The sequence below is a fragment of the Cyanistes caeruleus genome, chromosome 1, assembly GCF_971803275.1.
Source record: "Cyanistes caeruleus chromosome 1, bCyaCae1.hap1.1, whole genome shotgun sequence".
Lineage (NCBI taxonomy): Eukaryota > Metazoa > Chordata > Aves > Passeriformes > Paridae > Cyanistes > Cyanistes caeruleus.
Window position 1 is genome coordinate 82,597,332 of NC_141701.1, and position 144,179 is coordinate 82,741,510.

Genomic DNA, 144,179 nt, shown 5'->3' on the forward strand with positions numbered 1-144,179 from the left:
TGATCCCTGTATGGGCCATTCACTTAAGAGCTGGACTCAACGATTGTTTGGGCCCTTCCAGCTCAGAGGATTCTGTGATTCTGTAATGAATTTCACTTTTTCCTTCCCCCCACCCCTGTACTCTACATCCATTCCTGGAATAGGTGTATGTGCTTGTCTGTGGTGGCACTCAGCAGAGAAATAACTGAACAAAACCCCACTGCATATTTTGATTAGGAATTAATTTTGAGACAGACCAACCCATTATTTTAAACCATATTTTCTGAGTCATAACCAGTTACTCTGCCTGTCTTTAGAATTCATGTACTTTAGAAGAGGAAAAGGGAGCGTTCAGTGCATTCAGCATGTGAGTGTACAGCCAGCAAGAAAAAAAGAAATGGTGTCTTTCTATTGCTTAACATGCAGAGTTTTGCTTTAGTTGATGTTGCAGACAGCATGTCCTGGTTGATGGGTCTCCTGCCACTGCCTAGTGAAGCACAACCACAGCAGATCACTTTCCCTTCTTTAAGAGGTGATGCCTGGGTTAGCTGATATGTCTGACTTCAGAAATATCTGCTAATGCCCCCAAATGTATATTTTAAACACTAAGTTTACAGACTCAGATATGCAATTCAAAGAAATGCTAACACACAGGTATATTATACTACTTTTCCTGATCAGCTCAAAGTAATAGAGTGACTAATTATGAGGATTTTGTGGCTGTTTTGGCTGAACCACAATTTCAGAGCATTAGGAAAAAGAGCTGGGATTTGCCAAAGAACTGCAAAGAAGAAAAAGAAACAGAGTGTTTGATTTGTTTTTTATAAAATTTATTCTTTTGTGATAAAATTTACTAAATTTTACTCTGAAAATTTTAAAGTGGGAAAGGAAAACATATTTTAAAGTATTTCTTCACTCCAAAATATTTTTGACTGGGTTCACTAATGATACTTCTTTAGTTTCACATATAGTTTTCACCAATTTGAGGTAGGATTTTTCAGTGAAAAAAATATTTTATGAAATTATATTAATCCATCCTGAATAATTTAATATAGTTTTCTGTCTTATCTGCATTTGCAGTAGGAAAGTGTAGCAGGACTCTTTGCCCTTGGAACATGGACAAACAATTCCAACAATGCCCTGCTTTGTGGGCTATCAGTGATGGGCTGAGAGGGGGCAGCCATGTGCTGCTTTTGGAGTTGAATTTTGCTAAAACCAATCTGGCTCATCAGCCCCAAGTAAACATCCTGATAGTGAGGCAAAGATTTGGCACATATAAGCTGCCAAGCTGACCTGGGGACATATGACTCCAGTCAGACAACTACAAAACTACAAAACTACACTATCAAAGTCCAGCCCACTTTCAAACTGCAGGTTCCTCAAACATATTCCTTCTTGGAGTGTGAGTACGATGTTCCCTCCCTTGAAGTTTGGAAGCCTCCCGAGGACATGCCTCAAGGTCAAGTGAAAGAAATCTGCCCACAAGCTTTGGTGTGGTGAGTTACATTGATCTCTATTCAATAATTGTTCCTTTTTGCTAGCTTTAATATAATTGCTTTAATGTATTTGGTTTTTTATAGTGCACTATATTTGTATTACACACTACTAGCAGTTTTAGCTTTTATACTGGGTACCAAACAATTCTGGTTAAGATATTTTATTTTTCATGATAAATAATTCATTTCATATAAATATATTTGATTTGCCATCTTTAATCCCATGGGACAAAGTTACTTAAGCTGTTGAAAAAGATGGTGCCTAAGACTGGACCCAGCTTCCCCCCCCAGGCTCCTCCCTGAGAAGGAGCTTAGAAAGCAAGAAGGTCCTTTCTGCACCTCACAACTCCATGGGAGGGCTCCTCTAATAAACTTTGAAGCTCCCACTTTATCTGTTACAAAGAGCTTATAAATAATTGTATTCAATCAGTTCAAGAACAAGTTAAGAAAACTCTTAAACTGAAGCTGAACTTCATACAAGTAAAAACTTCTATTTCATGTGCAGAATTGCAGCTTTATGCAAAGATAATTTTTTGACGGGATTAATTCGCACATTAGTTGAATTTGTGTATTCCTCCCAGGCCATCATCCACACACTATTTACAAAAAGTAGAACAATTTCTTAGGACATGCAATTTCAGTTCATTTATTCTCTGTTGCTTTAAAGAGTACAATGCTATATCTGGCAAAAGTTAGTCCTGTTCACTGTAAATGGATGATTTCATAAAAAAGGGAATAATTATAGTCATTGTCACTAAGGATGGATTACTGATTTCTCAGTTATTTGGCAAATTGAATAGACACATACATTTCAGAGTTTACTCAGTCTTTGTTTTGTATGTCCTAGCCTAAATGAAAGATGGATAACAAAACCAGACTTGGGATAACTATAACTAAGATAGAGAGGTATTTAATGAATTAGTAAATTTTTTTTCCATTGATTTCAGAAGATCTCCCACAACTGAGGAATAACAAAAGGTTCATATATTTCCCATGTATTCATCATATTTTGTTTTAGCAATATATTCAGCAGAAGACACTGCATTTCTAAAAATGATATCATTAGAAATTTTCAGAGTGTCACTTTGGAGAATAAAATAAAAGAATAAACTTTTGTGGTATTTTTTTCCTTTACATTTTTTTAGATTAAGCTTTCGTGACCCTGAAAAGAGCTTAGGGAACTGAATTCGTATTTCAGAAAAGGATATGATTCAAAAGAAGGTTTAAAAGTAAATGTAATAAGTTCCAGAAAATGTCTCAGCCTGACTGGGAAGCTCAGGTAGAATTAAACAAAGTTATGATCCCCACTGTGCATGAAATAACTTAAGAGGAGAATGCACCACTCTTTCTTGCAGGAATGTAGCAATGGGAGAGTAAGAAATGTGGATGTCTCTATTCAGCCATAAGGTACTAAGTCTGACCACCACTTTAAATTAATTTCAAAACAGCAAATGAATGGAATGCAGACACAGAAAGGTAAAAGGTATTTATTGTCTGAATTCAGAGAAGTAATATGAACAATAACCCAGGCTGAAGATAAGAAACCTACCATATACAAGCACTGAAGAGGGGAGACCCCTCAGTCTAGAAAGCATAAAAGAAATGAATAAAAACCCCAAGTTACACTAGAATATTCACGAGTGTTTTGTAGCCTTATAAAAGTAGTAGTTTTTTTCAGGAAACTTGCTCCAAAGTGTAGCTTGTTAATTGTATCTGCCACTGACCCCTGCAGAGTTGGCTTGGAAACTGTGTAGGGTAGAAAATGTCACATGATGCAGCCAATAAAAAACTACAGAGCTGAGACTCTCATGAAGTTTGACCTTTTCCTTAAATGGCTTGCCTTTTAAAATTTTGATTGAAGTTGGTCTCTAGTCCCAGAAAATGCTCTGAATTAATAGGAATAGTGAAAACTGCACCACATTGATTATTTTGTGAGACTGGGTGCAGTATAGATTTGTCATTTAGGTCATGATTGTAGAGGCCAGGAAAAGATTACTTTCCCATACAATACTCAATTCACTCTGAGATGACAATTGTACTTTGAGGACTAGATTGTATTTTTCCTGATGTCTATGACAGTGGGGTTCCATGCTCATTTGATTCCTTGAAATAAATATATCCAATACTTGAGATGAAATCCTGTGAATAAGAGGGTTGAATTGCTAATTCTGCAGATACTCCATCTGCAAATGTTAGCAGAAGATCTTCTTTAGAAATCGCATACCTTTAAACAAGCTTTCCTTCATGCCACTGACTTTCTAAAAGCATTAGAAAGGTTTCAACTTGATATTTTCATTAATTCTATGTCAATATGTATGGAAAACTGTCTCTGGGGGCATAATGCAAGATGTAAAGAAAATAATATATATTTTATGTGAGAGAATTCACTTGAAATAAAACATCACTGACCTTTAAATTGCTTGCTTGTTTAATACAAAGTACTTAGGCACTGTCATACAGCAAGCAGTGGGAGCACATTGCCATATCTTATAGTTAAAACAGACCTGTAATACTTCATCCTTGTTTCTCTTTTCTCTTCTGTAAATGAATTGAAGTGCTACTATAGGAAACTACTCTCTTTTGTCTCAGAGTGATTTCAAAGAAAATCACTTGCTTGAATTTTAGTGACCTTGCTAATTATCATTTGTGTGGATCTTCTGCTAGGAAAGGTAGGAAAAAAGGTGATAAACCTCACGAGGAGCTTGTTATACTTTGTTGCAGAAAATCCTTTTCATGCTTCTAGCTAACCATACAGAGAGATGCTCATAAGAGCTATTTTTAAATAAAAATCTTTCAGGACTTAGCAGTGCTGGCACTTCCCAAGAGATGAAAGTCACACATACATCTACACTCAGAAAACTTGATGGGGAAGGTTGTGCTCTTTCCATCAGTGGCTTCTCAGCTGAAGTTAGGTCTGTTTTTCATTGCTTCTCCGAACTTTTGTGGGTTTCACAAGGGATTTCAGCTGCTCTACCAGTTACAAGAATGTCTCATTATAATCTGAAGTAAACAGAGGTACTACATTTTGCTGAGAAGTTGTCATGAGGAAACTACGGCTTTGTTTAAGGCAGTGCTGCAACTGCCTCATTCTTTATATTTCTGGCCATGATGTGGCATAATTGAATTAGTCTGTCACTAAGCATGGGATAAATCATACAGATTTATTAGCACAAATAAGCTGGTTCACTCCTCTGTTTTGCTATTCTCCTTCTGTCTCAACAATTGCTTTTTAAAATTATAAAGAAAATCTCCTCAAAGGCAGAGAAAAAAGATGCTTTTTTGATGTCTTTGGAAGAAGCTCTGAATTTCATTTATTAAAGAAAGAAGGATGAAGTAGAATTTTTTAGGAAAACACAATATATGATTTGATTATACTTTGTGTATCTGAGTTTGAAGACAATCAGAAAAAAGCACTGTAGGGTTTGTTCTTAAAATAACTTGCTAAAGAAGTTCTCTTGAATACTATCAGCAATAATTGCTGGAAATTGTTGCCCTTCTCAGAAAGAAATCTGAACTAGTCAGTTCTTCCCAACATGTAGTTATCTGCCATGTAAATTTTAAATGAGCTAATAAAAGCTTTCCAGGGTGATGAAAAATCCTTCTGGTTGCTTGGGCATTTTTTACAAGTTTCTCAATTTTCTGTGATTTTCTTTACCTGATTAATTTTTTACCATTTTCATGGTTTTTTTCTTTTAATAATTTTTGTTAGTTATCTGCAGCTATTCAAGTATCCTAAGGTGTCACCTGCTGGCATATTGATATATGTTTGTCCAGCCTAACAGTCCTTGGAGGGATTTTAGCTTTGTTTTCTGTTTTCCTTTACTGGAAAGGAAATGCAACATGTATTTAAATTGGCTTTGTTTCCCTTGCACCCCATGCTTACAATTCTCTACCTCATTCTTGAGGAAGAAATCTCATCTCTGTTGCTCACATAGTGCCACAGTAAGATTCACTCTGGAGCAGGGGACTAACTGAATGAGTCTACCCAAACTGGCCATTTAACATCCTAGTTTACACAGCTACAGAGACTCTCTTTCTCACTGAAAAGAATCTGACATATGGTATGAGGATTCTTTGACACTTTGTTTTTCCTTGTTTAACTCTCCAAGGCTTCAAACAACCCTCTATTCTCTCAATTAAACAGTTAGCTTCGACAAAATCTCTTTACTGTACAAAGACACATAAAATATTACTAACACATTAAAGAATTTCAGTCCAGCTTGAGAACTCTGGGGCTTTTCTTGGTCACTTCTCAAAGGTGATATACCTTCACCCACAGTTCTGTAGATTGCTTCTGAGCCTTATCAATCTTTAGCTCACTTTTGGCATTTAGACTGCCACCAGTCCCATCTTGTCTGTTGAAGTAAAATCATCTCCTAGTCCAGTTTGATTTCTCAGCCATCAAGGTGATACAAGTGTTACTCTTCCAGCACAGCTACCTTCTCTCTCCTCTGTTCTTTTTTTCAACAACCACAGAGTGTGGAGTTTTGAACACCATAAAGACACAAGCACTCTATTTGATTTATTTATTACCCTGTATATTACTCTATTAATTTAATTTAATTTGTTGCACTGCTGTCATATGTACATTCAACCTTTCATTTTCATGAGAGTCTGTTACAGCAGAAATCATCATCATCATCATCAGCCTCTATCACAGGACGCCATAAAATCTGTATGCCATGAGTATGGAAGAAAAATATTTATAGGGCTGTCATGGGGTAGCTTTACCTTTAAGACAGCTTGGAGGGAGAGGAAGTTGAAGGTGCTGGTGGCTGATGGGAGTTTTTCCCTCCTGACCAATTATCGGTCATTTTCAAGAATTGACAGCAGATCTGACCATTAAAAAGTGAATTCAACTTGTAAACACCCCCTTAAGAAGTACAGACAGAATTCTCTTGCTCTCTTTGGTTTCCGGCGTTTAAAGAAGTAACAAGATTCTGTCTCGGCCTCCTCCCCCCCTCTCCAGGCCTACAAGGCCGCGGGGTGGAGGGGGGGCGGAGGGAGAAGAGAAGCAGCGCTGGCCAGCCGAGCTTGGTTTTCAGTTTTTGCTGCTAGACTGAAACTTAACACCATGAACTCTTGCAGTTTTCTTAAAGCTTTTAATTCTTTTACTACCTGGATAAACATACAGATTACTCCTTTCTCAGAAAGACAGAGAGAGAGACAATCAACATAGAGGAGACATCATAGAACCACCAAAAACAGTGAAGAAAAGAGTTAAGTTTAAATAAGAAAGAGAGAATAAGGAGATGCTTTACAGCTGAAATATCTTTCTGTTAAAGCTATGGAGATGGACAATAATAGTATAAAAAGACTCCTTTAATTCATGATAAGAGTATTAGGAGGAATGAGATATTCAAAGTGTAACTTTTGAGCAGAAGAGAGAGAGAGAGAGTACTTGTGATACTGTGAGTTGCTGGAATTGAGTTGAGTGAAGATTTTGAAGCTTTGGGGGCAAAGAGAAAACTGTTTTCCAGGAAGGCTCACAGAGACAAATGAAGAAGACTTCTGCCTTTGAATAACTTATCCTTAAAAATAAGATTCCTAAACTCTGTGACCCATACACACCTTGGAGATGTGAAATGGGAGGAGAAGATCTAATGACAGATTTCCGGGCAGCTGGCATTAGAGAAATAGAAAACTATGATGAAAAAATAGTTTTCTCGTGAGAAACTCCGTAAGCTAACAGAAAGAGACTTCTGTTTCTCTACAAAGACTGATGAAAGACTGTAGCAAGAATTAAGACTGTTTTTAACCACCAAAGTCCTAAAGTTATTTGTCTCTATGTTGTCATGTGTACAGAGAAATAGTTAAGATGTAGAAGATAAGGGGGTTTTCTGAAAGTTTATTCTGGTATTCTCATTCTTGTAGTTTGTTAATAAACTGTCTTTATTCCTTTTAAGTCTTAAGCCTGCTTTGCTCTTGTTTTAATCCATATCTCACAACAAAAAATAAGTAGTTTTTTTAGTTACTGGTTTAAAACCACGACAAGGGCATGCTTTCTCCTGAAAAGCAAAGAAAGGAGACTCTACTGAGTTTATGAAAAATAACTCTTCAGAGAGAGCTAGAAGTTCTCAGTAATGACCCAGATCATCTCTGCTATTCAAAAACAGGAACTGGTTCATGCCCTTGAGTTTTAGAAGACTTTTCTGCAAGAGCTTTGAAAAGAAAATATTTCTGCTTTCCAGTGGGTCAGCTTCATTATCAATATAATCTTGTAACTCAGACTTTTTAAAGTACCAGAGATCTTCAAAGGAGGAACAACAGTTGTCGCAAGATGAAAGGGGTATTTTTCTCACCATGTGCTGATGACTGAGGTAAAGAGGTTATCAAGAAATCAGATCAAGAAATCACAGACACACTGCAACACTTCAGAAGTCTAGACATTTTGTACTTTCCCCTTCTGTGGCCAGTTCTGAGAGAAAACAATGACAATTTTGAATTGTGTGTCAGTGACGATGCACTTACCTCAGGGAATTACTCTCAGGGTTGTCCTTTCATCTGGTCTTATCCTGACACTGCTGCTGGCTGACTCACTCACTTGTCACATCAGCTGGTGCATCTGCTTTATGTCTTAGACTAGATTATGACTCCAGTTGCTTCAAAGAACTCCTATGGAGGAAAACAATTCACAAGTAGCATAAGCACTCTCTGTGGAGTCTGTCCAAGACTGCTCCAATATCTCTGCTAAGAAACAGAGTGCTTAGAGGAGCTACCAAAATGAATGGAAACTGTGAAAATCCACTGTGCAGATATATATATATATATATATATATATATATATACACACAAGATTTTGTGCAGAAAATTCAGGAAGGGTTAAAATAATCTGATTTTTGGTAACAGTGTGTATGCATGTATGTAAGCCCCTTCAGACACAAATTATGTACCTTTAACTGTGCCCACTAAGTACACAAGTCTTCCTTCAGTAAAAGCTACTGAAGAAATGATGAAATGGTAATGTCTGCCTTTTTCCATTGGAATAACAACAATCACACTCTGGTGACTGGACTGGAAGAAAATACTCAAGCCAGTTAGTAGCTTTCCATCTCACACTAACTTTTGGTTATAACTCCACTCAGAGGACTTTTCTGAGAAACTGACTTGGGGTGATTTGACAGCATACAGAACAGCTGCTTTTTTCTCACAGCACAATCCTGGGCTTTCTTTAGATGATGATGTGTCAAGTTTTCTGCTGTGGCTCTCTACTTCTCATTCAACTATAATGACACATACCATATTTCTTGGTTAGACAGCTGGACTGACTATATTGTTTTTTGACTGGAATAAAATGTTACTGCATTTCTCACACAGATAAAAATCGAATACTATTATGAGAGAAAATGAAGATGATAAACTAGAAAAGTGAAGATCTTTTTAAACTTCGTAATATAGAATTATCTCATGATCTAAAGAGAGACAAAGAATGGTAGTGCTGAAAACAGCCCTGTCAGGTGCATAAAGGGAGTGAAGAAGTGTGTGTAGATGTTAGAAGTATTACTTCTGCTATATTTATGTTCAAAGGTCATGAACAAAGGAAAAGACCAGGTTAACGGCTTATTTTTAAAAATCATAAATCATTTAAATAATGGCTTATTTATTAAAAAATAAATCAATGTTATTGTTTTTTGGTTTGTTGATCTGTATTGATGGCAATATTTATTTTGCATTTAAACCCAGATGTTGCTGTATTTTTTTTTGAGAGATGTTTGGAGAGGGACATTAACACCAAGGAGATTGTGGAGTAACTTGGACAAAGGGCTTCAGATGAGTCTGAACAGACAAGCACCTAAATCTACAAGCAAGGAAAAGAAATTTGATTATTTGTGAGAGATGGGATGAATGAGAAAGAACTACAAGAATGGTGATTGCTGCATTGATTTCAAATTAATAATATCCATGATCACAGTATTGATCACAAAATAGCAAAGAGATCAGATTTAAACAGCTTGGTGTTTAAAGCCTCTGTACTTCACATGCCATTTAAATGAAAAACATTCCCCTTCTGCACATTTTCAGCATTTTCAAGTAAGTGAAAACGTATAATTTGCCAGAAAAATCAACATTTATGTGCTTTCAGTCTCCAGATTGACTAAACTGTTCTCCTATTCTTGTAACTAGCAGACATGAAGAAAAGAGGCAAGCTACCAACACTCCTGCTCTTGACACTGTAGTCCCTTGAGTTAAAACTTACTTTCACTTTAAAAGAGTAAGATTATGAGGCAATCAGTGCCCTAAAATAAAATGCTAGGTGAAAATGTATTAGACCAGTTTCCCACTGACCAGTTTTTTTATTTGCATACAGTCCCAAAAGTTAGGATCAAAATCCTGAACACTGGGAAACAATAGAATTTGGGAATGATTTTTTATATCACTATCACAAACAGGGATGTCAATACAGAATGCCTCACCCAGAGATTTGCAGGTTGTGGTAAGCTGAAGGGGTGAATGGTGGAGACCAAAGAACAGAGATTTGATCCAGAGGGATGTTGTGAAACCAAAAGAAAACTACTGGTCCAAAAACATGAGCAAACAAGTAATGCTCATAATGCTCATAATGCTCAAAGTCTAATTTAGTGAACAAGAAAGAATCAAAGAAGTGCTTCCAAAGACATCTGTGGATAGGAGGTAGAAGTATATTGCATTATTTTAATCATTTTTCGTGAGCATTTTGAGCGTTAGATGAAATTTGCCGCTGCTGTAACATAGAGAGATGATGCAGACTAAAACCTCATAGAAGCTTCCAAAGTTTAATTGCTTGGCTCTCTTTTAATAAAAAAAAAAAAAAAAAATAATTCAAAACCAGCATGCTAAAATATACTACATTTTTTACTGTAGTTACCGACTTGAGATTTTGAATGCAGAGAAAAACTGGATCTGAGCACATGTAATCAAACTCATCCATGAATTACGCTTGTGCATGTAGATGCAGCATCACCCTTTGCACAATACCAGTGTGCTCACACAACATCAAGGGACTGATTAAATGTTAATAATCTGATTCTTTTGGTTCCTCCTTCCACCCAGCTACCAACAGCCATCCCTCTATTTTCACTTACAGATGCTGGAGTGCTAAATATTACCTCTGTGCTGGAGTAACGTGGTCATGGGATTCAAAGCGATCTCCCACACTGTGCATTTGAGCAAGAAAGGGCCTGGGCAAACTCCCTCCACCTTTCTTTTTCTCCCACAGTGGTCCTATACAGCCTGCTCATGTCTCTGCCTGTCTATTTGTATCACTTTTGGGATTGCTCATTGATTTCAGTGAATGCTTTTTTCTGACTTTCAAATTCAAGTGCCAGAGGATAATTCATCTCTCAAAAATATTGTGAGATGGAGATGACCGTAACCCTGTCTGGAAGGTGGATGTCAAAGAATATCTGTAAACAGAGCATAGAACATGAGGGAATTATATTTAAAGGGGAAGCTTTGCTCAAATCTTTGTTGATGGTTTATTTCTTTTAAGAGCTGGAGTTCATACTAGTATACCACTGTTATCAGTTTCTAGTTTGCTGCAACCATGGATGGTTTCCCATGGTGCTGAAAGGCTTGCAAGCCACCACTTTTAAAAGAAATACAGTCTCAGCTTTAGTTTTTAAAATTTAAGAAATAATTTAGGCAATATCTGTTATACAGTACTCCTATCATCTTTGAAATGGATAATTGAAATATTAACATGTCTTCAGGCATGAGAGAGCTAGGATACTTTGAAAAATTTTAGCATTATATGGTTTACTTATTAAATGGCAGCCTGAGACATGCATCCATCCCTTACCATGGAAGTAATTAGACATGCATACATCTTCTCTCATTTTAAAAACATGTTCATATAGCATGTTTTACCTTTTAGTTAGAGCAGGCTGATGGTACATCACCTCTTCAGTGCTTCAACTAAGTTGTTAAGTTACCCTAAGTCTGCTGCTTCCAGTCATGGAACTTCATCCCACAAATATGAGTGGGATGCAAAAATGTGCCCCAAGAACACAGAGCATAAGCAGAAATTTGGAGGGGAGTGATGACTGTGGGCTTTTCTTTCCATTGTCATAACCAATACTACATTTTTATGACATATTCAAAAAAATGAAAGATGGAGCATCATCATCTGGATAGCATCTGGGTGAAGAGAGCAAATGAAAAGATAAATGGGGATGTGCAGAGAAAGGGAGGAGCCAGGAGGGGAATAGACAGACAGATAATTGGAACAAATGGGGCAGTCCTCCCTGGAGGAAGCTTCTTTTTATTCTTGCCAGGCTTACCTGATCTAGGTCCACCTAAGTAGGTGAAGAGAGAAATCCCTGTGTTTGTGGGCACTTCCAGTATGGAGAGGTTCATGAAAGAGGGTTTTTGAATGGCTACTCCCCTGGGATAAATTGAAGATTACACATTTCTGGATGCAGGTGTAGAAAATATAGGTTATCTGGGGGGATGCTGTTCTCCTACATCAGACTTTGTATAATTTTTCTGTAGTTCTGTTCTTTATGGGTTGGGTGTGCATGTCCTGTCTGTGGCAGGAGTTACTGAATACTGTATAGTAGCCTGAGGATCAGTAACTAGATAAATCTTTTTGAATTCTGTCTTGCATTATGTCTTGACAGGAAAGCAAATCTCACCCTTTCAGCAGCAAACTATTTAATTTCAAGCATGCTGCTGGTAAATGGTATATTCTAAACTGATAAACGTGGGATTTCCTGTGCCACAAGTTATATTGCTTGTCTTGGTGGTTTATGTTTCAGCTTTATGAAGCAATCTATCTGAATTGGGGGCCAGAAAAAATTGAGTGAGGCTTTCCTTTCAATCTAGGTCTTCATAACCATAGGTCTACAGCAAATCGAAATGTGAAAGTAAAATCACAATTCATCCTGATGCTGATATGTTAAATACAGATAACTACTACATGCATTCTGTCATCCTGTACCTCTTTATTAGCCCATTGACTTTAAACCAGGTAGTGCACAGAAGGTGAAAACATTTTGAGCTGTTATAGGAAATAGTCTTTTGCATCAGATACAGACCCCTCCAGAGCCTTCCTGGTAGTCAGCAGGAAATGTTCTTTCAAACAGGTTCCTTGTAAACATTATTGCCAGGTGCAATGACTGACTTTCCTATTGCCTTTAAATTCCATTTGTGTTATAGACTGTTTTCAGCATACTTGTTTTTCAATCCTCAGTTGCAATACTTGAAGATGTAACAGCAAAACAACTTTTATCCTGTCTCTTCATGTTACTTTGGCATTCTTTTCCTCCTTATTCTCAAGGGCTTTTCCTGACAGACTGCACACAAGCTGACTTCTAGCTCATGGCCAGCAAGGCCAGGGATATCCCTGTGCTTCTAGGGCTCCTGGGCCATATGGACTTTTAGGAGATTTTCTTGATGCTTTTGAGTCATTGCCATAGTATGAGTTCTATTTCTTACTTTACCTACAAATGTTGCAACTTTGCCTCCTGCTGATTTGTTCTAAATACTGAATTTTCTTTTTCTGCCCAGTATCTTAATTCTTGACAGTGACAGGGCTTCTGCAATAAACTTCATTATGTTTTTTTTCTCAATAATAAGATTATTAAGAAGCCTATTACCTGGAAAAAAAAATGCTTTATTTACGACAGTTTGCCATTTGTGACTTCGAGTCATGTTGGTTTTGGTCCGTATCTTGCCTCCATATCGTAAAAATTTTAAGAATCTTACTAGAGAATATAATGCAACCTTGCAACACACCTTGGAAATGGACAGCTAAGGCATAGAAAAGTAGCAAGGCAAAGGGGACCTGGCAGAGAGAACCAAGAGGAAATATATGTATTTTTTTGCTTCTTTTCCCTGTTCTTATTTTGCCACACGTACAAGGCAGAACAAGTTTGTGCCACAGAAGGAGCAAGAGTAAATCAGAATCTGGAAAATAAAGTCTATCGCTATTGCAGCAAGAACCCTGTAAGATTGCTAGTACTGTTCTAAAAGTTTTTCTTATTGAAAATCAGTATCAAAATATTATTCTACGAAGCTAAAGAAGAGAAGCAAATCTCTGGCAGCTTGTCTGCTTTCCTGTAGCTCCTGGTAACTTGTGCTGCATCTGAACCCGCTGTGCCGTGTTTCACAGAGGCTCAGAATCAGCAGCCCCTCCACTTTCTGCGGCTCCTGAGTCCCATTGGCTGGAAAGAAAAAGCAGAGGCGGAGAATGCCCTGAATATTTTTCCCTTCCACACACGGCAGCCAGCATGCACTGCCTGACAGCGAGACTGGTGCTTGCAGTTTGAAAATAGTTCCTGCTCCGCAGCAGTCACTTGGGCACTTTATGATCGCGTCTCTTTAATGGAAAGCACCAAAAAAGCCTCGCAGCATCCCAGTGAACTGAACAGGAACCGACCATATGGGAGAATCTGATGCAAACATAGAGACTGTTGGGACTCCGTGACATAAATCACCAAGGTAAATGTGATGATGATCCGAAACTGTGTCTGTAAGGGTGTAAACCAGTTCTTCTGAGTCTGAAATCTTATTTTTTCACAGTAGTCAAAGTGTTCTGAACAGCTGCCTGCCTCGGCCCTAGCTTATTTTTCTCTTTTTTTCCAAGCTGAAAAGCCAAAGAAGGTTTTCAAAGGAATGCAAAAGGACCAGGAGTTTTAAAAGCAGGAAGCCAAAAGGGATCTCCATAAGATGAATTTCACCCAGCATCGTGGGACACTCCAGCCTCTCCATTTCCGGAACCACAGCTACAGACTGCATGGAGGAGCCAGCGAGCCCAACGCGAAGGGCCACTCCTCAGGAGGCTGCTACGAGCAGCTCTTTGTATCCCCTGAAGTGTTTGTGACTCTGGGCATCATCAGCTTGCTGGAGAACGTCTTGGTCATTGTGGCAATAGCCAAGAACAAGAACCTCCATTCGCCCATGTACTTCTTCATCTGTAGCTTGGCAGTGGCTGACATGCTAGTGAGTGTATCTAATGGATCAGAAACCATTGTCATCACGCTGCTAAACAACACCGACACAGATGCACAGAGCTTTACCATAAACATTGACAATGTCATCGACTCTGTCATTTGCAGTTCCTTGCTTGCATCAATTTGCAGTCTTCTCTCAATAGCAGTGGACAGGTACTTTACCATCTTTTACGCCCTCCAGTATCATAACATCATGACAGTGAAGCGTGTAGGGGTTATCATCACATGCATCTGGGCTGCTTGCACAGTCTCAGGCATTTTGTTCATCATTTACTCTGACAGCAGTGTTGTCATCATCTGCCTAATCAGCATGTTCTTCACTATGCTCATTCTCATGGCATCCCTCTATGTCCACATGTTTATGATGGCTCGTATGCACATAAAAAAGATTGCTGTTCTTCCAGGGACTGGCCCTGTTCGCCAAGGGGCCAACATGAAAGGGGCCATCACTCTCACCATCCTCATTGGAGTTTTTGTTGTGTGCTGGGCTCCATTTTTCCTACACCTGATTTTCTACATCTCCTGCCCCTACAACCCTTACTGTGTGTGCTTCATGTCCCACTTTAACTTCTACCTCATCCTCATCATGTGCAATTCCATCATCGATCCACTTATCTATGCATTCCGGAGTCAGGAGCTCAGGAAAACGTTCAAGGAGATTATATGCTGCTGTAGCCTGAGAGGGCTTTGTGATTTCCCTGGCAAATATTAAACCGGATGGATGGATGTGTTACTGTGTACACAACAGGCAGCACAGATTTCCAAGCCTCCAGATCCTCCTTCACAGCAGAATTTGGTTTAAATCTTTAACAGTGAGCACCTCCTTCTGTCTCCCCCCTCCACCCCCCTCCTCATTCTGCGTCCCATTCATGTGGAATTCATATTTCTGTATAATGTTTATGATGTCTGTAATTTGTAATTTATTTGGCTAGAAAGAACAGTAGCACTTCATGCCAGTTTGTAAGTAAGCAAATAAATGTAATGATGAATGTGAAATAGTAACAAACATGAGCAGCTATATATTCCAACTGCTGACAAAATAAATATCTTGCCTGACTTACAGTACATATTGGCTGATATCATTCCTTGTTCTGTTGAAGTAATTATAGCTATCTACTACACTATATTAATATAAGAATTGAGCATATGTTTTTACGTTAGTGAATTACAGGTTCTCTGGAATTAGAAAGCAAATTTTTCAGAAAGGCTAGTGAAACCAACAAAATGTATTTATTAATTTTTAACTCTTTATTTTGCTTCACAGCAGGAATTCTGATTTTTTGTTACAGCTGTTGCCCACAAGAAGATTTTTCAAATACTTGAAACTTGGCCAGTTGAATGCTTGGGCTTTGGGCTGGGTTTGTTTTCAAGATGATGACTGCTGTATGTCTGAGAGTACCTTTTTGCAAAATTTAAAGTGCTCCCCAGAGCATCAGGTAATCCTGGATATATCTGCAAGACTCACATCCAACTAGGCTAGCTCCCTCCATTGAGCCATGAAACAGGTACAATATTAACTTTGACAGTGCCAGCAGCAGTGTAAAAAATCACCCAGAGATTTACCTGGTGAAGATAAAGAGTGAAGTTCAATTGGAACATTCTGTCCTTGTTCTGAGATGCTGTGGGGAATAGGGAGTCTGTGCTCCAGATGAAAATACATCCTTGTTGAAAACAAGCTGTCCTCTGTTGTGAAGTGTGGTGTCAGCAGATGGGATCCACTGTCAGGATCTTTACACAGGGGTCAAGGCAGGTGTTAATTTGGTCTGAGCACCTCAGCCCATACTGTGGAGCATATGGGCTTTGGAGGGGCAATGCTATCACATGGAATGAGTGCCTGCTGCTGGGTCTGGTTACCCATGCTCAGCATCTGGAAGCTGCTTGAATTCAATCCATTTTTGCAGGCATCTACTTGGTGTGTTCTCAGTTTCACCCTCAAATTCCACTCTCTTCACAGGTTGATTTAAGGACCTTGGGTCCTTGGTGTTAGTACTTTTTGTCACATTTAGTAGTCACATTTAAAGTATAAATGTGACTACACAGGATTCCATGAAGATGTCCCTTAATATCTTGATGATATCAGTTTCTATGTAAGGAGAAAAAAACCAAAAAATTAAGTATCCTCAGAAATTATAAAACATAGTGAAACTTGCAGAAGATCTGGAAAGCTGTGATTTAAAAACTCAAAATTAAAACACAACTCAGGTTTTAATCCTGAATGCCTGCTTTTACCAAGATGGACAGTGAATGAATGAATGAAAAACAGGATGATCAGTCCTATTTGTTTTCTTGGAAACAGATTATTCTCTCCAGCTTCTTGTTTCTTCATCAAATAAAAACATAAAATGAAAAGTTATTAAAAGAGAACAGTGTTTGCTATCTTGAATTGTCCAGATAAAAGCTGATATTTCAGTTGTGGGTAACTTTTCACGATATCATAAAACTATGACATTTGGTCCTCTGTTAAAGAGCATGAAGGATTTAGGGTGAGTCTTAGTGTTTTTGACTTCAGCTGTTTACAGGAAGGGCAAGAAAATCCTTTGACTTTGTGCATCAAAGTCCCTTGGTAGACTAACAACACCACAATCAGGTCTCCTACAGCCTATTCTCGTGCTTGGTCCAATGCATGGACCATGCAGCTTGCAGCACACCACTATTGCCTTTTCTCGGCTTTAACAAATGATATTTCCACATCATAACAGTCACAGTATGAATGGTACTGAAATATATTTACTACATTTACTCTACTATTTCCCTCTGGAAGAAACTATAAATGTTTCAGTAATACCTGGTTCCACTGGGCAGAGAATAAAAAATGCCAAAGGAGGGGAGTTAAAGCCCAAGCAGAGAAAGAAATGAATGTATTTAAATTAATATTCTATCCAAAAAATCCAGTGGGCTTTACTAAAGGCCTTTCCTTCTCCCACAAGAAATGATACAAAAATGCTCAGGTAGTAGTTTAAACAAGGCATAAATCCTCCTTGATCTTTGCTTTGCCTCACTTTCTGTAGATGTTTTAGGACTGTAAATCATGACACTGGGGGTTCCAGCTTTTCCCTTTTGTAGTTCATAGGTGCAGAGAGGGCCCTGATGAAAATGACTGAAGAGCAAGATACTACCTTAGGTGCTCTGAACATTACCTTGCAAGTCTATTTCTCCCCTTCAGATGTACAAGGAGCAGATACCTCTGAATTCTGAAGATGCTGTGTTTCAAAACAACCCAATGTTCATCTCTTTTATGTTTATTTGGACTAAGACTAGTCAAGACAGCTGTGACCCCGTTAGGCTCTAAATTTCATTTATAAATATAATTTTTAAAACTAGCTTGTTCTAGAGCTTTAGCAGCTCTGAGCCTGCATAGCAGCACTTTTGTCTTTATTTCATAACAATAAATGTATATAGATATTTTTTAATGGAGTTTCTAATCAAAGAGGACTTTTTCATTTCATAGTATCATTTTTGAGAGTGCAATTAATTGAAATTGCTGGAACACCTGCTACACACATAATTTTCCTATTCCAAAATAGTCTGTTTCTTCTGAGTAGCTGAATCAGTTTGCCAGAACCATAGAAATTATTGTTGTGAAAGATAAATAAATTAATCTAGCTTGTTGGAGAGTGGGAGGAGTGGAGGATTATGTTCCACAGTCAATTTTCTGGAGCTTTGTTCTTCTATTTGAAAATATTCCAGGAAAATGTGATTTCTTTCTTTAAATGACTGGGACTATAATTGCTTTAGTACTTAACATTTTAGGTCATGTTGGTAACTGTAGTGGGCTGACCCTGGCTAGATGCCACCAAAACTGCTCTCTCATTCTCCTCTGCAGCTGGAAAGGGGAGAGAAAATATAACAAAAGGTTCATGAGTTAAGGACAAAGAAAGATCACTAATGAGTGATTTGTTCGTGAGCAAAACAGACTCAAATTAGAGATATTAATTGAATTTATTACTAACAAAATCAGAGCAGGATAATGAGAAGTAAAATAAGACCTTAAAAGCACCTTCCCTCCACCTCTCCCTTCCTCACTCCCTCACAGCTCTACCTCCTCCCTCCAGTGGCACAAGGAGACAGGGACAGGGAATGAGGGTTACAATTACTTGTTTTTGCCACTCTCAAGGAGAGGAGTCCTTCCCCTGCTGCACCGTGGGGTCTCTCCCAAGGGAGGCAGTTCTCCATGAACACCACCAATGTGAGTCCATCCCATGAGCAACAGATCTTCACAAACTGCTCCACATTTTGCCCTGTGGAAGGAGCATTCCTTCAGGCACGGCCTGCTCCAGCATGGATCCCCCATGGGGTCACAAGTCCTACCAGGAATCCTGCTCCAGTGCGGGCTCCCCTCACCTCAGCTCTGCAGGTCCCAGCAGGAGCCTGCTCCAGCATGGGTTTCCCACAGGTTCAGAGCCCTCTTTTGGGCATCTACCTGCTCTGCTGTGGATCTCCTCCACGGGCTGCAGGTGGATCTCTGCACTCCCATGGACCTCCATGGGCTGCACGGAAATCTCAGCACCAGTGCCTGGAGCACCTCCTGCCCCTTCTTCTCCACTGACCTGGGTGTCTGCAGAACTGTTCATTGCACATATTCTCACTCCCATCTTCTCTGGCTGCAATTAGATCTGCATTCTTTTTCTTTTCTTCTTCTTAAACATGTTATCACATAGGAGTTGCCATAATTTCTAACTAGCTCAGCCTTGGCCAGAAGCAGGTTTGTCCTGGAGCTGGCTGGCATTGGCACTGCCAGACCTGGAAGAAGCTTCTGGCAGCTTCTACAGAAGTTGATGCAATCCCAATACAGTAGCAATGGCATGTTCCTCTGCAGAAAGGAAATGGTCGTGTCTCCACTTTACAGGTTTAAGGATTTACATTTTCACTTTTTCTGAAAAAGAGAGAGTCTAATGGATTTATTCATCCTCCTAGAATGAATTCTTTTCCTGAGCTAGAAATTGATGGTGTTCTCCACATTTTCCCAACAAGTGACTTCAAAGTCACACATAAAACTTTCGAAAGAAATGTCTTTCTTCTTCAAGAGGGACATTTCTTTAGCTTTGAAGTAGTTTTAGAACAAAGCAAAAGACTCTGAAAAACACTTAGAGGCTGTTGGTCTCAGTACAACAGGTTTTCAGTGATGACCCAAAATCTTTTACACCTGAAGCATGTTGTTATCTGGAAGCAAGGATAAATACTGATAAATTCACAGTATTAATGTCCAGCAATGCCTTCAGTTAGGCGTTTAAGAGATGTTTGATGTATATGTTATTAATGTAATCCTAAAATTACTCAGTTGATATTAAACATCCTGTTTTACAGTGTGTTTATTGGGGCCTCCTTCATCCTCAAACTTAATTCTGGTGAAGAACTTTGATGTTATTTATAATACACTGTATTGTTTATAGGCTTGAGTAAGAATTGCTGTCCCAGACCCACTGGAAGGAACTCTCAGAAAATGTACCCTTGGGCATGAAATCGTCATTGTTTGTCCAGAAATTACCTTACATTTTAAATAATATTCTGATCCCTTTCATCATATCTCAAGTATCTTAAAGTTTTCCCTTTGGATAAAATACTTCTCTCACTTACTAAAGAAAGACAGCACATGTCATAGGTACCCTTAACAACTACTACAGATGCTCATTGTCATATAAGCCAGGTTATGAGTTGACCCTTCTTGGCTTTTTTCCTTTTTTTTCCCAATGGTTCTGTTTTCCTAGATGTTTTCCATATTTTTGCTCACTTTGTCCATTTACAAAGACATTTTCAGATCACCCTCTTCAAGCTCTTACTGTGAATGTATTTATCTGTTCTGCTTTTACTGGTTTTGCTCCCTTGCAAGTATATTTAATTTGTTTCAGTTCTTAGCCTTCGTGTTTGGTCTATTTCTGGATCTGTGTATTTCTACACTGCCATCCATCTGAGTTCTCCAAGTCATTCCCTGTCTGTATGGTGGGGCTGACTTGCTCAACAGCAAAACCTCATCCAGTTGCTTGCTCACGCCTCATGAGTGGGATGAGGGGACAAAAACAGGAAGAGCAAGAATGAGAAATCTCATGGGTCTGGATGAAAACAGAATTACTATTTATTTATCACTATCACAGACAAAACAGACTTGATTTGGGAATAATGAACTTAATTTATAAAGAATTTAAATATTTGCTTACTGATTCAGCTAGTGGGAAAAAAATGCAAACACTAAAATAGCACCATTCTTCCTCAGTGCTTCTTCTCAGCTAGAACCTCACTCCTTCATTCCATTCCCTCCATGTCCTCCCCCCAGCAGTACAGGGGGATGGAGAATGGGGGGCTGCAGCCAGCTCACACCGCTGCCACTTCTTCCTCCTCACACTTTTCCCTGCTCCATCCTGGGGCCTTCCCATGGGCCCCAGGGAAACACCTATCCCAGGGGGGCTGAGGGGCTCAGCTGTGCCCTGCCCTGGGCAGCTGGAGTTGGCTGTGTCAGGCTCAGGGCAGCCCCCCTGTGCTGGGCACATGGCAGGGGACAACACTATCAGCAGTATGTCAGGTGGAATCCCTGTACATCTTAGTTAAGTTTCAGAGAAAACTTCTCACTTAAATCATATGCCTCTTTCATGTCCATAGTGTCTCTTTTATGTTTTGATATTTTTTCCCCTGAGATGAACTAATCAGCACAAAATGCTCCCTTCTTGGGCTCCTTCCTTCTGAAGAGCTCTCACTATAGAGTTTCAAAATCTGCTATTGGCTTCTCGATTAATACTTTGAACATTTCACTGTTGAACCCTGTCCTACTTCTATTATCTTAATCCTCAAAACTATCCACTTTTCCTAAATGACTCTCAGACAGTCCTTTCCTGTGGAAATGGCAGCCAGACTTGTACCACCAAGTCCTGTCCCTGGCACAGCCCTCTGGACACAGCCCTGCAGATGAGGCTGCCTGCAAGCAGGGGCTCCACTGCAAATCCTGCTTATGTTGTGCCACACATTGATGAAAAGTCATTCACGTGGTCTTCCAGGTGGCCAAAAGAAAACCAAAAATCATGTAGGTGAGCAATTTGGTGTACTTAAATGTTTCTGAAGCAAGCATGCAATAGCTTATTAGAGCTTTATTCTTTGTAAAAGGCAGCAGGTGAGTAAAGAAACAGAAGTCCAAAAACATTTGGAGCTGCTACCAGCAGAGCATAAATAAAACACTTCTTTACTGCAATAATCTGCAACAACCATTTTCAAGTGTAGAGGAATTAAAGCATATTATGAACATAATATTTGTTATAATAGTATCTTCTCTTGCCATAACATGTCTGTGAAGTTCTGAGATTTCTTCTCATGCAAGCTCAGGTCAAGCAGAGTTCAATATACACCCCTCAAGTACATCATAAAAAACACTCAGTGAGGTTTCTAAAGCTGTATTCAGTACAGCCTGAAAGCTGATTTATGAAAAAAAAGTTGAACTTTGTTTTCTGCTGTAAGGGGGAAACAAAAGAAGATGTCTGAATTAAAAAAAAAAAAAAGGTAAAAATTAAAAAAATTAAATTGGTACCATTGAGGTAATCACTTTTCATGCTCTCCCAATTTAGCCTTTTCCAAGTGAGCCTGAAAGCTTTCTGGAAAATGGCAACTATGCAGATATCTCTCCAGAGATTTAACTGTCTATGCACTGTTGATTTCAGATTGACTCGAGGGTTTTTACTTTAAGGCATTGAAAGTCATTTTACAGTGTACACCATAGATTATCACTGATGCTTCAAATTATCTGAATACACAAGCAACCACAGTAAGACTGGAAAAAAATCCTGGCTGTGCATGAAGACAAGCACAAATAACGTAGGTTGAATAAAAACAAATATTATACTAAAGTTTTTTCTGGGAAGATGAGCTGAATGCAATTTCTTTCCTATTATTATTTTCTTCAGCTTCACCCAAGGAAATACAGTGCTCAAAATAATACAGACAAACTTAATTACTCCTCTAAGACAAGGACTGTGCTTCTCCATAAGAATTGTCTCCAGGTTGAATAGGATGTTATTCTATGCAATATTAAAGGCATTGCTGGTGAAAATTCTCCTTATTTGTGTACAGTGTACCAGTGTACACCAGTACCACTCAGTTTGGGACTATTCATCACCAAATAGCTGCCCAAGGCAAAGGACTGAGAGAGTGAATCTTCTGAGGAGTCAGCTGAAGCAAGAGATGACTCATTTTCATTTTTTTTTCAAACCTCATTTAGACTTTAAAATCTGTTGGCATATCAGGAATACAAGACCAAACATCTGGGCATTTCAAGAGAGATTAAACTATGGATTTTGGCTGTTTGGACTGTAAATTCTGTTCTGACCCCAGCATGGAGAATCTATATCTGTGAAGCATTCCTTCAGGAAATCCCATGTTTCTCACTGCCTTAGAGGAACCAGGGGACCCCAGCTGTTCTCTTCCCTGAAAGCAACAGATAGCAATTGTCTGGCTAAGGAGAATGGGGCATTGGTAAAAACTCAGAGGTAAAATCTGAGCAAACAAGTTTGATTTTAGCTCAGGTTATCTTCTAAAGATGGTTTCATGCTCTTACAGGCCTTTGAAGGGCCCATGTTTCACATATATCTTTGTACCAACTTCAGAACTACTGTCCCAGTAAGAGCTTTGTCAATAATTAACCTGCACTAAAATGAAAATAGTATGGAACTTTATATACCCTGTGCATGTCATAAAATACATATATTTTTAGCCACATATTACCTAAGTTTAATAAGGCTTTACCTACTTCTGAATACCGTCCATAGAGAACTAAATATCTCTGATTTTGGATACACAAAGTTAAGATCCTTTCAGTGCATCCTGAATGTTCAAGTATCCTTTGAGTATTCAAATACTGTGGTCACTTTATGAAACCTCAGTCACCTCTGCCACATGCAGTGCCTTAGTTATCAAATAGAATTATAAACAGGGCACCATCTGATCCATTCCCAACTTTGAAGATTCGTTTGATCTCAACTGCTTTAGCCCTGAAAGAAATGTTGTGATGGTCTGCATAGAACCAAAATGTCCATGATGCTTTACATCACATAATTTGGCTGTATGTAGATATTGAAAAACACTACCATGGACACTAGTGGGATGAAGAGTTCGTTTCTCCCTTCAAATAACTGTAATTTTTTGATTTGTCTGTGGGAGTAAAATCAATGAAGTGAATAAGGTGCTGTCTTGTTAAGTGAAATTTAGATAGAAAGAGATTTTTGAGGCAGTGTAGAACACTGCTTTACTTTAAATGAGCCAAATGAGGTTTTCTGATTAAAAAGCTAATGAAATCCTGGGCTGCATCAAAAGCAGCATGGCCAGCAGGTGATTCTACCCCTCTGCTCTGCTCTGGTGAGACCCCATCTGCAGTGCTGCATCCAGCTCTGGAATCCCCAGTACAGGAAGGACATGGACCTGTTAGAGCAAGTGCAGAGGAGGCTATTGTATTACTTCATTACTACTACTACTACTACTACTACTACTTGTTGCTGTGCTATTTTGGTTTCTTCAGTGCTGTGTTCTTCTGGGATGCCTCCTCAAGAGGGAGTTTCACTTAGTTCTGTTTCAGCAAAGATCCTCTAAAGGCTCGTTAGCTTCTTGTTGCTCGTGTTTATTCATATGTAATTAAAAGACTTGGCAGTCCTCCCTGGACTTTTTGCACAAATTCAACCCCCCATAGCCTGGGTCAAGTTGGCTTTAATAGCACAAAATGGCCCTGAACTAGGCAGTCTCTTTATACTTATTTTTATCCAGTTAACAATAAACACATAAATTATTTTTCTTAATGACCCAATGACCTATCACCTGTGTGCTGCACTGCAGCATTCTCTATCCAATCAGATATTACTACCCTAAAATCTCTAGAAAAAGAACATGAAGAAGAAAGAAGGAAAAGAGACAACATCCAACTCTCCTAAACCCTCCATCTTGTCTTCTGTTTTCTAAACTAGCTTATACTCTAAATTTTAACTTTTTCACCCAGTGACTTAAGAAAACTCTCTAATCTACACACTTACACTTTTACCTTTTCTATTTAACTTTAACAATTGTTTTCATGATGTTATATGAAATTCAGTGTTTTCTTGGATGTCAGAGCTAGGTATCAGAGACAAGGGCACACACTCTGTGTCTCAGATTCCAACAGAAGCCATCAAGATAATTAGAAGGATGGAGCTCCTCTCCTGTGAGGAAAGGCCAAGAGAACTGGGTTTGTTCAGCCTGGAAACAGAAGGCTTTGGGATTACCTGATTCTGGTCTTCTGAAGGGAGCCTACAAAAAAGGTGAAGAGGGACTTTTTACAAGGACATATAGTGACAGGACAAGGGAAGACTCCTTTAAGCTAAAAGAGAATAGGTTTAGGTTAGATATTACAAGGAAATACTTTATTAAGAGAGTGGTGAGACACTGGAAGAGGTTGCCCCAAGAACTTGTGGATGCCCCATTCCTGGAAGTGTTCAAAGCTAGACTGGATGGAGTTCTGAAAAGCCTGTTCTAGTGGAAGGTGTCCCACCCTATGGCAGAGAGGTAGTTCCAAGACAGTTTTAAAGGTCCTTCCAACCCAAAGCATGATTTTATAATCCTGTGATTTATCTCCTTTCAGACTGGATACATGTCCTCTCTCAAGCTGACTTCTACTCCAAATGAGCCTTCACCTCAAACAAATAGTTAATAACTCTGGAAGTGGTAGTAGTTTTTTACATGGTAGAAATATTAAAGCAGTAAGTGACACTATTTTATCTGTATTATCACTGGGCATTTTAGTTTGCAACCACAGAGATACTTTGGGAAGAGCAATGACTTAAAATTTCTGTATTTTAATGTGCCAGCATATACACCTATATAACAAAAATAATTACAATTGGTTTTGATATTTCATCAATCATGGAGCTTGATCTCAAATATAGAATGTTCATCTGCCATCTTCATCCAACTTTTGCTTCAATTTTGTGATTGCTATTCAAATATTGGGACACTCAAGAGATAAAAGCATAGGTGCTTAATGGAAAACTTTATTCTGAAAAATATAATTTTTTAACTGTCATTTAGAAGGATGTTCTGAGCTCAGGAAATTCCAAAGAGAGATATTCAGGGAGATGAGAAATTTTTTGTGTGTCTTGGTAAACAAAGGAAAGCAGAATTTTGAATTTGTGTCCTGAGGTACAAGCTTCTCACACACACATTATATTATGGACACAGCAGGTTAGCCAGCCACTGCCTTATGAGACACTGTGAAAATGTATCTTCATAAAGTCTTAGTTTTTCTGCAGGATATGGAAAGAAGAGGTAAAATACATTCACAACCTTTCTTACCTTTCTGTGTTACTTTAAGAAATAATGAAAAAAAAAATTATTGTAGAGAAATGTAATTTTACTACAAAACCATTAAGTCCTTATTTAAGTCAGAGGAGATCTGAGTTCCTCTTGGGCTATATTTCTTGCCTTCTGAGATTTAGTTTCTTATCCTGAATATTGTAGTCATCATATATTCTTATCTTCATTCCCCTAAGTAATATCAGTGAAACTTCTTGATTCACTGTATCTGATGCCTAATGAAGGAATTCAAAATGCAGCCAGAAATTATGATGTCTGTTTGGCATCCCTCTTTTCTGTTGCAGTGCCTTCACTGACAACCAGGAAATTTCAGCAGTAAACAATAATTTCCTAATAATGACAACAGGGGCAAGAAAAGACATTTGTATGTCTTCTCTCACTCATTTTCTGCTTTAAGGGTATCAAACCTCTTCTTGTGATACAGCTGCTATAGACTCTGTTTTAATAAAGGCCCATCCTCACAAAGATTGGATGTGATCTTGGTAAAAAATGAATTAAACCCAACCCATAATATTGCTTCTATAAATCTGACAACTACTTAGGCTCAAAGTGGACTGCTAGCTGTACAGTAAGCTGTGGCCTGGTGGCTCCAACTTCAGCTTATATTACTATTTGTTGTACAGGCCTTTCTTTTATTTAATTTCATGAAGGAACACATGAGGGTGATACAAGGAGGTAAAACCTATTTCAAAATACAGACACTCTTTTTTCATATTAGATGCTGGAGCTGCAGAATAAAGATTCTGTGGGTTTGTCTTTTTTATTTTTTTAATAATATTTCCCCTTTTATTAGCTCATATTCTCAAAAGACTTTAAATATCCTGCAGATTTCTAATTAGAAGGGCAAAAATCAGACTGAGAGGGAAACAATTTTGTTGGCCAGGTAACTCCACCTTGAGATTCATGAAATATTGAGTAGAAAATCTTCGTACCTGATTAATCTTACCTTATAATTAATTTATCTCTGTTTCTCATTTTTTTCAAAATGGGTGTTCTGGAGCAGTAATGTGAGTACTAGCAGTTCAGGGGTTAGAAGTAATTTAGAAATGCCAAATGTTTTAATGCTAGAAATTAACTACAGCATAAGATGCACCCTCGGGACAGCTGAATGTAAAAAGCCCTGGTTACTGAAGAGTGTCCAGGGAAGCAAGTTCAGTGCCTGAAAAACAGGAGCAGAAGCTGCTCTTTGACCTCACACCTATAAAGCTTCTTAACTTACAAATCACTCCATCTAACTCTCTAACCATAACACCTCCTAAGAGAAAAACCAAGCCAGTCAAAACAAAAAGCCAAGCAGAATCAATCCTGTCACATGTGCGCATTGAGATGGTAAATTTTTGGCATGCATTTTAAATGTTTCAATTCCTGAGAATCCTATATTCTTTGCTAGGTGAAGAACTTCAGTTGTATTAAACAGTTTCATGTCTAAAAGAATTAATCACATATCAGTATATCTTTTGGCTGACATGCTTAGTTTCTTGGGTGATACCTCCAGATTCTTCCATCCTTCATCTTGTGTTGCCCTCTCCAAGTTCCACATCTGCCAGAAAACGAAAGGTGGCCACATCTTCAGCAGGTAACACTGCAAAGACTGTGTTCTCTTGCTGCAGATCCTGACTCAAAAGAGAAAATTTCTAAAGCATAACCTTGGTGAGTGAAGCAGCTGGAGACTATTTTGTATACCACAGACTCAGTATTAGTTTAATGAGTTTGCAATTCAGGGCCACGGTCAATTCCTTTTTCAATTACATCTCTGCAATTCAAATGAAATAATGAGCACCAGCAACATTTTTTAACAAAGAAACTGAATTTTTCAGTTTGAGAAAGAAAATGTGTGAAGTTGTTTTCTTTTTTTACAGCTTTTGCATAGCTTGAGGAAGTCTGGCTTTATAGCAATCCTGCAAGAGACTATCAAAAACGTGCTCCTTTTGGCAGTCTTAGCTGGGATCTCTAAATGACTGAAAGGAATTGCAGTTTCAGGATCCAGGTGATGAATGATTTTCACAGCTTCGTGTCCTATGAAGTATAATACATAGAGCATTTGTCTGTGAAACTGGGGAGGTTTATCAGCTCCTGAAGGACTTTTCAGTCGTGCTTCCAGGCTATTACTGTGCTCCAGAGGTCACATAATGCTTTAACATTACCAGTCCAAATAGCATAAGATGAGCTTCTGAGCTTCCATTTATTGTTAATCTATAAAGGAAACACAGAGGAAAATTTAGCTCCAAGGTGAATTTTAAGATTAAATGGCCTGAAATTAGTAAGGATTTCAACAGTCTGAAAGGGCTGATACCTAAATAAATTGAACAATTAAGACAGTATGAGGAACATGACTGTAATCTCTTGTGCTAGAAACAGAGATTCAATTTAGAGGAATTTACTTAGAATTTCCTGTTACAAAAGTACTGATATTTAACAGGTGCTAACTTTGATAGGCATAGACAGTAGAACATTAGAAATAAGCAGAAAAGCATCCACTTTTCTATATACAGATAGTTTAATGATTGCTTCTAATGAGAACCTGGCTTCTAATTACACTAACAAATGTACTTTGCTGAAATCTGCTCTCAAAATTAATTTTAAAAGAAAGATTACAAGGAAATATTGATTCAGGAAATATTACCTATTTTTTAGGTTTCCTTTGCACTGCTTTTACTGCTTAATTCACTTGGCTGTCATTAGCATCCAAGTTTTCTTTACCACTGTATCTGCAGCATTTCGGGGTAGAGACCATAAGTGCATTTTAGTTACATTCCAAACATACTCCCAGGTGACAGCTACAAGAATCTTAGATGAGCCAGCAGTGCAAAAGTAAGAAATACATTTCAACTCTCAAGCAGTTCCTTTATTTCTTAGATTGTTGGCCATAAGATCAGCGCAACATAGAACTCTGTCTGCAATGGCCCAATAAGATTGTGTTGATGACTAGAGCAAGTCTGCAGCAGATTATTTTAAGTATATTGCATGAATCTCAGATTGTCCCAAAAACATTGCCAGTTTCAATCTGTGCTCATTTGTTTTGGGACATTGAAGTCTTCAACATTTTTCAAGCATATTGGAGTTTGTTTTTGTTTAATACAAGCTTTCCATCCCTGCTCAACCCTAAGGGAGTGAGTGTTCAGCAAAACTTTCCTAGTGATATATCAGATTGGTTAAATGATCCTACAAAAAAATGTGATGACCTCTTTCAAGTGATTTAGTATTTCTTCTGTGTTATTTTCTTGTTTTTAAAACAAAATATAATATTGATTGACTGCTCTGCATGTCCATTGAGAGCTTTATTTAATTTAATTTCATTTAGAAATGAAATATTTTTTACATTAGCTCCTAAATCCTGTAACCATATTGGATTCCACTGTGCTTTACAGCGCTTTACAAAAGTAAGATAGACAAATGCCATCTCAAAGACCATTCCTAGAGTAATACCTAGATAATTTGGTGAAAGAGTGTGTGTGTGTATATATATATAAAGTAGTTGTTATTAGTACTGAAACAGTAGAAGCTGGATTTCTTTGATATGTCATACGCTATTGCAATAATTTCCCAGGAAATTAAAATAATTTCTTTAAAATATATCTCCCTCTCACCGCTCCCTCTCTGTCTTTCAGAAGTCTTTGCAGCTTTTGGAGGCGGGGGGGTGATTAAAGCATTGGCAGGGAAACCCCAAGAAGGTTTCTTTTTTTCAATTGTAAGAATCAGAATGCTTCATCTTTTCATCCCAATGCATTATGGAAACTGATGAGAAGGCAATACCAGTGGAGGAGCAGTGGAAGGAAAAATAACAATATGTATTTAGAGATTATAAACCTCCTTGTGAAAGTTTTTGGTCCAGTTCTGGTCTCTTTGTTGTGGTTAGGAAACCTGAGCTGACTTTGGTGAAGTATGGATTTCACCTCTGACATTTAAATGTCACTGTTGTTCACAGTTACTGGGAATACACAAAGTGCATTATAAAATGAGAATAACCTTTGCACCAAGGTTTCCATCCCAATTGCAATATTCTCTGATGACATCTCATCATTTTTTCTATTCTTTTTAATGTCAGAGTGGCCACTTGAAAGACCCCAAAGGTCCAGGTGCTATTTGCACAAGCTTCTACATGATCATATAAATCAGATTCTAAACACTCCTCAGAAACCTCTGCCTTAACCTTAATCTCTTTTTCTTCACATGACTGATTCTTTCCCAATAAGCTGGAGTGTATATTTACTGCATATATAGATATATAGACTATTCTTTCCCCAAGAATTCTTCCTCTATTTTTTTTTTTTCCCCATGTTTCTGTGCATCCCACCAGAGTTTCCACTGCTGGGAGGAGCTGAGCATGCCTAGCTGGAAGGCATTGTTGGGCGCCCACAAGAGCAACACTACAGCTAAGAAATACATGTTACAGCTCTGGTGTGATGGAGAGAGGGCTGGGGAGAAGGGGTTTCACTCACTTTTCTTAAAGGTGCAGAGGGAATAGTGCAAACCATGCTTCAGATCAGGAATGTACAGAAATGTGGTGGTGAAAGCAAGTATGGGGAAAAGTAGGAGGTAATTTGTTGCCAATTTTTTCACTTTCCTTAATGCATCTTGTGCAGCAGAGCTGTGCCAAAAGGTTGTTGTTGTGACAAAGCACACTTTGGAAGTGTGCCAAAGAACGTGATTTTTAGAGACTGACAGCTTTTTCCAGGAGCTTCACACAAAGAAAGGTGCTTTCACTGCAAAGCTCTGGCTAGCTCTTCACACAATACTCCCCACCACAGACTGTTTTCAACTGCATAAACCCAAGTCTGGGAAAAAAATTCATTCTTATAACTTACTTTTTCATGGATTATTGGGGTTTAGCTGAAAAAAAATGTTTTTCTCTTCTCTGTAAGTAAAGTCTGTAAGTACATTAACGTTGTTCTGCTTTCACTGCCTCATCTGAGGTTTACCTGAAGTTTCTAGTGAAAGGATTTCCACTGCTTGCCATAAAAAAATGGAAAAAGGCATCTTTTTCAAAGCAGCTTCCTGTGAGATTAGAAAACAAAACATTAAACATTGATTCAAAACTCAAAGCTGAATCTTTAGGCAGCACCAACAAATATGACTTACCACAAATGCAGCTTCTCTTTGGTCACCTGGAATATTTTTTTCATGTAATTTCAATAATGTTCCTATTTCAAACAGGTGAATTGCTGCATTTTGAATGTATTTTCTATTAAGGGAAACCTGTGTTACATGACATTGTTATGTAACTTAGAACCAAAGCCTAGATTTCTTATGAATGGGTTCAATTCCTGCTCTATTTGAATATGTTGACTTTACAAGGTTTAATTTATATTTTCAGTATCTCTGTACTGAAAAAAAAAAAGTTGCTTTTTTTCACTTGTAACATTTCTTAGATAATAGAAAATCAATACTTAAGGAAAATAAATACAATTCATCACATCTCCTATAATAGCTTTATTTATTACTATGACAGCATGTAAATAAAGGAAATATTATGAAGTTTTTTAGACTGGCCAAAAGCCTCACAGTGAAAATGTAACAGTCATTTAAGGCACTTTTCATTGTGCTTTTAATGCATAAGTACAAAAAACGTGAATTTGTTGGAAACAGGTAATTTTGGAGTACGGACAAGAATTAATAACATGTAAGGTGTCAGTGAACTGTGCTGCAAGAGAAAGCCTTCTGTGTTTTTTCTTATGTTGCCATTGAATGAAGTCTCCTGCCTTTGCCAGCTAATTCATGATGATTCTAAGTGTAGCTCCTCAGGCTAGGCCATGGCAGAGGGGGAAACATCTGCCTATGCAGAGATGGCATGACCCAGCTTAAGTGTAGCAAAATGCATTCCCAGATCTCCAGTTTTCCAAAGATAGGTCTGCAGTACCACTAAACTGCAGGTAAATGTGAACCAGAACAACCTTTTGGCAGCAATCCTAGGGAACAATAAGAAACTGATGTCCTAGACAATTGTCTCTTATAAGTAAATTTTTGTTTATTACAAACTGAATTGGAGATCTTTAAACCAAAGTGCTAATGGGGATTCAAAATCTTCAAACTGTACCCTGAAGGTGGATATAGCTCTAGGTAAGTGATATAAAGCCTATAAAGTGATATAAATGCTATTTCATTCTAATGACAATAACTTTTTTGTGTCACTCAGGTAGGAAAGCTCAGGTGTGTTACTAGAGCTCAGGACTAGATACTAAAATCTGTCTGCATGCAATTGGGATTTTTGAGACCTGTTTGTTTGCCTGCTAATTAATTTATTTTTTTTTTTAGCTTGCTACAGGTTCACTAACGTACTGCAGGTGTTTGGTATTTGCTTTATATTTGAAGCAAAACTAAAAATAGAAGAACTGGATATTGTTCATATTACTTGCACAAGGGAAAATTCAAGATGGAGTAATGACATTTGAAATGCTTTTGGAGGATTTTAAATTGAAGAAGATTTAGTCTTCTTAATACAAATTCAGAATTTCATTGCAGCACATTTAGTGTTTTCTTTCTCTCTTTTTGCTTTTTTCCTGGCAATCTCATCAGATCCTTCTGCCTAGAGTTCTTCTTACTTATAATTATCTTGATCCTCCTCTCTGATCCAAGTCTCCCCATCTATGTCTTCCAAAAGTCTTTGTAAGTTATCTTTTGGGTGAGTCTTGATGCTGGTTCTCAAATCTGCTGACTGTCTGGACAGTCTGCTCTAAGTTTCATGCATGCTCTCTGAAGTTCTCCTGCATAAGAAGTTCTTACCACTCTAAGAAGACTTAGTATTTAATTCATTTCTGAAAAAAAGAACAGCATGTAGCAAAGTGACTGACAATTGAAGACTGGGGCATTAAGCAGAGGTCTGGTTGGAGGGGCTGGGAGAGGAAGAGATGTTTGAAGAGAAAACTCTGAATCATCTCCTGAATATACTGGAGAAACATTTTAAAGATCAAAAATCTATGGGAAATGAATTAATATTGTGGTGGTTTGACTCTGACTGGACACCAGGTGCCCACCAGAGCCACTCTATCACTCCCCTCCTCAGCTGGACAGGGAAGAGAAAATATAAAGGCAGTCTCCTGAGCTAAGTGCAGGGAGAGATCACTCACCAATTACCATCATGTGCTAAACAGACTCAGCTCAGGGAAATGAGTTTGATTTGTTGCCAGTCAAATACCAAATTTTAAAAACATCTTCTCCACACCTCTGCTTCCTTCCCAGGCTTAACTTTACTTGCAATTTCTCTACATCCTCCCCCACAGTGGTGCAGGGGATGATGAATGAGGTTTGTGGTAAGTTCCCCACACATTGTCTCTACTGCTCCTTCCTCCTTAGTGGGAGGACTCCTCACAACATTTCCCTGCTCCATGGTGGAACTGTCCAGGGGATGCAGTGAATATCTGATCCACCATGGAAATCCATGAGCTGCAGGGGTATAGCTGCCTCAAATTTCTGAGCAAAGAAATGAGATCAAGGCAAATATTTTAATAAACTTTCATTATCTTAATAATTACCTCTCTTAAAAGTTTCTAACAATACTTTGCATTAACAGAAGCAGATTGTTCTACTGATTTTTGGGGTGTCTGCTCAACTATTTGTAGCAATGTTTTAAGATGAAAAAGTAAACCAGAGGGCAGCTGCACAGTGTGCAAAGTTGATGACTATCTATGGAGATTCAGTTGTCTTAATCCAAGCCTTTTAAAAGTTAGGTATGTAGACTAAATTACTCATCTGCTATTCCTTCTTCAAACAGATAGGAAAAAAGTGCCTCTGGAGGGCAACTGATCCCATTTTCAGATAAATCATTGAAGATCTTATCTAGAAATGCCAGTCTGACTTCATTACCTTGTCTCAGGCTCCCTCTATAGTCAATTCCCCTGAAAGTTCCTGACAGGTGTCACTGGTATGTGCTGCAATGCCCACTGTTTGTCTGAATTCAAAACCGATCTTCTGAAATGCAGCTGTGTTCTAAAAAAACAAGTCAGCCAGAGCCCTATATGATAAAACAGAAATTAGAAATTCTGTCTGAGGGTTTGGTGAAGGAGTAAGAATTCAGATATACTTAATGCTTTGTCTGTATGGAAGTCTACATTCTCCTCTGCTGAACCTGAAGGACATTTGGGATGCTTTTTTACATGTCCTGTGTTTCCCAGTGAGCTGTGTAAGGAGCCAAAGGATGTCAGCTTTGTGATTGGTATTTTGCATTAGAGGTCAGGTTCCTTGAAGGAAGCAGCATATAGTCCTCTACTGTGTCCATGCCTTAAGGGCCTGCTGAAGTCTGCATGCCCAGGAATGTACCTGCTGAGCACAGCCTCAGCTTCCTCAGCTTTCAAATGAGCAAAATTTAATTGAGACTGTTCTATATTCAGTGAAGGAGCAAAAGAATCAGAGTTCAAGCTCTGTACACAGTAAAACTTCCCAGCAGTGACGAATGGGACTGAAATAACTCTGGGTTTTTAGTTGTTTTTTTCATTTGAACCAGAAAGCATTTTCTGATTGTGTGGCTGCCAGGGCAGTGACCATCCCCCTGTACTCAGCACTGGTGAGGCTGCCCCTTGAATACTGTGTTCAGTTTTGGGCCCCTCACTACAAGGAGGTCATTGAGGTCCTGGAGTGAGTCCAGAGAAGGGCAACAAAGCTGTTGAAGGGTCTGGAGCACAAGTCTGATGAGGAGCAGCTGCCACAGCTGGTGTTGCCAGTCTGGAGAAAAAGGAAGGTGAGGGGAGACCTTATTGATATCTACAAACTATTTAAAAGGAGGGGACAGCAAGGTGGAAATTGGCCTTTTCTCCCAAGTAGTAAGCTATAGCAGGAGAGGAAATGTCCTCTTATTGCACCAGGGGGGATTTAGATTGAATATTAGGAATAATTCCTTTATGGAAAGAGTTGTAAATTACTGATAAAGGCTGCCCAGGGAAATGGTGGAGCCACCACCTCTGGAGATATTTCAAAGATGGGCAGATGTGGGCCTTAGGGACATGGTTTAATGGTAGATTTGGCAGTGTTATACTAACAGATGGACTTGATGATCATAGAAGTAGTTTCCAACCCAAACAAATCTATAATTCCAAGCTGTCTTTCTGAACATCACTGCCACTTGGCAAACAAATGTATGTGTCATCAAAAACTGTATCTCTGTTCTGCTGAATGTACTAACATTCACCCCAAAATGTGTGCTAAATGGCAAACCAGAATATTTGCACAGTTTCTTACCATTGACCTGTCTTCATATGAAATTTCACTGTGCACCAGAAAGGGAGGTGGGATTAGTTATTAACTGGTAGGAAAGTAATAGCACTATTTTCTAGACAGATTTTATATAGTTCATACTAATGCTTTAGACCAGAGAGAAAAAGAATAAAAAGAGGAGCAGCAAAGCATGATAGTCAAATAGTAGAGCATCTTTTCATTCTGTGAATGGGACAGTGTTGTTTGAAAATGTCAGCAGCAACACACAAGCACGGAGGCTTAAGGCTACTTTATATGGTGTAGAAACAGCATACTTTGGAAAGCTGCATTTGGAAAAAATACAGTAGCTGTTTGGTCCCATGGGAAAGTTTTGCACTGTTACCTTTCTGGGCATAGAGGTATTTGCTCTGAGACCCCCTGTGACATGTATGAACTGCCCCAGAAGTCTGTCCTCCAGCTGTGACAAGGATTTTGGAGGCAGCAAGTCGTGGTTCCAACAGCCTGAAGTAAGGATATATTCACTGTAGGAGACAGCAGTTTCAGAGGAAGTTTATCTAGACACCAGAACATTTTTCAGTGAAAGATTAGGGTTGATATTTAAACTAAGTACTTACACACTGATATGGAAAACTGAAGATAATTTAATTTTCCTGTTTGCCTCTACACTCACAAAAAGAGATCAGTACATTAATCAAACTTCATTTCTCACTGATCAGATGGCAAGAAAAACACCCAGAATACAGAGGCTTTTATGAACATTAGTATATCTGAAATGCTAATAATACAGACATAAGAGAGAAGCTAGAAGACGAGTGAATGACTATGGAGAGGCTCTAAAGAAAAAGGGTGAGCATACTTTGTGGGGACAGACGGGAATCATGAGTACCCTTAACAAATACCTCTTTCTGTTTGGATTTCTGGTGGTGTTTTTTAGCTCTCTTTTACCTGAAGTCATTACATTGAACTATTCATATAGCCTCTGGACTTCCAAAATATAATATTTCTTAGAGGCTGGGGACAGAAGAGGAGTTAATTGGAGCTTTGGCTTCAGTTTCCATGTTGATGCTTTGTGTATGCTTGTGCTTCCTGCTTTTCTGTAGTGCTGGATTGCTCATTTTGGACTCATTGATGGTACTTCTGGCACCACTGTGCATGTCTCTCTTCAACTTGAGTATGAAGTGAGTATTACCTTAAAACCTCTGACAGCTCCACTCATGCATCTGCTAAAGCCATCACTGCCTTTTCTGCATCATCACTCACACAGATGCTTTCTGGGAAGTGGGGTAGGTGGGGTGAGACAGCTTTTCTTGTCCAAGGACTTCTAGGGCCATTCCTGTCCCACTTGCTAGGTTATTTTTCTGTTAGTAGAGCTCCTGGGTTTTGTCTGTCTACTGGATTGTTCCTTCCTTGTATCAGAGTAACAAATTTGGTGCTCCTCTCTATCTAGGAGTAGATGATTTTCATTACTGGAGCAGCTGGTGCTGTGCAAATGATCTATTTCTAATATAGCACTTACTGTTTCTTTCAGAATTTTTTTCTACAAAACTTGTCCAGTTGCATAATTGTGGGTAAGAATATGTAGGATTTCAAGAATGATAAAAAAGCCCAAAAGCAGTATGGCATGGTGGCTCCCAGCAGTATTTTGTATATTCTGTTACTGAATGTGCCAGCTCTCACCCCTGACCTGAGATACAAAGCTGGCCTGGGAGAAGGAAGCATCATGGCAGAGGTCCAGAGCACCTCTCTCATCTTGACAAGAAGCAGGCATGAGATCAAGTCTGACACGTAAAGTCTTTATCATAGAATCATTAAGACTGGAAAAGACCTTCAAGATCATTGAGTCCAACCTTTATGATTGATTAATGGTCAATAACCCTTGTCTTACAGTAAACAGTTTAGTGGCTGTAGATTCAAGAATCTCTTTAGGAATATTTTTTATCTCTAACTTATCAATAGATCAAGGCTGTTATTCTGCCCTGTGCTCTTTTTTATTTCTGCTGGTAAAAGAGTGGATAATAATGAACCCAGACTACTTTCTTGAGTATTTCCAAAAGGCAGCAGTGTCCTTAAGGGCCTGACAAAGCGGCATTATAACCAGATTTCCAACATATCTACCAGCACTGCACAGGAGCAGTGAGGAGACGTGATCAGGATGCTCATGGTTTGTTTTGTCCATTGAGATTTACTACTAGATATAACTTCTGCATATTAGAGCCAACTAAGCAAAAATATTACGAACCAAAGATTTTTCTTGCAGCATCTCACTGATGGATATCTAAGGTATTTTTTCTATGCAGGCATTCTTGGCCAAAATTGTCAATTTTTTCCCTCCCTTTTTCAGCCCAGTCCAGTATCAGAAACATGTCTAGGATGGAAATTATGAAAACTAAACCCAGAAATAAATAATGTGAGGAGATGACACATCACATCCAAGGCAAAACTGAAAATCCCACACAATGGATTAAACCTGTAGGAGTAAATATTTATTATACCATTAATACCTCCAGCCACAGCCTCTCCCTAACCTGCTAATGCTTCTGAGTTGAGAGTAGGAATTATTAAAGTACAGGGTGTTGAAGAAATATTCTGTTATGGTCCACTGTGAAAGAAGCACAAGCAAAAGTAGATGTGACACAGAATGGCAATTGGCTGGATTGTTTGGTGTAAATAAAAGCTGATGTATTTCAAAGGGCATGGCACCCTGACTTAGTTTGTAATGGAAAAACAGAGAGATTGTTATTAAATGGTTTTCTGTTGCCTTTCTCTGCATGAGGCCTTTTGTTTGGCTGGTCCTGGCTGCAATAAAAAAGAAGACAAAAGTCCTCCCTCCCTCCAGAGTTTCCATTTCCCCTGCATTATAGTTCCGAGTACATCATGTCCTTTTGGCTAATTTTTTCTTGTAGATGGAAATGCAGAGCTGCTGCTTTAAAATCTCCCTTTCCACCCAATCTCTCTCTTACTTATGACAATGTCCTGTCCCAGGGCACTGCTGCTCTGACCCTCCATCCTGACTCCAAAGGCAGCTGTGTCCCTGCTGAGTGCAAATCACTTCTCTGGGCTCTGTCTGCAAGTCCAGGGCCCTGCTTGCCTCAGCCTTGTCTGACTGCAGAGATGTAACATTTAGTTTTCTTTTTTCAGACCTTATGAAGCGTGAAGTGTGATTTCAGCCACAGATGTTCATAAAACACAAAGTGGGAACCAACAATGCAGCAGCGTGTTCCAGTGACTCTCTGGCTGTCCTTGACTGTGCCAAATAGACCCTCAAGAGGCGTGAGCTCTTCCCTCATGGCCCTTGGCCCTCTGTAGAATCCATCTGTGTGCATATCCAAACTTTAAACCACACACAGTTGGTTGAAAGGAAGTACAGGTTGCCTGTCTGCCATTCCAGCAGCTAATTATCTTGATGTGGTAAGGGTCTGGAAGTATGTAGATGTTATCATGTGAAGGTATCAACATTTATTGACACTCTTGGTTATCCTCAGTGGGCAGGTAAACACCAACCTTTCTTTTGTCTTCATCTTTGCACAGTAGCTAAAACCACAGTCAGGCTTTTGCAGATACCTTAAAGCTGGTCTTGCCCTATTATTAATGTCTTTTCAGACATCTACTGTATTTATTCCCTTAAAGACTCCCTGCCAGGAACATGATGGATTACTGAAAAAATAAAAATGCTAGCTATAGCGACATTACATAGCTTCTTAAATATAAATAAGAAACTGGTGTCTCCATGCAAGTACATTTGGGATATTAATCAGCCTTTCTCTCTCATGGAAAGCATAATTTCAAGTTAATATCTTGCTGTAACATAATTTCAAACAATCTGGCTTAATTCTATCATATTATTAGGTTTCACAAGACTGCGTGCAGAAAAAGAAAGGTAAATTAAAGTGAAAAAATTTCCTGGAATTATTTTTTCTGCCTGTCAGTTAAAACCATAGCAATTTGTCATTTGCACATTAAAACACCTGTTTTTTCCATAAAAATACATATTTAGATTCATGAAGTCTGCTGTTGGGAATTATGTAGGAAGGATCATTAGAGTTGATCAGAATGTATGGACTCTAGCCAGAGACAACAAAACAGTCTGGCCTACTATAAATTCTGCAAATACTCTTGTGTAAAAGAATGATAGAATTTGACAGATCAATTATTCAAACTACCAATAGTTTTAATATGCTATTAAAAAATCCAAATTCTTAACATGCAAAAATGAGATGTATGTGTTTCATGAGGAGGCAGAACCCTAACCAGTTAATTGCATGTTTTAACTAAATATGCATTATTTGTAAGTTCATAAAACTGCCTGTCAGTTTATCATGGGCTTGAGTGGTTTGAATTTATGGCTCTTTACTCTATTTGGTTCATTCTGCTGCTGCATTCTCTCAGAGAAAGATCTGTATTCAAAAGCTCAGCTTGGCCTGCCAAATTAAAAAATCAGTACAGAAATATTTTTCTTTTGGTTTTACACAAAAAAATGACTTCCATTTTCCCTTGTAATGAGAACTCAAAACAAAGGATATTTACAAAGCATTTCCTTTTAGAGGTCCTTTTTATTTTAAAGACAAATTAAAGTAAATTTTGTAACATAAATCAATATAGTCCACAAATCAACCCCTTCTTGAGGGGTTGCAGTGCAGGTATGTAACTAAGGTTTTGGGGTTCCTTCCATACAGTGCTCTGCTTGAAGCCCCACAAGAGCTGGAAGGTCAGGCTGGCTGCCCATGAGCACCACCAGGTACTTTCTACAAGCAGCCTAGGCAGGCTATTGAATGTGGGTGGAATATGAGGAAATGCTGGGGGAATTGATTTTGTTCAGCCTGGGGAAGAGAAGGCTTCATTGTGACCTAATTGCAGCCTTCATGTATCTGAAGGGAGCCTTCAAGAAAGATGGAGAGGGGCTTTTTACAAGAGCATGTAGTGACAGGACAGGGGGAATAAAGAGGGCAGGTTTAGATTAGGTATTAGGAAGAAATCCTTTACTATGAAGGTGGTGAAGCACAGGAACAGGTTGTACAGAGAAGATGTGGGTGCCCCTTCCCTGGAAATGTCCAAGACCAGGTTGGACAAGGCCTTGAGAACCTGGTCTAGTGGAGAATGTCCCTGCCCATGGCACGAGGGTTGGAACGAGATGATCCTTAAGGTCCCTTCCAACCCAGGCCCTTCCATGATTCTGTGATTACTTGCTACTAACATTTTTGTTAGAAAGCTTGAGCATTATGTTTTGCTTGATATGATCATGATATGGTCCCTTCAGCACAGAAACATGTTCTGGTTTCTTCTAGTGGAAGGTCAGGATCTAATTTCTGGGAAATGTTTTTTGTCTGTAACTGTAAGAGCACAGTTCGTGTTTCTCTCAGTTTATTCCAATAAATAGAGCTTAATGGTATCTCATCTGTGGTCCTTCTGTGCACTTATGTCACTTCCATAGGCTTTTTTTGGTTTGTCCCACAACACAAACCAAATTTCATATAGATTAGGTTTGACTTTGTGGAAGGATTAATTGCAGTGTGCCTTTGTTTCTGTTTCATCACGTATTTCTATAATTTACTTTAAAGTAAACAGTTAAATAATCGTTTTCTTCATACACATTAGTAAGCTTTTAGAGTTAAATATATATATAAACCGCTTTAACAATATCTTTTGTTTTTCCATCTTGCTCATTTTATAGGCTTATGATACATCCTCCTGTCACTAGTAAATAGGATGAATCCAGCTGCTTAATATACAAAGTAATGGAAAGGAATGGAAGTCCTTTTTCCTGTGCAGCACACACAAAATGCAAACAAATGTTTTTTATTGTGGTTAGTGTTTTTTTAAATTTCCTCCTAGGGGACTCTGTGAAGTGGAATTTCATCAACAGACAAGGGGAGAAGAAACCAGGGCAGGACCTAGATAGGACGATGCCAAATCTGCTTGTCTGCTGTGCAAAATTCCCAGTCATTTTGTTGCTCCAGTGGCCTTTAGGACATATAGGTCATCTTACTAAGAGCAGGGAGAGGTGCTGTTGGGAGATGCAGATGTGACAAAGAGCAAACTGCTACTAAACATTTTCTTCTCTTTGGTTAAGCCACTTTGAACTATTTATTTTGGGAAAAAAAAAGGTGGAATTAATTTGTATGTCCGACAAGGCTGAGGAAGCTTTGAAAGCTTTTTGAAGACATTTATTATTGCAAAGTCAAGCTGTCATTTTCAAAAGTGGGAGAGGTGATTGTGGGACCTTGGAATTAAAGGAGAAGAAATAAAAATGATTAAGAAGTTACCTAGTTACTACCCAAATTTGTGTTTTAACACAAGAAATTGAAAGACAAAGCTAGCAGTAATGCTACAAGCCAAATAGCACCAATGAAATTGTTCTTCATGTCCGCTATCCCTGCTAAGGCAGAGACCAGCCCTGGTGGGAGCTGTGCTGCACTAAGGAGCAGCTCTGCAGCCTCTCAGGCTGGGCTGCTCCCTGCCTTGGCTGTGCTGACTGCCAGGGTGAACTGTGAGCCTCTGCACAATGCAGCAGTGGGGTTTGAATAGTAAAAAAAAATAGAGTTTCATAAAGTAGATAAAGCTAGAATAATAATCAGCCTGTCATTTTGTGCCCTTGGGCTTTCCTCTCCCAGAACAATCTGGTTGTGTTGTTAGTCCGAAACCTTGATGGGCAAAGTGGTTGACTCAGTTCTTATTTCTTTCACCACTTCTTGACCCTTAGAAGGTGATATCTTATTCTTCTTTAACATGTGTCTGCTTGGCTTAAAAGTACTTCCTGCAGTACAAACCAAATTGATTTTATGTGTATTTTGGACCATTTTGGACCTTTTTAAATTTTTGTTTTATTTCTCAGTTCAGGATCTCCCCCACGACTCCCCACGCTACAAAGAAATGTCAACAGTAGTGGTTAGAAAATACTCAAATTACATTCTTTTTTGATTCCTTTCTGCTTTCACATTTCAACTCCTTACATTTTATGTATCTTTATCTGAATGCTCCCAAAGAGTTTCTGTTGCAATGCACAATTTTATGATGACCAAATTGACTGAACTTAATCCCAATTCCTAACACTTTTTGTCATACTGGAGCTCTGCAATGAAGCCACGAATAAGAGCTCTGATATTCCTTTGGCCCTCATGTGTGCTGCTGGAACTGCCAGGAAAGTTTCTGTCACTTGGTAAAACTTGATACAATGATTTTATGCCACTCTCAGTACTTCAGAGAATGTTTCTTTCAGAGGTGAGGCTCACATAAAATCAAGAGTGGTCCCATCACTTTCAGCTGCCTTGTTTCCCTCAGACAGGCACACACCTTTCTCTGCAGCCTTAACCTCACCCACGAATTTGTCATACAACTTATGAAACTACACATGTTACAGTCATTGTAGCTTGATTAATTTTTACTTCTGACTGAACCAGCTGGGTTCATGCTACTTGAAACTCCACATAGAGTCTGCAAACTTCTAACAGCATTTCCAACTCCAGCCTAGGTGTCTATTCAGGCATCATCACCTAGCAGGTTTTTTCCTCATCTTTTAGCTGACCCTGATAAGAACTAAGCAAAATACTGGATTGTACATTCTATACAGAGGTCATAAAACCCTCTATATTCAGTTCTTTTTATTGAGGAAACTTTGTTGTTTAGTTAATATCTGTACAATTGATCTCCTGTCAGAGGCACCTCACTGTATCACTCAGATATGGTTTTGGTGTGGGATAGCAGGGTGTCCACACTATGGGAATTGCTACAGAATGCCACAAATTGAAGGGCATTTTTTCAGAGGAGTCAAACTCCAAGGTTTTTTAAAACCAAATTCCAGCAGCTACCAAAAATATCTAGCTTCTCAGCTTGCACAGGCATTGAAGTTCCAGGTATTGAGGTATTGTATGTTTCTGTAGCGAGCCCTTAAGTGCCAGCTACACCATGTGACAATAAAATACATTTCCCTTTACAATCAGTCTCTGTGAGACGATAAACAAATCCAGGTATATTCACTCTTGAAGTTGTTCTGCTTTTGAAACCCTTATCATCCTGTATTTCTTCTCTGAACAGTACATTCTTGTTTCCCTTTGTTCTGAATTTATTTTTCTGATCTCAAGTACTAGTTATTTTTGTAAAATGTATTTCCAACAAAACTCATCTTCCATTTTCTCTGACACTTGGATAGGTTTTGAAACACTGGTTGATGCAGCAGTACTTTTCCATGAGTTTTCAACATGTTACTTGAACCTTTGCAGAAGCCTTACAGCCCATCTATAGGGCAACAGATCCTATCTCTGAACTATCTCAGCACTGCTACTTTCCAACGGGATGTACGACAGCTAGAACACTCATGGACTCCATGTATTAGTATTAGTATTAGTATTAGTATTAGTATTAGTATTAGTATTAGTATTAGTATTAGTATTAGTATTAGTATTAGTATTAGTATTTATTAGTATTAGTATTAGTATTAGTATTAGTATTGTATTAGTTTACTTGGATGAAGGCTCTCAAGATTTTGAGTATTTTTTTGATCAATACTGAGACTGTTTCCACTACTATCTTGGTACAAAACCTCAGCTGATTTTGGAGTGTCTCACTGGAAAGGCCTGCTCATCATGGTACCCTGGGCTGATTGAAACATCTCTATGGAAGTAAAAGGAAGGTTTTATCCATGTCAGATTTGAGGAACTTCTTTTCAGACTAATATTGTTTTATAACAAAGAGTTTATTACAGTCTCTGTACTGTAATAAGCTGCAGTAGAAATATCATTTTATAAATAAACCCAAAGGCTATTGCACAATGCAGTTGAGCACACCCAGAATCAAATCAAGTGTGATTACACTGTATGACCTGGCACTTGGAAATCTGTGATGAAACTTGAAAAGGATAGCCTTGAATCACTACCCACCTACTTGAATTTAATTTACATCCTGTTCCAGAGTGACTGAGAAAGTGAATTGAATGCGTGCTGATCAGGAATCTAGAAAATGTCTTACATCCAAACACCTTCTGTACTAGGAATTGACAAACCAGAGAATTATTTATAAATTAGTGTGCCTTCTCTCACTTCCCTCCCACAGGTAAAGTAGCTTTTAAAATGAAGAACATCCCCACCACCTTTTTTTTAAAACTACACAAGTCCAGTTAAGGCTAAGCTGATAAGAAAAATAAGTTTCAGGTATTTTCAGGATCAAGAAGAGGAGAGGAGAGAAAATTGGTTTACCTTGCCAAGATTCCTTTTTGATTGTCTTCAGGGTGACAAAATTCAAGTGTCTACTTTTTCTATTCTCTTTTCTTTTGCCTACAGTATAAAATAGGACAGATTCCTTATGGCTACTGAGAACCAAAAGCAAGTCTTGTTGCTTATGTTTTGACTGTCTTTCAGTAGATCCACCAATTTCCAGTGACTCCTTCTTCATTCATTAGCTCTACAAGCATTTTAATTTGGGGGATTTGGTTAAAGAAATGACAGAAAGGCACCACCATTTTCCATTGGTTTTGTTTCACAGCTTAGTGGGCTGCAAAACCAGTATCAAGGTTTGTTTTTTCATGTGTATGTTGACACGGGGTGGTTTAATACAGTCTATTGATTTAACTTTTTTTATCAAGGTATCAGAGATGACATCGTGACTCATGCCCACAAAACTGTGACTGATGGGTGCATCCTGCAGTGTTGCACCTTTTTTATGTTTTTATATATTTAGAATGCATTTGGTGTGGAGGGTCCCCAGACCAGCAGAAATCATGAAGAATGATGATATTTCTGATTAGTGGCTGAAAGTAAAATTAAATATGTTGTTGAACATGCACTGACACTTGAAGTCCAGAGAGATCATGTGTTCTTGACATCCTGAAATTCACTTCTGCCCTCCAGCCACTGATTTTTTTGGTAGATTTTCCCCATTTCATTCTCTCTGCAGAGATGATGTTCCTGTCCTCTACAGCTCTTGGAAAATTTCTAGCTATCTCTGGCAAAGCACCTCTCAGGAGAGTTGTTCTATCAAGGACTGACCAGCCCAGGACTTTGCTGAAGGGGACTGCCTGTCTAGACCTGTGCTTTAAGGTAAATTATCATTCAGCTTTCAGCAGAGGAGTGCAATCCTGATCTAATCACCATGAATTTATTTTCACAGACTACGAGAGGTCCATTTTAAAGTAGAAGAGTGCTAGAATGAAGTAGAAGGGGATAGAACAGAGCAACAAAATTTTTATTTGGTGTTAGTATGCAGAAGGCTTAAAGTTATGCAAATAAAGATGCAAGCATAGTTTTGCCAGACTTTTTTTTTTTTTTTAATTCACACTACTAGTGGTAGTTCCACATCTGATGTAATCAGGGAGATAAAATTCCAAAACAATTTTTGACAGAAACCAGGAGAAGAGACAAAAAAATGGAGGAATCTGGACTCCTGAACAAAGCAAAAAAAAATCTCTGTTTTATAGAGATAGTATGAACCTTTCAAGCACATGACATAAAGTGTGCATATTGTTCTGGTCCAACGTGGTGACCAAGGCATGTGCTGGTGCCAAAGAAATATGGTCTATATGTAAGAGTACTGAGGTACTGATTAGGGAGGAGTGGACTGGGCTGAAAATTGGCTCAGACCAGAAGTACGTAAACAGAAGGTTAAATGTTTGTAAATTAAACCTCTTTATAAAGTGTAAAGAGCTCAGCTATAAGCACCTGAATTGGAAAATATCTGAGTGCATGGCCTTCATGACACATTGGCCAAATAGCACAGACATGAAAAATGCCAGTATAGTCCTAAAATACATGAAAATAATATTTCTGGTGAAAGAGGGGTAATTGACACCAATATAAACAGCTCTGCTGCTGCCTCACTTGTAAATATCCTTTTTATTCAACTGTGAGAAGGACTTTGAGAAACAATGAGCCCATTTTTTCAGGGGAAGCTAGAGTGCTTTGGCTTAGATAGTACATTGAGAGCTAGAAGGGGATATGATTATGAAAATAAACGAGATTAAACATCAGGTTATAATTAAACTGAAGGACAATGTCACCATAGGAACAAATGGCTATAAAAAGTGCACTGATTGGTTAAGACTGTAAAACAGAAGCATCATGATTTTAAACGATCTGTTTGGGTCAGAACAAGCCCCAAACTCACAAAACTCCACGATTAAACTCACAATGTAACTTGCTTAGCTGATGAAAAGGTGCACATAAAGCTGTGAAAAGATGTTATAGGATATCATTTAGTGACTCAGGACTCTTTCGGTTCCTCTGCTCCTAAAACATAACAAAATACATTTTTACCTAAGGATGATGAACATTGGACTGAGCTCATACTGCTGAAAGCTGTCAAATGATGAGGATATGAGGCGCTGCTCCCAGCAACCTGGACAAAAGGTAGAGTGGCTAAAAGGTAACTGTGCAGATCTGCATTTACCTCCCAGTCCCTGGAAGGTCTCAGAGCTGCTGGGATCTCTGCCACTGTAGCAAGTCCTGGCTTCCAGGAGCCTGCTGTGTGTGTGGAGGCTGAGGCAGAGGTGCTGCACTGTCTGTTCCTGTGCTGTCAGCCCCTGTGTGCAGTGAGCAGTGAGTGAGCAGAACACGGTTTGGAGAGCCTCAGTGGGAGCACTAAACTGGGGAGAGCTGCTACTAAACTATGGCAACTTTTCAGTAAACAACATGAGTAATGTCTCATTTCTGTTTTCTCTCTCATCCATGTTGCTCTAGGAAAGCAATTTACTTATACAAATGGACTGGGGGGAATTTGTTGTTTGCCTTGGTGTTTTTTCTCATTTTGGGAAAAGATTTTTTTTTTCTGCATGTCTCCCCTTGACTCTGCCATTCTTAAGTTGCAAACAGATAATTTGTTCTTTCCTCCTCTTTTGTGTGTAAATGGTGGAGGAGGGATGTTGATTTCCTCATCTACCTTTGGATGTCTGGCCCAGGCTAAAGAAAAATATCTTCAATTATTGCGAGTCTGCAATTAGACTTGGCAGCTCCACTGTTTTTCAATAGGTCCAGTTCCCTGCCTAATGTTTAACTTCAGCAATAACTGCAGGAACTTCACTTCATGGCTTTGCTCTGCCTGCAGTGACTAATTGCAGGGGACATAATCTGTAGCTAACCACTTATTTATATATTTTTGCACTAATACCATCCCTGTCTTTTCTGTGGAATGAATGTTCCCAGTTTTACCAACTTTGATCTAATTGGAATCAATTTTCTGCTTTCTCTTTCATTTAGGTGCAATGGCACTCAAAATAAATGCCCTTTCAAACATGATGTTGGACCACAGAACACACAGCAAAATAATTCCAGTTGCAAGAGCCGTTTAAGTATCTAAATTTCTATCCCAAAATTGTTTTCTGTGTCTTAAAAGACTCTTATTGTCCTCAAACTGAGATGGAAAAAATTAAAATACTGGATTGGTGGGAGGAATAGAAACATCTAGAAAACATAATGAGTCAGAGCTGACCCTGCAATGTCTGATTTGGATTTATTGACTTAAAAAGAGACTCTCCTTTGTGTCTGGGTTTTAAAATTGGTTCTACATGCCCACATTAATAAAAACAGTAATTCAGGGACTTTAGGCCAATTTCCCGTTTCTACCAGCCAGACTACAACACTTGCACTGACTAAAAGCTCTTGGTGAGCTTTAATAACACAGTAATATTGAAAAAGACACAGATATTGCCAGAAAAGAATGTATAGCTGTAAATACCTCTGACTTTGCTTCACCGCAGGCAGGACCAGTAATAAAAAACCCTGTCCTGGTGGGCACTGAACCCTGTTCTCCCAGCTTCCACACCCAGAGAAAATAACAAACATATTTGGTCTGAGCCATCATTAAGGAAAATTATTCACACAGCATGTCTGGGTGGGAAACCAGCCAGAAACTGGAATGGTTTGGTGGGGACGTCTCCACTTGAGCTTTAGCTACAGTGGAGAACGTGGCTGTCTCCTCACTGCTTCCTTTGTAACTGAGCATCTGTGAAAGCCTTAGCATTCAATATTTTGAGGAGGAACCCAGATATCTGCCTAGAGAAGGTAGTTTTGACACCTAGGATGTCCTCATTTTGTCATTCACAAGGATTCATGTGAATTCATAAAGATTCACATGAATTGTGGTTATAACAAATAAAAAAGGTGTGTAAATATAAAGACAATTTATTTATTGGGTTTTCATCATCTTGTTGAAATCAATATAGCCATGAATGCAGAAAATCTTAGGAACCAGAGCTACATATAACCATACAGCTTCACACAACCTTAGCTAATAGAGACCCTTCTTTGACTTTCAGGAAAATTCTTTTGAAAATATTTTTATTTTGCTTTTCTTCACAGAGAAAGAAACTCTCTGTGTCATAGGAATTTTTAATCTGAAGTGATTTTATGATAAATTTAACAAGATACTTCTGTCCTTCTCCAACTGATATTACATCCTCAGTGGTAAAGATCCAGAGTAAGACAAGCAGTAAAACTTACTAGGGGCCACCACCTGGATTTCTTCTAAATAAAGTAGGTACTCTTGCTGGGTCCATACCACTCTGAGTATTAATCTAAACTTGAAAGGAATTACTAGCTTAACTTTAGTGTGGAACCCAGAAATTTGGGCTCAGGGAAGACTAATTGCCACCTGATTTCTTTGTTCTGCATGAATGGATGGTATATTTCTATTTAAATACTTACTTGATTACCTGGTCTGTCCCTTTGTTTCCACAGACAGGGAGTTACCCTCAAAGAACAGGCTGGGGTGAGCTGTAGCTGGAAAAATCTCAGCATGTGTCTGACAAACACAAACACTATCTTGCATAACAAAGTTTTATGTCTGAGCTGTTTGTTGAGAGCCAGGACACGGGAACCTGCTTAGCTCAGCATGTACCCGCATAACTGGGTCACAATAGAAGAAATAAAATCAGTACAATCTGAGCTACCTGGTTTGTGGGTTTATTTCATACTAAAAGAGACAACAGGTACTACTACCCTCTGGGCATTTTGGGTCCTAATTGTTATTTACTTAGTAAAGCAATTTGTTTAGCTAAATGGCTTCCATAAAAGGCGTATCATCTGATCTGGATATACCAAGAGATGATAGATCTGCTGCTCTTGTTATTACACTCTTTGATTGGTCCTTTAAGAAAATTAGTCATTAGCTTCATTGAAAATTCATTTTAGTAAGTGCTATCAAAATCTATTTATTCCTTGTACTTCTTCAACACTACACTGAAGAACTTACGATTTTTAGTATTCTAAATTCTCTTGGATTCTCTTACTGTAGAATTAGGTAATGAATACTTAAATTTGCTTTTTGGTTTCTCTTTGACAAACTTTGGAACAATCTATTAAGCTTTCTCTGAAAGAACTCTTCGCCAGCAGTCAGATTGCTTTATCCATAATTTCTCCACCTTTCTCTGTTTCCTAGAGAAAATGACAGTGAGAAAATATATAATAAGGAAATTACATTTCCACCAAATTTTAAAAGACTTTTGAAGAGAAATACAGTTAAAACACCAACAGCATGTTTGTTTTACACTTTGTGGTGATGTGAATGGTCTAGTACAAAGCAGTTAAATCTCAGGCTTTATGCAGTTTTTCTATTGATGCATTTCTTTGTTTTTGCAAGCAATTAGTCTTGCTTCTCACTGTGTGTGTTTAGAGGTAAGTGGCAAAAACTCACTACTGTAAATTCTTGTATCGATCAAGACTACCTCCTCAAATACTTGGGAAAAATGGTGTGACAATGCCTTGGTTTTAACAGTGTAGAATCCAATAAAAACTGTTTAAAAGTCTGTACTATTCTATCCATGATACGAAAGTAATAGAGGCTTTTGTAACATTTCTAAAGAAAATAAATTGGCACCCTTTTCCGTTCATATGAAGACTGCGGTGTCTGTTTCATGTCAGATACAAAATAAAAGTTATTATTTGTCACACAGTGCTCTAATGAAATATACTGGATAGCACAGCTATATAGACTTGCAGACCAGCAGCCAGAAAGAGAGGTTGGCACATTCTATGCTCTCCTTCTCCATTTGAAAGAAGGCAGACTTGCAGCAGCGGGCACCTGGGATGTGGGACCCTCTGCTGATGAACAAACACCCTTTCAGACAGAAGCTGTAGGTACAGCTGGCTTCCCACCAGTCTGCAGCTCCTGCGGCAAACAGAAACTCAGCAGGTCATACCCTGAGCTCTAGTGCACCTCAGCAAAGCATCCTGCACCCTGGCAGTGGCCTGGGGGGGCAGCCCAGTGCAGAAATCAGATCTGCAGGAAGGAATGAGGCAATCCTGATGACCTGTGACTAAGGAAAGCCCATCTCCCCTGCCTCTCTGACCTCACCGGATCCTTTGAAATTGCAGAGAATACTTGCCAATACTTTGTGGCTGCTTTCATTTCACAAAAACCATGTGAGTTAATTCTGCTGCAAATATTTCTCCACCACATTGGAAAGATGTCATGAGCACTTGATAATATACATGAACTGCATGTCAATCCCCTGCTCCTACCTGATCATTAAAAGCAGTTTTGCACTTTACACCCTTCTGGGTGCCGACATTGTTACAACCTGATGCCCTTTCTGCTTGAGGAGCATGGTAGCAGCTTGAGATCTACCTAGCCTGTGCCACTGAAAATCTTATTATACTTATGCTTTTTCTTGTCAGAGCTGACAGAAAGTTGAAATCTTTGGCAGGTGTTTCATTTCCATAACTATGTGCACTGCACTGTGTCTCCTACTGTGAGCCCAAACAGTACCTGCTGGTCTGATGACTGTAATGAGAGAGACTCACTGAGGTGCCTTCCCTGACTTCTGTGATCACTGTTGGTGAAATAAATCTTGATCATACATGGCATGCTCTCTTTCTGCTTGTTTGTGGATATAAGCATAAGGGTTCTCTTGCAGATAGGAAGTAAAATCTGTACTGCTAGAAGATAATTTCTCTAGTGTCAGAGCTGACAGACCAGAAAAAAAGAGAATGCTTTTAGGTGCACAGATACACTTCAAAGTGTAACTGGATTGAATTAGATGGGATTTCTCAGCATTATTTATACACGAAGGGTCAGACTTTCACAGAGGATGATGTGAAGAGCACTTGTCTGGGAAGACTTCTAGCTGCTGATTCTAGCACATGTGACAGCAGTGTAAATGGGAAAGTGAACTGTTTACAGTAGAAAAACTGCAGGATGACATGTGGTATTTCTGGGTTTCCTTGACCATTACTTGGTGGGGGGAGGCATTGTGTGCTCGCTCATCAACAACAGCTGTAGGGTTGAGCTGTTTGCTCTGATTCTTTCTGGGAGAAGCAAGAGCAACCCAAGGACAGGAGAGGCATGGGAGTAGGCAGGCAGGCAAATCTCCTAAAAACTCAAGTGGCTACAGCTTGCTCTGCAAGTGTGGCACAATGACAGCCTGTATTTGAACACATTCAGCCATTTTACCAATTACCAGGCAATGCCAAGAGCAGTACTTAGGGCTGCTTGGTATCTGCTGTTTCAGCTGTCAATTGAAAACAGTAGTAAGTGCAGTCTTGATACAAATGAGTGGAAGAAGACCAGTTGAAAGCACCATGGGGTTTGATAGTCTTCCTGGGCCTTCCTCCTCCTTCTCAGTAGAATCTGCTTCTGGGCTGAGACAGGCAGGTGAGCCACAGGTGATGTGGTGGCCATGATTGTAGAAGCTCCCACCAAGTTGGTTCTTCCCCCAGGCAGAGACTCTACCTGGGTTACTGCCACCAGCTGTGTGTTCACCCAGGCTCACAAGGAACTGGCTGTTCAATACCAGGACACCACTAACACAATCACCTTCCTGATACCCCCTCTCAACAAACCATCCCTCCCCACACTGAATTGCAAGGAAGAAAGATGAGGAGTTCTGAGTGACAGAGCCATCCTCGCATCAGCTGGTGTCTGTTGCTGGTGATATCAAGCTGTTGGTATCAATTTTGAAGCCAGGACTGTCTTTTTTTTTTTTTTTTTTCTTCTTCTCTTTTTCTTTCTATGTATGGATTGCAGGCTTTCCTATTCTCTTATCCTTGCTTTCCTGTTCTTTTTTTTTTTCTTTTGATATTCCTCTTCTTTTTCTTGAAATCATTTTCTGCACCTGGAATAAAAATTACTGGAGGGTTTAACCTGGGGAATTATGTTTACTTTGCTTGCCTGTTCAGATAAGGCTTATACAGTTAAAGAATACTTATAGCTGCTGGAAGGCATTTAAACCAGGGGATTATTTCCAGGTACCTTTAGCTGAGCTGCCCTTCAGTGATGGGAAACAAAAGTATCTCATTTTACAGCTGCTAAAATTCTATGCTAAGTCAAACATGCTATGCTAAGTCAAGAAACACTTCTGAGTTTGCTGGTGTATGAAATGTGTGAACTCTGCCAAGTGAACTGCAGTTCTTGGGAGAAGCAGTAGCAGTCATAGACTTCTGTACTAGGAAGCAATCTACTCCTGTGAGGTCTGATGTGCTCTCTCAACACAAGCTCGTGGTGATGTTATCTCAGAGAAAAACAGACCCTACCCATGCTTTTTCCCTTCTGCAAACAAGTATGAAGTTTTTAATTTATTTTTTTTTTAGTTTCTTTCTTTCTCGTTGTTTTTGTTTGGTTGGTTTAGTTTGGGGCTTTTTGTTTTGCGCTTTTTTTATTAAACAACATGTTCTCTTGCATTTTGTTAAAACACTGATCTCAAATTTCTCTATTGCTGAAGGGGGTAAGGCCTGAGGAAACAGTCTACTATTTCTAAGCAGGTACAGTGAGTTCTTTCCTGTTATATAGCTGGTAATTTTTATAAAATATTTCAGAAAATTTGACAGCTAATAATAAACCTTAAAAATCTCCTATCATTATAGAGCCAGTATAAAATTTTCCTCAGTTTTGGGCTGATTACCTTGTCACTATGCTACATACAGCCTATGTCTTACAAAGCCACTGTCTTTGAATAAAAGGATTTCAAGTAATGGTAAAGCTCATGCTACAATCTGTTCTCATTCTTATCCACCCTAATTTTTGGAAATGCCTGTATTTTACAGTGGCAAATGTTCTAGTTTCAGAAATGTGGCAATTGTTTTGTGTACTATATGAGTGTCATCTGAAGTGCAGCACGTCTCCTTTTGTGTTTAAGCCACTTAATTCCCTTTTTTCCTTATTCTTGAAATCTAGTGATTAAATACAACCTCCCATTTCAACTTCTCAAACTGCTGTTGATGTGTTTTTTTGAATTACTGGAATTGTTTGGTCAGGAGCACTACATTTCATGTAGTTTCATTTTACTATACATTTCAAAGAGCTGGAAGACAAGTAGAAGACGGGAAGGCTTTCTCAGAACAAAGAAATGTGCTTCAAATTAGGTCTGTTTTTGTTACCATAGCAATGTAATAACACAGCAAAACTCTCCAGAGTTATTATTCCAAATATCCTACCTTTGCAGTTTCTCATGGACATAAAAAGACCCACTACAATTCTTATCCTTGTCAAATCTCAGAATGTGGGAGTAAGGGAATAGGGAGAATCCTCTTTAAGTGTTTCTTTGTAGATTTCTATTAGTAGATTAAAATATTTTATCACAGGTGATAATTATATTCATGTTTTGATTTCATTCCACAATTATAGCTGGCATAAACATGCAAAATTGTACTGAAATATAGTAAAAGACAAGAGAACCACAAAAAAAGGAAACTGATCATATTTCAGGTACAAATTACATGGAACTGGGATATGATTCCAGGCTATGTTCAACGCAGGTAGATCAGTCAGCAGTCACTAAAGAAATTCAACAGAATGCTGAAGTGCTGGCAAGGTCAAACGCTTCAAACAAAACAGGACATCAGACACACCAGTGAAAACCTGATTATTCACCAAAGCCAGGGTGAAGAGGCAACAATCAGACAAAAGGTTAGGGAGAGACTGATGACTGGGAGACTTCTTGAAATGGGAACAGAATTTCAATAAAAGCTTGCTGTTGTCCCAGCTCAGATGGAAAAAGCAGACTTGTCTTGCTATAGAGTAAGAGACAAGCTGATGATGTGGTTCAGCTCACTGGCTCTCCAGCATAGGTCAGACTGGGCTCCAGAAGAGTATTCCACTTGGACTGACTCGCTCTCAGACAATTGTCTGCACTAAAGTTATGTATTGGTGAAAAGAGATGGTTAGAAATAGATCTACTTGGAACCCACAGCTCTGTCACAAGAATACCTGCAGGATAATAGCTCTGCCACGATTCAAAGCCTTTGGCTGAACTTCAGAACACCTTCTATTAGCCTTGCCTTTGTCTTCTGATTTGGTTTAGATGAGAAGGCATCAGCGCTAGTGAGTCAGCTTACTGCAATTAAAGTGCCTGTAAGCTTTTAAATGCTCATCTCATCAGTGTGTTGAACTGCTGTTCTCCAGTTACAAATGATTACTGAATTGTCATCTGTACAGCCATTTGGGTTCTTTTATTATGCTTAAAATTGGTCCTTTGCCTTGATGGACAAACCTCAGTTTTCAGATCTTGTAGCTTATGATTTCAGCTGACCCCATATAAACTAATATTCAACTAGTTCTCTGGAGCTGAGTCATCTTTAACTTTCCCTTATTCCCAGCAACCAGACATCAAAATGCATACTTGAAAATTTCATAACAAAAATTGCTGTCTGTCTGACTCCAGTGGTGAGGTTGCATTTGCCATACATTTCCTTTGCTTTTTCTTTCACCACACTGATCATGCTGGTCCAATTAAACAATTGATGTTCTAATGCTTTCAAAATTTGATTTTGGGTTTTGACATTGTATTTGTACCAATTTAGGCACTGTATGTGTATTGTGACTGTGCTGGTTCTGAATCCACTGAACTGAATCTCTTGTATTAACTCATTTTTTACAGTGTGGTCTCAAAAGGGTTTCTGTCATCACTGAGATGTGTGATGCAAGGGGATGGACACTCAAACAGGTGAAGTTCATGTCCCACAGAGCTTGTGATCTAAATTTGCAGTAGGCAAGCTCTGTTCTTGTTTCCTTTCAGAAAATGTGACAACAATGGTTCCCCAGGCACTGCTTTAGCTGATGTACTTATATCAATTTTTCTTTCCATTGGTCAGTTAGGGCTCTCTATTGTTCCTTTATATCTGCACCAGCACAGAAAAGAATATGAAACTGACAGTTAAAAAAGTGTTTTTCTCTGTTTTTCATATAGCATTTATTTAACTTTAAAAAAAAATCAATCAACCAACCATACCCAAACAACAACAACAAAAACAAAATAACCAACCAAATAAACAAATAAAACCAAACCACAGTGCACAAATGCATATCTTACTGGCAAAATCTCTGCCAAGGGGGAAAATCAGCATAGCCCAGAGGGGTAACAATTTATCCAGCCATAATGTTCTCAGTTCTCTCATCACTGCACTGCAAGCTCCTGAGAGAAGAGCTATGAGCATTATAGTGCAGAGTCTTTACCTTTCTCTTTTGAACTCATGTATGTGCTGCAAATCTGCAACACCAAACTAGGATCAGATAAAATTTGTAAAAACACCATAAAGACAGCACAAGCTTTCATTACTCAAGGGATGTCAATATCTTTTTTCCTTTGGGGAAATAAAAAAGATGTTTATATGTGAGACAGAATCTTTTGTTCTTCAAGAAAAATAAATTAAATCCATCAATAATATGAAGGTTGGATTTTCAGTTCTGCCAGTCTAGTGTTCAGAGAGCACCTGTTCCTACCTGATTGTCATAAAGCAAACAGAAAACTAATTAGGAGTGGGAGTAGCAAAGGATGTGTTTTTAAATGAGTTTTTGATTCTCTACCCAGTTTTTAGCTTTTAAGATATAACATCTGTATATTTAAAATTCTTCTTCATAACCATGTTACTTGGGCAGGAGATAGAGCAGCAAGGGGAACCTACTACTTCCCTCGTCTCCTCTGCCTTGAAGAAAAGTTTCCAAAATCTGAGTCTTCTAAATATTGCACAGGTGCTTGTACTTCTTAAGCCATCTTCAACCTACAATGTACAGAAAGAGCGAAGTCCTTTGCTCACAGAGGCTGATTAATTCACTTTTTGACTCTTTGCTCAGATACTGATAGTGAAGGAATATATCAGATACCTGAGCAAGACAGCCTGAAAGTAATAACATGCCTATTTAATTCCTGAAGTTAAAACACGACTCTCTACATAAAAACTATATATAAAACATAAATTGACAAATATTTTAAAAGTGTTTCCTTTCTTTAAGTCACCCATCTATTAACCTGACACTTTTTCCTGGGAAATACTAATAGCACTGACTTTTGCAAGAGAAACAGAAAATGGCAAATTTGTTCTCGGTGTTTCATGGTTAAAAAGCTGACCAACAGAAAGCCTCCATGTTATCATGTTAGTGGGTATCAGGCATTGAAATGAATGTTTTCCTTGCAGGCTTATAAACTGGAAAATAGATTACTACTAAAATTATGGAGATGAAATCTTCACTTTTAAAAGAATAAAAGTGAAGTTTTTTAAAAAGGAAGTGATTTTTTTAGTATTTTTTTTTTTTATTTAGTAAATGACAGTAAATATCCTGAGTTTTAGCCGTAAGTCCCAGTAAAAAGACTATGTGTGGTTTCAGAGCTGCACAAAGATCACTGCTGGATGTTCAGTGCAACAGCACCCTCTGTGTCTGATGACTTCTAAATGCATCCCTTGCTCCAAGGTGCACTGTGCCAGGTGACAATGTCATTTCTCATTATCTACAGGCCTCTTCATCTGACCTCAATATCTCATGAAGATTAAAAGCAAATTATAAACATAATTAAAGACATAAAGAACTTTTAAAAGTAAAAAAGAGCAGGAGTTCAGCACAACCCTGTTATATTTTTTTTTTGTTTAGCAAAAAACCCCTATTTTGCTGGCAAAGGAACTGAGATGATGCAATTCATGCTGCCTTTAGTAAAGGTTTGGTGTTATATGTCATGAAAAAGTTGCTAATTTGCAGAAAATGGAAAGCAGTGCAGCACTTGGACAAAGAGTCAAAGGAGACACAAGAGTGGGTTTTACTGAAACAAAAAATAAAATTCTGGAAGACAGTTACTTGAGGAATTAACTGTGAACTGTAATTTGCAAAATAGGACCACAGGAATCATGGTAAATGTAGTTCTAGGCTATGAGAGATATATTATTTCTGCAAAGATAAGGAGTGTTGAAGTACCTTGTCCCTTTACAAAACATTGCTAAAATCTTCCCTGGCATATAATGTGCGATTATGGTAACTAGTAATTTTTAAAGTAGCAGTGCAAAATCCGACTGGAGCACTAAAAAATATATATATATATATATATATATATACATATAATATAAAGGGAAAAGAGGAAATATAAGTGACTTGTTTCTTTCTTTAAGAAGGAAACAAAGGTATCCTTGTTGTTTCCATTTGGTTTTTTTCTTAATAAGAATGTTCAAAGTTTGCCATCACATGAATGTGGGCAAATCAAGTCAAGTTTTTGTTCCCTCTTAGTGAAGTTAGTGTTTCACTCATCTGTCCTGATTTTTGGTGAGGAGAGTAAAGAGCAAAGCCTCCTGGCAATAAAAAGGTCAGAGAAGGTATGGAAGTTCTCAATTCATATTTTTGGCCCATGATTTTCTTATAGGTAATAGATGAACCCTTCAAATAGAACAGCTGAAGCTGTTGACAGCATTTTCTTCTCAGGTGATACCTTTACCATAAATGAAGTTCTGATTAAAGAGTGAAGGCTTCCTCTTCTGTAAAAGCATTTTGGTTATGGTGCTCTCTGTTTGTGTGTGAGGGAAGCAGTGGCTGCACATTCAATTTTTTATTGTCTCCAAAACAGATGTATTTGGTCTTGGATTGAAGTAGCAAAAGCTGTCAGAAAGGTTTTGTCATTCATTTCATTCAGAGCTGGCTGTTGATGCTGCCAGTGGCTCTACTGCTGTAGGGCTGCCCCATTCCCTGGAGGGAAGAAATACAAAACATCTGGCTCTTATTTAGAAGAACTACTGGCATATACTGTGGTGAAGGACTTTGGTAACACTCACAGTATTTCTTTGCCTATTCAATATACTTACAGGTAATGTTTCCAAGATTTGTTAATCCCTGCATTATTTCTGTACTACTTGAATTTTTTTTTTACTATTTTTAAATTATGTTTTCATTGGAATGTGCATTCTGAACCCAACCTTCAAAGCCTTCACTCATTTGCCCAGTCATGCTCCAAGTCCTTGCTGCCAACTGTATCAGTCCCTTTAGAGTGTTTTTAGGGGAAGTTCACAAGGTGGTGCTGTAAGATTTTCCACATCATAGTTTGGATAACTAGTCCATGACACTAAATTTCAGACCAGCTTCTGCCTCCAAGGCTGTTTGTTGCCTGCCTAGGTTTCCTGTTATGTTATTGGGTTGTTTTTTTTTAAATGTTATTATTAGAGCAGAAAATGTGGAGAATTGTTTGTTAGTACTGATCTACAAGGAAAGGGGTCAACTACTTGCTAACTTCTGGAGTACAAGAAAAATTAAATCAGATGGTGTTTGAGACTCACCCAGAAAACTGCATTGTTTTCTCCTCTCTAAGAATGCTTCCATATGCAAATGTAGTAATTGCTTATAAGTGATACTTTGAAGAAAACAAGCATTGTATTTAATAACTGCATAACAGAAAGCCACAAACCCGCCTTGTACATTTTCATGGCTTTAGGGTTGAAATTTTACAAGGGAATTTGGAAGATTCGACTACTTAGGTCACAGAGGAAACAAAAGGTTTCATTCTCTGCAACACATTCATATTTTGAAAAATCTTTCCCTTCTCTTTTTCCTTAGTTAACTTTTTACTATTTCATTCCATGGATTTTTTTTTCCATTTAATTTAAGTCCACCTCAGACATTTTTACAATTTTCTCACCACTGCCTCTGTGACCTCTAGCTCATTTGATTTTCTGTGTGTTAACATCTGCTTCAAAAGAAGGTAATTTTACTGTTATGAGTCAAGTAGTCATCTTGCTCACTATAAAAGGGAAGAGGTCATACAAACTTTCATATACAGATTCCATTAAAATATATTTATAAATATTTGTAGTTATTACTCTATTAATATATAGTTATTTTGCATCTTATGTCATATTTTACACTTCCATTTTATGAGACTAAAAGTACAGGAGCTGACAAACAGGGTAGTGAATTTTAAAACTCCTTATAAAAGGAAACAATTTTTAAATGTTCAAATAAGAGGAAGCAGAAAAAGGTGTTGAGTGTCCTGTGCTTACTAAAGCAGCAGTGACTGAAAAATGTCCTTTCAGCCTTGAGATGTTACGTGGCACACTCCTAGAGAGGTGCAAACAGAACTTGTGCTTGAGAGTTCTGCTTTCCAATGTGTCGTGGTTTTAAACCACTAACTAAGAAAATTATTTACTTCTTGCTGTGAGATATGGATTAGAATAAGAGCAAAACAGGCATACAACTTAAAAGGGAAAAAAAAAAGAAAGTTTATTGACAAACCACAATAATAAGAACACCAGAATAAACTTCCAGAAAAACCTTTCCATCTCCTATCCACCCACTATTCTCTTGTTCACATGACAACAGAGACAAAAACTCTGGAACTCTGATGGTTAAAACAGTCTCAATTCTTGCTAGTATGTTCACCAGTCTTTATAGAGAAACAGAAGTTTCTTCCTGTTAATTTATGGAGTTTCTCACAAGAAAACTATTTTTGTTATAGTTTTCTATTGCCCTAATGTTAGCTGCTCAGAGCTGCTATTATTAGAGTTCACTCCTCCCATTTTCACATCACTCTGAAGTAAGTATGGGCCATGTGTCTAGAGATAACATTTTTAAGGATAAGTTATTCAAAGGCAAAAAAAAGTCTTCTTCATCTGTTTCTGTGAGCTTCACTAGAAAACAGTTTTCTCATAGCCTCTCAGGGCTTCAAATCTCTCAACAGTTTTCTCATGGCCTCTCAAGGCTTTTAATCTCTTAGTACTTCACTATACTATAATTACTCTTTACTCAAATTTACACTTTGAACACTATTCCTCTCTAGATCTTATATCATGAATTAAAGAAGTTCTTTTCAAGACTTTATTGTCCATCTCCATAGTTTTAACAGAGAGATATTTCAGCTTAATTAAAGCATCTTCTTAATTCTCTACCTTTCCTGAAGCTTCTTTTCTTTCTTGTCACTGGTAGTTTATAAAGTCTCTTTTCATGTTGATCTTTCTTTCTCTCTCTCTCTGGATAAAAAGATTAATCCGCAAGTCTTATCTGAGTAATGAAAGAGTTAAAATCTTGCCCAGGCTTTTGTAGATGGTTTAGAGATCTCTGCCGAACAGGAGCTGGAGCCGTCTGCGATGGAAAGTTCCTCATGGCTGCTCTGGAGCGTGTAGTCTCTGCTCCAACCCGCTGCAAGTCCAGGGCTTCTCTCTTTCTTCACTTGGCAGTTTCTAGTGAATGTAGTTACAGCAAAACCTGCAGCCGAGCCAGAGATCGGCTCGGCCCGGGCCCGGGGAAAACCTTCCCCAGGCCCCCCCCCATCTCCCGGCCGGGAAAAGAGGCAGGCCCGGCCCCATCCCCGCCCGGCCGCATGGCCTGGGCAGGGACGGGAGGCCTGGAGCTCAGCCACCCTCCACAGCCAGAAAACAAAGAGAACCCAGAGAGCTCTGCTTTTACATTTTAAGGTAGGGTTCACAAGTTGATCCCACTTTTCAATGGCCTAAACTGCTGTCAATTCCCAGCAATGACCGATAATTGGTCAGGAGAAAAGACTCCAAGCACTTCCCAGCAACTCCAACTCCCTTAAAGGTAAAGTAACTCCATGACACAATGGAATAAACAAAACAGTTTGGTTTAAATTCCATCTTCTCTTCAAACACCTGTGTACAAAAGTGTTTGGTGTCCCGACCCAGGTATGCAGAACTTTGTATTTGGTCTTGTTAAACCTCATGAGATTCCCATGGACCCACTTCTCAAGCTTGTTGAGATCCCTGTGGATGGCATTCTCTCTGCCAGGCGTGCCAACAGCACCACTCAGCTTGGTGTCACTTGCAAAATTGCTGAGGGTGCACTCAATCCCTTTGTCCATGTAATTGAGGAAGATATTAAACTGTACTGAACCCAGCATGGACCCCTGAGGGACACCACTTGTCACTGATGTCCACCAGAACTCTGAGCCACAGACCACTACCCTCCTACCAATTTCTTATTCATCTAGCAGTCCACCCATCAAATCCATATCTCTCCAATGCAGAGAGAAAGAAATGTTGTGAGGGACTGTGTCACAGGCTCTACAAAATCCACAAAAATTGCTTTTGGAGCCTTTCCCCTGTCTACTGATGTGATCACTCCATCATAGAAGGCCTAAGAAAGGTACTTGCACAGCATCTGTATTTCTAACTGGTTCCCCAGCATGGTTACATTTACCTTGACCTGTGGCTCTTGTGCTACTGTCTCTTATCATGAGGACAATGAAGCTTCCCAGCAAGCTTCAGTTCCAAGAACTCTTTTTCTGAGAATTGGCATCCTCCAAAAATGAAGGGCAGAAAAAAGCCTTTAGGTTTTCAAAGATTTTTTTTTATTATTATTATTATTCTTATAATGGTTTTAAATGCATCTCAAGGACTTTGATGGCAATTAAAGAGGAGTTACAAAATAGCAAGTCATTACAGCTTTAATTTTAGTATTTTTTCTCCACTGCCTTTTATTTTTTAACCTTGTATATTATTTCTTGATAAGGCTTTCTGAGAGAGTCTCCAAGGCGTTTGTTCCTTCAATCTACCCCAGAGATACAGTTCAGCAAGGAAAACAAGGAGGGAAATAAAGCAGAGGCAAGACCATGATAAATCAGCTTACAGTCTCTTCTGGAGGCATTGCAGTTCTGTGCCAATCCCTATTTGGATCGATACCCAAATACTTCACTGTGGACAGGATTTCTGAGCCTGAGAGACATTTCAGCCTGTCAGGGGCTCATCTGTTCCCAGGGAACAGTTTTTGGGAACAGTTTCTCTCCAGAATTGTGTTATTGTAAAGAGATAATATTTCTCATAACAATGTGAACAGATGTCCTTGATGTGTTTTCTCTGGTCCCACCAACGGGACCAATGGGGGTGTTGTTCTTTCTACCAGTCAGGGTAACCTGGTTGAGAAAGCTTTATAAGGTTAGAAAACCTCACAATAAAAAGACTTTTGCCTCACAAAAGCAGCTGCGGTGTGGATGATTTCTGGACCTTCGCTCCATGCTTTGTGTCCTCTAACGACACTTCACTTTATTTTGAATTACAGAAAACAAGTAATTTTATCTTTGGGCTACAATAAATAACTGTTAATCTAATTTTGTTGCTAAACAAAAATAAAAGGCCCCACAGGAATCTTCTGGGCTCGATAAAAGTTCAGAAGAAATATCCTTTTAAAAATTAATACTCTCTGAGCAAACTACAGGTTATACTTGCAAAATGAAATCCGGAGTGTTTTTTGGACTCAATATTATGTAGAGGAGTAGTGACAGCCTAAAACATTATATAAACTACTTTTAAGTAGCAAATGTAATAATATTGACTAAGTATGTTTTCTTTAAACCTTGCAAAAGCATCTTTGGGCACATTTTGGTAAGAATCAAGGTAAACACTGGAATTTTTGGCTAAAATTAAGACAATGAGAAATTGGGACAGTCATTTTTTTATTTTTTTTATGTGGGGGAACAAAAATTAACTGAAGCTTTTAAAAATGCTAAAAAAAATTAAATACTTAATATTATTAATATTTAAATACTTCTAATTTTAGAATTTAGTAAAAATATTTAAATATCAGCAAACTATTGTTTTTATTTTACAACTTCATCTCTTCATTATTCAAAGCAATAGCCACCTTGCACAATTTGAGAAACTCATTATTCTGTGATGAGTGTAAGTTGCCCACGTCTATTTTAGTTTTAAGTCTATTTCAAAGTATATTTTACATAAAGGCCTTATGGCTACTGTTGTATTATGGAAAGTGGTTTAACTGCACATCTTAGTGGGATTTAGTAGGGAATATTTCTGGGTGCATCACATATTGTTGCATTTTTACTAGAAGCATGAGCAACCCTTCCTAATATCACCTGAGTTTTACTTTTTGAAGAAACTATATTTGAAAGTATAGCTATATCATCCCAGTGATTAAAAGTGTTAAATTACTGTAGTTATAAGAATTTGTAGGCATAAAGGACTGTTTTAAAGTGTATAAATTTTCCTAAATGTCTGAGTACTATGAGCACCACAGCAAAACATTAACTTCTTCCCTTGCAGAAATGCTTTATTTAGTAGCTGTTTCATATTCCTGGTATTACTGATAAGTCTGTATCATTCTAAAGCACATTTTTTTAAATTTAGCTTCTGTTGATATGCTATTAGCAGCTTTGATTTGCTGTTTTCAGCTGCTGGTAGGTGTGTGTGCTGATTGAACTGGCTTCATTCATACACCAAGGAAAAAAATGCTGTAAACTGATGTTTGATGTGCAGACCATTTGTAAGCAGTACCAGTTTTCCAAATTGTCACATTAGCAGTGTTGCTCTTTAATGGTCTTGGTCTCTCTGTCAAACCCAGCTCAATTACAGGCTGATTACTGACTTGCATAATTTAAAACTCCAGAAATGTGTGAATCAATAGTTTAGTGCACCAATGAGAGAGCAGCCCTGCAGTGTTTTCACTTCTCTGCATGCTCCATAGCAGCAGCTAGGAAGCTGAATCAAGGGCAGTCAGGCTATGCCCCAGGAATTCCCTGGGAACTGAGAAGATGTATCCTGGGGAAGAAGTGTCCCCAGAGCCCCATTCTCTGATGCCAGCAGCAGGGAGTCGAGACAGCTGCTTTCACTTTGGAGAAGTGCACACATAATTAATAGCAGGTAGGAAAGCCCCTGGGGTGTAAGACTTGTCTGTTGAAGCCAGGACAGCTTTTGGTTCCTAGTCTTCAAGCCGTAATTATTTGACATTATAATGCTTTTGTAGTCAAGTCCTGTTATTAATAACCCACTGGTGCTTTGAAATGTCTAACATTCCTTTAACCCTAAACATGATCCTCCTGTATTTATAAAGGTTGGGGTTTTCTTTATTTCTTCTGTACACACTGCTTTTCTACTGTTCAAATCTGCACGTTGCTCTGTGTCTTGCCTTTTGTTGTTCACTTAGCTAACCAAATTTCTACTTTACTCTTTGGTTATTTGGGTATAGAACTTAGTCCCAGGTATTTTTTCCTCCCTCCCACCTCCCTTCTTCTTACACCTCATTTGAAAAACTTCATTCTGTTTCTGTAGCATTTCCTAGAGTTTATAACAAAAGCTATTTAATTTCTGGGTGAGGCAAGCGATTATTAGCACTTATATATCACTCAAATGGGATATATGTTTAACATCTGTGAATGATATCAAGAACTGTTCAGCACTCTCCAGAAACTTATTTTGGATGTCTTGAGGCATTGACTCAGAGTAGTATGTTGAGAGCACCAGTAGTTCTAGTTTTCCATATTTCAGCCTTTCAGTTGATGCTTGCTGTTTGCTTTGGGTTGGTTTTGAAGTTGCTTGTTGCAATGCAGAATAGAGGGCAGCTTCCCTTTGGTGATTTATCAAAACAGCATTTCCAGTATCACTTCAAAACTGCCTCATTTGTGTGTTCATCACATAATTGTTAATCTAAGTTAGACTATCTCATGAAAGGTAGAGGGTTGTACTTCAGTAGTCAATAGTCTTTTATAGCCTCTTTTTGACATCTACTGTTAACGTCGCACTTTTCTTCATAGTGTCATAAGAGGCAACACATTGAGATGTCTTGCATAGGCTTGGTCCAAAGATGCAAATTGCAACTGAACCTGTATGTGTGTGCAACTCAGATGACTTGCAAAACATTTTTACTTTTTCCACATTGTAGATTGCAAGTTTAAAGTCAGAGACTCCTTTTTTTTTTAATTCTGCAAGTGTTGAATATTTAATTATTTTCATCTGGATGCCCTAGCCCCAGATTAGATACAAAGAACAGTAAAGTTTCTAAAGGTCCATCAGTTAAGACAAATAGTGCAGTATAGTATATCATGGCTGACTGCTGGTATTTATTTATTTAGGCATCGTTTACACAAAATGGCAAATGCAACAAGAGATGTTTTTGCAAGTGTCATGACACCTTCCAAATGTGATAGCTGAGAAGATGAAACCAGACAAGCACCTGTGTGGTGATGGCTGCACCAGCAGGCCCAGGATGATCCTTTTACAGGTCTCATTGGCGTTCCTCTGCACCATCTCTAGGATCACCTTGGCCTGCAGGTCTCTGTCCTCAATTTGGCTCTCCACAGCTGCTCATAGTCAATCTATAAGCTTTAGGAAGGGCTCAGAGGGGAGCTGGTTAATATCAAAGTAACTCTCCATTACTTCCTCCACAGGCAGGATCTTAAATGCCTTTTCTGCAGGTCCTTTTATTAAACTGAGGACAGGCATCGGCATTTCTGTGACCTGCTTGTACGGATCAGCCCATCCTCCTTAGCCACAGACAAGATTAAAAGATAAGTAATTTCCATTTAAATCATAGACTGCATTGGAGTCCTGTACCAACCCAGAAAGGAGGTCCCCAAGCAACCTCTTCCATGTCTTCTCCCACAGAGTGAACTCTGAGGTAGAGAGTAAACACAAAAATAAACCTTTAATGTCACTAAGGACCAACACATTCGAGGAGAAGGTGGCTTCTAACAATCCTTTAAAAAACTCACTCTTCCTCCTAAATTCTTTCTGGGCTCTACAGAGTTCTTTCTTACTTTGATATGTAAAGGGCTCCCAGTTTGGGAATTGAGCACTTCTATAAATAATCAGCGCTGCGAAGGGAAGGGCCTCCTGCTCCTGGTTCCCATTTCCAGGCCTGTCACTTCTGGCTCTCAGAGCATGGGAACCAGAAGGAGGAAGAGGGAGGGTGGAACTGCAGAAAGAGGGTGTGGGAATCTGGGCAGAGTTACTTGAGGAGGTGGGGATTTCAGGTGATGCCAGTGGGGGAGAAGCAGTGGGTGGAGTGAAGGGTGGAGTGAGGGCAGTGACACAAGGGAAGGGTTGGAATCCATAGGGGTAAGGGAAATTGGGAGGCAGGAAAAGGTTAGGTGGAGGAAGGACAAAAGGGAAAAAGGGATTCTGGGGGGAAGAAACCCAAGTGGGGGGGCCTGTCATGTGGCACCCACCATCTTGAGGCTTCTGGGAGCCATTTTGGGAGGTTGAGGGCAAACTCTCTGGGAGAAAAACTTGGGGCTTATAACTATGGTCAGAGGGAGCAGGAAAAGGGCTTGGGGACAGTTCCTTGAAAGCATGGCCAGTATTGTCAGGGCAAGGGTACTGAGGGGGTTGTGGAAAGCCAGGGTGTTGGCTTGCAGTCGAACTACAGCTGCCCTGCACCTTTTGGTGGGCTACTCTGCACAGCCTTCCTGGTGTAGGGAAAGAAGGGTTAGGATCAGGGGACAAGGGAAGAGGGGCTTCAGGAGGAACTGGGGATAACTGAAGTGGCTGTTTTTCCATTTCTTTTAAATTCTTTAACTTCTCTCATTCTTTTGTGGCCGCTAACATTAATATGAAAAATTAATAAAAATCATCTCCAGATTGATCTCGTGATTTTGTGAATGCTGTTAATTTTTGTCCCACTTTATTCCAAAATTCTACAGTTTTAATATCGTTTGGGGTCAAATTAGGGAAATAATAAAATAACCATCAAATAAACCATTTTAACATTCCCTTCAAAAGCTTTATTCCCCCACCCACAAGGGTACCCGCAACTTGGAGATAAACCTCCTGCTGCTGCACTGACTATTTGGACCCCATTATGTTAGTGCAGCTTTACCCACCCCCAGTTACAGCAAAAAATTACACTTAAAAGAAAAGGGTCTGGAGACAGCCTAAGGCGCTGGGTACTGTGTGCGGCCAACACGGGGCTTTTAGCCCATTGCATTCCCCTTTCCCCATGTACTCACACCCTTATACTCACCCCGCGGCTGCTCCAGAAAGGGAAACTGCAACTGGGGTCCCTGGTCCAGGAAGAGATCCTCAGGTCCAGTCGGGTTGTCTCTTCCTCCCCTGGGATCACCACTGACCAAAAAGCAGCATGCTCACGCAGGGGTTCTGACATACCATAGCTGAAGACCAAAGTGCACGGCAGCTTTGCACCTAAGGCTGCCCACTGCAATCCCCACGGTGGTGGGCACCAGCTGGCACAAAAAAGCCAGAGGTCTTCTGTGCCTTGAGATTAGCGCACACTGGGTGCCACACACCGTTGTCGTGTCTGAATTTGGTCAGCCCAGGCTAGCCTGTGGCACAGCAGCAGATGTGTGGGCCATCCCCAGAAAGCTGTGCAATCAGGGGTACAGCTGATGAGTTCTGTGGGTCAGGCTGGCACGCTCTACGGCTTTTGGTGTCAAAGGAAACGCCGAGGACGGGCAAAGAATGGAGAGGAGCCTTTGGTGTGAATCCCAGAGAGCTTTATTTATTCCCCAGGGGGATCAAGGACCAAAGACCACCCCAAGTGTTGCTGTGCTCAGGATTTTATACATCTCAAAATTGATGGGCGGGTACACACAATCAGCCAATGGGGACTCCAGGAGGGAGGAGCAATGGGAGGGGATTACAATGCAGGGGCCAACAGGGATGAGAGGTTGGAGAGGACCAGTCACATAGGCCAATGGGGCCTCGAGGGGTATGGGATTGACAGGGAAGGATCCAAAACAAAGGGTAGGGTTTACAATGATAGACAAAGAAGGGTCTGGAACTAGGGGTAGGGTGTACAATGGTGGGCAACTGGGAACTTATGATGATTGGACCAGGGGGAGATTGACACAGACCATTCTGGAAAATAGGGAAGGGTCTTGGGGTGAATGACATTCAGGAAAAAGAGGAGATAAGCTGTGCACAACCATTCCCCTTTGGGGGGTGAGCAACGAGGACAAACCATATGTAAAACATATATTAACAAAATGCACCACCACACACCTGGAAAAGGGAGCCCTATCCTACAGCTAATACCAGGTTTGAGGATGGAGACAGATGTGGATGTTGACATGGACAGAAAGTGGAAGAATTTTCCGAGGCTGGCTGTCAAACTGCCTCTGTGGTGCCCTGGTGCTGAGGAAGCTGTAGGCATGCCTCCACCCACACTGAAGACTAAATGAATGCTCTTTAGTGGGTTTTTAGGCTTTTATTTTGGGCAGGGTTGAGCTTCCCATTGTCCCTAATAATCTGTGCACTAGGCTGTCCTAAGTTGTGGTGCCATCACCACACAGGCAAACCAGCTGTGAAACATGTCACTTTAACCATGAATTTGCTCAGTATTTCTGTGCAAGTGCATGTTATGGCACATTCATCTTATACTCAAATCTTAAAAGATCTCAGGCTATGGCTGCATGGTTGCTTTAAAGTAAAAAAATTGCAGCTGGAGCTGAGGAAGTAACCTCACTCATGTCCCATCTCCCTCCAAAAACTGAGCCTGCTCATGTTGTTGTAGTGCCCCTGTCAGCAATAGGAACAGAGGGAGAAAAGGACAGTAACTTAGATCAAATGTCTGACATGGCCTTCTTCAGAGACTGCTGTGGCAGTGGCATCATGAGAGAAGCAGATGGATGCTGTGGGTGTTGCAGGGCAGGTTAGACTGCACTTTCCAGCTGAAGAACATTGTGGATGGGCATTGGGTTAGAAGGCAAAACAGCCAGTTTGCACTGTGTGGGCTGTGTGATCTTGTCCAAGGGAGAATTGAATATCTGGTGAGGCAAAAGCCTCTGAACGACTGCAGGCATGAAGCAGTGCCTAGTTAAAAGGCAATGTAGATGTAATTACAGTAAGGAGACACCTAAGCAAGAATGACTCTCCTGTGGTTAAGTAGGTCAGTATTAGGACCTTATAGGATATTGCAGGTAGTTAATCTAAAAAGGAAGCTCAAGAGAAAAAAAAAACAAACTTCTGTAAAATAACTGTTTGACAAAAGAGAAGAGCCAATGGCTACAAAAGCCCTCGTCAGTCCATTTGTTTTATCTAATTAAGGTCTAAGAACATAAAAATGGCATATCTACTGATTTTCAAGCTTTTGGTGGGCTGTGTATTGCCAGTGAGTCAGTAATTACCCTCTTACTGCCCTTGATCTATGTAAAGAGGGAACAGGAACAAGCATTTCAGAAGCTGTAAAAGCTTTGTCGTTCAATTACTGTTGTTGAGAACATGGAGTGCTCAAAGGAGCTGTTTGAAAGGAAAACGTAGATTTTACAGCTTCCAAAATTGTTGTGACAGGCTTTATTGTGGTCCTTGTCTTATCTTTTTCTGAGGAAATTGAAAGTGAGCAGCCACTTTAAAAGCTTCTTTTCTGTCCTTCTCCCAGCCTCCTTCCAGCACCTTAAATGGGATGTAAGTTTGTGCCTCAAGAGTGATGTCTAATCTGATGAATCTTTTGAGCTAAGTGCTTTCCTCTTAACTCTCCCAGCTCCCTCTGAATAAATGAATTCAGAGAGGAGAGAGCTTCTTGATGTTATTTTGCATTTATCTTTCACACATGCAGGTAGGCTAGTGATGCATTATTCCAGTTTTAAGGAGAACAAGATCTCCTAAGCCATGAGGACAAGGCTTTATGTTGGACATGAATGAAAGAGGCTTCATACAACCTTAAGATGGTGCCCTGAGAACAAGAATGTTTCCTTTTATGTCTGTTTTTCTTGTTCTTTATCTGGGTTAGAGAGACCATGCTAATTTTGAAGCATTCTTGTGCTCAGAATTCAAGACATCTGTTTGCTCGATGTTTTTCTTGGATGTGTAAAGAAAGGGCTGTGTAGCACCCAATACAGTAGTGTACGACCAGGTGGCTTACTGACTGTGCTGTCACATCTCCAGGCTGCTGAAGATACTGGCTGAGAGAAGTGATGCAAATACAGTGTAAATTAATTTTGCAGAAGAAAATGGAGTAAATCTTTTTGGGAGATTCTGCTCTGGTCTCTTGTAATTCAGTCTCGGTAATTTCAACTGCTGGTAATCTATACAAGCATAAATTTATAAGTGTTAAACTTGAAGTCAAACATTTTATAATCTAGGCATCAAAAATTTTGACATTTAATGCTTTGAGGACTATTTCCACCATTGCTTTATATTCATATTAGCCATGTTTAAAATTAAAAATTTTAATGCAGTATCGCTTGATGAGGAGTAGTTGGCTTTTCACATTCCTTTTCTGAGGGAAGAATAATTAAAATAAATGTGAAGTTCAGAAAGACTTGGTTTATTATAATATACATTTTATAATAGAAAAAATAGCTGAGAGCAAAGTTAACAAAAGCAAAGGCCAATAGTGAAAGTTTAGTAAATTGTAATGGCTTTCATGTTAGACTATCACAGAAGGCAAACATTTCATCTGTAGATGTGTATATACATTTCTGCTAAAATGAATTGAAATGAGGTAGAGCTAACTGAAGGATGAAATTTTAAAAAGAAAACTCTGAAAGCTGTCTGTGTGAAATCCATTGGCTTGAAGATACATGGGCAACTTCTGCCAGACATCATAGTTTTTCGCTTCATGTGCAACAGGGAGCATGCAGGTTACTGTACATGTGTATGGAGATAGCAATTGATGCCAACAGATAACATGAAGATGTTTGCCTCATTTCTTTGTGTAATGGCAATGGAAGACTTCTTTCTTACTGCAGTAAAACTCCAACGAAAACACTGTACCAGCTTGCCATTAGGTAATGAAAAAGGTAATGTTTCAGTTCCATTTCACCAACTTATTTCTGGAAAATAAGCCTAAATCTAGAATGGAGCATATCAGCAAGACTTACCCCAGCAAATGTTCTAAAATAAATTGTACTAGTGCTCCTGTCACTCAAGCTGGATCCCAACACTTAATTTTTCAACCCAGGGTTTGATAAGACAAGGGAAAATTGAACTTGAAAGGTTTCTTCTAAAGATCCAGATCTTACATTCTGACTGTTGTAGCTCCCTAAACTGTACTTCATTCACCATCCTCATTTCCTTGACTCCTTCTGTAGGACAGGTACTGCTCATACAGTTCTTCTGCTGCAGACAAAGGAAGATGACACAGGAGGGATGTATTCCAAGAGCTGGAGGTTAGACAAGTAGCCTTCTCAAGGAGGGAAGGGAGTGCTTAAGAAAACTATGAGATATGTCAGAAAAAGGTATTGTTTGGGGTTCTAGCAAAAAATTTTACTTTAAGTGACATGTTTTTTTCTCGGAAACTTCTGGTAGAAAAATCTCCACTATTGTAATCACCTGTAGTCCTCCATTGCAATGGAAATGAGAGCAAGAAAAACAAAACTGAATCTGAGAGTCAGTTTGTTAGCACCTTCTATTAAAAACACAAACACACCTGATGAGCATTATACTAGCATAAAAATATCTCTACAAGATAGAAGATGTTTACAGAATAAACAGGGCCTAAAAGCTGCTATTTCTGTGCAGTTTCTGTGGAGTCCAGGGTGGAAGTCAAATAGTTTCCTCCCTGCAGTGAGCTTAAAAAACCAAAAACTTAAGTGAATGACAATTGACAAATCAATGGGAAGTAAACAGAACATCTATAAAAAATATAGAAACCAGTGAAATTTAATATTTTCCATTTTTCACTGATAATTATAGCTCATCGAGAGAGGCTGAGGTGGAAGGAAGGAAAATAAAACCTTTCAAGTTTCTTCTATTCTCCTTCACATGAATAAGGACTGAAAAAGTGCTAAGTGAATCAATATAACCCTTATTTTGAGTTGTGAATTCTAATCATGCTCCTCAAGAGGAGGTGGCATATGTTTCTCTTGATAGCATGCTATTGATTCCTTGTCTCATTAAAGTCTAAAATACAGGTGAGTTCTTTCTTCAAAAAATAAAATTTTGCATTTGCTGTGAAAGGTTTTTTTAAAAGCAAAAGGTGCTTTTAATAATTTCATTGCTAGTTACTGACATTCTCTTTCTATGAGGTATTAGTATGAGATATCTCATAGAAATATGAGAATATCTCATATTTCTATGAGATATGAGATATCACTTTATTAGTGATAAATACACTTCAATTAATACCTACTTGATAATGGGTAGGTATCAATACTGATATTGTAGTTCTATTAATTGTATTAAATATTAATATTAAAATATAGCACTTTGAGGAAAGTATTTCTCATTATATATAAAACTAGCTAATAGGAACTTTAGAAAAGTTACAGGATTCATCAGATACATAAAGACTGAAAGAATTTTAAGGGTTTCAGGTTTCATCTTTGGTGCTTATGGAATCACTTCATTTGTCTTTGGTGTTTTTGTCATTATACAATCACAAAAGGCTGGTCTCTTGTCTACATGGAGCTGGTCATGAAGGGAAAAATTTCAGATGCCTCACTCTTTTCAGCTTCTCTAATCTGTTTTTTTGAGCATCATCCCCTATGCAAGACCAAAAGGTTACTTTCATAGCCATGTACCAAATCCTATCTTCATCTAAATTGGGTAGAGACCCCATCTTATAGGTATGGATGTTCTTAAGCTCCTAGAAATACTTTTTCTTATTCTTCTCCCTCTTCCTTCATCCTTATCCTGATGTTATTTCTGCAGATGAAGACATTTCATTTTAAGTGTAGAGAGGCAAGCAAAACTACAGTTTCCAGCAAGAGGGTGAGGAGAGAGGGACTTCCACCAAGAGCTTAAAATTATTTTTCAAATACCTATGCATTAGGTAAGCCTAAATTAAACAAACAAACAAAACCCTTTTAATAAGTGATTACTGTATTTTAGATGTTAGAACATATCCTTTTCTCCTGCTCTCTTGGGAAGATCTCACAGGGCCTGAGTAGGTTGCTGCGGAGTAATGTGGCAGGTAGCATAGCAGGTGGTCTCTAAGGACCACCACCACATGTGAGAGAGGAGAAAGTGAAGAACTGAAGGACACTGAGTGTAAAGTTCCCCTTTCTCCAAACTCTGCCTCTGTGCACTATCATTCTTCACAATACTCACAGTCTCTTTTCAAAATTGTTGAATCTTCTTACCCTTCAAACTTACCTAGAAATAAAATTTTCTTTATTCTCATCAGGGCAAGCCTGAGAGAAGAGTATTTGTTGAGGTTGTTGCCTTAGTCAGAGAAGGTGAAAGTTGCTGATGATGTGGATTCCCAAAACAGTTATGCAGAGCATTGAGGCAGACTAGCCAGGTCATGGAAATAATTTCCCATCTCCACCTATGCCTGTCTCTCCCCCTGTAAATATGAAGAAACGTGTTTTCAGGACCTCATTGAAGAAAGAGAGAGGTTCACCTTCTGTGCTCTCCACTTCTTTCTGTGAAATTACACTGGTCATTCTGGCAGCCACCTCTGGAGCAATGGGAAAATTTATGGATAAAATCTCCCTTTGTTGCTGAGAGGCATGCTTTAGCATTGCTGCTGGAAGGTGGAAAAAAAGAGCAGTAAACCACTGTGTCCTGGGAATGACTGCAAAACACGCTATTGCTTCACTTCTCACCCTTCCTCAACTTCCCCGTGGGCAGATGGTCGCTAAGCAATCGACAAGTCTCCCACAAGTCAGGTGTGCATCTGCAGCACTTCGGCTGTCAAAGTACAGCATGATTAAAAATGTTGCAAAAACATCCATGTCTTATGGCCTTATGTTTTTGCCTTTCTTCATTGTTCTTTTACATCCCCACTGCTGCTTGATTGCCTGTGAAATAGATATGTGGGGAGAAACACAGCAGGATATTCATAGCCACCAAAACAGCCTCTGACCACCCTGGCTGAGCTGTTAAAGCTTAACACTGATTTCCATTTTCTTATTTGTGCACAGGCTTTTTACCTGCTAAAAATGCTGAAGGCTTCACAAAACAGCTTTTTCTTGAGGTGGCAGAGATTCTCCTGCATTACATTATGAGAATTTCTGATGGAGAAAATAAAGTCGTGGAGTTTCACCACTCTCATAATGTTATGGAAAGCTTGAAAGGGTTCAGCCTGGAGCTCTCTGACCAGCCAGAGCCCCTGGAACCGGTACTTCCTGAATATGGGGATGCCTTAAAATATGGAGTTAAAATAGGTAAATTAGCAAAACCATACATGCTTCATTTGTCACATTGTTTTGTGCTTGAAATACTGACTAATAGATTGGGCTAGATTTGTATGGTGAAAAGTGAGGTTTATCAAATGTGTAGTATACATTTGGTAGTAATTCTCCATTTCCAGTGATGTTCATGATGCTGTGAAAAGGTTTTGTTATTACAGGAGACCTTTGGTGAAAAGAGATGTATTACTCTGGGACCAGTTAACAGATCAGAAGAGTAATTTGTCCTGTCTCATTTAGAGGTCTCTGCATGGTCAGTGGAAAAAAAAAAAAAAAAAAAAGTCTCCCAGATTTGATACAATAAGTATTACTTCCTTAGTTAGATACTGAAGTTTGATATGTACCTATAAATGCAGGAAGAAAATTCCCCCTTTACTCCATCATAAGTGTTAACATTACCTGAAACAGTACCTTCTTTTCCAGGTCTGGCTTGGGTTTTGCATTTTTCCATTTTCACCCTTTCTCTTAATTATGGCATTGCTTATTACATGCTTGACTGACTTTCCATGTCCTTTTTCCCCCTCTGCTTTCAGCTACCTTCTTTCCTGTATTTACAAAGGCATTAAACAGAACACAGTCTTTAACTCTGTACAGTCCAGGAAGCAAAAGAATGATATAAAACTGTTTGTTCAGATAACCAAGGCCATATAAAGGTCTAACCCTAAAATAATAAGGATGTTTCTGAACACCTTCCAAAATAAATAACTTCAGCAAACATGTGTCATCCTAATGTAGATAATAAATTTAGTTTATTATTATTTTTAGTAGTGCCTAATGCTTTACAGCTTTTATTATATTCTTTTCTGAGGAATGTCTCTTTTCCAACATTAGTGTGAAATGTCTTGTATTTCATATTGATTTTCTTTTTAACTACTTACTTTACTTAGTGAAGTACTACTTACTTTAGTAAAGCATGTGCTGAGAAAACTATTAATTACACAGAATCTCTTTAATTTGTTTATCATCTTAGGACATCCTCACTACTTCAATCACTTTTAGTGGCCTTGACACCATTGGTCTAGCTGGGGAATGGTTCACAGCTCTAGTGAATGCAAATATGGATGCGCTGTAAATACCAGTCTTTCATAGTAAGTGAAACAACAATTATAACAATTTCTCCTGTATCTTAGCCTTTTAGGGTAGGTAATCCCAAGGTGTGGTCATACATTTCTTTTTTTCAATAGTGGTGGACAGCATCTGATAAAGAATTCTTTTCCTGACTCTATTCCCAGTTCTCCCCTGCTCAGCAAGGGGTATGACAAACATGTTGTACAGGACAGACCTCAGCTCTGCCAGCACAGGGCAGCCAGCCTGGCTGAGAGCCTTAGCTGAGAGCTATTGCTTGTGTTTGGATATGGAACTTTATTTGAAAGGGACTGAAAAGGTCTCATTCACCTCTGAAAGGCTGTAGTATAATTTGCAGGGGTAAAAGTAGACTGGTATTATAAAATGTTATAAACCACTATTTTTCAATCCTGATGTTTGCAATCAAACATTCATTCACCTTCACTGGTGATAGTAAAGCCATTGTCTATAACTAATTTGATTATTATGAAAATCTGGCATGCAAACATAACTTACTGCTTCTTAGCCTAAATTTTTGTGCTCCAGGCAGACTTGGCTATATGGAAAAAAAAGTTCATGCAGAAGGTCAGAAAGACACATGGTATTCTGTCTGAATTTTCATGTTTTTCCTTCCGTGGTTTAAAACTCAGCTTCTTATTTGTTATTTCCTCCTCATGCTACTTGTTATTTAGTGGTTGAAATTACCCTGGTCTGGTTTTTACTTCATATGTTGGTGTGATATATTAATCTGAGCTGGTTAGATTATAGTTACTCTGATGTTCTAAGCTAAATGTATAGAACTGTAGTGTTACAGACTTTAACTAGAAAATAGCAATCCGTCAATGTCATGTCTAGTAAGTCTACATTGAATACATGCTTTTTATCAGCTTGGTTGTAGCCATCTACTTTATAGGGCAGCAAGTTACAGGAATGTTCAGTTCAAGGAAAGAGAGAAAACATTCCCTTGGGCTCCAGTACTAGGCAACAGCACCTAACTATGCCTTATAATCACTCCTTAGAAATCTGTTTTCACATAAAAATCTGTATGGCTTTGTAATGTACTAGAGCAATATAAACAAGTGAAACTGATTTCAGTTACAAGTCACTAAATAATGTAATATTTTTGCATGTTACATAATCTACTTTTTCCAAACACAGTGTGTTCTCCTCTGCATTACAGGTGGCAGAAAACAATCTGCAGGCCTTTTGCCCCTGTAAATATTTGTTAGTGGCTGGAATTTCCAGCTGTCCTCAGGCTTGTTTGGAACTGGATGATCAAGTGGGCTGGTATAGCCCTGTAATATCTGTGTACTAAATGTACCTTGCTAGGTAGTACTGGCTTCCTGAATGTCTTACAGGTCAATTTTGGTTAAATTTTTAACTCCCTCTGCAACACATGTCAGGTAGCTGTCAAATCCACCTGCTCCACAGAGCATAAATTGACAGGAATATAATTTCACCTTAAATCAGACCTCAATGATTTGTTTACTGTAGTCTCACAGAGAAAGTCTCAAATGCAATGGTGTAGCACAAAGACTCTGCTGCACAGTCCAGTGTTAATTTTCAGCAAAAATAAATGAAGTCATGACAGTGAAATTCTGGAGTATTTCAGTCCAGTGAGCTAGAGCTCACACATAAACTCAGTTTTGTAGCAAAAGTCTGAATGTGAACTACAGTCTATAGAGTCAGTAGGTACAATTACTAAGTGTCCAATGACCTCATAATTGTCTGTGCATAAAAAATGCAGCAGCTTTCTCCTCTGCAGGAAGGCAAATATTAGTGTGCTCTTGTCTTGCTAAACCAAACCCTCTGTTCAATGATGTTTCTCACACATTGTGACATATTCTTAAAATAAGCTGTTAGTTTTAGGGTAAATATATATATATATATAAAAATAAATATATGTATATATATGTATGTATATATATGTATATATATGTATATATATGTATATATATGTATATATATGTATATATGTATATATGTATATGTATTTATATATATATATATAAATATATATATGACTTCACATAGGAAATGGCTCCTATGTTCTGATTCTATGAATCAGATTCTTATGAAGAAAATGCACTAAATTATAGGATACAGGGAATTTTTAACAGATGGCAAGATTTTCTCCACTTAAGAGTAAGGTAGTAACCATATTCTATTGGTTATGTCTGTCTATAAAGTCTTGTAGCCTCACTGGATTAAGAGAGGTTTCCTGCTTACATCAGGCCCTAGAGGAGGATGAGTTGTTGAAAGTCAGAAAGAGCTTGCCACAAGGTAGGCAGTAACTGTAACTTTCATTTTAATCTAGAAGCAAATGGCAGTGGAAAAATTTTGGAGGCAGATAACTTTGGTTATATGTTTTTAAATATTATTTGTAGTTTCATCATGTAAATTGTTACAACTGAAAAATACTAAATGTGGTAAAAAGTTGTAAGAATACCTTCTCAGCCAAAAAAAATTGCAAAGAGAAGCATTTTCAGATTTGGAGGTACTAGAGTTTTGAGGTTTTTTCAATTAGGTGACAGAAGTCAGCCTCAATTAAAAACCAAATAAAACAAAAACAAAATCACCAAAAAACCCCCCAAAAAACCCATAACTTTTTAAAAAGAAGTTGACTTCAGTGATAACTTGGGGGCAATTAATTGTTCCTCCTCGATGCTTTGGTGTTCTATGACCCGAGACTTGGCAGATCAAGGAAAAGGGCCAAATGGGCCTAAAAAGCATTCCTGTAAATAGTGCTGTAGGGCACACAGCCTGGGACTTCTGAAAATTCCAAATCTTTCCACAGTGTGTGTGTGAAAGTACTCTTAGTGATTTAGAACCTTTGGTCCTAAATTTGGTCCTGTGGTGCTATGGGCCTCTGAGTCACAAGGATTGTGATGTTTACTGTGTCTGCATCCTCCAGGTGTTTGAACCTCTGGTGCACCTTGAATCATGGGGAGGTCTGCATAAGCACATTGCCTAGAAATCATTGTTACCTGAAGGCAGACCCCTGAATTAACCACCTTTTCCTTCTTGCTACTGCAGAGAAAGAGCTCTTACATCTTGCTGACCTGTATCAGCATATCAAAAGCACACACTGATATATAATTTTTTCTTTTTCTTTTAACCTAGTCATTGTAATTTTAACAGTTTAAAAGAATTGAGAAAAAAGTTATTCATCAGGCAAAATGAAGTATGACTTTTCCTTACAAAGAAGAGTATCAAACAGTCTCTTGTTTAAATTAAACATTTCATTTCAATAAAAAATTACTGCTAATATTGAATTTGATTTTTTTTTTTTTTACAGTGTAGAGTTAGGCATTTCAAAAGTAAACTCATTTTCTGCTGAAAAAACTTAACATGGGATATGAGCATCAGAATTAAGCATAGGAATATTCTTTTCATAGGAATGTTCTTTTTTTTTTCACTATACATAATAAGCAACTCTTAAAACAGTGAGATGACCATAAATTCTGTGGTCATTAAGTTGCTGTGTATTTTTTATTTGTCCTTTTTAATTTAATAATAATGCCCTTTGTTGTAATTTTTAGCGGGAGAATCACTCTGTCCTTTGTTAAGGAGGCACAGAGTGCAGCTCTCTCTATTTCATGGACCAAGATAGGAGTCTGTGTGACCAGGCTGCTCCTACTCACAGCTCTGTGGCACAAAGGGCCAGTGATGCTTGCAGAGGGCATCTGGGTGACATTGCTCTGCCCTGCAGCCGCTCTGGCCAAGCCACTGCGTGCTTGTCACGTCTTGGTGCCACGACAGACTTTAAAAGAGCTCTGATGTGCACTGAAAGCTTTCTGAGGTTTGATCCCAAGCCAAGGGAATCAGGTGGTGTGTGTGCCAAGTTGAGTGGGCTTGGCACAGAGCTCCTTGGTCCTGACCTTCACTAGAGTTTGGGGAGTGCAGGGATTTGTGGAAGAAAGCAAGTAACACGCTCTGGGTAATTAAAAGCTGACTCTAGGGTCTCAACAGCATTGGCAAAACTGAGCACTGTTTTCCCAAGCATGAGAATCTGCCTGCTAGTGACTCACAGTCAGCTGGCCAGCCTTGTCCTCCTTCCCCCACCCTGCTCCCAGCCTGGTCGCAGGGACTCTCAGAACACCCTGCTGCCACTTGGTGCTGTGGCTGCACAGCTGTGACTATTATTCAACTCCCACTTAGATTTTGGCTAGAGTAGCTCATGCTATGATGTATGCAGGAGCAGTGCCATTAGGTAGACAGAAAGAGCTAAAGGGTCATTGTGCAGCCATTGTCCTCTGCAAATTGCTGTCCGTCATCCATGCCTGGCACTTTTGTCAGAATCTGCTGCCCTCTGGAAATGGTAGAGATCAAAATTCCAAGATGAAATATCAAAAATATCAGCTTTCCCCCCCCCCCCCCCCCAAAATTTTAAGTTATTCCCACAGCATCACAACTGCTGAGGCCTTCATGCTTCCAGTTGTGACACAGGATGTACCCACACTGTAGTGCAGGAGGAAGGATGAGCACACTCACCATGGGCTAGGTAGCTTTTCTTTAACCTTATAGATGCACAAATTCAATTAAGTGTTATAAGTCATGAAACCTTGTGAGCTGCAAGGTAAAGGACTAAATTCATGTGATAGGTTACTCTGCTAAAAGTGGATTGAGCTCCTGTTTTTCATGATTGCTAGTTGTATTTTTTTAATGAGCTCAGGAAATAAAGTTTAAATTGGAGTAGCTGTCCTGTAAATCCAAGATATTCAAATGGACCATGACAGCCCTCTGATGAGTGACTGCCTCCCTGCAGGTGTTTGGAGAGGAGCGATATGTCCTTCTGGATGTAGGATGGGGTCACCCTGATGCTGCTGCCTCAGCTGTGTTTTGGGGATGTTGTTTCAGAGGGCAATTCTCCCTATTTGCCTGCTTTTTGTTTTGTCACTGTGAAGGCATGTGATAAAAGTTAGCAAAGATTTTCATGGTTTTAGTCTTCCACTTTAATGTCAAGGATACTGCTACTCAAACAAATGCAATGGAGAATTGTTCAGATACATTTATTCCTATATTTATTCCTTTATGCAAATCCCTTAATATTTGATCTGAAAAATTCTAAGTAGTTACACATCTCAGTGCTTTCACCTGTGGCTTTAGGGTTGTCTGCACTGTAACTGACCACTTATTAAGTTGTATCATAAATATTTACTGAACATTCATGATACAAACATCAAGTTACTAATATATTTTAAATATTTAATGCTATTGCATAGCTATATGGTAATTTTAACTATGCCATCATAATCTAAAAGGAACATTGCAAATTTGCTTGAAATTCTCATATTTTTTAGTAAACTGCTGAGAACCATGCTTATGTTAGTAATCTATGAGTAAATATATATATATATATATATATATATATATATGCACTACAGAAAACTAAACTGCTTTTTCTGAATGATGTGTTGCTGCTCCTGATGAAGACAAAACCCAGTAGAACACTGGTGACCATTAAGGGGAGCTCCTCTTTAATGTTTTCATTTCAACATCACTGAGACATGCACAATGTGTCTCTTTAGGATGAAAAGAATAACGAGGAACATGCACCATATGTAAATATATATACCCACATCATTTATATTTCATGTATGTGTGAACATGCTTAAAGCTCCCTCAATCTCACTGTTCTTTAACAGTAGTTCACTAAAGAAAGCAGCAGCAGTTCTTGGAATCAGGGCAGATAATGCAATTACAGTGAAGAGTAATAAAAATTAAAGACAGACCACGTCTATCAGGAATATTTCGTTGTGCTCAACTGGCTTTGCCTTTGGTTCTGTTTCCTAGCAGGCATCCCATTTCATAATATGAACACTGACTGTCTTGAACAAAGTTCACTCTTCATAAAAACAGAGTTCAGTTTTACAAGTTGCTTTTTGTAGGTCTTTATTTAGGTCTTGCCGTGTTCAGCCAAAGTTAAGTGTGGCTCCTGAGCTTGAGGAAAAAGTGAAGTAAGACATATTGGACTCTCGTGGATATATTCCACAATCTCATTGAGTTTTTGCCTCTAGGAGATGGTGCTTTTGCTCCCTGCTGCCTCAGTGGCTGAATAATTTCAGTCTCTGTATCTATACTGTCAAGCATGGCAAGCAAGTCAGAAGCTTGGCATATTCCCACACTAAAGGTTCCAGTAGTTTTGGATGAATAGGTGCTGAGAAAGATGAACTTAGGAGATGGTTATTCCTTTAGTGCTGGGTTTTATTTTTCTCAACAAAAAATGAATTTTCATCACAGTGATGACATGAATTTTACCATAGCTGGTAAAATTTTCAGAGAATACAAACTTGGCAGCATGGTAAATAATAAAGAACATATAGTTCTAACAGTTTTACAAGTAGAATGTGATACCAGATTTTGTATTTCAAGGCTAATCAGAAGAATAAATGACATTATTCCCCTTGGTTCTTTTTCCTCTTGATATTTGACACTGGGAAAATTATTCCATCTGATTTGGAAGCTGAAATACTGAAAACTGACATGTTTTTGTTTTCATTCTCTTTTTTAATGTTAATGTGGAGTTGAGTCTGACAATGTTCTCTGAAATCTGGCAGCATTAACTTACATGAAGCTGTCATTGATACTGATTATAAATGACAAAGCAGGATATATTCCCCCTTCCTGGAAGTTATAATATAACTGAAAACTCTATTTTTGAAGAAAATGAGAACTGACTACTAATTTTTGTCAAATTCTGACCTGTTTTTTCAGACAGTTTTCTTCAAATAGAGAAAAATTTGAAATGTTTCACCTTGATACATTTTTAAGTGAAACATGTTAAATCTATGTTGCCTCATAGATTAACTATTTAAAAAAGTTACTTAAAATGATTGTGATACTCGATATATAAGTATTTAATTTCAGGTTGATCTGAAATGGGGGCTTTTGTTATTTTTGTTGTTCAATTGCTTTTCACATTCCTGAAACTGTGTTTAGGGGAAGAGCCAAGAAAGCTCAGAAAATGTTCTTCAGCATCATTACTATTACAGCAGGGATGATATCTACATTTGCAAAAGTACTTAAGACCCTGTGATATCTTTGGATAGCTTCTGATCAAAAGTAATGGAAGTTTTCTGATTTACAACAATACTTAGGTTATTTGTGTGATAAATATATAAGGTTATTTCACATACAAATAGAAGCAGTTATTTAGATAAAGTGCTGTTATAATTTGGTCAGTGATGGTTTTTGGTTTCTTTTTTTTTTTTTTTCTTTTCTAGTTCACCCTGAAACAGAATAGGAAGAGATGAGATAGTTAAGAGGAACATTCTTCATTATAAATTACAGACATAACTTCTGCATGTACTCATGCAGTAATCTTACACATCCAATTGGTTTTTCATGCGTTAGCTATTTCCAAAAAATTAAACACACTACCTGTGCAACTTTTGAGATCCTGAATTACTGTATGTCTTCAAAGTTTTTGTTCAGTTTCTCTTTCTGCATGAGGATACCTGGCTTTTAACAGAGTAAGGCTGATTATGCATCCTGAACAAAATTCTTCCCTCCAGTGCAAGTTTGTGGATGTAGGGGGGAGGTTGCCAGCTTTCTTTTGTGGCCATTGCTGTAGTTGTGAAGTGATGTGTATAATTATGGCTTGTATTTTTAGCCTATTTTAGTATTGTGTTTACTAGAGTCTGAATTTTTCAAATTTAGTTTATAGCACCTTTAGTCCATTAACCTCACCTGAGAACTTCTAGATAGATATTGTAAATAGACTTCCATTCCTCATATTAGGAAACCATTTTAATGAAATATTGCCTGTTGCACATAAAAACAGTTTAATGTTGAGGGGTATAGTATAGATTTCTTCCATGGATTACTCCTTTTGGGGGAAATTGGCTGAAACCCAGGAATGGGGTCCAGGATCTTGCAAGGTTGTGTAAAATCTTTGTTTATGTGTTATAAAGACTTAAAATTGAAGCACAGAATTATTATGAGGTTTGCATGGTACAGTATTTGAGTTCTGATTTTTCCAATAAACACAGGCATCATTTTATAAGCTGTTGAAGTACTCTGGATCAAAATATTTGAGAGGTGGTCTATCAGATCTCAGGATCAGTTGTTATTGCCTCTTTGTATGAACCAGAAGAGCACTTCTCTCTTCTCTCACTTCTCTTGCCTTTTCATTAAAATGCCTGTGAAAGCTGACACTCTTTCAAGAGCAAAGCTTTCTTGCCAAAGTAATGACAAGTAAATGTACTCTGGCAAACAGAGTACAGAATAATAAAAGTTAATCATTTGTATTGCTGTTTTCCTTAGTACAGTATATGAGTTCAGTCTGGGAGTTTTCTTTGTAAGAGAAACCAGCATTCAGCAAGGAAAGGTATAAATTTATAACATGTTGGCTGCTTCTATTCCTTATGCAAATAGATCTTTGAATACTCAGCATGGGATAGATTTCAAAATGCAGCAACCAACCTCTCACGGAGATGCTTGGAGCTTACATAGGCAATGTAACATTTTATAGCCTAGCTAAGTGCACACTAAGTTTCTCATGCAGACAGTTCACAGGATAATGTTCTACTGAGTGCATTAATTATCTGTAGGGGTTTGTAGGCTTTAACCTTGATATTTTATGGCAAAGACACTCAACTATGTGGTACTATTATGAGAAGTTAAGTGTTGGTTATTTGATGGTTAGGTTTACCAGCATCTGTGCTGTCATTCTTAGCTGCAGGAGCAACAGCAAACATTGTCTTGGACATAAAGTTAAATGCTTAAAAAACACAATTGGGAGAACGAGTACTTTTAACATAACATGGTACATCCTCATGTGTTTGACAGGCTATTAATTTTCATGGGTCTAAGCTGGGAAGATCCTCTTACTACTTTATTAAATTTTATTTCTCTTCAGTTAATGGAGGTGTGTCTCAGAACAAGGAGAGATCTTTAGTCCTGCTTACTTGCCTTTAAACTCTAGTTAGAAAGAAAAACCTGAATTTTCCTGAAGAATTATTTGCACATATATAATTACAAAATGGTTATCATATCGTTTCACTAGGTCTTCTACAACTGTGTAACTAGCTGCACACAGGCTCTCTGTTCCAGCCAAATAAATAGTATGGTACACCTTTCATCATAGGGGACAAGACAATTCACTGTGGAAAATATGTTGCTGTGTTTGTCCTTTGGTTGATGTCAAAAGAAAAGTTAGGAAAAAACTCTGAAAAATATAGATTTATTCCAGAAGTATCACATGTTCCTTTCCCTGTTCCAGACTGTTAAGTGTTTGAAAACAAAGATAAAAGTAAACTTTAAACCATATTGCAGCAGGAAATATTAACATAGAATTGTAGAATATTTGGGTTTGAAGGGACTGTATGGATCATCTAGTTCCAACCCCTCTGCCATGGCTGGGGACACCTCTCACTAAGCAAAGATTCTCAGAGCTCCATCCAGCCTGGCCTTCAACACCTTTAGGGATGAAGCATCCACAGCTCCTCTGGGAAACCTGTGCCAGTGTCTCACCATTCCCACAGTAATGAATTTCCTCTTAATATCTCATCTAAAACTACTCTCAGTTTAAAGCCATCAGTCAGTGTCCTGTGACTTACCTGCTCTTATAAAAGTCTCCATCTTTTGTTGCAGGCTCCGTTCAGGTAGTGGAAGGCTGCAATTAGGACACCCAGAAGCCTTTCCTTTTCCAGTCTGAACAAACCCAGTTCTCTCAGGCTCTCCTCACAGGAGGAACTTCATCATTCAAATCATCTTGTGGTCCTCTGGTCTCACTTACTTGCTGTGCTGAGGATCCTAGAGCTGGATACAGCTCTGTGATCTTCCCAGGCACAGAAGTGAGAATGAGAAACCAGAGGACTCAACATTTTACAGGGAAAAGTTCTCAGTACATGTGGATTTCTATAGAAAGCAAACACAATAAAGAAAGTAACAAGTAGCATTGACTTGCAGTAATTATCAGCCTTGGTGAGGAAAATAGTTCTCTAGATAAAGGATAGAATACCTCAAAAATGTGACTGACTTGGAGTACAAATCATGTGGGAACTGCTAAATATACCTAAGAGTAGGAGAGGTTTTTGTTGTGATTTCAGTTTTCTTAAGCAGAGAAATAAACTTATTTTGGTTTTGAAGGCTGAGCTCACCCATATGTGTTGCTGGAATATCTCACGGAGGGAATAGGATGAATTACTTCAGGTATTTTTTTCTAACATTATTCAGTGAATCTGGAGAATATGAAGACACTGAGAAATAATTCTCAATAGTCTGATCTTTTTTGTTTGGCTGAGTGTAACCAGGATTCAAACATCAACATTCAACTGATGTACAAAGACCAACAGCATCAGAAGTAGAACTGGAAAAATCATAGAATTATTAGAATTATTTAGGTTGGAAAGGGCCTCTAGGGACATTGAGTCTAGCTGTGTTCATGATTAAGCTAAAGACAAATAAAGCAGAACCTCACATATGTATCCAAAGAAAATATTAAAACATTGTTTGAAGCGTTTCTGATCATGAAGAGGTTTGAATTATTACCACAGGAGTAACACAATTCTGAATTTATTGTTATACCATCATTGTTGTAATTGTGATGCATTAATACAACATTCCTCTCTGAATTTAGTCCTGTGTTAAAGACTGAATGAGCCAGCCTTGCTAAGTCTCTATCACCATCCTTATTCCCAGAGTGGTCACAATAAAGCTTGAATGAGTTTTTCCCCTCTGCTGCAAGTGATGGACTAAAGGGAAGTTACGATCACTTTCTCTGGTGTTTTGGTGGAGTCAGGAGGAGAGTGGAAGAATAGTTTCTCCATCCATGGGATTGCAGGAAGCTGCAAGACCAGGCAGAAAAGTAGGGAAAGAAGGATTGTGCTGGAGTAGGTGATTTCTTACTCCAGTTGGGCAGGATAGCAGCCTGGTGTCTGTAGTGTCTCCCTTGTTTGTTTAGCCACAATGAAAACTTCTTGGGGTTAGGACCTGTCTGATAAAGAAATAAACAGTAATCAAACTAATAGAAGAGATGCAATAAAGTATGAAATAAAGTATGACTACTGAAAGCATTACTCACATCAGACACTCATCAGATAATCCCCAGAATGAACACTTGCATTAATCCTTTACCAAATGATTTTAAATCCAGGAGCTTACTCTCCTTGTTTTGAACTTACTCCCTTCTTACCCTTGTTGCTTCAAACAGAATTCTTTCAGTAAAGGCCATAGGATTCTTAAAAATATGCAATAAAAATGATGCATTGTTCTTTTTCTTCTGAAAAATTCATTCTCCAGTTAGAGACATCTCTGTGAAACACTTTGATCTGGGTTGAACAGCATGCTAGCTTATATTGCAAAGCCAGGTATAGAAAAGAGAGGAAAAAGCAGCTTTGGTCCTTTCCATTTTCTTTTCTCTTTTTGTTTGTTCAGAAGGACTCTTAACCACCCTTATTCTCATCTTGTATGCAGATTGCTCCTGAGATCAAACCACAGATGACAGAAGAAGGACTAACAATGGTTACCTACAAACCACAAGATGAAAAAGCCAATGTTTTCATAATAGTTTTCTCCAACCCAGCTCCCAGAAAACCCGATATTTACTTTCTCCTTGAAGAAATTGAAAGACTTAGCTAAGATTTGTGACAATGAGGTAGTTACACACAGGAGAATTTTTCAACTTGGTATTAACTCAACACAGTATTAATTATTCTAAGGCTAGAAATAAACTGTTATCATTGGTATGCACTAGGAGAAGTATAGATGTTTTCACAGCACTCATCTTCTAGATGATTTTTTTTTTTACTTCATCACAAAGCCTGAAATTTGTTTTGTGATTCTTCCTTGACTGAAGGGTTCTTTTTCACTATATTAAGAGGATATCTGAACAAACAAACTTTAATTCTTGTGAATTGGTGTGAATCCTACCCTCTCTGTGGGGCTGATATTTTTTTTTCTGGCTTAGTTTGCATCTTGCAGCAGGAACTGACTGCTATAAAAACAGCATTCTCTCTTCCATCAGCAAAATGAGTAGAATAGAAAGTCACAGCTTGACAGACCTTGAATTGCAGCTGTCTTCCCTACAGTCAAGCCAAGATTTTGATGCTGTGTTTAGCCTTCTCATTGTTTTAGAATGCTCATGGTTGCTTTCTGCTGCACTGCATCACTTCTTCATAGGAAATGTTCAATCTAAGTTTGAACATGTCAGTTCTGTGTGCTGTGATATACTCAGTCCGCATTTTGCTCTCATCTTCAATTTACATCTGCAACACTGGCTGAATCTTGTAACTTGTCTTATGTGTTTGTGTTGCAGCATGAGAACCCTTAAAACTTCCCTCTGTAGTAATTCAAATTAAGATTTTTTTTTATTCCATTAGTTGGTCCCTACTCTCTCTACTGTGAAGTTAAGAAAAAGTATGCCAATTTAAAGCTACTAAGGGGCAAGAAAGGACTTACTACTCAGGGATAAAAGAGATTACCTTTCTCTTTAGGTAGCATTGGAAATGCCTCAGAGCTTCATGTTAAATTTTATGTCCCCTGTTAGATATTTCCTTTCAAGAAGGATGTGGGCAGCCTGGAGGGAAAACTGAAGGTCTGAGAATAGTTAGAAATCCTGAATATATGACATACCAGAAAACATTGAAATAATTTAAGTTCTTTAGGAAAAAGAAAATTGGAGGGTGATCTTGAAACAACTAAAAAGCTAAAAAGCTCCTGCTAAAATGAATTATATTCCCTTCATATTCATAGTGGATAGGAGAAAAAAAAAAAAAAAGAAGAAAAAAAGAACAGTCAAGAAGGTTTATGGGTTCAAAATTAAGAGGCACCTCCTGAAGGTAGGGACACACAAGTACAAGAACAGGTTAATTTATAAAGAGAAAGCATAATCATTTGCCATTTGAGGTTTTTAAAACCAGATTAACTAATATTTTCATGTAATAATGTAGATATAATTGATCTTGCCCAGGGCTGAGAAAGCACACCAGATGTTGTCTTGAGATTTCTCTGCTCTTATGTTGCATATGCACTTACCAGCATCAAGTGGTGAAAAGAAAGGAGGAGTGACCAGGTTGCTGGAACTGGAGAAGAGCTTTCCTGACTGGACCATGGTCACCGACAAAGGCCTGGATTTCTGTTTGTGTCGTAACTCACGCACAAGTCAGAGCACAGCGTTGCACAGACCTTGAAGTAAACTGGAAATTGTACGTAAAAATTAAAACACCCTCACCCACTGTACATATAAAGTGGTGATTAGATCAGTTCTGCTCAGTGTGTGTATCCTTTGGCAATGATTAGAGTAATTGCTCTATAAAATATGGTATAGAAGGATATCTTTCAGTTTTTGAAATGCGAACTAATTGACTTAAAATGAATGTTATATTTTATAATTTTTATTAAGATGCAACATTTGAAGTAAATTGAGTTTAATACATCTTACAAGGAAATAAGATGGAATTAAATATTTTTTAAGGATATTTCCCCCTCCTATTTAAGTACTTCCTTATTTTAATGCTTTGATGTGTGTAGGGTTTGTAGATCACCTACATAAATTTGATTATACCAAATTATTTTCTCTGAGCCTGGAACATTTCATGTACACATAGAGAAAAAGAAATCTAATGATAGAACACATCAGAAAAATCACATCTACATCTGAAATCTTTGTGTATCCCAGTTTCACACTTTAGTTCTTTAAACAAAACAATGCAAAGACAATGTACAATGGCAGGGTGCTTTATGGCATGTGCTATTGGCTGCAAATTTGCTGTGGAAAAATGGAAAATGGAGTAGAAAAACTGTCAGTGTGAGTGCTGAAAGAGACTTCTGCTACAAATGGTAACAATTAACTTCTCATTTTGCCAGCATCATTGAGGAAGAAGATGTTTATCATTTTCTGATAAATTCAGAAACTGTAGCAGTTGTGAAACTTAACATCTTTCAACTCAAGGACCACCACCAGGAATGGGAGTGCTGAATGATTTCCTTCTCATAACAGGAGACAGCTTTCAGTTCCACTTCTGTTCCTGTCTCTTCTTCACAATCTGCTGGATGGGAGACCCCAATATGTCATTGTGACTGACACCTCAGGAATAAGGCAGTTTCAAAGATTGCTATGTTTCAATTAGTTCAGTTAGCACATATTTTTAAAATAACATTGTGCACTAGAGCAAAAAGTGTTACCTGTTCAGTAATTGCCAGATAGTTATTGGCAGACATACAGGTCTCCAATTCTCCCAGCTGAGAAAATTGATTTGATCCTGAAACACAGCAGTTGTATGCTGCTCTGTTTCAGGATCAAAAAGCTGAAGAAATAAATACATGATGGTGTTTTTATAAAATGACTAATCAAGTGTCAAATGGATATCCGAGGAAGAGAAATATCAGAATGAGAGTAGTGAAATTTGTGTCTGTGCTTACTGGTGCCTTAGGTGGCTTTGAGTTACAACTAGAAGTCCTGCAATAAACTAGATTACTTATTGTTTTTTATTATGTTTCTCTTGCTTTGTTTTTGGTCTCAAATGGATGTCAATAGGCTTTGTGATGATTTACTGGTGACTGATTTTCTCACAGCAAATGTAGAACAAAAAATTACTCTTCCTACAGAAATTTCAGTCCAAGAAGAACTACCCTTCTCCTCTTCCCTGAGTCCCAGGGAGATCTGAGATCTGAGACTTGAGTAGCTCACTCTGAGAAGAATGTGGCAGGAGAAGACTGTGAGGTATTCTGACCCTTAAACTAAGTTAAAAACTAAAGTAAGCGTGAAAAGATGGCAGGTACCCATTTCCTTTTTGTCTTCTTGCTCAATAATGGGAACCACAAACATATCCCAAGACAATGAATTTACAGGGCTGCTCATGTTCACTCAGAACTCAGTATGGTCCAAATCAGACTTTGATGATTCAAGACCGACAGCAAAATATTGAAGATTTTTGGAGATTAGGGTGTGCTTTTCCTTTCTATTTTCAACAGGCCGAAAGTCATTATGGTGACAGGAGCAGTAACAGCTACAGGAAGAGAAACGGGGACAAGGTAAGTGTTGCTAAATTTAGTAGTTCAGAGTAGAACCATGTGCAGCTGATACATAGCTGTTATTTCTTTCATGGTTTTGTGATATTTTCCAGGATAACTGTGATATCATTGCTTTACTGACCTTCAGAGTCCAATCTCCTTCAGATGCACTCCACGTTCATTTCTAACCTCTCTTCAAAACACCTTCTTACCAAAATACCAACACAAATTTAACTACCAGAAAAAACTTCATTTCCTCTCTCTCTCTTTAAAAAGAGGATCCAAATATTTCTTCTCAAGTCCACACTTCACTGATACACATTCATCTGACGAGAATGCAACAGCAGCCCTGAAGAGTTGCAAAGTATTGTCATTTCCCAGGACATTTGGCAGAAGGGCATTGGAGTACAGCTCTCTTTATTGTAGAATGATACAGCTGTTGGACTGCTTCATTAAACCTCCTTGTAATTATTAAAGTTACTAGGGCCGCCATTGTTTCTTTATGGACTGTTACTTTTCAGGTATGTCATTCAAGTTGTGGTACATGCATGATATGCAGCATGCAGGCACAGTTTAAATTTAAAAAAATGTGTTGTAAGCAGAAAAGAGTAGAACAAAATGATGTAAATTAACTCCAACATAATTATGACCTGGAGTGACCTCCTTCATGTCCTAAGCCCTGTTGTGTCTATATTCTTCAAATAAACTTTCAATGCTCTTTTTAATTTATTTCATCAGTACAGTTTCAATTACATCCTTTGGACATGATACTAGCATGTTATGGTTTTCATCCCTTAGGCGCTTCAATCCTGATCTTCCTGTGACTGGTACAACTTCTAGTACTGTCTCTACCTTCTTTTTACTAACCTAGTTACTTTAACAGCTTTAACAGCAAAAGGGAAAATTGAATTTTCAGGAATAGACATAGAAAACAAACCTTGTGTTTTAGCAGCTAATTTAATCTAGGCTCTTAATAGAGGATGCCTGAAAGGTCAAGTGGGCAGATCATCCAGGGTCTGGAAAAAACATACCATATCTCTTACAGGCCTACAAACACTAAATCATTTTAAAATTGGTTTCTAAATAAAGGTTTGAAGTTTTTTTCTACGCTGTTAAGTCCATGATTCTCTTAACTCGGACAGATTCCCCAGCAAAATGCTGTTTTTTGTTAAACGGTCAAAGGTCTTTAAGGGGCCATTTCAATTTCTGCAGGACCACTTGCTGGGTAATATGTGCATTTAGAATACATTGGAAAATACTGTTTGTATGATGTGGGTTATCAGCAGTGATGAAAGACCAGTGGGGTTCTTTTAAAACTTCTGGCTCTTTTGTAAAAATGTGTAATGATTTATGAAAATTGTATCAAGGGTTATTATTAAGCAAAGCCTTTCTAGGAGACTCTCATTTGTCATTCTTAGGCACCAGTGAAAACCATGCTTAGTATCCTGCTTTCAATCTGAATCTCCACCTGCCTTCTTAAGGACATTGATGTAGATGGTTCCGGTCCTGCTCTGAAGCCTGCAGTCTGTGCCTCTCTCTCACAGTGAAGTTGTTCAAACTGAAGTAGTGAGCAGTAGAAGGGAAAGAGAGGCTTTACAACCCCATGACAATTTAAATACAGCTTGATTAGAGAATTGTATGGGCTGTGAGTGTCAATTGTCTCCTGGCCCAGCTTCATCTCTATCAATTTCCCTTCTCTTTCAGAACTTTATATTTTCCCCTCAGCACGACAGGTTCCAGCTCTCTGTCTCCAGTTTTTGTGCTTTCTTTCCCACCTTCCCCATCAAATGCTTGTGTCTCTGCTTCAGTTAAAGCCCTGGACTTTTCTCTTTCTCGTGAAAGAAAGCAGATCCAGGCTACCCTGTAACCTGCTCAAATGAAGAAAAAACTTCTCATTTCACTTGCAGCTTTGACAAGGTGCTTTCATTATCCTTGAGGTGGTTGCCATATTTAAAGTTTGGGGTTTTTTCTTACTGTGGTTTTGTGCAGTGAAGCAAAAGGGATGTAGTGAGAACCACCCAAAATTCAGTAGGCAATGGCAGAGGTGCATGGGCATGGTTGGAGGGACCACTCCTGGAGCAGAAGCTGTAGGAGCTTGAACCTTATCTGGTTCTCCTGTGTATTCATGCTCTTTCCCAGATACCACAGATACTGGACCACCAACACTGGTGAGGTAGCTGTGCATAGCACATAAAGAGTGTGGTCAGCAGGACCAGGGCAGTGACTGTGCCCTGTTCTCAGCACTGGTGAGGAGACTCCTCAAATATTGTGCTTGGTTTTTGGGCCCCTTCATGCTGGAGCATCCTTCCAGAGAAGGGTGACAGAGCTGGTGAAGGGTCTAGAGACTAAATCATAAGAGAAGCAGCTGAGGAAGCTGGAGGTGTTTTTCCTGGAGAAAATTGCTCTTTACAACTACCTAAAGGAGGTTTCAGCCAGGCAAGGTAGGGCCTCTTCTCCCAGGCAACACGCGACAGGACAAGAAGAATTGGCCTCAGCTGCAAAAGGAGAGGTTCATGCTGGATTTCAGGAAGAATTTTTTCATGGAAAGTGTGGTCAGGAACAGACTGCCCAGGGAAGTAGTGGAGTCACCATCCCCAGAAGTGTTCAAAAAAAGACTGGACATGGCATTTCATGCTATGGTTAATTGACATGGTGGCGTTTGGTCAAAGGTTGTACTCAACCTGATCCTGGAAGCCTTTGCCAACCTTAGTGGATCTGTGATCATGTGAGTCCATGTGCCCTACTTGAGCATGTTCAACATGCAATCTGTAAAATCACTGTGGTGTGTGTGGAAAGAAAATGTCTGTAAATTCCATAAATTTCTTCTGAATGCTTGATTTCTGGTTTAGAAAAAACATTTCTTATTTAGAAATTGTTTTTTAGTCAATATTTTTGCCCTTTGGTTAGTCACTTCACATTAGGCTGAATACTAACTTTCATTCTTTTCTGATATGCAATGGATTGAACTACTCAGGAGGGGTTTCTTTTATCTTTCTACTTTTCCTTTTGTTTGGTTTTGTTGGGTTTTTTTAATCTGATATTTTTCTTTGCATTCAGCACTCATTTCTATTCTATCTTTGAAAAGCTTTTCAGTGCTGTTAAGCCCTTCATAAATTCTAGGACTGAGGTCTTCTGAACAATTTTAGTCACCAGTGTTTTGTACCCTGTAATACACAAGACAAAATTTGCCATTCTAAAGCCTACCCGGTAAACCTCATCATCATCAGAGTGAATTTTATAACTGCACATCATTAGGATGTGAGAAAAACTGGCAAGCCATTATATCATTCCTTGAATTAGATTTTGTTTGCTCCCAAATGCCAATTGTAAAACAACAAGTGGATTCCTTTTTCCTTCTCTCGTCCTGTGACTAGGTTCATTAATATCAGCAGGGTGGGACTAAGGAAGAGACTGTTCAAAGGAATCATACATGCTGTTAAAAACGTGTGAAACATGGTTTGCTCTGCCTCCTAAGAGACTTACAGTTTTAGTTCTTTTTTTTTGAGCTCTTTATGAGATATGTTACAATGTTACTTTTGAGCAAGCTAATTCAGCTCTTCTGTAATTCAGTGCAATAAATCCAGAGTATGGTTTGTTTGGTTGTATTTTTTTCAAAAGCTTGCATATTCTGTAGTATCATAAATTTAAAATATTATTTTCTCCTCAGTTGAATTATTCCAGCAATAAAATTCTGAGCATCTGACTTGAAATGCACATTTCAATTTAAATAAAATTCCTGATGAATTAAGCTATTAGCAGAGTGCATGCTATGACTGAGATGAATAGAGATACTTTCGTATTCAAACACCAAAATTGGTGACAATATTAGATTTCAGCTCAGATTTCAAAAGTGAGTGATAGCTTTTGGAAGTGTTGGAAGCTTGGGCCCTTACCGTCAATGAGGTGTAAGAATCTTACTTGCAAAGTAATTCTGAAAACACCATCAATTGTCACTGGCCAAAAAAACAAAACAACCAACCAAATAGAAAGCCATCTTAAAGAAATAGTGAGCATTACTTGGAATTTTAATCCAGAGAAACAATTCCCACTGGTAATGCAGAAGTATTTAAAGAACAATTTCCAGTGAGCGGTTTAATTTTTCTGGCTTGTTCATGAATAACAGAGCTCACTGCTTTCACACTGTTGATCTAACCATCAGATAGTAATTAAACTGCTCTACATAGCAATCTCTAAGATGTTATGATGCTATTCTCAGAGGCTGAAACAAGGCAGTTCTGTAATAAAATTATAACTCTGTCATAAAACATTAATGGAGGCAGAGAGCTTTTCTCTTGTGTTTCTCATACATCTCCAGAAAGACCTTGAATTACCAAATGAAAATTAAGTTGTTAGTGATCTTGTTTAACTTCCATTGAGTGAATTTTAGTAGATGTGTTGTTTAAATAATAATAAAAAAGCAATGTGATTAAATTCCCAAGCATTAAACCTCTTCTACGTTATTTCATTCTCACTAGAATTATCTTAGAAAGAGAATACACAGGGCTCTGAACTCCAAAATCTATTTCTGTATGTGCAGATGTCATTTCACTGTCCTTATTTAGCAATTGCTACTTCTGCCAGAGTCCTGCCCCATTCAGGCCATTTCTGGACCGGCAGAGTTTGTGTCAACCCTCATTTCTTCAAAATGATCCTCGTATTGGAGAGATCACATGTGGTGTCTTACATCATGTCTCCTACATTGCAGGACAATGGAGGAGATGTGAAAAATCCTCCCCTGTTCTGAATCTCAAATCCCTTTGGTGCACAAGGGAATCAAAAACCAGTGTCCATTCCCAGAAAAACCCAGTGCAATGGTGGGATAAAACAGACCACCAGCAGATTATATGGTACACTGTGAGCTTGCAGGTTTGCCATGACATTTCCCACTCCTCTGTCCCTTTGTGACTCTCCTACAAGGGCTGGCTGAGTGGGGAACAGGGTGCATTTGGGGTAAGCCAGGAGGTATTCCTGGCTTGGTGCACATGCTCTGCCCTGGGATGTGGGGAAGACTGCGCCTAAAGCAGAGATGGTCTCTGAAGCTTTGCCAAAAAAGGGAAGCAGGGGGGAGCTCTTTAGGTTCTTTCCTTGTCCCAGGCCAGGCTCTCACTACTGTTTTAGCAATATAAACTGAGTACTCATAGATCCCAACTGTGTCAGCATGGCAAAGCAGGGGCTGGAAAGATGTACAGCCAAGAGATTGGGAGGGGCCTGTATCCTGCATAGCATGGGCAGAACCCAGTCTTAACAGGAACAAAGCAGTAGCAACACTTTTCATGGAGAGGAATCTTGTCATGCTATGGGCAAATCACTTCTAAGTGCCTTGCATAAGCATATTGAGGCATGGCACTGGGCCTGACTTGGTTTACTTAGCCCCATATACATCCAGGCTGGGGGATTATCTTGGCTCTGTGTGGCTTAAAACAGAATAGTTAATACAAAATCAGCATCAATCTTTGGCTGACCATGGGATAAAACTGGGTCTTCCCAGATGCTAAGTCAGTGTGCCAGACATCAGAGCTCCTTATGACTCAAAGGACATGTAATGCTGTCATTGCTGAAGGACCTGAGGTTCAACTTCCCAGGGCACTGACTGACTTGGGCAACCTAAGTTCATATTGGAGAATGTGTAGGATCTCAATCATTCAAGAAGTTCAGTTTTCTCTGTGTGGTGCTCGCAGCCATCAACCCCCACAGCTGACTTCTTCTCTACATCATGGGAAGAACAGGGAAGTTTAATGTCAGTTTTCCAGTTTCATTTTAATTGTGGCTGTACCACATCAGATATCCTCAAATGCTACACAGAAATATCTAAGTCAGGACATAAAGGTTAGCCACATAAAGACATAAAGATGGAATACTGCTCAAGAAGTCAGACTTAGAGGAAGGTTAAGGTTATTATTTAAATGTCATTCAAGTTAAGTAAGATATAATGCTAGGCACAATGTAGCAGTAGCTGTTGTACCTCTCAGCTTTTGTAAAATACACATAATTCATACAAGGAGAGGGATCTTATAATTTCAATAATAATCAGATTAAAATTCACAGGGTCTCATTTGTCCTAGGTCTGGATAAAAGTGGATAAAAATATCTGCCCTCAGATGATGCTGGAAAACTTCAGGACACTAACCATGCCCCTCATTCCACCCTCCCTTTTCTTCTGCGGGACCAGGCTGAGAATTGAAGACTTCATCTGCATCAGATAATATCATCAATAGTCTTTAACCCTTGGCCTTCCCAGGTACAGCTAACTGCTCTACTAGTAGTCATTACAATGACAGTTCTTTCTACAGGGAATTACGAAGATCTTAGAATCCAGTTTCTCTTTCTTATGAGTATAAAGAGAAGTATATAAAAATATGTAGGCATTTATACATGAACACATTCATATGTCCTTATATACATACATGAATATAAAGAACTAGGAACAATAATTAACACTACTAGTTTTTTCTATGTGTTAGGTAATTGCATTAGTCTTCATGAAGGCCTTGAGATCTTCTTTATTTTGTTGTAAGGAATAAAAACATTCTGCATTTTGAATGTTCTAGAAGAGGAAAAATAGAGTGGAGCAGAATCAGCAATGGCAATACTCATATTCATACTTCTCCCCTCTATTGCCACTTCTTTCCAACTAGCTCCACTACTGAGTATGTGTGATGTGCAGAAACCTTTCTGACAGCTTTGCCAAACACATGGAGATGAAATAGTTTTGGAATTATGTTAATTACAGACTCTTTCTTTTTAAATTATGTGTTAGCCTCAGGTAAGTTGTCTACCATGTCTATGTTCAATGTCTACCATGAAGCCTGCAATAGAGGTGGCTGAAGGGGAATACTCAATGCCACGATTATATTTTCTTTTGTTGTTGTTGTTGTTGTATGAATATTCTAGTCCATATAAAATATTTTTTTTATTTCTGTAGCTCTTACTACATCTATTCTTTAAAAACATATGCTCATGGTCCTGGGATTGCCTGAAAATTGTATATCAAAACACAGTTTTCCAGGAACTAAACAGCTTTTAACTGTTTTAACATTCAAGCAATGTCTGCCTTTGCCATTTAAAATTATGTGTATTTTATTGGAAAAATATCCTCCTTGCTGTGCATCAGTCCACAGTGATTTATGAAGGTTGAGGGTCTGTGTGACAAAAACCCAGCTTCAGATTACAGCTGCCACAAAGTTTGCGCATGCTCAAGTTCAAGAGTTTTGGCATCTTGGTGGTGCTTTTTTTATTTATTTTTTTTTTTTCTTGTACTCAAATCCGTTGAGAAATCAATCAGAAAATATAAATCTTCTTTGACGGTGTGTCGTGTGGGTTGATTCCATGCAGGCAGCCGGGCTGGCAGAGAATTGCATCACCAGGCGGTCTGTGAAATGGGAAGGTGAGGCTCATTGCGGGATGCTGGTTGCTTGTTCCAGACGCTCCCGCACTTCCCACAAACTCCCACAGGGTGGCAGAGGCAGCTCACGGTAACAAACAGTCCGGCTGCAGGTGGAGGAAATCCTGGTACTCACATCTGGAAATGTCTGGCTAAACTAGCTGTGGGATTGTGGAAAGCCTGCAGAGGAGCTGCCTTTGAATGCCCTCTCCTCTGTGTCCTCTGGACACTCCGGCTTCTCCTTGCGGGTACATAACGCCCACATTAACCCCAGCTATCTTGGGGTAAATTTGGTGTCCAAAATGAAATGTTATCATTGTTTTCTATATAGCATCAAATAGTCCTTTCTCCTTGTTAAAGTTTTTAAACTTAACTGTTTCCTTACAGTTTGCTTTGTTGCTCTGTGAAAAGATGTCTGTAAGTGACTTGGAAAAGGAGTGCTAAGGAAACTTCTGTAAGGTTCTAGCAGAGGAAAAGAAAACTTAAAACAGCTCTAAAGGTTAGGATGTAGGGAATACATGAAGGTATTGAATATAGTCTTAAAAGATCACACCAACAGGAGTTATTATTGTTGTATAAGGTTGTATATTGTAATGTGTGGTGATGTTACAGCACAAAGGAAACTGTGTGTTGTGAATCTGTACATTAAGTGTATTTTGCAGGTCTGTGTGCACTCATCCATCAATGGTGAAGGTATTTAGGCTTGAGAATATAAAAAATTCATTTTCTGTATCTTTTCTATCAGGAGGAAAAGAAAACTTGACATACAGAAAAATAAATGCTCTTAGAAGTGAAATTAGAGCTCGTGAGAGACTGTCTTGAAGACATCATGATCTTGATCCACAGGCCTGGCTACTACCAAGTGCCTATGAGGACAGTTTGAGAATAAATAGTGAAATTTATTACACTATCTTGTGCTAGTAAAAACAGACTGATAATTTCTGCATTTCTCCTCTGGCTGGGAAATGCCTCATCCTTTTTCAGCATCTCCTCTTCTCTCTGCAATCTTTATCTTAAGGAAATAAGAAATGATCTATGTTGGGCTCAGGAAGGTCTTCTTTGCCTCTGCTACTTTGGAGGTAAGGTCTGATCTTTCTTTGGGGTTCTTCTCTACACCCATGAAGTCATGAAGAGCAGAATCTGGACCTGGCCTTGATTTTTTTACCAGCTTTGTTCTGTTGTCTCCCACTCCCTCTCTCTCTCAGGAGTTGCGTTCATGTTCCTGTCTCCTTGTTCCTGCCACTTGACCCTCCATCAGGAAGGTGAAGACAAGTTTTCCTCTATCCTACTGAGCCCACTGGCCTTGGAAGGATAATCCTTGTTCCACATGTTGGCAATGATAGAGGGAAAAGACTGAAGAGAGCAGGTATGGTAAAAGGGTAGAGGAAAAAGATCAAATATGTGAGCAAAAATGAGTACAAACCAGCAGAGTACAAAAAAAAAACACCATCAAAATGATACAGAGACACAACAGAGGCTAAGGAGAATTTTTGTTCCTGCTAGATTTGCATGCTTCGTGTGGCTTCCTTTCACATTAAATATTCATGTGCCTAATAATGTGACATATTGGTAGCTAAAAAGTTATTTTTCTCTCCATAAGCATTATTTAAGAATTAAGGACTTGAAAATATTTCTAATTTAGTAGTAACAAGAAAAGGTTGAATCAATTACAGAATCACAGAATTAAGAGTATGCTGAGTTGGAAGGGGCCCACAAGGATCATTGAGTCCATTTCTTAGCCCTGCACAGGCCATACCCAAGAATCACATCATGTGCCTGAGAGAATTGTCCAAATGCTTTTTGAACTGTCAGGCTTGGTGCTGTGACCATTTCCATGGAGAGCCTGTTCCAATACCCCACCACCCTCTGGGTGAAGAACCTTTATCTAATAGCCAACCTAAATCTCCTCTCACAACTTCAGAGCATTCCCTCAGGTCCTGTCACTGGTTACCAGAGAAGAGAGATGAGGGTCTGCTACTCCTCTTCCCCTCACAAGGAAGCTGTAGACTGCAGTGAGGTCTCCCCTCAGTCTCCTCTTCTCCAGTCTGAATCAAATTACCTCAGTTCTTCCTCATATGGCTTCCACTCAAGGACCTTCACCGTCTTCTTGGCCCTTCTTTGAGTGTTCTCTAATACTTTAATGTCTTATATTGCAGTGCCCAGAGCTGCCCCCAGCACTGGAGGTGAGGCTGCCCCAGCTCAGAACAGAGCAGGACAATCCCCTCCCGTGTCCAGCTGGCCATGCTGTGCCTGATGTCCCCCAGGACAGGGTTGCCCCTCCTGGCTGCCAGGGCACTGCTGACTCATGTGCAACTTGCCATCTCATTTCCCAATGTGTACATGCATCTAGGGTTACCATCCCATCCCAATCCAGCACTTTCCCTCGTTGAACTTCATACAGTTGTTGATTGCCCAGCCTTTTAATTTATCCGGGTCTCTCTGCAGGGTGTCCCTGCCTTCAAGGGAGTCAGCTCCTTCTACTTTTGTATCATCTGCAAACTTACTTAATATCTCTTCCAGTCCTGCATCCAAGTAATTTATGAAGATGTTGAAGAGCACAAGGCCAAGGATGGAGCCCTGTGGAACCCCACCAATGATGGATCACTAGTTTAATTTCACCCCATTCATTACAACCCATCACCTGTCCATGATGTGTCATACAGCTGTGTTGTGGACATTTCATCCAGAAGGATCCTGTAAGAGAGGTTATCAAAAGCTTTACTGAAATCCAAAATTATTACATCAACTAGCTTCCCTTGATCAACTGGATGGGTTACATTGTCATAAAAGGAAATCGGATATGATAAGCAGGACTTTCCTCTCATGAAGTCATGCTGGCTGTGACCAGTGACCCTGCTGTCTTTTAGGTATTTTTCAATACCACCTAGAATAATCTTCTCCATAATTTTGCCAGGCACTGAAGGGAGACTGACAGGGCTTTAGTTTCTTCCTTCTTGCCCTTCTTGAAAACTGGGACAATGTTTGCCAGTTTCTGGTCAGCTGGAACCTCTCCAGATTCCCAATATCATTCATAAATCATCAAGAAAGGTTTTTCAATTACATAAGCTAGATCTGAGGATTCTTGGATGAATCCCACCAGACCCCATAGATTTGTTGGGATCCAGCTGGAGCAGCAGATCCTGCACAATTTCAGGGTGAGGTGGGAATTGATAATTTTCACAGTCATGATTGTCCAGCTAAGGGTGCTGAGATCCCCTTGATCTGTGTTGAAGACAGGTAAAGAATGCATTGAACACCTCTGCATTGTTCTGTCCTTGTTTGTGAGGTGACAATTCTCATCCTGGGCAATGTTATTCTTACACTGCCTTTAATATATTTGAAAAATCTTTTTATTGTCCCCCACAGTTCTGGTCAGCTTCAACTCCAGCTCAGCTTTGGCTGCACGAATTTTCTCCCAACAATGTCAAGCAGCATCTCTGGATTACTCACATCCCCTGACCTTGCATCCACTGAACATACACCTCTCTTTCTTGCCTTATTTCCAAGAGAAGATTCCTGTTCATCCAAGCCAATCTTTTGTCTTGCTTGCTTGACTTCCAGAATTTGGGAACTCCCCACTCCTATGCCCTTAGGAGGTGATGTTTGAAAAGTGACCAGCACTGATGCAAAAAACATTTTCCCAGGGGAGCTCACTCACTAATTCCCTGAGCAGCCTGAAGTCTGCACTCCTCATGTCCAGACTTGAGGCTTTGCTGGTGCTTTTCCTCCTGTCAACAGAGATTTCAAACTCAATCACTTCATGGTCACTGTGGCCAAGACAGCCACCAACCACCACTTTTGCTCATGAAATCCACTCTGTTGATTAGAAATAGATCAAGAAGTGAATTTTTCAAAGCCAGTTCCCTTAGGACCTGTTCTATAAAGTTGTTTTCCAGGATTTTTAGGAATCTTCCAGCCCATGTTGTACCAAACAAAATATTGTTATTTTGAAATATTTTTCATTGCATTTTTTCCAGTATTAATATGCTGAAATTCTAGAAAAGAAGCTTCTAGAAAAGAAGCAAGAAGTCACAGGAAAATAAAATACTTCCATTTGAATCTGAGGTACCAGGACATATAAACTAGGGGGTTTGTGTCTAGATTTTGTTGGCTTTTTTTTTAAAATCCCTGTATAATATAGTGGCTTACAAAAAGCCATCTTTTTTCCACCACCAGTTCTGGTAAATCTATTAAAAATGTTTTGAAAGCAAATACCTGGCCAGCTCTACCTAATTAACACTGTGAGACAGTTTATGATTCCCTTATATTCCTGATTCCTGTAATACTTTAAACAGCACAGTTATTTCTGGCAGTTCTCTGAGTGGGACGTGTGGCATCTCCAGAGCACCCTATTCTGCTGAACATATTTCTGCAAAGAAAGAATCACAACTCACTTGGACTTGTATGCCAGGTTTTGTTTGCTTGGCTGACAGGCTGATGGGTGATATCTCTTCACCTACAGCATGTTTGCTTTACAGAGACATATTAGTACTTGATAAATGTGGAAGCCCCTGGACTCAGATACAGAGAGCAGCAGGCAAAGTATGGTTTAAATGCTGTGATTTAGTGGACATTGGGCAGTTGAGCAGCTATTAGATGGAATGAGGAAAATATTTTATATCAATAGTTACTCTGAACTTGCATTCAGCTAAGAATATGCAGCTGATCATTATATCCTCTTTTTAGGTTCACATTTTATCTTCCCAGAAAATGTCTGAAAATAACAAAGATAACATGGTCTCTCAACATGCCCAGTTGAGGTGTCCAGGATTCAAGAGAGAGATTGAGGTACTTTTCTCAATATAAAGCTCAATAAACATCTTAAAATTTGGACTCTGGGGGCAGGTTTGACTCAAAAACAGGAGTGAGACAACAACCTTGTGAATTTCTGCACTGGACAGAATACTCAAAGATGAAAACTATACATAAATCTCTGCAGCTCTGAAGGCTTCATTTATGAGGAGTACACAAAGGCACCTTTCTTCTTAACTGAGGTACCCAGAACTCTGGCTATACACCCTAACAGGGATCTGGTGCCACACCAGAATGAGCTGAGTGATCTCCAAAATTATGCCCCCATGGGAAGGAGGGCCACATATGTGGGACAGGACAGGTCCAGAGTGATTTAGACTGAAGTGGCTGACCTAAATGACTGGCAGATCAATAGCCAGTTTTTATATCACAATTTACCTTGATATATCACTGTGATACCTAAATATTATCACTGGGATAAGTCAGTAGAAGTTTTCTTGAATCTAATTTTACACTGTTTGATACCAATTCATTTTATAGTGATTCAAGGCTGCAGTCACATTTATTTCAATGAAATATATGTACCAACTTGCAGTGATGTCCAGGAAGCCAGTGCAACACATGGACTGGCTTTACAGCTCAAACAAAGGTGGTTTGGGCTATTACCAGAAGAAAATACTTGAAAGGTCTTTTTATCATATTCAAAAAGAAACTTGGGAAATATATGTGAAGAGACAGAAGAGGGGAAGGAGGGGAAATATAAAACAGCTAAACCCTTTTATTTACAGTGAAATTCAATGGTTCACTTGAATTGAACTCTTTTCCCATTCAACAGCTGGATGGGAAGGTGAAGATGTAAGTTTTTTAGCTGATAAGAAATCATCTTTTCATGCATGAGTGTCTGGGAATGCTGGTCAGAGAACTAAGAATTCTCTTGTGTGGCCTTAGCTACTGTGAATGATGGGAAAGATGAAGTACAGGGGACTTTGTGTATGTGGTCAGGCTTTCACATGCATTTTACAATATATAGAGTCACTTAACTGAAGCAAGAAACAGCAAATATTAAGGAGCATCTACATAAACTTTAATTTTTTAATTCAGGTAACTGCAAAGTAACAACTAAGACTTTGTTTACATCTCTAAGCACAGACTTGTATCTAACCTAACAGCTTCATGCTAAGAAGCTAAAAGGTTTATATCTCATATGCAATAAAAGTGTTCACAAAACCTGTCACCTTACTGCTTTAGGGAAATATTTGCAAAGTGCTAAGGATTAAAATGTTAATTTGAAAGCAGAAATTACTGCTTGTGCAGGAAAAAGTTTTCTGAGGCTGCCATGTTCCTTTCAAGAACAAAGTAAACTAGTAATGAAATCAGTTCAAATATGACTTCTAGTTCCATTGAAAAAGCAAAGTGAAAAATATTTGGAAAATCCAATTTTTTGATTTTAAACTGAGCTTAATGGTCAAATTCAGCTAAATTTAAGGCAGAAAATACTACAGCGGAAAAAAATATTTTGTCCTATTACATTCAGTTTAAGTGATAGTGCCCAGGTTTATGGTTTAGTAAAAATTCAATCCATTTTAAAAAAAAGGGGGATGTGAATTAGTTACTAGAAATCACTTCCTTTTTTTTAAGACACTGAAATAAAACTCGTTTACTGGTAGGACTAGAAGGACAATTGGCTCAGGGGCTCAATTCAGAAGGGAAAGAAAGGAAGTTAAAGCTTTCAAAATAGAGAGATGAAGAGAGAGTAAAAGGATTAAAGAGAAATACTTAACTGATATGCTTCTGATTTTTTATGTTCACTAGGATTTTACATGTCTCTGACTGCATCTCATGCAGATATTTTCTTTTTATAAGGAATTTTTCTATGCTTCATAAAGATATACCAACTTTCTGTACAGTGAAAGAAAAAGTGGCTAAAACTGGAAGGGAACATAATGCAAGTGTAAAAGTCGTGTCCAGCATAAGGAATAGCAGTTTGGGCACAGTAATCTTGGTGATATCCATGTACTACACCACATCTTGGTGGTATCCATGTACTATTCAGCAATAACCCAGTAGTTATTGTTGAGTAGTACGTGGATACCACCAAGATGCAGGCTTGTCCAAGAGCATGCACATTTCAAATAGTTGGTTTGAAGAGAGACAAAGATTTACTAGCACCTGCCATTATCTGTGTGCCTTCATGTGTAGCTATGGAATTGAGATTACAATTCTGAAAGCCTGGTTTATCTGTATCATCTAGGGATCTGTGGTTTGAGATATATATACACACATATATAAAGATATACATAATTGAACTGCTTATTCTGTATTAAAGTTATTTTTAAATATTAAAAAAAAAAGAAAACTATCTTACTGTTCTGATATAAAGCTAATCACCTAAGCAGTTTGAGAACTGGGACAAGTTCTTTATTCATAACAGGAAAATACAGAGAATAATAGGTAGATAACATGCAAAATGCTTGGTTCCTGATTGTTTGGAATTTCTAACTCAAAAAGAGAAGTAAAACTATATTTATTATACATATTTATAACACTGTGTAGTCTTTTATGCTCACCACTGGACCCATACGGTTCTATGTATGATTCCAGAAAATTAACACTTATTATTACAATGCATCTATTCTCTAAATGAATGGGAATGTTAGTCATTCCACTCAATAACTGCTTTCACAGTACAGCTGGAATATTAATGCCAGGTATTTAATGAAATACACCTGAGTAATTTAGGCTTTTCTTGGAATGACCATGTAGAGCAGTGAAATGGCATAATAAAATACTTATACCAGTTGTTGTGGTGAGTGATTGAAACTCAGTCGATTCACAGAACAGGTCACACATGATAAGATACATATTTAGGCTCACTCCTTTGCAGTTTGCATCTCAGGAGGCATCCACTACAGCTAATGGCTGCTTTAGGCCATGCTGCTAAGCCCTGCTTCAGTTTCCTGATCCTACTCCCAGCCTCCCAACATTTTAAAGACCACACTGGGAGTGGAAAGCTGCTCCATTTGCATCCACTCCCTTCCTTCCTTCCTTCCTTCCTTCCTTCCTTCCTTCCTTCCTTCCTTCCTTCCTTCCTTCCTTCCTTCCTTCCTTCCTTCCTTCCTTCCTTCCTTCCTTCCTTCCTTCCTTCCTTCCTTCCTTCCTTCCTTCCTTCCTTCCTTCCTTCCTTCCTTCCTTCCTGCCTTCCTTCCTGCCTTCCTGCCTTCCTTCCTGCCTTCCTTCCTGCCTTCCTTCCTGCCTTCCTGCCTTCCTGCCTTCATGCCTTCCTGCCTTCCTGCCTTCCTGCCTTCCTTCCTGCCTTCCTGCCTGCCTTCCTGCCTTCCTGCCTTCCTGCCTTCCTGCCTGCCTTCCTGCCTTCCTGCCTTCCTGCCTGCCTTCCTGCCTGCCTGCCTGCCTCATTAAGTGGTTCATTTTCAGCTGGATTAACTCCGCCATCCAGTTCAGCTGTACAAGTCTACATGCCAGGCAGAGTGGTGGAATATGGAAATAAGTGAAAAGGGATGTCAGCATTCAGACAGAGTTGGGTTGCCAGGATTCTGCGCTTTTCTTTCCAAAAGGAAACTTCAAATGTCTTATAAAACAATTCTGTCTGGATGAAATATCCAGGCATCAGTGGACCTTTATAGCTTGGCCACCTGTCTGAAAGAAAACCAACAGTCCAGACCTTCTGGGCTCTTATGCAAATTATTCAAACCACTTCTCCATATTTTTTTGCAGTAAAGTGCTGAATTTGTTTTGCAGCAAGAACATAGTAGGAATAGTACTGGGACAGAAGAGGATGGTTGTGAAAAAGAGATGTTGCTTTTTTAAAATGGCTTAGGTGGGTATTTTACTCATTTCAGCATCAAATAACCAACTAAAGCCACCAACTACTTTATTATTTTCCTCCATATCTTAATTATATAAAAACATCAGCACTTTATTTAGTCTGTAATTAGCATAATCCAAGTACAAAGTTAAGCCTTGGCAAGGACACAAGGATATTGATTATCTGTCCTTTCCAACAGAGTCAAAAATCACTTCTGTGCTGTGTTTATTAATATATGTTCATGGCTATGGCATTGAAATCTATCAGTGTGATCGACCTTTATTTTCAGTCAGTCAATAGCCATTGACCCATGCAGATAAATTACCATAGTGAATCTTGCTGTTGTTTGCTGAGACTCTTATATCAATAATTGACCTACTGAATGCTTATTCTTTTTTTTTTTTTTTTTTTGCTTCTACCTATCAAATATATAAAAACAATTCACACAGATTCAAACAAATGTATAAATAAGAAACAGGTTGCAAATCACTTTACTGTTTTCTGTACTTGCACGAGGACACACAGTACCTTTCTTATTTCTACCTTTTGGTGTCAGCAAAATACCCATTTTGCTGAGGAAAAGGGAAGAGCAGGAATAGTGTTTCAAATAGATGGCAGTTCAGATAAAGAATATGTTGTTCTGTGGCTACAAAAGATGTCTCATGGGTTTTGTTGATTCCAGTGAAATCTTTCCGAATGGTCATTATATGGACTGCAGCATTTTGGTCTTGATCTGTATCTAACCATAACAATATTTAGATATGGTAACATTAGACTGTTTCCTCTGTCCTTTCAGAGACCTAGAAACCTCTTAAAAATATGAGAGTTTAATCTGGCCTTTCCCATGGATTTTGAGAGTTCAGAAACAAAATCTTATTTTGACATAATAATAATAATTTAAATAACTTCTGATTTAAAAAATAAAATAGTTTCTTAGGCTAACATCCCATTTTCTTTCTTGTTTCATAAAAACTATTAAATTGCCAAGGAAGAAATGAATAGCAAAAAATGATATGTCAGTTTGTTTGTGTCCTTTGTGTATTTGATTTGAAAAGGGCATGATTTTCAGGCAGCTTCAAAACTGCGTTCTGTTGCTGTTTCAGGAGAAAAAGAGGGAGTCTTAGCAATCAGGTGGCATGTTTCCTACTGTAAGGAGACACATGTAAGTTCAGGGATGCAATTGCAAAGCATGTCTTGTGCCATTGAGCTGGAAAATCTCTGACATTCAGTTTTAGCATGTTTCCCCTAAAGTTACTGTTTGGAGGAAGAATGTGAGTTTAATAGAAAAATATTGTGGTTTTTGTGTCCAATGGGATTATTATTATTAAATGACATGATTCTACTGAGTGAGCTTTGTTATTCACATCTTTCCTCTTTTTCTTTTTTTTGCAGTCCCATATAAATGTAATTGATTAAGTCTAGGAGACTTTATGTATAAATATATATATATTTATATATCTATTTATTTATTTATATATATATATGTATGTATGTATCCATGGTGGCTGCATTTACGTTAGAGGGTTTTTTAAAAAGCAGTATTATGGTTTTGAAGCTAAGCTTCTGTTGGGCAGGGCCCTGAGGGTATTAATTTACTTCATTAGCGCTGATTATCCTCTCCTGAGACTTCTCCCCACCTCTACACTTGAGCCCTACTTCATTTCATCCAAGGGACAGCAGTTTTGGCTAAGATACAGTATAAGTGTGCCTGTCTTCTTCCTGAATTAAACTTGGACTTTTATTGTAGCATTACTTTCAGTCCTGTCTTCAGTCTTATCTCCTGCTGATACTTTTGAACGAAGAGTTTTTCCAGAGGCAGAGGATTTGGTGGTGGAACCAGAAGTCTGTTAATCTGTTAATCTTGTGACTGTGCAAGAAGATTGAGGAGCAACAGCAAGAGTTCAAGAAGGTGGTGTCTCATGTTTCTGAGACTTGGAACAACTGCTCTTTATGTGAGACTCAGTGTGTGGGCCCTGGTGTAGAGATCTACAACAGACCTTGAGAGGGAAATGTCCCACCAAGCTAACCAGCTGTATTCTTTGGATCCTAGGATCCAAGCTAGGATTGGGGAGAGCATGTTCTGATGCATACCTAAGGTCTTCATGCTGGGACCTGGCAAAGGAGCCCAATACACATGTATCCAGAAACAATACTTCAGTCTGTTCCCTTTCCTACCCAACACTGAGACCTTCCTCTGTTCTACACCGTCATCCCGGTATGTGCTTTATGTTGTTTAAATGCTTTCGTGGATGAGAAGAAGGATGTGTGCAAGGCTTTCTGTGGCATCAAGGTGCTCAACTCAGAGGAGAGATAAGCACTACTGACCTGCTGACTTCAAGGTCTGTTATATTTTCTAAAGCTATCCCTCTGGTACTTTGAGAGAGCTCTCCTGCATGGAGACTAATCAAGTCAAGATCATTCAATTTCCACCCCTTAGTCCTGCTGCAAAGCCAGCAGCATGTGAAGCCCTGCCCTGGGAGTAGAGGCCCCCTAGGATTTTCTGACACAATTCAGCTGGGCATCCCTTGTCCCTTGTGTGCATGCAGTGGCTAATGAGCTGATGGAGGGATAATCATGTTCCACAAAGCAGTACTGCAGATCCCATCTCTGGCAATCAAGCAATAAGAGCGACAAGTGGGATGCAAGGCAAGACTGTGACTGTGTGTCATGGGGTAGCTTTACCTTTAGTGGCCTGAGTGTAGGAGTCAGGAGATATTGGGCTGCACAGGACAGTAGCCATTCAACTAAATGCAGGAGCTCCTGAAATTTCATAACAGGATATCAAAGACAAGGGCTTGACATAGCCACTGTGGGTGCCAAATTTTGGGCATCCCAAAGACCCCAGTCCAGGTTTATCTTCTGGGCCCAAAATATTTGGGTATTTCCTATATCTGATGCATGGCACCTCAGTAACAAGAACTTCAAGAAGATCTCACACTCTTTGTTCTCTTCCTTCAAACTGGAGGAAAACTGAGCAAAGATTCATTCAACGTGTCCTGCAGTGGTTGCTGCAGCCATGGGATTAAGGTTACCCTGCTGCATCTACCTTGTAATCAACGGTTTCAGAGTGAGCAGGTAGGAGTGTTTCCATAATGATGAAAACTTCAGTAGTGTTATAGCTCTGAAGTGGGTTTTCTTTCTTCTAAACAATTAAAAGCTAAGTAGATGGTTCCAAATCCTGCCATCTTTGATCCTATACAAAAGATAGAGAAGAAAGAAACAGTCCTGATATACAGATATTCTCTCTCACCTTTGCTGAGATTATTCCTCAGTTTGAAAGCTGGATATTTAATAGACAGTTACTATCTGGAAATCTGCTCACTTACTGTACAAAAAGAGTAAAATTAGAAAAGAAAAAAAAAAAGTTTAAAGTGAAGCGTTCATTCAGTGTGATTTTTTTTAATGTTCCTGTGCAGAGCTAGGAGCTGGATTCGATGATCATTGTGATTCCCTTCCAACTCAAGATATTATATGATTCTATGATTCAAGAAATTCTGATAAGACAAAGACTAATACAGTAAAAAGAATAATTTATTAATTGTAGTCATGTTTATTATTGCACAAAAACATAATATGGTGGTTTCTAATTTTTCAGGTGAAAAGTAATGCGGTTTTTCTTCAGATTTGTGCTTGTCAGTGGGACTGTGAAGGAGATAATTGTAGTAACAGTAGTCAGGGCAATAAATACTAACAAATTGTCTTACTTCATCAGGATTTTTTTTTTTTAATGCTGCAACTTACGGTCTTTTAGCACTTTGTTTGCAAAAATCAATGGAAACTTGCACAGTGAACTTTAATAGACTCAATTATGCCTTTGGAGGATAAAACCCTCTGCTCATTTCCTAGTTTTTCTTATCTGCAGTCGCCTCTCTCATCTCCCACAATGATCAGTGTTAGAGGCTGTTATGTCATCAGCTTAGATTCTTCCCCTTTGAAATGAACACGAACTAGCACAGTGGTTTTGGGTGTTTGTCATGCAAAATATCTTGGTGAATTTCTCTTGTTGTACAGATTGCCTGTAGATGCAATGTGCAAACCTGTGCAAGCCATGGTTTATGATGTACTAATCTATTAAATAAATAATGAAATGCTGTCATTCAAGTGGCTCATGGAGTTAAGTAACACAGCTTTTTAGGAAGTTTGCATAATAGAGGCAAAACACAAATGAAAATTGTCCTTTTAGTGGGTAAAGGTGGTAGGAAATAACCATGTTTATATAAAGTAAATGTAACATGGTCATGAGCACAGTACAAGACACAATTTGTTTTATAATTCACTAAAATATTTGTGAAGGAAATAGGTCTGCTATTTGCTTAGTCCAGTAGCTGAGGAAACCTGATGGGAGGGATATAAGCAAACACTGCTGTCCTTTCAGATGAACTGTGCCAAATCAGGAGATTGTAAGTGATCAGGTTCTTCATTTGTGCTTCATCTGAAAGACTGACTCTAGTGGTTGAGTGCAAGATATTTACTCAAAGCAGGTCTGAAAGGCAGAGCAAAAGAGAATCAATTGAGATGAGAGAGAATTTCTTACAGGTTCACCAATGGGACAATTGCTTTTGTCTGTACTAGAATTCCTTTGGAGATTTCCTGTAAAAGAAATAAACAAAATTAATTCTCACCACTAACTTAATATAATTCAAGGTGTACTTTCTACTCTTTGCAATAGAAACAATTGGGTGTTCTAATCATTGTAAGTACTGTATAATTATTCTTCCAAATGAATGTTTCCACTCATCAGGATGACTAAATAACCTGTTGAGTAAAATTCTTAATTTACATAACTAAAAGCCAATAACAGTTTCATCTCCCTTTATCTGATTATATTCTGATTTTATATCCACATTTCATTGGCCACCTGCCAGTCTCTAAAGGATAAGAGGTAATTAGAACCAGTGATAGTGCACTATTGTTATACTTTTTACAGCACAGATGCAGTTGGGTGTTATTATCATATCTGGTACAATTTTGAGGATAATATCATTATGTCTCTGCTGACCATAAATTTAATTGGAAATGTGAATCAATTGAAAATGCATTTTAATCTCTGAATCATAATACATTTTGTTTAACATAATGGTACTTCAAAGTTTTAACAGAATATGTTGCTCTGTGTGCAGACAGCAAAATCACTGTTGCCTCTGTTCTGTATACACATATAATTGTACAGTATTTTTTTTTTTTCACCCTTTTTATATAATCTACTACACAAAGCACCATTTAAAGTGTATCAAGGTAGAGAAAATAAATATGAAGTACTAATTATTACTATTCTGACTCCTACTTTGCATTTCACATGGGTCAGGTGACCATAGAGCACCATAACAAATAATAAGTTATCTCAAGTAATAAAATTATTTACATATAATCATTTCTTAAAAATTAGTGTTGGACAACCTTAAGTGTTAGGTTTCAATGTTGTACCAAGGGGGTTTGAGGCTTATGCTTTTTAGTTTTTCTTAATTCATCTACTACAAACATTATAAAAAACACATTATAAACCTTGAAACAAAGCAGATTGTTCTCTAGAAAGAAGTGTGTGATTAGCAAAGAGATGGAGAAGATAAATAAATTAATTCTTTGAATCCCAGGCACAATTTCCTTAATGTGTTCAACACAGATAATCTCCAATGTAGTAGAGTCAAATGTTCCATCGCCTCCCCTGCTGATGAATCTGATCTGTATCCTGGATTCTAAAGTAGTAAAAATCATTTTGTACAAATTCTTGCTACTTCCAGAAATGTCATTTTGGAATCAATTGCTTAAATAAAGTTTCTGACAAGTCCATATTGACCAAAATGGCTAATTTTCCCCATCTCTTAATAAATTAATTCTTGTTACAAATATTCTAATATTTTAGTTGTATTGGGTTACTTATAAGTTAAGCTTTTTATTTATTTAATAACTTTGGAGTTTGTTTGTCCTGAAGCTCTACTTCTCCTCTGGTTTGAGAGAATCACATCTCCCTTTTTTCCTGATGAGACAAAAGAGAAAGTCCTAAGTTACATGTGAAATTTCTGTCCTTGGTTACTTCCATCACTTTAAATCAGTCCATGGCTTTGCTCTCTTGAACTGCAGAATAAAATATAGCAATAATGGTCAATAACTAGGACCGTCTTCATTTGTTTTCTGGATTTGTATTGTTTTTTCTCTCTCTATATATATATATCACTCTTTAAAATTCTTTTCATTATTGCTGCATACCTTCTAGTTTTAGATTTCCTATTCCCATTTTTTGTGTCTTTGAAAGCGTAGAAGGACTGTCCACACTGTACCACAGCAGACTTTGGTGGTATTTCCTTCTTGCTGAATTCACTGTTTGTGTCTTGTTCTACATTTCTTGAAGAGCTGGCAAAATACTCTTTGATAATAAAGATTACAAAGTTGGTGCTAACTGTGCTTCAAAAACTACTGTCTTTAACCATTTTGGTGTTCCACGGTGGAAGGTAAAAACACCTTTAAAATTTTCAGCCCCTGGGACAGAAGTAGGTCAGTTGTCAGTTCACATCCATGTTACAAAATAGCAAACATTTGATCATTTTATGTGGAGTAAAAGCTGAATTCACATGAGCTCTGGCAAAGAACCAAAAACAGGATTATAATTTCATAATCTCACTTCAGTGCACATAGATGTGTCTATTCCTACTGCAAGGTGATAAACTGATGAAAAATGGAGAGATGAACTTTACACTGTGACTAAGAAAAGCCGTAAAGAGTGGGATACAAGTTTTTTACTTTAAAAATTAAAAAAGGGAGGGGAGGCTAGAATTCTTGCTATAATCTCTTTTCTGACACATATTTGGTATGTTATGGGGAAAAAAAGTATTTTATGTCACTTAATCAGGTTTGGGAGGTCAAATTCTATCACCACCATTTGCTTTAGGTGTAGCACAAAGCTCATATAGGATTGACTTTTTAATAATAGAATTAACATGCAGGAGGAAAATTGAGGAAGATCTGTCTGGAGTAAGGCTGAGAAAGACACGTTGGTGAGTATGAGAATGGAAGATTATGGATGTAGAAAGGAGACAGAAGTATACTGCATGTGAAGACCTTACATGGAAGTTATGCCACTATGTTAGAACTGAAATACATAAATACTAACAGTTCCTTGAAGTAGATTAGGAAACAATTATTTGAACTGTGATAAATTCAGTTGACCATGGTAATTTATGCATGAGCTTCTGGAAAAAGAAGTACAGGGAAGGAAAAGAAAAAAAAATAAAAAAGCAAAAAACCCCAAACAAAACAAGAAAACCCAAATTGCCAAATACCAATCTGAACTGCATGATCAGAAAGGTGTATTAATGAGCAATAACCTCTATTAACTCAAAAGACATTTCTGCAAGGTATCCTGCAGAAGCATTTTCTATAACTAATGGTGATCAGGTGCCAATTTAAAGAACAATAAATAAATAAACAAACAGTACATTATAATTTTTAATGAGTTGACAGTTTGTCATAACAAAAAAAAGACCTTTTTTCTGGTTGATATTTCATAGGAGTGCAATTAGCACATCTTTACTTGACTTTACATAGGAAATACTAAACAAGGCTGGAATGGATTTTCCATCATTTTTCCACATTGGAGGGACACTTTCACATGTAATTTGTTCAATTGTTGGTCTGGTTGAACAACTTGTCTAAAGACATACATAGTCAAGGAATTATTCCTTTATTTCCCTTTATTATGCAGAGGTTTTGTATCAGGGGAGACTTGTATGGTTTGTTCTGCTTTCTTTGCTTACCTTTGATAAATACACCAAAGCAATTGCTGTACATCTCCTTAAATTCCTCCTGTTAATAACCTGACTTCTCTTTGAAGATGTCTTAGGACTTGTCATTATGGTTAATTGCACTGGTAACTCTATTCCTATTTTATGTCGTCATTTTCTTTGTCTGACAATGTAATTTTGCTTTTCTTTTACTTCACAATTAAGTTTGTCTCATTTTATTCTCTTCCTAGATAAGTCTTTTCCCTATTATTATCCCTTTAAATTTTTATGTTCCATATCAAAATCAAAATATGTTATAGCCTGTCGTATCAATGTTCACTTATATAACATTCTTTATTGGTGCACGCTCTTCTTTTAGACAGATTGGCTGATTTGTTTTGTCTTGGAGAATTCTAGCAAGAAAAAACTTTTCTAATCTCTTCCCATGACTGTAGCTAAAGTACTCCCCTAACTTTTTATCCCCTCTTTACCCATTGGCTATGACACTGTGTTTGATCTTCATTCTTTTAGTATTTAAAATGTTTTCATTTTAATTTGGGCTTTTTCCAGTTGAACACTTTGGTCCTTTTTTTTCCTTCATCCAGTAATCGTGTGTGATCTGCTATTTATCATTCCCAAGTGTCTAATTAACCTCCCTTTTACAGATTTATGCCTCCTTCTGGCTGCATTTTCTGCTGCTGATGCTGTCCATATGCATGGTTGTGGCTCTCATACTCAGTTTTTGAAGTTTAGGTGTGCAATACATTCCTGATTTGTAACTGCCACCCTTGGTATGTATCAAGCCTATTCAAAACCAATTATATGCTGGAACATTTTGTATATAATACTTCTCAGTTTGTTTCAGACAATATGTGTATTCAAGCTAAGGGTAGCAACTGAATGAAGATTTTCCTCCACTCCCAAAGAAAAAGTGCAAATCTTGGTAACTCATATATCTGGATAGAAGAAGATTTTTATTTTTCCTTTCTACTATGTAGAGAAAGTCCCCATGTTGTACAGAGCTGCTGTAGTGACATAGCCCAAATCTTTCATTCCACCTTTGGAAGAGACAATGTTTCAAAGAATGTGTCTTAATGACAATTTTCTTGGAGAATTTGAAATTTTTGTTGGAAATTACAGCTTGGTAACAAACATAATTCAGGACAGACAGGGCTTTCCAAAGGCTTGGCAGTTTCAAAATTGGGAGATTATAATGACTGTTTAACAGCATTCTCTTCTCTGAACCTTTATGTGAGTGTACCAACAATAGGATTTTTAGGTGCCTAAAATTTCTCATCAGCTTGCGAAGGAACTTGATCTTCTTGATGGTGAAGACTCTGTTGTCTTGTCTACAGCAAAATCTGACTCTTTCAGCCACTGCCCATTTGTGTATTACAGGTTACTTATCTACTTTTTTGGGGTGTTTGTTTGTTTTCCTGGAGTTCCCATCCCTGTAGCTCCTAAAGTCTTCTTTCTATGAATTGTGGCTCAGGTTTGAAGACCTGTGGTGAGTGGTTCACTGTGATAATCTTCTTAATGTCACCTTCAGTTTAGTGGGAGTGAAAGCACTAGCAAACTTTTCTCTTCCATTGTGCTGGTGCACAGAGACTTTCAAAAGAAGTAATTTGCTTGAGCTAATCGTGTCAGTGTAGCCAAGATTTCTAGTGTAAACCTTGTATATTAGACTTAGAAAATATTAAAAGCCCATATGTCTGTTCTCACCTCCTTTTTGAAACTGGTTTACAAATCCTCATTCTTTCATGGTGAGGCCAGGAAATTGCTAAACAGGCACAGTCTTTATTGCACCAGGCTGATCTAGCCTAACTTTCTTCATCCATTCTTTTCAACCCATGGTTTAACTTGGCTTTTTAGGTCCCTATTGAAATCAGTGACATTGCCTATTCTCTAAGTGTTTTAGACAGACCATGAGAGAACTTGGAGCAATCTCCTATATTAAGTCAGCCTGAGGGTATAAAAGGGGCCAATGGCTCAAGGGAGACAGCAGAAGGCTTCCTGAAAAAGAAAGCTGCATGTTTGTAATATGTTTCTGCGCTAACTGCTGGGTTTCAGGTGAATCTGGTGGCAGAACTTCCACTAAATGATCTTGTGTGATGAGAGCTGAATTTAAATATGATGCAGAACCTGCTTAGATATAAGCTATCAGTTGACTATCATATTTCACAATGGCTTTAACAAACAAACGCGGTATTCTCAGTGATTCTGTCAAGGTATCCTGCTAAATCAGGGAAAAAAACCAACAAATTGTGGTGATTAACCCTATTGCTGACACGTCTGTCCTCTGAGGATGACTTTAAAAGGCACATTTCAAAAGAATACCTAAAAATTGGCTTCATTCTCTAGAGTTATTCTGCTAAATAACATGTCACACTCTCCTTACATGGGGTGAATGCTTAAAAGAGGCACAGAACCTGCTTATGCTTTCTGAAGACAAGCATCAATATTCCTTGCTGTCTCAAGTGGCAATCTGCTGATGCTTTCAACTATGGTGTGAAAATATTTTGCTTGCAAACCTTTGTGTGGCATTAATGAGATCACCTAATTATTAAGTCCCTCTTAACATCCTCACAGTATATACCTGCTTAAAGGATTTTGCAACTAAATACAAGTTAAGAATAAGATTTTTTTTTAAAAAAAAATTGCAAATGTAATTCCAGGTTAACTTGCAATTACTGGTATTGTAAAAGAAAGAAACTTGTTTGGGGGTTTGGTGGGGGTTTTCTTTGGGTTTTTTGTTTGTTTGCTTGTTTGTTTGTTTTTTTAAGTTTTTATTAGCAATCTCATAGAAAAAAAATCCTTGCTCCAATTTTCACTCAATGCTCAGTCCTTCTGAAGACCTTCTTTTATGACATGTAGTCATAATAGTAGTATGACATGAGTAGATCGGCAACAAATTATTCTTACTGCCTGTCACCAATTTCTGACTTGTGTAACATCTTGGTAAGAAGAGGAACCAGTCCTAAAATTTCTACTGAAGTTTCATTGTTCAATGTAATATTTTTCATGGTTTCACTCCTCTTTATTAAAGCACTTGAATTGTGACATTAACTTTAAACTGAAGAATTTGTAACATATACCAGAAAACTGAGTCATAGCTGTTAAGATCGTTGTCCCTAAAGTAAATACATTTTTCATCCTGCTGTGAGTGAGACTTTGAAAAAGCTAAAAACCACATGTTGAAGTGTAACAGAATTCTCTAGAAATTCTAGCAATCACTGTAGTGTGATCCTTCTCTTTGATGTAAACATTTAATGTGTATGAAGAACCTTGGCCTTCTCCCAGCAGTGCACATGAAGAGGAGTGTTCCTAGTTATTTACCCCACAGAGCTTCAGAGAAGCTTGGCTGCACTGTCCACATAACAATTTGTGTATTGCTGTTCTCCCCGGGCAGTACAAGCAAAAATTATCTCTTGTTTATCTTAGGCTAGATTAAAATTAAAATAAGTGTCAGTGGGAAGGCAATTGATAGTTTTAGTGTGCTTAAGACTGATTCATTGGCAGCAGACCAGGTACAGTTGCCATTATTTCTACTGTGTAGAATGGGACTCTTCATAGCTGCCTAAGGGGCTTGGAGACTTGCATAAAGCCAGTGGCACCTGGGTCTCCAAGTGCTCGAGGACAAATGGAAAATGAGGGGGAAAAAAGAAAATACAAGCAGCTTTCCTCTACTGGAATCTGCAGAAGATGCTCAGGTAATGTAGGGCCATTGTGCAAGGAGAGAAATCACCTCTTGGAACAATAGCTGAGTGAATTAACTCTTTTGGAGATCCTATTTTTAATTTTTTTTTTTTATCTTCACATAGCTAATCTTATAGGGAAGGAACTATCCCATGTGAAGCCTGATGGCACACAAGGCAATAGCAAAACAGTCCTGTTATGAGTACTGGGAAGGAAGCAGTTATATGTCCTGTTTTCTGATGCTTTAAGGTGCTCTCAGGATTTAGGTTAACAGTAAGATAGTACCATATTAAAAAAAAAAAAAAATACAGAGAGAATAAGTTCATATATTGTATTATTATTAAGCCAGAGCTAAAGTGCAGGTTTTTGTAATTCATTCTTTCAACTTATGCATTCTCTTTGATTATAGAAGCATAATTAAGATGGGTAATTACAAACCCTGTGTTTCGTAGTAATATATTCATGGAGTAGTAGCTATAGTGTTTTACAATATCAAGTTCATATGTAAAGCAAATTATCTATTTAGTTGGAATGATATCATTAGAGCCAAATTAAATTATCTGATAAGCACAACTATTCATTAGTTGGCTGCACATTATCTAAAAGCCACTTGCATCTCAGCAACAAAGTTGGAATATTATCCTATCCTACATATATTTGCTCTCAGAAGCATAATACACAAGTTTAACTAGATCAGTTGAGACCATTTTGGTTTTCGATTTCCTAATTAACTTGAATTAAATTGCTGCTGAAACATCTGTCTTAGAATTGGTTTCACTGAGTTTCTGATCTGCTGCAAAGTCTCTTTCTTAGGCAAAGGTTCATTTCTGAAATGCAAAAAAGAAAAGGAGTCTTCAATAGGCAGCTGGGTGAGTTCCTCTTAAATCAATTGATTTGTGCTGTTTAATTTTAAAATGCACTTTTAATAGTGTATTAGGTGCTGAACATGCTGGAAAGATGCCTTCAGGTATTTAAATCAAGATAAATAAAATATTGACTAAGCTGAACTCAGTAGCTCGCTTTGTTAAACTGAAGAGCCACATGCCAATTTCAAACATTGCATTTGTAGGGACTTACTTCAGTTCAAATTAATGTTTAAAATTCTCCATTTTCAATCGATTTGGTGCAATTTTTTTGTGTAAGGACAAAATCTGTGAGGTGCTGTTACACTAGTCTGAAACCTGCAGGATTATTTTTCTTTAGCACTGTGATTTTCTCTGTCATCTTGCAGGCTCTTGGTACTCAACGTAGTTTTTTTCATGAGCCAGTTTGAGGGGAAAGGTGAGCCAGTAAGCTACTGCTTCTCTGGCCACAGCACAGTAGAAGAAAGATGCTTCTCTCAGTTCTCTTCTTCATAAATTCAAGGTCTGTTCCTGCCTACCTGCACCTGTCCTGCACCTTCCTGACTTTGGCACGGAAATTTAAAAACAGCTATAAAAAGAATGGAGGGATACTTCCTTTTTATTGTTCCAGTGTTTCATACCAATGGTCTGTGCCACACCCTGATGCATAATTCCAGGTCTATAAGACTGTACAGGAGTTGAGGTATCTTCTGTCAATCTGAGTAGGGAGGTTCATCCAGAAGATTCCGGTTTCCAGGGATTTACTGGGTAAGAAAAACCATCAGGATGGCTGAGCCCAGAGAGTGGTGTTGAATGGAGTTAAACCCAGCTGGCAGCCGGTCACAAATGGTGTTCCCTAGGTCTTAGTCTAGGGGCCAGTCCTGTTCAATATCTTTGTCAACAGTCTGGACAAAGAGATCCAGTGCACCCTCAGTTTGCAGATCTCACTGAATTGTGTGGGAGTGTTGATTTGCTGGGTGGGTAGAAGGGCTCTCCAGAGGGATCTGGACAGGTCGGATCAATAGACCAAGCTTAAACAAGGTCACAACAACCCCACACAGTACTACAGGCTGGGGCAAGAGTGGCTGGAAAGCCTGGTGGGAAAAAACCTGGGGGCGCTGGTTGACAGCAGCTGGACATGAGCCAACAGTGCCCAGGTGACCAAAAAGACCAAGGGCATCCTGGTTTCTTGTAGCCAGCAGGAGCAGGGCAGTGACTGTCCCCCCGTACCAGACACTGGTGAGGTCGCACCTCAAATCCTGTGTCCAGCTCTGGGCCCCTCACAGCCAGAAGGACGTTGAGGGGCTGGAGCGGGCCCAGAGAAGGGCAACAGAGCTGGTGAAGGGTCTGGAGCACGAGTCTGAGGACAAGTGACTGAGACAGTTTGGGTTATTCAGTCTGGAGAAAGGGAGGATGAGAGGAAACCTCACTGCTATCTACAGCTACCTGAAAGAAGGCAGTGGTGAGGTAGGGATCAGTCTCATCTCCCAGGTGACAGGATAAGAGGAAATGACAGGGAAGTTTTAGATTGGATTATAGGCAATATATCACCATGGAAAAGGCTTTATATATATATAGTTTTATAATCATTTAGCATTCTTGGTTTATGCGCTGTGAACATGTTTATAGACTGCTTTTCATATTGGTTAAGTCTGCTGATTTGAATATTAGTATTACTTTGTTTCAGTCAGAACTGGTATATATAAGTGATCTGAGGCAAAGAAAAAGACTTTAATTTTACTGTTTCTGGCTTTGTCTGATTTAAAGACATCTACAGTATCTAAAGATATCTAAAGACATCTACAGACATCTAAAGATATCTACAGTAGCAAAAGCATCATTGCTTATTTCTTAATAATTCCTTGTTATTCTTATCCATTAACATATACCTGAATATAATATCAGGTAAATATGGTCCATTTTTGAGATAACGTTAGAATTCAGGGCCAAGTAGAAAAAAGTTGGGTTTTTTCTCCTTTAATTAGGCTCAGCTCCTGTTTTAGAATAGTTTGCAAGAAAGCAAATTCATTGTAATTGAAAGACATTTTCACAGTAATAAGCAGAACAGAAGCACCCTTCTACAATGGTTCAGATTTGCTTGGCATAAATAGCACTGGCCTACAGATATTTTTTTTGAAGTAAAAAGTGTCACTGCTATGATCCTCCAAGAGCCTGTAGCTTTGAGCTAGATTTCCTGCACCTTTTTAAAAGTGAGGTTTCTAGTCACTGAGATCAAATATAAACTAGAAAAGCAAACTTCTTAAAGGGTAGTGAAAATACAAAGTGGGTTGGAAATAAAACAGGCTTATAAACCTGTATCTTTCTCCAGTTCTGGGCTCTTTCAGAGTGAATCCTTTTCTCAGCTCTTACTTTCAACCCAGTAAATTGGGGCCTTTCTAAATCACAGCAATTTGTATACAGTTTAACTTGTGTCCCTAGGAAAAGCCCTATTTTCTCTACCCCTGAAGTCTGACTCTGCATGCTCACTGTTTAGATGAGGAGTCTTCTGGCTTCTGCTGGGTGAAGACTCCCTGAAAGCTCTCTCCCATATTAAATCCTTTCCCCCTCTGCCAGCATCCATATGGTTTTTTTTGAGCATCCACTAAGAGACAAATTTTTTAAAATCTTTTTGAGATCCAGATGGTCTACTGCATGCCTTTCCCTCTTTAAATCTGAATTTTGTACTAAATGTCTGAATTCTGTTGTCAAATACTGGAGTTCTTATCCCCAATGCCAAGGATCCACTTACCCTTAAATCTTTAATTTTCTGACAGCATGCCAACCAGGCCAGAGTTGTGTTGTGTATCAGACACCCCCAGTATGTGTGATACCAGGAACACAAATTATTTTATGATCAGATGACTATATGATTGTGCTGAATTTTTGTAAGGAAGGTAAAATGCTCTAGCAGCCTTAGCATTCCAGTACTATTGATGCATTGTGTGCTGGCTAGAGAGTTGCCTGTGAACCAACATAAGGCTAGGAAATGCCAGATCATAAGCACCAGAATCTTATACAAGAGAAATTCATGAGAAGAAGGACCAGAATTATCCATAGCCAGAATTTTCAAAGCCTTTACCTGAGACCTGGAAGGCCAAGATTAAAGTCTGCTCCAACATGTCAGTCATAAACTTCCCATCTGAAAAATGAAGATAGAAATAAATAATGCTATGTGGTCTTCATCTTTTCTAAAGTCCTTACCAGAATTGTTATTTAACTTTTTGGTTCTTTTCCTCCTCTTGACTTATATACTAGTCTGAGGGTTATAGTAAGGATTAATTTATGTGTGGTAGATCACAAGGAGAATATTTTTACTTGGTCACTCTGGGCATCAATATATACTCCAAACATTTCCTGGAGTTGGAGGGCATGGAATAAAAGCCAGGTCCATATTTCAATGTTTTAGTCAAGATTTTTTTGCTGTCTGTTTGAAATCAGCAAGGACAACAGCAACAAGTGCTGTGCCCAAAAGAAGCAGATTCCTTCCTTAATAATTCTGGCATTTTCCTCTTTCTTTCTCTTTAAAATTGAATCTTGCAACTACAAATTCATATCAATGCCATAGCAGTAATATAATCTGCAGGTTTGGCTGACCTAAAGCATTTTACTGTTGGGGTGGAGGTAGATGTTATAAATCATTAAATATTTAGGCCTATGCATTTCAATTACTAAAAAAGTCAATCCCATTTCTACTATAGTAGTTATTACCAAATGTGGGAATATACATACTAATCACTAATGTTTGGAGTTTTCTTAGTCCAGATATATGGCATTTGCACCAGGTGTAGTGAGAAATGATGCTCATAAGAAGATAAGAATGTATTAAACACAAGCTACATGTATCTTAAAATGGCAGATAAGATATAATTGAAAGACAGTTTTAAGTGGAATGAAATGAGTGAAATACCAGGAACAGACCGAGTTTGTTTCCCTCACTCTAGATCATGATTGTAAATCACATTTGCAAACAAGGACTATTTAGCATAGGTGCTCACCTAAGTCAAAATTGTCTAAGTGAAGTAAGGCCCAGATCCAAAAATACCCATATGAATGTTTCACTCCCCTCATTCCCAGAGTTTAAGCTTGAAAACTGTGTTTCTCTGTGAACTGTGAGCTGTACCTGTGTGTAGTGGCCCCTGTCCCAACATGCTGCATAGCTACAGTTCTCCTTAATTTTATGGATACTTTTAGTGTTGCAGGCCCATGCCAGAGTGAGCAGAGGATGCTTCTACCAGGAATCAAAAATATGGTTGAATGTGCTTAAAGTTAGGTAGGTAGCCTTGACATTTTGTTTAGGTTTTCCAAAGTTAATTTACATGAGAAGACCTCATTTCCATTTAACTAGATCAACTTTGATCTTTTAACTAGATTAGATTAACTATGTTAATATCACGCATTTAAGTGTTATTAGCTACAGCACTTTCCTTGTCAAGTATTATACATGAATAAGATTTATTAGTAGGCAGTAAACAATTTCCATCGCTGGCTTCATCACAGAATAAAAATATGTCAAGTGTGAAGGGTAATTTCAAGGACAAAGATATAAAAGTTGTAATCTGGAAGATTCTATTTAGACTACATTTCCACACTGCCCCAGATACTTGTTTGCACAGTATGTAAGAGATAAAGTATTCTCCCAGTGTCTGAGTACTTCATCACAGGAGGGTTTGGTCTGGTCAGTCAGCTGAAGCACAAGTCACCAAAGAGACCAAAGGTGAAGTTGATCTTTTGATCTGTGCATGGACTTGTCCCAGCCTGTATGTACAGAGACAAGACTCAGTGAAAGCAGGGAGCAATCTCTCCCCTTGTGCTTAGGCATGTTAATATCCCAGGAACTGGTAGAAGAAAGAGAATCTGCATTGCTGATAGGAGTTCTCTGTCCTACTGTGCTAAGCTCAGATTTCAGATGAGAAAGAAGAAAGCTGAAAGCAGATAGTGATGTGATCCAGACAAGGATTTTGGAGAGGTCATAACTCCTTAGAGTTGCCATGGTACCTCTTAAGGAAGGATACTACTGAAATGTGGTAATAAAATGCGACAAATTTCTTGAGGATCAGTAAGTTCATAGACACTCTCTTCTGGCTGCAGGTTGATTACATTTTGGATTTTTCTACTGTTTACAAGACCTCACCAAATTTTCAGCTCAAACAGTTTTCAATGTAATATTTCCCTTTAGTCAGTTTTTCTGATTGCTGGCTTTTCTTTGTAGTGTTTATTGTTGGTTCAGCTTGGATGTCTGAAACTTGTAAAACAGTCAATGGTGGACAATATGAGCAGCAAATATCCTTGTTCCCATGTGGGCAAGGGCTAAAGTGTATTCACATAAAACTTTCCCACAAATAAATCTGTCCTCTTTTTATGAAGTTAACTTTGAAATAGATATTCAAGTATAGAGCTTTAAAAGTGTGCACATTTATAGAACACTTTATTAACGGGTATTGGGGCTGTCCCAGTTTTAGGACTTGAGAGTCTCCTGGGTTGGGTTAAGAATTCTCAGAATGGTGACTCTGAATTTATCTTGTTTGTACTGTCTACCCACACTTTTAAATCTTACCACTTCTCTCAGGCAAAATCAGAGGTGATTTGCTCTATAATATTCTTCTGGGAGAGGGATGAGAGAAAGCTCACATATTCTGAAAGAATCTGAGCTAAGATGATTAGCATGTGAGACAAAAAGGATGCCTGTGAGTTTTTCCTCTAGTTATGTATTCCTCCTCACCAAAATGGTGTGCACACTATAGAGATTTATATGCTTTTGTATTATTAGTTTTACTTGTGTATGCAACCATATTCCTGTGGGTAGCTTCTATAAATATTCTTTAGTTTTTCTACACCTCTGCAATTATTTAATCTGAAAGCACTGGATTTACTCAATTTATGCTAAAGTATGTCAGCTGAGGATTTGGCCTGTACTATCTCATTCTGGTTAAGGAGGCTAGATTAATTAAATTGAAACATTATATTGTCCATTAAACTATTCCAAAGATATAAAAACTTGAAGCTTCACTTTGTCTTTCTATATGCAAAGCAAATCCTAGCTTATGCCTGTAACAAAATAAAAAGACAACAAAAAAGTAACTCTAGTTTGTTAAGCATATATTATGCCAATTAAAGGCTGCTACCTTGAAAATTACTTCCAGTCCTGAATTATGCACTCCAAATATATAGAAGCAGAGCCCTGCTTCTCTTTTTACGTTTTCATAGCAATACTAACTCGTGGAAAACATGCAGGCATACAAGAGATGTAGCTGACAATGGTAGGTACTAGACAGGTTTGTGAAGAGAAAAAAGTGTTTTGGAGAGGCTCTTTTTTTCCTTTCCTGGTGAGATAAAGGAGTGGGAAGCAATAAAGCCCTCCAGGTTAGGAGTCCTAGACATAAAGGCAGAAGTAAAAGGAAAAGCCTCTGACAAGTACACGACACTTTCATGCTTGAATCTGCATATCAGCCTACATAAATCTCTTTCATTTGGACCTGGTGGCTTCAATGGACAGGGAACTACATGGAATGAATGAATGAATAATGAAAAAACATCATTACCTGGAATATAGATGCTGATATAAACTTAAGATCAGATTTTTTAAAGGTTTTTACAGAAGGATGTTTCTTGGCAGATACTTAGAGGGAAAGTCATCTCATGTTTGTCCTATTTCTCATATTTTTTGCCCTAAAGGTTCTGTAACAGCCTTTGTGGGAGTCTTGCTAGTGGGCTAAATGGGTTTGCAATCAAAATCCCAGGGGCATCACCTGATCAACGGTGTCTCTAATATAGATCCTTGTACTGAGAAAGACAAGGGGTTTTGAAGATCTTTGATTTGGTTTTGTTTTTTTATTTTGAAACTTGATTAAAATCTTGTTGAAGCTTATAGGAAGTATTCTTCTTACTTATATACTTATATACTTACTTATACTTACTTCCTATGATTTTAGTGCATCTAGTTGCTTCAGTTGTGTGTACTAACACAGCAGAATATAACAAACCTTTAGAGAAGAACATATAGGAAAAAGAAAGAGACAGACACCTTCTGTTTATTCAATTTCCATTTGATATTCATGACTTCTGTTCACATATGTTGGGACATATTGCTTCAGTCACTTGCAGAGCAGCTCTGCCTTGTTATTGCTCTTTTCAGGTCCTTCCAGCCTCCATCACTCTGCTTGTTTCCAGCTCGGTGTCAGAACCACATGCCCTTTTTTTGGACAATTGGATCTTTTTCACTCTTTTGGGGAAGATCAGTGCACTTGTCTCAATGCTTTAAAACAATGGGAAAGGGAAGCTCCTTTAACTATCTTAATTCTTCTTTTCTTAACTCTCTACTGAGGGACACTAAAACTTGACCCAAGACTACACTCAGTTGTTTGCCTGTGCCTTGTGGGTCTCCACCAGCCCCTCTGGGGTGACATAGAGTTGAGGAATATCTTCTCCCAAATATGTTTAGCTATATGAATGTCTCTCATGTCCTGGGTGAGTTCAGTGCTGGTGAAAATGCCTTTTCCCAAACTGACTGAATTGCATAATGAGAAAAAAAATTGACCTGGTTATGATGAATTGTCCTGTTCTTTTAAAATGGAGAAATCTCAAGCACAATTTATTGGAATCAATTTTTTTATTGAACAGTGGAAATGATACCTTGTATCCAAATTAAATACAATTGTTATGGCTGGATTTCTCATTTAAAGTTTTATAACAAAAACAAATTGGGATGTTTGTGGATCCCGGGTTTTGATGTGATAACTACAGCAACAGATGAGCTATAAATTGTGACTTTTACTTCTTTAAGAGTGGGACATGCTTGAGCCCCATGTCAGTTCTCCATGAGTAGCCTTGCAAACTTTGCTTTCAAGTTTGCAAGTTGCTGGGTTTAGCCAAAGCAGAAAAACTGATATTGCATATAAATTTGATTATAGGATTTTGTAAGGTATTTCTGACATATCCTGTAAAAGAGGCTGCCATTTCAGACAGTTAAATTTTGTGGTCAATGTAGACCATATTAAAAAGTGATTAATAAGGGGATTGTCAACTGAGGCATTATCGAAGAGAAATTTTATTGAGGGACTTTGATAGTGACTTTTAACATGTTTTCAGTGAAAAACTAGATAGATGTTTAATGCTTGGAAATCAGACGTACCAAATGTTCTTGGTAAAATTTTCCCATGTCTTAAAATATGAAGTAGTAAATGACAAGTACTCATATGAACCCATTCAGAGCAATTGAACAGAGGGTCTACACTGAAGAGGATGACTTTTGACTCTGACAAATGCAATGTTTGCAGTTGAGGGAAAGTACACTGCTCAAATGTGAAATTTGGTAATGTTATCCCAGTCTTTGCTACAGTTGGAAATCTTCAGGGACATGATGAGATGAATGGGAAAAACCCTACATCATGAGAGATCAGTGAGAAGCTATTCCAAAACAGGCCAACAAGAATAAATAACAGAAACACTAAGTATGCCTTAGTGAGAATAATAGCTTGTATTATAGAAAAAAAAAAATAGTCCAAAAAGATTTTGATTCTCCATGCCCTGGATATTCTGAATATTTCTAGAAGAGAGGCTGTTATTCAAGGAGGAATTTTGGCATGGGCCTGATGCAGAAACAACTGCATAGGGCTTTGTTACAGAGCATGTCAGTCAAAATATCCATAGTGTTGTCTTTTGTCCTCCAAATCTATTCAAGCCCAAGTCTTAAGTCTCCATAGGATTTTTCTTGAAAAAATATTTGTGTCTGGAAGTAATAAAAAACAAATCAAGTAAAAGCAGTCATTCTGCAGAAGCATTAGTCAAGGATTTATAAATTCACTGGCATTCCAAATTGAAATGAAATATGTAAGACTGGTCTGGGTCAAATGTAACAATCAGTTGTTTGCTTGGTTTTGTTTTATTTTACAGCTTTTAAATAAAGAAAAATCAGGCTAAATAATCTCATTCTTCAAGTGGTAGAGAAGTCATTATGGCTTTATAAGACTTATTTAAAAAGCTTTCCCCAAAATAATTTTTTAGCAAAACAAACCTGATTTTATTTGCACACCATCTTTGAGACTGTATATTGCCATAATTCATACACCCACAACTCTTGAGTCTTGCTCCACGACTTTTTACTTTCTGAAGGAGAAAATGTAACACTATTTAAGTGCAATTGAGCTATATTTTCATTTTGTTCTCTGTATTACTTCTTTTAGTGTAACTTAGGTTCTCACGGTTTGTTCTCATGTATAAGATGTATAATGTTCTGAATTTGACACTTAAGATACCAAATTACTTTGAAAGACAGTATCAATGAGTCAAACTGAACTTGTATGTGTGTTTGGATCAAGCTGCCAATGAAATTCTACAGGATGAAAACAATGAGCCATGGAATAATTCCTTCCATTCATTACACAAATTCATGTAAATGAAAAACCATTAACATTAATAGATTTCCCCTTAGTTTACACCAGCGTAAATTGAAGGAAAATCAGATCCCATGCACTCTTTAGGAAAAAGAAAAAAATCAAATCTATCTGTCTCCACTATGGAGCTTTAATGAAGGCACCACATGATGAATTTTCTGCACCCAGTGTGCCATCTCTTACATCACCTGCAGACAACTACATTTATGGCCACACTGCAGAAGCATTGGTTCACTAGGGTGACCTATGTGCCTGAAGGTATGTAGTGTAGCTCCAGAAAGTGGTGTAAGGACCAGTCAACCTGTGCTTTCTTCCCTGGTATTACAGTTAAGATGTCCTGGAGGACCCAAAGAACACCAATGCCGAAAAAAACCCAACAGTTTTTTAGAGACTTCAGAAAAGTTAAAAACACTTTATATTCTTGGTACTCTCATGCTTGCACCCACGGATTATTTAATAAAATTGTTAAAGACATCCCTCTTTACAAGTGTAAACCAGGGATTTTGATATGCAGATGCGTGCCTTGTATAGTGGATGGGTACACCTGCAGACAGGTTGAGGTTTGTGGCTATGGATAGAGAAAAGTTTTTATTTGTTATCCACTTTAAACTCTATGTCTTCCATTGTCAGCTACTTAATGAGCAGGAGTACTTGGAGATACAAAGACTTCTAACATATCCCAAAAGCCAGAAACTTTTCTATATTCAAGAAAACAGAGGTCAGGATGGTAAAAATAAAGGAGTGATTAAAACCCATGGTAAAACTAGTGTGTTCCATTTCTTGTATGTATAGCAAATACAGCTAATATTTTTGTAATGGCACAGTGAAAATAATTTTCTTTAGCATCAGAATGAGATCTGGTTATACAATCTGTACATTAACAGAAGCTTTGTAGCAAAACTTGTGATGCTTAGATTTAGCTGTCATGAAAGTGACCAAAGGACTGAACACCTGTCCTATGAGGAAAGACTGAGAGCTGGGGTTGTACAGACTGGAGGAGAGAAGACTCTGAGCTTTCGGTCTACAAGCAGGCTTTGCATATTGATGAAGAGAGACTTTAGTTACAGAACAAGATACAACAACTTTACACTGAAAAAGGGTAGGTTTAGATTCGACATAAGGAAGAATTTTTTTCATTATTTCATGATGATGATGATGATGATGATGATGATGATGATGATGATGATAATGATGAAGGTGGTGGCACTGGCATGGGAATGATGCATGAGACAGAGACATTGGGGATGCTCAGTCAGTGGAACAGTACATGGTCAGGTTGAACATGACTTTGAGCAATATGATCTAGTGAAAAATGTTGCAACCGTGCCATAGGTGGGTGGACTTAGATCATCTTTAAAGGTTGCTCCAAAACCATTCTTTGATTGTGATTTATACTTATAAAAGAACTTGTCATCTATGTTGGTATTAACATTGGTAAAAAAAAAAAATCATAATGTACAAAAAAGACTTTATTGTGCAATGGTATTGACCCATGTCATCTCAATAGTGGTTCTGTCCCTGAAATATGAAAATACTAGATAGACTCTAATTTGACTCTATTTCCTTCTCAAGATAACAAAAATAAGTGAGAGGAGAAGTTCTAAATTAAAAGGGCGCTTTTTTTTTCCCTTAACCTCACTGGAAAAAAGTTTTACCTTTGGGAGTGGAGGAAGTGATCTGACTTACAAATCCCAAAGTGTTGGGATTGCTGTTACCATCAGTAGGAAGATATGAGTTTTAATCCACGAGTTTTAATCCACCATGTGACCCATATTTGATACAACGCTTGGGCAGCAGGTTGGAAAGCTGCCACAGAAAAGCATCTGGGGGTGCTGTTTGACAGATGGCTAAATATGAGCCAACAGTGTGCCCAGGTGGCCAAGAAGGCCAATGTATCAGCAATAATGTAATCAGCAGAACCAGAGTAGGCATTGTCCCCTGTACTCAGCACTGGCGAGGCCATACCTGGAATCCTGCATTCAGTTCTGGGCCCCTCACAGCCAGAAGGACGTTGAGGGGCTGGAGCAGGTCCAGAGAAGGGCAACAGAGCTGGTGAAAGGTCTGGAGCACAAGTCTGATTAGGAGCAGCTGAGTGAGCTCAGGTTGTTCAGGCTGGAAGAAAAGGAGGTTCAGGGGGGACCTTATTACTCTACAACTGCCTGAGAGTATAGCCAGGTGGGGAGTGGTCCCTTTTTCCAGGCAACAAGTGACAGGAACAAGAGGAAGCAGCCTCAAGTTGTGCCATGGGAGGTTTAGATTGGATATTATGAAAAATTTCTTCACAGAGAGGGTGGCCAGGCATTGGAACTGGCTGCCCAGGGAAGTGGTGGAATCCCCACCCCTGCAGGTATTTTAAAGATGCACCAATATGACACGCAGGGACATAGTTTAATAGGGGGCTTGGCAGTGATAACTCAATTATTGAAAGGTCTTTTTCAATCTTAAAAATTCTATTATTCTGTCCTTTAATATAATCAAAATTGGGATTATAAATAGATTGGGAGGAAAAACAAGATCATACAGAGCATGTAAAAAAATCCTGCTCACGTGAGGATTTTGAAAATCTTGCAAACAGCATAAAATTCTGTGAGCTTAGAGTCTCAGCATTTCCTAGTTTGGCTCCTTTGTTTTGTAGAGTTTAAATTAGGCTGGGATCTCACACAGCAAGTGTCATGTGCATGGGATTTCTTTTGTTAGTAAATGTCATTTATTTACAAATGCTTTTATAAATCAAATTAAATCTTCATAATAATAATTATGCATTGGAGCTATAATAAGTTCTTTTCTTCTTGCATAAAAATTTTGGGGACTAGAAGTACCAGAGGTTTATTTGGAATTAGGTGTATGACATGTGGGATTATTTTTGTTAGGCTCTGAATTGAACAGTTACTGGACAGAAGTTGCACAAAAAACCACAGGTGTTAAGTGCTGTCTAGACAAAAGCTGATGTCCTGCTGTATTTTTAGTCTTCTATGGTATTTTTGCTACCAAGACAAACTAGTATTTCTTGGTTTTAATTAGAGACTGAAAGTTCATCATGGCCTCCAAAAGGGCCTGACCTGGCAGCAAAGTACATGGCTCAAATTTTCTTTCTGTCTTGCTACTTTTGTTAGTGCTTTTCTGTTAAGATGGTGGGTTTTCATTGTGATACAAAACTTAACTTGTAGACGATGTGTCAGAGCTCAAGGCTGACCCTACTGCATCAGAGCTTATTAGAACACCATGAGCAGCTTAGTTAAAACAGAGGGAGAAAAAAAAAAATCTTACTCTGAAGAATATTGTGCAAGGCTGCTCATATTCCTGGAGATGCCTCAAATTCACTGCTACAGGTATGTAGCAGTTACAGGGCTGCAAAATACTTTCAGTCACCGATCTGAACTCGTGGTGAGTGCTCTCCCTCAGAGAGAAAGGGCTGTTGGAGGCTGCACAGCCTCTCAGGGCTCTCAGAATCCAGACCCTTGTGCTCAAGGCTAGCTCTGATGCAGTGTGGCTGTGTTGCTGTGAAGAACTGTGTGAGAACTGGATGGGAGGTGCCTTTCCCAGGGCCCCTCTCTTACTCAGGGGTTTTGGTTTTGCTCAGCCTCTTGCCCTTGGTCCTTGGCTTGACTGCTTTGTAGCTGTGCCTGTGGCTGTACATGGACTTTGCTGATCCTGACCTGATCTGACTTATTGTTTTTCTGGCTTGATCTCAGGCCTGCTGCATCTCTTTGGGCTGGCTCAGTGATCTGGATTCTCACTGGTCAGAGCACCTCTGCTCTCCGTGCTCAGCATCCTGCAGTACTGCAGTCCTTGTCAATGAGGACTCTGCCCATGCCTGCCTTGTGTCATCCTCAGCCCCTGGCTTACTTCTCTGTAAAAAGCAGCTCACTTGTGGCTCCCTGAAAGAACTGAAGTTGATTATACTGGCTTACTGCTGTTGATCCATTTGTTAGTGATTCCACTTCCAGCCAGATGGAAGTTTTCTGTTCTGCTATAGCTCTGGTTTGTTCTTTTTTCAAATTATTTCTGAGAGCAAGAAGACAGAGTGAATATGGATTCTGACCACGTGTCTTCTTATACAGGGACTTAGTCATGGCTGTGTGTATTAGACAAGGCTCATCCTATTCCTGATTAAATATTCATAATAGTAATTACTTGTTCACATTACAATACCTCCTGCATTTCCCAGCTAAGAGTAATGCTTCATTCTGCGAGGTAGTAAACAAATAAAAGCAACCCAGGGGGAATAAATACACATCACAGAGGACAGGCAGGATACAAGGAAATAAATAGAGCTGATCAGGGAACAAAATTTTCTGTGTTAGAAGAAAACAAAACCAAACCAAGATTTTGTTGAAAACAAAGGCATCCAGTGTTGTCAGAGAATGGTTGCAATTTATTAATTTATTTTTATTTCAGTGCTTCTTGCTGTAAACCTGCTGCTGAGCCTTTTGGAAGGGCATTTCTGTCAGTGCAATAGTTAGCTGCCTGGTTCTCCAAGGTTCATGGCTGCCCCTATTTCTCAGCTGTTGTCAGCCAAGGCAGGAGAATGCTGTGTGACCCAGGGAGATGTACAGCCCCTGTGCTTGTAGTTGGGGAACTCAAGGTGGAAAACTAGCATTTGCTGTTGTAAAAATAATCCATTTTAGTTAGCTGTGATAAGCTGTTACACAAAACTTTAGGGGAACATGGTGCTAGAGGCAAAAAGATGAGTATCAAGGATACAGATTATCCCAAGCTCCTCTTCCTCAAGAAGCCAAAGCAAGCCAAAGAAAGAGTACAGAAGGTTCTTTCCCAATTGCTGAGTGTATCTGCATCCCACCTGCAAATGGATTTAGGTCTCTTGTGAGACACAGGTGCCTACCAGCCTTCAGTGCTGGATGGATGAATACAGTAACCAGAAATCCCCACCACTGCATACGGGAACCACTCAGCTCCACTGAGAACAACATTAGGATATAGCTGTCCTTGGTGGTCTATGTGAAGCTGAAAAAAATGCCCTGTAATCCTGTTGCTGTTTCTAAATCTGTGCTTTTCTTTTTCTCCCAGACTAAAAATGCCTGAGAATATGAATCATTGCAAATAAAATGTAGTAACTAAAAATAGTTCAGCTTTTACTGAGATACCTGCTCATGGGGGATATCTAGTCCTGATATTTTGAAGAACAGATTACTCATCACTGATCATGGAATAGAGTAACTTATGAGGCTATATTGTGCAGAACTGATGATACATCATGAATGTATTTAAAATTATTTATCTTGCTCACCTGTCCCATGAAAATGTGAGGCTTCATAAACAGGATGGAGATGAAGCCACCTGTAAGGAAATGCATTAGGGATCCTGAATTTTTCCAGATCCCACTAAGAGGTGCTGAATCCACAGAGGAAACAAGATCCTATTTAAAAACTGCACAATGTATGCTGAAACTTAACTAAACCTCTTGAGGAGTTACTAATGCACAAAGCATGAAGAAAGCTGTGACTGCATCTTTCTCTCCTGTTTAATCCATTGTAGGCAGTTTAGTTTTCAGGTGTGGTTTTTTTTTATTATTATTTTTTTACAAAATGTTTTCCATATTTCATGACTGACTTCCTTCTCATTATGCATGTAGCTGAGAGCTCAAAATCATCTCAAATGATCTTCTGCTGTAAATTGCAGAACTCCACTAAAGTCAGTGGAGTACTATCCATTTACACAGGCCAAACACTCTTCAAGCAATTTGTTTCTCTGATGTGTGAATACTGAAAAGAACGGCAATGTCAATAGTCTGTATCTACTGAAGGTTCCATTTTGTTATAGTTACACTGGTATCATGTTGTTGCATAAGACTTTTAGGTTGGGAGGGATTCTGTCACAAAAATTGCCTTTTAAACTATTTCTGTTCTCTACAATTTCCCCACAGGACTGAAAAATTAACCAGTTCTGCCATCACACATTTACAAAAATAGATCAGAGTTTGTGGCCTGATGATAAAATAAATCTAGCTGAGAGCTTACAGATATCTGTTAGAAATGTCCCAAACATCTCAGCCAAATGACCCAAAACACTGAATTGGCGTTAATACAAATTATTAAGTAAAATTAGCTCTTTTTTTTTTTTCTTTAGATGAATATGTAGTATAGATTTGTATCAGGCCAAGTGCAGCCTACCTTTCCATAAGTTTCATGAATCTAGACTAAAAATAGAAAGTTGTCCTAAGCTGTATCATGTTCTCATTATTTCAACAGAATTGCATTCATATTTGATCTAGATCTAATGCCTAGTGTACTTCATCACTAATAACTTATGGTTGAAAACAAGGCAGAAACTTTCTAGTGGCATTTTCCTTCAGATTTTTTTGCTCCAAACCTTAAAGGCAAAGAAGGTTTCACTTGAACTCAGATCTGAACCACATTTTTTCTTTGAAATGCAAAAAGATCAGATTGATGTGGAAAATCAGACCCATGGCATTGTTTGCTTGTTTTTTGACTACCAGCAATGGGGATCTTTAAATGCAGTGATTGTAAAGGATTTTTCAATTGTAGCTTGCTGGACACTGAAAAAGGCAAATTATATTGTGTTGCACTGATTTAGGAGGATTAGTGAAAAAAGTACATTTTTAGGTTAGTCAAAATGAAAACAAACAAGCCTTGGTATAGGACCAATAGAAATCTGAGTGCTTAAGCACTAGGGTTTTTCTGAGAGCACCTTCAAAAACTTTAATTCTTCAGAAAGGATAATATTGCCTGCCAGGGACATTTAAATAGATTGGAGCCTTCAGAGAACCAAACTTTACAATAGATTAGAACTGTCTGGAAGTTCAGTTTTTCCTTTCAGTAGAAAAATGTGATACAACAATAATAAGATTTATTAGAATAATCAGTGGTGGGAACATTTTGAAGTGTTTTGCTGCCAAACTCTTGAAGTGACTTAGTTTTAATGATACCTAAAGCACACTGACAGATGAGAATTACCTATAAAATGCACTTGTGTTTACAATTTGCTTCTAAAATGGATTTTATTGGGAAAGAGCAAACGACAGATCACTTTGCAAAACAACTTAGTGCTTACATTGGTGTTGTGTTAATGCACGGATGATGTTCAGTTTCTCACTGTGAAGTGGTTCAAGCCCAGTTTACTCCAAGAATCATGAGCAGTGGGAAAGCCAAGTCTTGGAGTGAGGGCACCATCCAATTTAGGTAACCTGGAGCTATTTTGCTCAGAGATCTTCCATGGAGAAGGAGGAGGAGAAGGAAAGACAATTTTGAGCCTAAAGAATGGTCAGAACATCCTTTTAGGAAGGAGAACTTTTGGACCTTAAACTCTTCAAGCTAATCTAAATTTGAAATTGGAAGTCTCTCCCTAACAAATTCCTTACTGTTACCTGGCACTGGATCCTTGGTGGATGTGTACTTTGTCTTGTATTCCACGCACAGGAGGCAGAAAGCAATCCCATAAGTCTTTCATTAAGACTGTCCTAATTATTTGGCTGGAGTGGTTCTTCTGCAACATTCGCCAGGATAACCAGGAAAATCCAGGCAGTAACTTCCTACTCAGTACTTCCCTTGAAACTAGCTTAGTCTCTCACAAATTAGACTTGTACAGAAGGGGAGCACCCTGTCTTTCCACACCTCTGCATGATGTAATTCCAAATCCCTATCTCTCCAGGTAGAAAAGTTGTCAGAGACCAGTGAGTTGTGTTGTTGTTTGGGTTTTTCTCTCCTCCAAACAGCCTGAATGAATCTTCTACTGTTTCTTTCACTTATTGACAATTTATGACTGTATTTCAAAAACTGCCTCTGTGATGACCGATAACTAAGCATAAAAATAGATTTTCATTGGTATCCCTCTCCCTTTTGCAAGTTTTGTTCATTAGAATCTTAAGATCTACTCTGTACCATAATTTTCATGCTTGAAAACAATCTACAAAATCATATGTGCAATTCAGTATTTACAAAGGATTGTAACTGCTGCTGCAATATCACTCAGGTGATAACACCTGAGCATTTTGGATAGTTGTGGTCTTTGTGGAAGAGCAGGCTGAGTAGATTTGTTTTTAATTTAAGGTCATCACAGAGATAGATTTTATTTTTTTTTCCTTCCTCTTTTCTATTTTTTTTTTTTTTTCCTGTTTTGAAGACTTTTTTCAGCAAGTATAATAGGACATTATCCAGGCAGGTAGCACACCAGAAATGGCTGTGACTCCAGCTATTTGAGGTGTCAATTGCAAATGAACATTTTTATTAATAATTCTAAATGCAGTTCATCACTGTCCTCCAGCCTATCTTAACTCAGTCATGTTTACCTTTTCTGACTATACTTCTACATGGGAACTGGCCTATTAAATCTTCAGTCTTAATATGTGTTTGGTGCTGGGTTGTTCGAGAAATCTCCCTTTTGCCTGCCATCTGATAAGTACTTTTTGTCTTTGTGCGGAGTTTTACTTGTGTTGTTTCTCACACACATGCACAGCCTGTGGCATCTGTCTTTTCTAATTCCCAATGGAGCTGAATCTCAGAAAAACCTTGAGTCAGGTACAAAAGTTCTGTTTGTATTGATGAGGATAAAGCACACAGATGGTTGTTGAGTCTACAGGAGTGGTATGTTAGCGCTGTTGTCAGCCTTGCATATCCACCAGTCAGGTGGTCTCTTTTCTGTCTCACTCAGAGGGGTTTTTTTTGTGAGCTCTTTCAAATAAGTTGCTTTTGTAGCGCTTTGCCAATAAAATGAATGGGAATATTTACCTGGCCGTTGTCGGAGGTAAACATGGGAAGGGAAGAGTAGAAATACAAGGTCAAATAAGCTTTGCTATTATTTTGGTAATATCTGGAAATCCCAGTCAAGCCTGAAATCTTGTGCTGCAAGGTATTATAGAAACATTTAGTGGAAGAAAGTAAGAAGTTTGAAATTGAACTAGGAAAAACAAAAATGGAGACCATAAAGAGGCTGGAAGATTTGAAGGTGATGCTGTTGCTTTACGAGGTGCTACTGAGTTGGAAAATGTTATTTATCCCTTAAGATTATTATCAGAGAATGTATAATGCAAGGGATGTTTTGTTTTGTTTTTTTTTTTTCCAAACTAAATTGGTGTAAAATCTTTAAAATAAAAATTACTAACTTTTTGGAGAAAAATCTATACTTTCTCTTTTAATAGTAACATGGTGCACCACAAAATTTTCATTCCCCTCCAAGAAAAAGAAAACGCTAAAGTTCTAATGATTGTTTCTTATCTGAATTACCATATCTCTGTAAGAAAATACTTGCAAGTTATTACTGAGTAGCTAGAACAGCAGTGAGAATAGGCTGAGTCTTTTCCTGGTTTTCTGATGAGTTCTGTGGTTTTGTTGTTATAGTAATTATAGGCTGTCTTAATTCAGATTTTGTTATCTGCCAATATGTCCCATTTAATTAAAAAATATGCAATTAATGACTAATGAGCTCACGACTGCGTGAGCTTAGAGACATTGAAACAGGATATTTCTCTATTGAAAAGATATTATAATCTCAACATATGGACTGAGCTTTGGATTTTGTGATACTGAAAACAGACTATCTCAAAGTGTGAATATTAAGGTGTTTGAGGCTTATTTCAGATGACGTACTCAAGGTGAAAAGAGGTCTATGTTTTGTCAGTCACCTAAAGCACAGGTGATAATGCCTCTACAGGTGTCTCTCTCCCAGCACAGCTTATCATTCATCTAAGCAGATTCAGTAGAGCTGCTGAGGAAAATGCATCCTACTTTTACCAAAGCAGGAGTTCAGAAACCACTTCCATAAATTAGTGTCTAAAGGGTCGCGCCATGGTTTTGCTGCCTGCAGCGCACACTTTGGGTGCTATAATAGACACACTAGAAGTATCACATGAAACCATGAAAGGTTTTTTAGTGTGTCTGATGTTGAAAGATAAAAGTTCCTCATTATACTATGGAAAATTCAGCATTTTAATGTTTCCTGACCTGTTTGGTTGTGCAATGCTCTTCAATATGCTGCTGTCTTCCCATGCCACAGACACAGCATGAGAAGGAAGGGTGTGTTTATCATCCCTTTGTGTTGCAAGGCTTGGACAGGACAATACTGTGGTCAGCAGAGCTCAGAATGTGGCCTGTGTCCCACAGCTGGGTTAGAGCTGTGGGTAGACTAAGCTGTGGTTTTGCAGTGAGAGTGGAATCTCAGTGTGGGAAACAATTGCTGCTCCCAGTTTTGTATTTGTGGCCTGCTGGAGAGGAGAGTGGTGTATTAGAAATTTGTGAGTGGCAATGTTAATAAGGAAACCTTCCCATTTTAGCTTAAAAAAATCATGACTGTATCATGGAGTGTGCCTTAGCCCTTTCAGTAAGGTTTTAGATTAATTTTATTTTTAAGCAACACAGAGGCTTCTTTATAGGCACCCTGAGCAGTTTATAAATTTCTGCTGCCCCTGGGTAGCAGGATTTAAGAGGTCTGAAATCACAGTTAGAACACAAGTGAGCAGTTTCCATGAAACACCTCAGATACTCTATAGTGCTAAAAATAAGGGGATTTTAATATTCCTCACAGAAACATATAGACCATTATAGATCTTATATGGAACATTTCCATGAACTTATAAACCCTGTAGAAATTTGCCAGATCTTTCCTGTATTATGGTCACCCTATTAACATAATGTTTATGCATAAAAGGCTGTAAAAACAGACATACTGATATGCTTTGTCATATTTCAGACAATGTAGCTAATCTAAATTAATGCTTCTGGGTCGGGCTAGAAAGTTTAATCTATACATAAGAATTTTGAAAATTGATGTACTGTTCTTGGAAACAGCATTTGCTTTGTGACATGATAGAAATATGTCAAAATGAGAAATTCTCTATATAGAAAAAGAAATAAATTAGTATCTAGGAAAAGAAAAATGTAGTATATGTCTCTGATTTATTTGCTTGCAGGATGATTACTAGAAATGTCAGTCAGGTATACATGTATCTGCAATAGAATAGTCTGTAGTTTGCACCTTCATCAATTTTTCTCCCAGCAGAAACTGTATCTTTAAAATAATCCTTGTGTGATTAAGTTCTATTTCTGTTTCAGGCTAAAGTGATGTCTTTGATATCCACTGATAGCAATGTGTTCCTGCACACCTGATGCCTTCATGGACTCCATGAGGTGTACCTGTAGGTGCCTGTCTGTGCTCCTGAAAATGGCCTAATCACAGGTCACCTCCTGTGTTTTGGGGGTTTAACATTTAATGTCACCACTCTGCTGCCTTGTTTCTGTGGAAGCAATCACAAGATGCCTGCCAAATGCTTAATCTAACAGTAGAGATTCAGTAGAGATTTTTTTTATTGTAACAGATCTGCTTACGACTTCAATCCACTAATTTCTTCACCAGCCTTTTAGTCCTGAATATTTGAATGTCTTTAAAAAAAAACAAAACAGAACCCAAACCAAAACAAAAACTTGATTACCTTTGAGCAAGAAGATAAAATGCACCAAACAAACTTGACAGCATTCATAGGCCCCTAAAATGCAGGACTGCTTTAAAGTCCCTAGACTGCCAGTCTTCTGGAATTTTTCAAAGTAGTTTTGAAAAAACAAGTCAAAATAAGCCAAAAAACCCCCAAACCACAAGCCAACCAACAAACAAAGCAAAAAAATCACAAACAAACAAAACCACAAATAAAAAATACCTGTGCCCTCCCACCCCCTTACAACAACATAAGAAGCAGAGAAAACAGCTTAAATAAAGGAATTTGATCACAGTGATAGTGGTGTGTAGGTGAGCTAATTTGGTTTCTTGTTCGTGTTGGCAACACCAAAACACAATTCAGCTCTTTTCTAGGCTTAGTTTTGACTGTGCTGTGGCTTATGATAAGGCACAAGAACTGGGATAAGGCTGCCAGGCTTGTATTTACAAGACTGAAACTTCTTATAAAATGGAATCCCTTGGGTGTCTAATCCAATCACTGGAAACAGATACTCACACACACGGAGGTTGCTTGTTCGACTGGAGTTAAATATTTGTTCTCTTTTTGTAGTGTTCATGACCTTGTCACTTACACTGACAGGTAGTTTTAGCCTTTGCCTGGCTTTGGGGACACGCTACCTCTCCTGTTGTTCCCAGATCTGATGAATATTTGGGAGGTCAATAAAGCTGGCATCTCATATTCTGAGGACAAAGTCTATTATATTTGCCAATAGTGTTCCTTCTGTTTCCTGCAACTGTTTGTACTTAAACAGTTCATTGTACTTAAACAGAACATTTGTACAGTTATTGTTTTAAAGCTGATTTTAAGAATATTTTTTCCCATTCTAAAAGGAGTTTGAGAAGTGCTCTCTTACCCACAGAAGGAATAAAAAGAGTGGCGCTCATGCGACTTTGTCTATTGAAATGTATCCTTTTCTTCTAAGACTAGGGTCTTAATTCTCCTGTTATTTTAAGTGTTGATCCATGGTTGTAGTTTGCAGGCAGCAAAATGAAGGTGGAAAAAATTAATAATTTATCATAAATCAGGCTCTTTCAGGAGCATCTGAATTCACAATGAATACATAATGCCGAGGTCATATAGTTTAGCTTTGATAACAAAAGTCCATGTTTAAATGCTAATTAACCCCCCAAGTGTACTTTTTTTAAAAATTAAAATCTCTAATCATTTAACTTTGAAGTTGCGTTTTCTATTAAAGAAAAAAAATAAAGGAAACTGCAGACTCTTACATTTGTCTGGAAGGGACCAAGCAGCTGATTAAAAAGAATGAACTCTAAGCGTAAAAGAAAAATTTAATGACATCTCATGAACAATTAAAAAGACCATTTGCATTCTTCTAAGTCTATTAAAAAAGAAAAGGGGGGGGTGACTATAATCACATGCTGGGAAGGGATAGAAAAGGGAACATTAAATGCTTTTCATGACTCCTCCTGAACCTTCTGATAGCACAACAGGATGCTTATTAGCATGCACATTGCTATGACCTGGTTTACTACAGCTTTGCATTTAGGCAGGTGTTTTAAAACAGGTGTACAAATCTGTATTTCCTTTTTTTCTGTCTCAGAACTCTGATTCAAATATAGACAAGTTGTGTAGCCTGTATGTCTGTTCTTTCCATAGGGATTTTCTGGCCTCTTGGATACAGCAGGTGACTTTAGATTTTGCTCAAATGTGTAAGCCTTTAGAAAGCTAGCAGGAAAGTGAGTTGTCAGTCTCCAGAGGAAATTAATTTCCTTTTTCAGCGGGTGAACATGTATTCTGAATGTGCAGGGAATTTGGTGTGTCCCTCAAACCCCCAAATTTATCAAGCATCAATTGATGCTGTGTTGTAGCCCCAGTAACAGCTGTGGCACAACTGAGAATTCCACATTAATTTCGATCTCTCTGACTGTCTCCATCTGTAAGAACAGTGTTATGTGATGTGAAAAGGGCTTGAGAGGAAGTAGCAGGCCATGCAACTCATGTTACAGCTGTAGAGGCCAACACACAGCTGGGAACATCTACGAGTGTCTGAACGAGATATGAATGTGATGGCCTAATAAATCATAAAACTGAAAAAACACCTAATACTTCAATACAATAATCTCTTAGGTGCCTGTAAGTCTAATTGCTCTGATCTAAAACAGGTGGAGAGACATTCAGAGCCTTGGGAAGTTCTGGGAATCTTGTTTTTCCCTGCATGCTCACTCTCACAGAGTTCACTGACCATCTCTCAGTGGCGCTTTTTTGGGTTTGTTTTGAAGAGTCAGACTTCACTCTGGCACACTGGCCCACCACTTTTTAGTCATTTACCAAATAAGCCAGCAGAATCAGCTATGAGAAAAACTACAGAAAGGCCATGTTTGGCATTGCATAGAGTGTTGCTTCTGGTCAGATACAATTAGATAAACTTTCTGTTCATTATCTCCAGAACAATTTCTATATATTGCACGAGGAAATCTTTCTTTGACTTTCTTTTTCTTCCCTTCACTGTGTGGCTTTTTTTGTTTTGTTTTGTTGGTTGTTTTTCTTTTTCTTTTTTTTCTTTAAATAGGAAAATGATTGTTCAAGCTGACAAGCAACCTGTAATTCTTATGCAAACATGCAGGGAAGGCAAAAGAGAAACCTTCAAGGTATTAGAAGTGTCAAACTGTGCAGCTCTAAATGGTGCTCATCTAATTGATGCTTTACTTAGCAGGGGAGGACAAAACTCTAGCAAATAGTTAGTGGTTATTTTGCTTTCAGAAATAACACTGTCACAGACATCTTCCTACAAATGCCACATCAGTTGCTAACAAGTTGTTCTGGGAGAAGCTTCTTGCTGATTTATGTGCTGCCACACAATTATTTTCCAGTCACTGTAAACATGTTGTATTTCCTTTAATTTATTATGAAGGATTGCCCTGAACATGGACAAGAGAGCCAGTTAAGCAGCTCACTTTTAGATCCAGGGAGCACAGAAAATTAATTTCATGTCTTGCATATGAAACAATGGGAAAACAGGTTATTTATTGCCTCAGTTGTAGAGTTGCTAATAGCTGCCTATTATGCATTGAGTCAAGGGGGTACATTTCTTTTAGTCCACATCACAATTTAAATTTAGTACCAAGAATGTTCCTCTACTTTTACGGAGAAAGAAGGGTGTCTGTGGGCAAGGCACTAAATTGGGAGTCAGGGGACACAGGTTCAGTTCCTAGCTCTCTTGCAGAACTTTTTTGATGTTAAGCAAATCACTTTTCTGCCTCACCGTGGTGCTCTGAGATAAAACAGATGGTTGGGAGGGGAGTGGGTCGTGTATACGGAGCGGGAGCTGATGAACAGATAGACAGGTTCTCTATTCCCAGCCTTGTCTTTTTTTTTTTTTTTTTTTTTTTTACTTGTGGGGAATCTACAAGAAGATGAAAATTGTGAATTAAGAAAGCTGACACCAGCTGCAGCACTGGGCAAGAAAAGAATACCTGCCACATGCAGTTAGATTAGATGTTTTCTTAGAAGACAAGGTGTATATGGGGCCGTTTACTGTGAACAGCATCTGAGATGTTTCAGGACATTTTAGAAGAGTAGGAATAATTCACATCTAGTTCCAGGGCAGGCAAAGATGGCCCATAATTGTTAGTGGTGACACTAGGTGAACCCAGCATGTCCCATGGTACCTCTGATGCTCTATTCACCTTCATCACCACACTAGGGGAGCAGGCTATTGCATAAAGCACAGATGTGTCCCATGGACTCGCAGTGGCAGCACTGGACTTGCTGTTAGGAAAAGAGGAGGCAGCAAAGAGACTTGAGACTTCTATGATTTGGAATGACAACGTCTAATTTTACGTCCTGATATTTCTCTCCACATGCAATGACTGCTTTCCTTTTTTGGGGGAATTAATGGGGTTTTTTTGCAGAGGAAAGGTAAGGAATCTCTAGCCAAGATATGTAATCAGTACAACATGTCATTAATAGCAAATAACAAGGAAATCTGTTCCTTGTTTAACCCATTCAATCCAATGAAATGTTCAATTAATGTTCTTGTGATATAAAAATCATAGATATTCATGAAGCAAACAAGCTTTTTTTCCCCTCCCCTTATATTGTATGAGCATTTAAATTTATGCTTCTGATGGCTTTGTTATATGATTTCTTGAAGGAAGATTCCTGCTGCTACATGGATGTCACCTTTTACAAGTGACAGGAAGATTAAGTAAAATGCTGTACAGGGTAATTATAACAAGGCTATTGGCAGCCTGTAACACAGTGTAAATGACACAACTAATTTTGGTGTTCAGACATAATGTATGTGGCAAGTTTTACCTGTAGCTGTACTTTCTACAAGTTATATTGTCTCCAGAGGCATGTGTTGCATATCACTTTGATTATGACTCAACCATAAACTCAAGCATAGCCCTTCTACACGATGTCTTTAGAGTGCGAGAAACTGTCCTGTGACATTCATTTCAATTGCAATTAATTGTGTCACTTCTTGGAGATCTTGTCTCATTGCATAGATATTTTTTTTAAAATTCATATCAAATGTTTTTTTTCTACTGTGAATTTTTTTTGCTAAGAAACATAATAAAATAATATACAATATCTCATGGTCTGGAGAGAAATTTTGACAGTTTTTATGCACTGACACTGTGAGATTGATCAGATCCTGGTTATGCATATGTTCACTGACTCCATCCTGATATGCCCTTGACTTTCTCATAAGTGATATTGCAGTCATTCTGTTTTGAAAACAAAATAACACCAGCAAAGCATAATAATGGGATGAAAATCTGCACTGTGAGTGCTTTGCTTGCCCTGCTCTGTTCTTCCACACACAAACTCTTTCAGAGTAATTAACTGTCATAGAGTCAAAGCAGCTAATGAAGCTTTCTTCACCAGCCTTGCCCCATTGACTAGAGACTCAAGAGCCCACGTGTAGTGTCAAGGATGAGGTGAGTTATAGAGAACCATGCAGTGTGCATCCTTCATGCAAAGATGAACCTCTGTTGCAGTGTTTAGTTTGTTAATTTACAGTTGTATGATAAATGGTTTGTTCCTACATACCCCCATATTTCCCCAGAGTTGGTTTGCCCTTAAATTGTATCCTCCAATATGCTGCCCAGCACTGTAACCCAACCCCTTGTTCCAGTGCTTTCATCATTGTAACCCTTCTCCTTGTTTAGATCCTTCCCTGTCAATCCCCTATTAGCCCAGCGCCCTGTAGTACCTCCCCTTTGGAAATCACCTATTCCTCAAGGTCCCATTGGTCCATGTGACCTGTCCTCGCCTCTCCCTTATCCTCACTGGTTCCTGTCTTGTAAACCCCGCCTTGTGCTCCTCCCCTGTGTGACTCTGGTTAAGAGTTTGTACCCACCCCTAAATCCTCTCTGT

At 38.5% G+C, this 144,179-nt stretch overlaps 1 protein-coding gene and 1 long non-coding RNA gene across 2 annotated transcripts; both read left to right on the forward strand.

Moving 5' to 3' along the window:
- Positions 1-1,383: 1,383 nt before the first annotated feature.
- LOC147655662 (uncharacterized) lies at positions 1,384-94,251 on the forward strand. The gene is made up of 5 exons (XR_015289699.1): positions 1,384-1,475; positions 87,840-88,006; positions 89,409-89,523; positions 89,775-89,834; positions 89,927-94,251. It is a non-coding gene; the product is annotated as an uncharacterized LOC147655662 (long non-coding RNA).
- MC4R (melanocortin 4 receptor) lies at positions 10,540-15,472 on the forward strand. The gene is made up of 2 exons (XM_023919821.2): positions 10,540-13,895; positions 14,041-15,472. The coding sequence occupies exon 2, from the start codon at positions 14,124-14,126 to the stop codon at positions 15,117-15,119; it is 996 nt and encodes a 331-aa protein (XP_023775589.1). The 5' UTR covers positions 10,540-13,895; positions 14,041-14,123; the 3' UTR covers positions 15,120-15,472.
- Positions 94,252-144,179: the final 49,928 nt, after the last annotated feature.

Coding starts and splice junctions, on each gene's coding strand:
- MC4R (XM_023919821.2), top strand. CDS start 14,124: ATGAATTTCACCCAGCATCGTGGGACACTCCAGCCTCTCCATTTCCGG.